This window comes from Arachis ipaensis, chromosome B1 (assembly GCF_059453495.1).
Source record: "Arachis ipaensis isolate K30076 ecotype BB chromosome B1, ASM5945349v1, whole genome shotgun sequence".
NCBI classification, from domain to species: domain Eukaryota; kingdom Viridiplantae; phylum Streptophyta; class Magnoliopsida; order Fabales; family Fabaceae; genus Arachis; species Arachis ipaensis.
The window spans coordinates 130,428,223-130,572,401 of record NC_142436.1 but is presented as its reverse complement, the minus strand read 5'-3'; the positions used below and the strand labels follow the sequence as shown (position 1 = coordinate 130,572,401).

The 144,179-nt window shown below is 34.6% G+C and overlaps 5 protein-coding genes, 1 long non-coding RNA gene and 3 pseudogenes across 12 annotated transcripts; 7 read left to right on the top strand and 2 right to left on the bottom strand.

Moving 5' to 3' along the window:
• Positions 1–7,971: 7,971 nt before the first annotated feature.
• LOC107634268 (uncharacterized) lies at positions 7,972–12,158 on the top strand. Of its 4 annotated transcripts, none has more exons than XM_016337822.3 (9): positions 7,972–8,172; positions 8,423–8,551; positions 8,808–8,867; positions 9,378–9,480; positions 9,806–10,403; positions 10,744–10,876; positions 11,021–11,188; positions 11,301–11,409; positions 11,633–12,158. In XM_016337822.3, the coding sequence occupies exons 2-8, from the start codon at positions 8,471–8,473 to the stop codon at positions 11,325–11,327; spliced, it is 1,170 nt and encodes a 389-aa protein (XP_016193308.1). In that variant the 5' UTR covers positions 7,972–8,172; positions 8,423–8,470; the 3' UTR covers positions 11,328–11,409; positions 11,633–12,158. The 4 variants fall into 4 exon arrangements, with proteins under 4 accessions (XP_016193308.1, XP_088357877.1, XP_016193305.1 ...); XM_088501751.1 differs by having other exon boundaries at positions 11,025–11,188; positions 11,633–11,910; XM_016337819.3 differs by having other exon boundaries at positions 7,983–8,185.
• A 13,306-nt stretch (positions 12,159–25,464) lies between these two features.
• LOC148578379 (uncharacterized) lies at positions 25,465–26,255 on the top strand (annotated as a pseudogene).
• A 32,345-nt stretch (positions 26,256–58,600) lies between these two features.
• On the top strand, positions 58,601–72,529 carry LOC107611430 (2-dehydro-3-deoxyphosphooctonate aldolase-like; annotated as a pseudogene).
• An 8,138-nt stretch (positions 72,530–80,667) lies between these two features.
• Positions 80,668–90,470, top strand: LOC148578378 (2-dehydro-3-deoxyphosphooctonate aldolase-like). The gene is made up of 13 exons (XM_088503030.1): positions 80,668–80,992; positions 84,816–84,897; positions 85,446–85,548; positions 85,729–85,794; positions 85,950–86,009; positions 86,113–86,187; positions 86,301–86,385; positions 86,712–86,785; positions 87,441–87,485; positions 87,913–88,011; positions 88,148–88,195; positions 88,315–88,362; positions 90,411–90,470. The coding sequence occupies exons 1-13, from the start codon at positions 80,668–80,670 to the stop codon at positions 90,468–90,470; spliced, it is 1,170 nt and encodes a 389-aa protein (XP_088359156.1).
• A 1,435-nt stretch (positions 90,471–91,905) lies between these two features.
• On the top strand, positions 91,906–92,976 carry LOC148578377 (uncharacterized). Its single transcript, XM_088503028.1, has 3 exons — positions 91,906–92,172; positions 92,256–92,687; positions 92,809–92,976. The coding sequence occupies exons 1-3, from the start codon at positions 91,906–91,908 to the stop codon at positions 92,974–92,976; spliced, it is 867 nt and encodes a 288-aa protein (XP_088359154.1).
• A 3,461-nt stretch (positions 92,977–96,437) lies between these two features.
• Positions 96,438–102,193, top strand: LOC148578376 (cysteine protease ATG4-like; annotated as a pseudogene). The gene is made up of 7 exons (XR_015902452.1): positions 96,438–96,749; positions 99,347–99,895; positions 99,984–100,069; positions 100,435–100,485; positions 100,614–100,994; positions 101,332–101,470; positions 102,134–102,193. The product of XR_015902452.1 is annotated as a cysteine protease ATG4-like (transcript).
• A 2,457-nt stretch (positions 102,194–104,650) lies between these two features.
• On the top strand, positions 104,651–112,238 carry LOC107634061 (2-dehydro-3-deoxyphosphooctonate aldolase). 3 transcript variants are annotated; one of them, XM_088501746.1, is made up of 20 exons: positions 104,651–105,113; positions 105,859–105,934; positions 106,033–106,089; positions 106,194–106,247; positions 106,340–106,387; positions 106,972–107,083; positions 107,210–107,264; positions 107,381–107,478; positions 108,036–108,132; positions 108,315–108,380; positions 108,536–108,595; positions 108,699–108,773; positions 108,887–108,971; positions 109,349–109,407; positions 110,076–110,120; positions 110,505–110,603; positions 110,740–110,787; positions 110,907–110,954; positions 111,431–111,495; positions 111,921–112,238. In XM_088501746.1, exons 7-19 carry the CDS (start codon positions 107,229–107,231, stop codon positions 111,485–111,487), a joined length of 873 nt encoding a protein of 290 aa, XP_088357872.1. In that variant the 5' UTR covers positions 104,651–105,113; positions 105,859–105,934; positions 106,033–106,089; positions 106,194–106,247; positions 106,340–106,387; positions 106,972–107,083; positions 107,210–107,228; the 3' UTR covers positions 111,488–111,495; positions 111,921–112,238. The 3 variants fall into 3 exon arrangements, with proteins under 3 accessions (XP_088357872.1, XP_088357874.1, XP_088357873.1); XM_088501748.1 differs by having other exon boundaries at positions 106,947–107,083; XM_088501747.1 differs by having other exon boundaries at positions 106,937–107,083.
• A 55-nt stretch (positions 112,239–112,293) lies between these two features.
• Positions 112,294–115,148, bottom strand: LOC148578375 (uncharacterized). The gene is made up of 2 exons (XR_015902451.1): positions 114,688–115,148; positions 112,294–112,608 (listed from the first exon to the last, which is right to left on the bottom strand). It is a non-coding gene; the product is annotated as an uncharacterized LOC148578375 (long non-coding RNA).
• Positions 115,149–128,895: 13,747 nt separating this feature from the next.
• LOC107634073 (uncharacterized) lies at positions 128,896–134,047 on the bottom strand. The gene is made up of 10 exons (XM_088503027.1): positions 133,657–134,047; positions 132,681–132,869; positions 132,579–132,631; positions 132,375–132,453; positions 132,201–132,235; positions 131,654–131,767; positions 130,811–130,889; positions 130,618–130,706; positions 130,455–130,530; positions 128,896–129,170 (listed from the first exon to the last, which is right to left on the bottom strand). The coding sequence occupies exons 1-9, from the start codon at positions 134,045–134,047 to the stop codon at positions 130,525–130,527; spliced, it is 1,035 nt and encodes a 344-aa protein (XP_088359153.1). The 3' UTR covers positions 128,896–129,170; positions 130,455–130,524.
• Between the last annotated feature and the right edge of the window lie 10,132 nt (positions 134,048–144,179).

The following is a 144,179-nucleotide window of genomic DNA, read 5'->3' as shown; positions in this document are numbered from 1 at the left end:
AATTAATTTGGATACCTAAGGCCACTTGAAACTCATCATGCAGATTTGCCTAGCATCCAAGAACAAAAAGGACATGTGGTACATGGATAGTGGATATTCAAGGCACATGACTGGAAGGTCAACCTACTTCATCAAACTAAATAAGTATGATGGAGGTTTTGTGACCTTTGGAGATGATGGTAAAGGTAAAATCATTGCTGTTGGAAAAGTAGGTAATGAGCAATCTACTTTCATTGATGATGTACTTTTGGTTTGTGGTTTAAAGCACAATCTTTTGAGTATAAGTCAGCTATGTGATTTAGGATATTTAGTTATTTTCAAAAGGCTTGAATGTTGTGTTGTTAATGAAAAGACAAATGAAGTGATGTTTGTTGCCAAGCGTTTCAATAATATGTATGGACTTACTCTTGATGAACTAAAGGATCAAAATGTAGCTTGTCTTCACTCTAAAGAATCTGAAAAGTGGTTGTGGCACAAGAGATTGGGCCATGCAAGTATGTTTCAAATAAACAAACTTGTAAAGAAAGAATTAGTAAGAGGTCTTCCTTTGATAAAGTTTGACAAATACATCACTTGTGATGCTTGCCAAATGGGAAAACAAACAAAAAGTTCTTTTAAACCAAAGGAAGACATCTCTACTAAAATACCACTTGAGTTACTACACATTGATTTATTTGGTCCAAAAAGAACTCAAAGCCTAGGTGGTAAACATTATGGTTTAGTAATTGTGGATGACTACACTAGGTTTGGTTGGGTTTTATTTCTTGCACACAAAAATGAAGCCTTTTCGGCCTTTGAACCTTTTTGCAAGAAAATTCAAAATGAAAAGGATTTGAAAATCTCTTCTATAAGAAGCGATCATGGAACTGAATTTGAAAATAATTTGTTTGAATTCTTTTGTGAGGAATTTGGAATATCTCACAACTTCTCTTGTCCAAGAACACCACAACAAAATGGTGTTGTGGAAAGAAGAAATAGAAGCATACAAGAGATGACAAGAGCTATGCTTTGTGAGAGTAATGTTCCAAAGTTCCTTTGGGCTGAAGCGGTTAACACAGCTTGCCACATTTTAAATAGAACAATCATAAGGAAATTCTTGAAGAAAACCCCTTATGAACTTTGGAAAGGCTACCCACCAAACTTAGATTACTTGCACATCTTTGGATGCAAATGTTTTGTTTTAAATAACAAAGAAAATTTGGAAAATTTTGATCCAAAGGCTTATGAGTGTTTGTTTGTAGGATACTCCACAACTAGTAAAGCATATAGGGTTTATCATCAAGATGCTAGAATTATTGAAGAGTCCATACATGTTATATTTTGTGATACTAACTTGGTGCAAAGCATTTTGGAAGATTGTGATGCAGGAAATCAAGCTCAAAAGGAGGATGAAACTGCTCAAAATCATGGAAAAGAAAATTCTGGACAAGCTGAACCAGAAACAGCAAATGCTGAAAATTCAAGAGACAATTCCATTTTGTCTCATAAATCTAAAGAAAATTCTGCAGCCAGCAGCGCCTAGAATCCCTTGGTGACTGAATCTGCTTCCAAGTCCACCAGACCTCGTGAATGGAGATTCTTGAAGAATTATCCTGAGGAATTTGTCATTGGGGACGTCTCTCATGGAGTGCAAACAAGGTCTTCCACTAGAAAGGCAAATGAAGGTTCAAACATTGCCCTTCTCTCACAAATAGAGCCTCAAAACGTCAAGAAAGCCCTTAGTGACCCCTCTTGGATTAAAGCTATGAAGGATGAGCTTCTTGAGTTTGAAAAGAACCAAGTGTGGACGTTGGTTCCAAGGCCAAGTGGAAAGAAAGTGACCGGCACCAAGTGGATATTCCGGAACAAGTTGGGAGAAGATGGTAGCATTGCAAGAAACAAGGCAAGGCTAGTGGCACAAGGATATGACCAAGAAGAAGGAATAGACTTTGATGAATCCTTTGCCCCTGTTGCCCGAATGGAAGCCATAAGACTTCTCTTAGCTTATGCTACATTTTGTGGTTTTAAATTATACCAAATGGATGTGAAATGTGCATTTTTGAATGGTGTGATAGATAGAGAAGTATATGTGGAGCAGCCTCTTGGTTTTGAAAATAAAGAGCATTCTAATCATGTTTTCAAATTATCTAAAGCTCTCTATGGTTTAAGACAAGCTCCTAGAGCTTGGTATGAGAGACTTAGCTCTTTTCTTTTGAAAAATGGTTTTCAAAGAGGCACCACTGATACAACTCTATTTATCAAGAATTCTAATGATTCTTTTATTCTAGTCCAAATATATGTTGATGACATTATTTTTGGATCAGCAAATGAATCCCTTTGTTCTGATTTTGGAAAGCTCATGACAAGTGAATTTGACATGAGTATGATGGGTGAACTTAATTTTTTCCTTAGGCTACAAATTAAACAAACTGAAAATGGTATTTTCATTCATCAAGAAAAGTATGCCAAGGAATTAGTTAAGAAATTTGGTATGGAAAACGCTAAACCCATGGGAACTCCCATGCATCCTAGTTCTAAATTAGATAAGGGAGAAACTGAGAAAGATGTTGATGAGACTAGGTATAGAGGAATAATTGGTTCTCTTATGTACTTAACTTCCTCTAGACCCGATATAGTGCAAAGTGTTGGATTGTGTTCTAGGTTCCAAACCAAACCTAAAGAATCACATCTTTCTGCAGTTAAAAAGATCATTAGATATGTTCATGGCACATCCAATTTCGGTCTTTGGTATCCTAAGATTGATGATTTTTCTGCATTTGGTTATTGTAATGCAGATTTTGCTGGTGATAGAGTTGATAGAAGAAGTACTTCAAGTCTATGCTGCTTCCTTAGAAAGTCCTTAAATGTATGGTCAAGTAAGAAGCAACCAACAGTGGCCTTATCCACTGCAGAGGCTGAGTATATTGCTGCCTCTTTTTGCTGTTCTCAGCTTTTATGGTTAAAAACACAGCTTGCTGATTACAAATTAAAGGCTGAAAATATTCCCTTGATGTGTGACAATATGAGTGCCATTAATATTTCTAAAAATCCAGTTTTGCACTCTATGACTAAGCATATTGAAGTGAAATTTCACTCAATAAGAGAACATGTCCAAAAGGGGGATATTTGCATTCAATTTGTTAAATCAGAGGAGCAATTAGCAGATATTTTTACAAAACCATTAGCTGAGGATAGATTCTGCATGCTTAGGACTCGTTTAGGGATTTTGAGTTATGATTCTTTATTTGAAAAGTGCTGATGTACTTGCTGGAGCTTTTTGTCTCATAAACAGGCATGAGACAATTCTGGGCAGGTGATGAACGTTTCCCTCAAGTCAGCGTGTTCTGGGCTTGTTTCAAGTGAAACTCAATCTGGGCCAACTTCAAAATTCAGATCAAGAGTGGTCCAAATGTGTTTCATTAAATCCATATCACCTCAGGGCCCAAATGTGAATGCTACAATTCTTTGCAAAATTTTTTTTGGTCGGCCTGTGTGCTTTATTTTTTGAAAGAATTTTCATTTGATGTTGTTGTCCAAAAAGGATTTTCAGTTTGATTTTTTAAGGATTTCGAAATTTTTTTTAAAATCAAATAAAATCTTTCTTGAATGAGGTCATGTCTTTTCAAGTCTTTTTAAAAGATGATGCAGTTGCATGGTTTTAGAAATCCACTTTTGGGTACGGTTACCAACACTCCCTCTCTTCCCTCCATAACTTCTCCTCAAACTTTTCAGTTTCTTCACACTCTCTTTACTGCTTGTCTTCCATCAAAAGCCTAAATATTACCAAATGAGGACGAAAACCCTGGCTAAAAGACCTCCTCGTGAGAAAATATTCAAGCGCTCCACCAAACCTGCAACTCGCTCCCAAGACCGAACCTTCACACCTTCACCCTCTCCTCCTACCTCTCCTCCTCGCACTAGTCCCATGGCCCGAACCAAGACCACGCCAAGGTTCCCTGCCTCAGCCAAGCCGACGCCACCACCAAAGGCCACACCTTCCAAGCCTGGCTCCTCAAAACCTGGTTCTGCAAAGCCTAGCTCTTCCAAGGGCAAACGTCCGGCGACTGAGGAACCCATTCCCGAACCAACACAACCCAAATCCAGGTCGGTTCCAGTGCGCTCACAACGAGGTAACACTCGAGTCTCTCTAAAAAATGTTAAAGAACCAGACATTGGACCTTTTGATCACAAAGCTCACTTTTTGACCTCTCATTCAAACTATAATCCCTATAGATTCAAATCTGCCATGAATAATGATTTTTATGAAGGAGTTATCAAGTATCGTACCCTATGTCCCTCTTTTCTCGCTGATCTGCCCGCTTTGAAAAGAAAAGGTTTTCCTTTTGTAGATAACTTAATTTTTCTGGACTGGAATCACCTTTTTGACATCAAAAAACCTGTTTATCCCATGTTGGTCAAAGAGTTTTATGCAAACATGACTTATCATGAAGGCACTGCTCATTTGTATGTCAAGGGCCGAGATATAGTTTTAAACAATGAGACCATCAGTGATGCTTTGAAGTATACTGATGTTGGGCCTTGTGCTTACACGTCAGTTAAGTGGGATGAAGGAGTTGGTGTTTCTTACAATGATGCTCTGGCTAGTATTTGTGAGCATGTCTCCTTAATAGATGGCATTACACCCACACACAAAGCCCTAGGATATGAACGTGCTCAGTTGCACCGAATGGTCAACCACATTATACTTCCTCAAAGTGGTTCATATCAAAGGGTTTCATACACTGACACTCTTGTTTTATATGCCCTTCTCACCAAAACTGAAATTTCATTTGCATATTTGATGGTTAGATACATGTTTGATTCTGTTAGAAGTGAAAAGGACAAAGCTCTTCCTTATGGCATGTTTCTAACTTGTATTTTTGAGTATTTTGGTGTTGACTTGACCAATGAGAAATATGAAAATAGACATTCATATCTAAAGGGAGGTGGTGCAGTAAAATAGCAAAAAGGACCCACTCGATTTGAAAGAGTGATTTTGGATGATGATGATGAAGAGTACAATCCAGAGGACTCTCCTCCTCCTTCCACCGAGGGTACCTCAGTCTCTACTGGAAAGAAATCCATTCTGCTGAATGTTGTCAAGGACGCTGTTCAGGAGTTTGTCTCCCAATCCAACCACCTGATTGCTATGAGCAAGGAGGAACGAAAGCTAGCAAGCAAATATGAAAATTTCCTAAGGAAATCAAGGGATAGAGTGGCGATTTTCATGACATACATTGATAACCTTCAACAGGATGAAGATCCAGCCACTGATGTTGAAGAAGAAGCTAACTCGGAGGGAAATGAGTCTGATGCCTAGAATTTGTCTCATGAAAACTATTGATGCAGCTTTATTTGTTTGTCTGATAAACTCTGTTCTATTTTGCTACTGCTTGATTTTTTGTTGTGTCTTGGATGACTGTAATAACTTTGAATACTGATGCACTTATGGTTGTTTAAATAGTTATTTTGACTATGCACTAACCTTTCTTGCAGGTTTTAGAGTGCCGTTTTTTTTGTTGTTGATGCTTGTTGTCCACCCTTGATGACAAAAGGGGGAGTAAAAGCAATAGTGTTTGCAATAGTGTTTTAGTTTTTGGGTTTGCAATAATGTTTCAGTTTTTAGTTTTTTTTTTGGTATGATTTCAATTGCTAATGATATTAGCTTAATGTATGTTGGATTGACTATACAGTGCTGTTTGCTTGATATCCCTTAGCCAAGAAAATTGTGTACAACTCTCTATTGTGTTATCTTTAGGTACAATGTAAAACAGGAATAAAGAAGAAAGCATAAATCCAGGGGAAGCTAATCTTGAGAAGGAAAGGGGGAGCAACACTAAAGCAAGAAACATCAAAGGGAAGTTCTCTAATTTTTTCAAAATTTAATTCCTTTGATCATTGCTTGATTATGTTTGTCATCAAGGGGGAGATTGTTGAGTTAAGAATTAAAATTGATGATGACAAACATTTGATTAGTGGGCTAATCATCCAATTAGCTTTTGATTATCTTTGATTAGTGATGCAGGCTAAAAACAAGTGTTGCAGCAGCCCAACATCAAACAAATGAAATATGCTAATGGGCTGAATGGTAAGTGAAAATAAAGACAAGCCCAAATCATTCATCTCAAGCGAAAATTCTTCAAAGAAGCAAGTCAAGGCACCAACGGGCTGAACTTGAGAAGAACCTGACCCAAGCCCGAATTAATTTTTATTTCCCACCATTTTGCCTTACCAAAAGCAATGTTCCTCTCCTTTCTAATCAAGTCAAATCAAGGCTTCAGAAAAGTAAGAAAGAGAAAGAGAGAAAAAGCTTCCTCCATAAGCTAGTAACCAAAGAAGCAAGAGAGAGAAAGTGTAAGCTTGAAGCACAGTAGCCAAAACAGAAAATCTAATCCAATTCAAGCTTAGGTTAAAGGTAATCCATCTCATCTTTCTTGCATCAAATCTTCTTCTCTTCTTCCCTACCCTCTGCTGTATCCGAAAATGGCATTCAAGAGAAAGTTGCTCTCTGCCTTATTCTATTTCACATCTACGGTCACAAGTGATACTTGGGGACCAAGTAGTTTTTCGATGGCTAAGATCAAGTTGACCATGAGAGATTTCCATGGCTACTGCCTTATGGCTTTCGGTCAAGATGAAGAAGTCAGAAGCAAAGTTTCCACTCTAAGGATTAAGGTGAAAAAGTGAATCTGTGGGTTAGTGAAGCTCAAGGCTCAAGGTGTTGACCTTGGAAGAAGAACCAAGCAACATGCAAGGAGATAAAAGAAGCTTGCTATTCATTCAGAGGCAAGGAGAGAAAACCAGAGTGGGTGAACAGTGTTCTGTAAAGAAGTTCCTCTACTTGGATAATGCTTACTTTCAAAGAAGCATTCGACCAATACTGAAGAACTGCATCTGAGGTTTGTGAATCTAGTTTTGCACATAGTAAATAGGCTGCTGATGAAGTCAATCTCCTTCATGTTTTACTGATTGTAATGTACTTTTCTAAGTTTATCTTTCTGTAATTTCTTGTGAGAAAAGGCATTGTGAGAAAGCTTAAGAAAAAGCCATGAGTGGAAAAGGCTGAGAGATACACTTGAGAGAAAAGCCTAGAGTTATTCTCTGATTTCTTTAGGTATGTTTGTGTCTTGTATCTTGTACCTGTAAGGTATCCCTTTCTTAGTTGGGTTAGCACTAAGAGGTATAGTTAGGTATTATCATAGCCAAGGTCAAGTTAGGTTAGAACTTGTAAGTGAAAGGATTGGGTCACTCCTGAGTTATTGGTGTATGTAATACTGTTAACTATAGTGAAATTCTTCCATAGTTGTGGAGGAGACTGGATGTTGGTTGCATAGCACAAGGCAACCGAACCAGGATACATGCTGGTGTTAGCTTTTCTCTTCTCTGCTATGTTCTGTTTTCTGATATTCATGAGACAAAAATAAATTGTCTTATAAATTTCCGCTGCTGAGTTCAAACAGAATCAGAATTGCAAATTTGTTTTAAAAGGGTAATAACAACAACTTAAAAGAAGGCATAGATTCAACCTCCCTTCTCTAAGCCTACCACAACTTTCACGTACATATAAAATATAAAGTATTTTTTAGATAAATCGTAATGATATTTTAATATTTTATTGATATTAAAATATAAATTAAAATTTTAAATTATTTTTAATGTTTTATTTTAATTATATCAAGTATTTAAAATATTTATTTGTTTTAAATAATAATAATATATATTATATCTAAATTTATTTTAAAAATAAGACTGAACACGTTGGCACGTAATGATATTTAGGTGTGTACAAACATATTCAGAGATAAATTTTTATTTTTTATTAAGACACAGTTAAATACAGCAAACACACATGTCGAACGAGTGTCAATGAGTGTCATGCGTGGAGACGACAACTCAACAAAATGTTCATGCTTGGTACTTCAAAACCAATCCAAATTGCTCAGCAAACACTCCTTACAAGAAAGAATAGAGTAAAAGGACAAGAATGTCCTCGTGGGGAAGAAATCCAAGTTCTGTTTTGTTTGTTGTACGGTTAAAAACAAAAAAATCACTGTGCCTGTGGCCTTTCTCTAGTCTAAACCCCGCTCCCAGCCACCTCAATCCTCAAAGGTCTTATTTTTGAATTTTCAGAGAAAACAGAATCCCCAAAGTTCTGGTGCTCGTTGAATTAGAGTTTCTCCCTCTCTACACAAGGTATCAATTTCAGGTTAATCTATGATTTTCTTTTCGTGTCTTTTCACTCCTTATTACGGTTTTCATTGGTCTTTTCAGTTTCGATCGTTTTTTTAGTTGCAGAAGCCTTGTTATTAATTCCTCTTTCAAATTTTTGTTTTGCAATTAGAAAATGTAGACTTGTATTACGTGGTGCTTGTAGGGTGATAAAATTTTGACTCTCTATTTTTAAAATTTTTTAATTTTTAATCTGCGTAAGAACATGAATCAGGTGTTTTTGCTGTTCTTCCTATGCACTTGTGTGGATTCGCTTACATAAATGTCGAATAGCACCGAAAGAATTAGTGATACTCCCTTAAATGTGGAGGAACTTGTTCAACTTGGAACAACATATAGAGAGGTGATGATCTATTCTACCTTTTCAACTCGTTACTTTGTGCACTTTAGTTGTTTTTTTTTTCGGTAGTGAAATTTCTATCTTTGTCTTTGGTTTAGAATGAACGAATGAATAAATAAATTGGTTAGTTCGGTTCTTGACTTTGAAAAGAAACTTCTTGTAGGCTTTTGATTTTGTTGGATTTGCAATGCTTTTTTATGAGTGTAATTTGCGCATATCTTTCCTGTTATTCATTTCTTCTTTTCTCTGTGATATGCAGCTTAGAAAAGAGAAGGATGTGTTGGAAAGATCCCAAACCCAAGGCTTTCAACTAATCCGGGTACATTACATGCTAGGTTGCTTTCAAGAAACCAGACATAGAACTGAAAGAAGTTATATTATTCTCTTCTATTGGATGTCCCACTCGGGCCTATATGACATGATGGATCAATAAAAATACTCTAATATCTATGTCTCAGTTACCTGGTTGTTGTGGCTAATTTTAACTTAGTAAGATGAGATTGTACTGCTTGTTGATTTCGTAGGGTGCTGCTGATGCTCTGATGTTAAATTTTTATTCTCAACTCCTGTTGCTAAACTTAGGATTCAGAATAAATCTATGCTTTAATATTTTCATTAGTAAGATGGGATTTTGTTAAGTGTATATTCACCTGTACTGCCAACACATGGTAAAGAGTTTAAAAGAACGCAGATTTGAACCTTGGACAGACTTCTTCTGTTTTTGTTTATAAATAATGCTCCTTTTAGTATTGTAAGCATCAACATGATGTTCTGAAAGTGTTTCTGATTAACTACTTAATACCAATGTTCTTTTATAACATTGATGTAGATAATGGAACAACATGGGAAATCATTGTTAGAAGCTCATAAAGAAGACAAGAAGACCATCGAGAGGTTGGACAAAGAGCTGCTTAATTGTTCTCAAGAAATTGGTTGGTTTCCTTGCTTCAGCTCCTTCCATGTGAAAGTGATAAAACCTTTTTTCATAAATCAACAATGTCTTTTTTCCCTCTCAAGAGAAGCTTCTCATCCAGCAGTGTGGATAATCATATATTGCGCACACAAACTTCATCTTTTTATCAGAGATGATTGCCATTGAATATTAGTGTTTTCTTCCTTAGATGTCTCTTTTACTGGAAAATTAATTTACAATAGTTGTTGAATTCCGATGGAAAGCATTTATTAGTTGAATTGTGACTCATGAACTAAAGATTTGATGTTGCTCTTGTTGCCTTTATTTGTCAATACTTTATACAGATTTTCTCCAGGATCACCTCAGTTCAAGGAACACAGAGGTGAACGACCTAGAAGCTCGTGTTCTCGCCCTTGAAATGAAATTGGAGGAGATGGAATATTTACAAGAAGAGGTTTTCAGCTTAAGGGAGGAGCTGCAAAATTCCAATTCAAAGCAAGCATCACTGGTACACGAATTAGAGACTAAAGAACTGGAATTAGAGAAGTCAGCTTTGTTCATAGAGAAACTGGAGGAATCGATTTCATCTCTGGCATTAGAGTCTCAACTTGAAATAGAGAGTATGAAACTAGATATGATGGCCTTGGAACAGGGTCTTTTTGAGGCCAAGAAAATCCAAGACGAAACCTTAGAAGAAAAGAATAGCATGGGTAGATTGGTTGATGAACTCCAGTTTGCATTTGAGGATGCACAAAAATACATCATCTCTCTAGATGAGGAAAACAAGGATCTTAGAAAGAAGCTCGATACTGCCACCATGAACACTCGAATGTTTTCCCAAAGGGTTGAAGAGTGGCTGGAAAACAAGGAAATTTCACAAATAAAGAAACAGTCATCCTTGAGTTCATTACCTTGTAATTCAACCATATCAGAGGATGTAAGGTACATATTTGAAGTTTTGTTTAGATGCTTGATTAATAAAAGTTGACATGTGAGTATGTGACCAGTTACAAATTTTTTGTTTGATTACATAATACTAATAATTGATGAAAGGAAGTAGACACTTCTAATTGGATACTTATGCTAAAGGAAAAGATTTGATTATGTGATCCTTCTTTCACTAATCACTGTGGATAGTATAGAATAGGTGCCTTATTGTCTCATTTTTAGTTGTGTTTGTAATACTGTAATCTTTTTCTTTCTTTCTTTTTTCAATTATAAAAAAACCTTTATAATTTAAATTGTTCGTTCACTAAATAATGTTCCCCCAATATTTCCTCAGCACTTATGGAGGAGTATTGGGTCCACTCCTTGGAAGATTGACAACGATCGTAAATCCAGCTGCAGATTTAAAAGGGAAGATGGAGATGTCACGTCAAATCCAGGAATATGAATTTCTTGTGAATAAACTTAAGGTATATGATAAAGTCCAATCAATGAAGCAATCTATGTAAATTTGATCATACAAAGGCAAGAAACAACACTTGTCCCGATGTGCGACATATCACCTTTTGAATTTTGAGATTGGGAATTTATGTGGTATCTTGACTGTTTGCTAGGAAGAATTGCGAGTGGAAAAGTTGAAGGCCAAAGAGGAAGCAGAGGACTTAACTCAGGAAATGGCTGAGCTGCGGTACCAACTTACAAATTTGCTTGAAGAAGAATGTAAGCGCCGTGCTTGCATTGAACAGGCATCTCTGCAAAGAATTGCTGAGTTAGAAGCACAGGTATGAACTTGAAAGCTAAATTACTCACTCTTCCACCCTTCATTTTCCCCTTTTCACTTATCGGGTATCACTCAAGGATGTAACTTTTTCCTTTTCTTTTTGCTTATTCAAGCTTCAAAGGCAGCTCAAAATCCATTAATTGCTGTCAGACATCTCCTTAAACGATGGATGGCATTTTTCAAAGTCTATTCAGGTTCAACGATGGATAATGTACTTAAACGGTTCGTGTCGATTAATATCAAAAGTTGCCTATTATGTTTCATATCTAAGAATAATAAAGGAACATTGTGAAGTATGATCTGAACAGAATATAATGAGAATGCAGATGAGTTTCGTTTCAATTGTTAAAAATGAAATTCGCCACATTTTTTTGACAAAATTTGTATACTATTTATCAGTCTTCCTCTTTCCTATCTGACTCTTTAAATTGCTATTCTTTCTCAGGGCAAGAAAATTGTTACATTGTGGAGACTGCTTTTTCTCCAATGGCAGAATAAAATCTAGGATGATTCTTAGGCCTGGTCTCAAATATTCGTTTGAAGCCAAAACAATGAATGTTGATCTCATAGAAGAGAACAGATCAACTTTAACTGAAGTGTAAGTGTTGGATTGGGTAGTAATTGTACATGGTCAATCAATGAAATGTTGTTAGCATATTTGAGTTCATGTTTTCTGTTGAATAATTATTAGAATAATGTTATATATTTAAGTATTTTTGTTAACCAAGTCCAATCAAGTTGGTCTAACATGAACAAAAATCAATTATGGATAATATTACTCTAAGTCTTATTGTTTAACTTGGTTCATAAAAATACTTAGATGTGTAGCATTACTATAATTATTAACCCACATATAGTTAAATGAGTTTTAGTGGGTTATAAATATGATCAATTTTATTAATTTATGTAAACATATGTTTGTTTATTTATGAATTCTAGGGACCAATATTGAATTTCACTTGGTAGAAAAATATTTATGGTTGATTTTTTCTTGCACATGCTATTACCATAGAAATATGAAAAAAAAGATTTTCTAAAACAAGAAAATTACAAAACGAAACAGTAAAAGTTTAATCACCATTGAATATGTATGAGTGGATCTTGCCATCTTAATTCAAGGGTAATTAAGTTCTCACTCTCTTACTTGAGTTAAGTATCATTTTTGTTCCCAACGTTTGGGATAAGTTTTAAAGTTGTTTCTAACGTTTAAATCGTCTTATTTAAGTTCTTACCATTTTAAAATTGTCTCAATGTTGTCTTGTCGTTGGGATCTGTTAATAAAATTGACAACGGGACAAAATTGAGACGATTTTAAAACATTAGAGACTTAAATAGGACGAAAACGTTGGAGACAAAAATGATACATTACTCTAAAAAGAATTACCAAATCAAGTAACGGAATACTTCTAGCATGAATTGCACTACGAATTCGATATTTTTACTCATCATATAATATTTCTAGAATGATTAGTAGATAAACTTTCGGAAAAAAAAATGAGTATGATACATATATAATAAAGTATAAATTATATATTTTTGTCTCTAATGTATTGAACTTGTTTAATGTTTAATTTAAATAGAATGTTTGAAATGATAGTGATCAAATTAGTATTCGTCCCAAACATTGAGGACCAAAATAATATTTTATCTTTAGTTTTTACTTAGAAATAAATTTTAATTTTATCCTTCAATAATATCATTTTTTTATAGTACATGGTTGTTCAATTATTTTTTAATCACATTATTTTTATTCTAAATATATATTTTTTTTAATTCTAAATATATATATATATATATATATATATATATATATATATTTTAAATTTTACTCTTAAAGATTTTTACTCATCATCAAATGTTTGTAAAATGATTAGTACACATTATTTTCATTCTAAATATATATATATATATATATATATATATATATATTTTTTTTTTTTTAATTTTACACTTAAAAATTTTTACTCATCATAAAATATTCGTAAAATGACTAATACATAAACTGACGGAAAAGAAAAAAAGAATAACATAGTACATATACAATAAAGCAGAAATTATTTAATGTTTAATTTAGTTAAATTTTATTTTTAATTTTAAAATAAATGTTAATTTTATCCTTTAATAATATTAATTTTTTACGGTAGAAATTATTCAATTATTTTTTTAATTGCATTTTAATAAATTACTCTTAATCATATTAATTTCATTCTAAATAAATTTATTTTTTAATTTTATTCTTAATCACGTTACTTTTATTCTAAGAAAATTTATTTTTTATTAAGATCAAAATTAAAAAATAAATTAAATAATTATTTATTGTAAAAAAATTAAAATCATTGAAGAAAAATTAAAATTTATTAAAAAGTTAAAAACAAAGTTTAATTAAATTAAATATTAAAGAAGTTCGATATATTGGAGATAAAAAGATATAATTTATACTTTATTATATATGTACATGCTTTTTTTTATCTTTTCCAAAAGTTTATATACTAGTAATTCTACAAGTATGAGTAAAAATCTTGAATTCGTAATATAATTTATTTCGTTAAAATTCATTATCATTTTACGTGATTTAGTAATTCTTTTAAGATTAATGTATCATTTTTGTCCACAACGTTTTTGTCATATTTAAGACGCTAACGTTTTAAAATCGTCTCAATTTTGTCCCACCGTCAATTTTGTTAACAAATCACTAATGACGGGATAACATTGAGACAATTTTGAGACATTAGAGATTTAAATAAGATAACTTTAAAACTTATCTTAAACGTTGAAGACAAAAATATTATTTTACTTTTTTATTTTTATCAACTTTTTTATTTTAAAAGAATTTCACCCTAAAAATATAGTGGCTCTTAAATATGGTCGTGTCGTAAAAATTTTCTTCCAAATAGAAGGTTCGAGAGAGTAGATTTTGAAAATTTTAAACAAGTAACTTAAAATAATTTTAAACAATGGTGATTAATAAGGCCTCATTTTTTTATTTTATCAACTTCTCTACTATACAGAGGAGCTTCATCCTAAAAGTATAATGACTCTTGAATGTGGTCATGTCTTAAAAATTGTCTTCAAAAAATTTTAGACAAGTATCTTCAAATAATTTTCAAAACAAAAATTAATTAAAAATTAAAATTTGAGCCAAATTACTTTCTCTTGGCTACTATTGAAATTACATGTAAATTTATTTATCAAACTTATTCTTTTTCGTTATAACAATTGCTGAAAATTATTTACACACACATATATATATATATATATATATATATATATATATATATATATTACTAAAATTAATCACTATATATTTAGATATTTATACAAATTAATCTAAATATTTTTCTAACTAATAATTTACTACTAAAATAATCAGACCTATAACAAATAAATAATTAAATTTGTTTATAGTAGTATAATATTTTTTTTATGAAATCTGAAATATATATTTTTAGAGTTTAATTTTGATCTGTTAATAACATAAAATATTTTATATAATTATTTAATGATATTGGTTTTTTTAAATGACTATATACGATCAATATAAAAATTACTTATTTTTATTGATGTGATGTTAAAGAATTAGATACACGTATAAAATGAATTAAAATTAAATTTATATTTTAAAATAGAATGATGGATTAATGTTTAATTTTTTTGTATATATGTAGTATTTATTATATATACTATATAGGTTCTGCAACACATTCATATGTTTTGTCAACTATTTTTAACTACATTGACTCAAATTTAACAAAAATTACTCACACAACATGCATGTGAATCATGTATTTCTTCTTCGTGTATTTCTTTCTCATTGTTGTTCTTTTATTGCTGTTGTTATTGCTATTTTTTTAATTATTTCTTCTTCTCCTCTTCCTGCTTCTCCTCTTCCTTGTGGTTTTTATAGCATTTTTATTTCTTTTTTTGTTATTTTTTTTATATTTTTATTCTTATTAAAAAGGTGAAGCAAAAAGAATTATAAGAAGATGATAAAAAAGGAGAGAAGATGAAGAAGAAAAAGAAAAATATGATGATGATGATGACAACAAAAGAGGAGGAGGAGGAAGAGTTTTGAATTGTGCAAAATTTATCAGAAAAATAATATCGAAAATTTTTAATCACGATATATGAAGTTTCTTAATTTTTGACACCAAAATTTCTTTTTATTCCTTCTTCTTTGTTTAATTTTCTTCTTTTTATTTTTTATTTTTATTCTTCGTAGAGGGTTAAACAAGAAGAATTATAAGAGATTTAAATAAGAAAAACTATAAAAACGAGGATAAAAAAGAATTGTTTAAAAAAAATATAAAATAGAAAAATAACTACAAAAATTTATTAACCGCAACACAAAAATTTTTTAACTTTGATATCGAAATTTCTTAATCAATGATAGATAAAATAAAATGCTGTATTTTTTTTCACTTATTCTTTTTCTTTCTTGTACACAATTTTTATATTTTTATTTATAAAGTTATCTATTTTTTTTTAAAAAAAATTGTATTTGTTGTCAAACAAATAAACCAAAAAATAAAATAAAAATGACATAATTTTTTATTTTTTTTATTTGATTTTTTTATTTTTATTCTTGGTAGAAGGTGAAACAAAAAAAATAATGAAAGTATTAAAACAAAAAAACTATGAAAATAAGAGAAAGAAAAAGGAAAGAGTTGTTTGAAAAATATATAAAACAGAAAAATAGTATAAAAATTTTTTAACCATAACACATGAATTTTTAAATTTTGATACTGAAATCTTTTAATTATGACACATGAAATAGAATGCTGCATTTTTTTAGCTTCTTATTTTTTTTTTGTGTAAAATTTTGTATTTTTATTTTTTGTAAAGTTATACATTTTTTCTTCAAAATTTTTTGTACTTTTTGTAAAATAGAAAAATCAAAAAATGAAAAAAAGTTATATAATTCTTTTTTTAATTTTTTTATTTGATTTTTTTTATTCTTTAAAACAAGAAGAATTATGAAAGTGTAAAATATAAAAAAAAAATACTATGAAAACAAGAGAAATAAAAAGGAAGAGTTGTTTGAAAAAAAATAAAATAAAAAAATAACACTGAAATTTTTAAGTGTAACACATAAACTTCCTCACTGTAACATAGAACATTTTTAATTTTGACACGGCAATTTTTTCATTGTGACATAAATTTTTTAAACAAAAATTTTTAAAGTTTTGGACTTGATGCAATAATTTTTTAACAAGATTTTTTTTGTTGTTCTCACTTCTTTGTTTTGGTTATGTATTTTTTTGTTTCTTATTGTTTTATTCTTTTTTGAGAGAAAGAAAAATAAAAAAAGAAAAACAGAATAAAGAAAAAAAGAAAGAAAAAAGCGTAAAAGAAAAAAAAGAATAAAAAAAAATGTAACATATGTACGTAAAGTTCAATTATATACACGCTTTTGTTTTTGTTCAAATAAAAGCGGAATATGAGTTTAAGATGTATTATTTTAATTTAGTTACGTAAAAAATTTGAATATATATATTAGAGTAAATTAATAAAATGGTATTCGAAAGTTTGCATTACTAACAAAACAAATTTTAAAAGACACTAACGACAAATAAGTTTTTGAAAGACTTAAAAATACGATAAAAAAAAACTAGATATTAAATATATATTATAAAACGATTTTAAAGATTACGTTGATGCAAATTTTTTGTAATTATTATTAAAAAAAGATCTTTTCATCTTTAAAATTTGATAATTTTTTGTCAAGTAATTTTTTTAAAAAAAATTATTGTGAATATTACAGTTGTTTGAAAAATAAAAAAAAATCTAGAGATTACATTTTGTTCCGAATTTTTGTGTGTATCTTTTAAATATTTATTCAAATATTGCCATAAAAATTTAGAACTAATAAATAAACCGTTTGTTAAATATAAAAGTTTTATTTGTTACGTATAAAAACTATAATATTTATTGTTCTTTTTATCATATTTTAAAATTATTTAAAAATTACTTTATCGATAGTATTTTTTTTAAAAAAATTTATCCACAACTGAATCTTTTTGAATACCGAATTAATAATTAACTCTTCTTTTTATCTTAATGCAATTAAATTGTTACAATATGAATGACCACTAACCATTCCTCCAATTAAAATTATTTGGATGGTATAAAATTTTAATGATAAACAGTGTCATCTTTTCAAAGTTTGAAAAAAAAAAAAAACTTGTACAAGTATAAATAGAGATAGAGTCTGAGACATATGACATATACTCACACACCATTAATAATAATTCTCTCTCTCTCTTTATATTGTCAATATATGAAACATTTTTTCCTCTCTCTTTTATATATGTTACTACATATATTAGTAATATATAGGGTTAAGTATTTTTTTTTTGTCTTTAAGGTCTTGGGTCAAAATCAAAATCGTCTCCGATCTTTTTTTCTTATTAAAATCATCCATTGGTCACTAAATTTGTAGAGATTGGTGTAAAAGAATTGAAATACGCACTTGGTGTAGCCAAAAGAGGGTTGAGAACAATTTTTATTTTAAAAGGTTTACACCAGTGAAAAGCACCAATTATTACAAACATAAGAATCTCAATTAAAAGGGGATAAGTTCAAGTCAAATGGCAAAATTACAGAAATAGCTTCATTGGTTAAAGAAGGTAGAAATTGAACTTGAACCAAGATAGAAAAGGTTTTGATTTAAACTTGAAAGATTGAAAACTCAAAGAAGGTTCGCATTGACTTGGTTAATCAAGGTTCTATTTGACACAGAAATCCGTCAAATAGTTCCTTGATTCAGTTAATCACAAATACACATGAAAGGGAACCAAAAGAAATGCGAAAATGCGAGCCAATCAACCCATGAACTGAATTTGGAAAAAGTTGAATGAGTTTCAAAACAAAAGGTACCAAGTTCAATTCATAAGTTGTAAGTTAAAGACAGGACAATTTTCAGAAAATTTTGGCAGCATTCCGGCAGTAAATTGGACGTTTTCGGATTAAAACAGCAGCAAAACAACAACTCATATGAATTTCAAAATGATTCAGATAAAATCAGCAACCATAATTTCATATGAACCAAGGTGCATATTCAAACAGGAGCAACAATTTCAATCAGCAGTAGCAGTTTCAAACTCATATGAATTCACATTATTAAGCAGAACAGCATCAAACAGATACAGTTGGAAGCAATAAACAAACATGCAAAACCCTAAAAAGCGTCTACTATCAAGAAAAAACCAAGAGGCATACATCACAGCAACAATCAAGCATGACGATACAAAAAGGTTTAAGCTTTCCAACATGAAATCAAGCAAGATCAAAATTAGCTACAAAATAAAAATGCAGGCATGAAAAAGAACAACAAAAAGAAGAACCAACCTGCAAGAAGGAGAAAATGCGGAAGACAAAAAGCAAAATCTGGAAACGCCTTTCGAATAAAGGAGGCACCAACGAACCACACAGGAGCGTCACAGGGAAAAGCGTGAAAAACGCAAGTCTCAGGCAAGCCAAACGAAACAGAAAGAGCAGAGAGAAAAAGGGAAGTTACAGCGAGCAAAGAGAAAGAAGAAACAGAAAGAGAAAGTTTCAGTATGATTCAAAAGAAAATAAGAAAGCGGGAGGCAAACAAAACGAAAACGTTAAAAGAATTAATGAGGCATTAAAAACACATTACACATTCCCAAGGAAGGGAACGCGCGTTTTCAAAAATTAAAGAAGAAGCAAGAAAAATGTTCTGCATTCAAAGGGGAAACTCTACAAAATCGACAATGCTCGAGCACGGCTTCCCCAGAGAAGGGTTGAAGCCCTAAAACTAAGGACTCGACCTCAAAAGGAAGATCGCACTTGAGCAGGGGCACTGTTCATATCCTGGGTCAAGCTGTCCAACTCGGGATGATTGACGACGAGTCGACCGACCTGTTCAGACCGGGACTACCCGACCTCTTTATAAAGAGGTCGGCCAAGCCACTACAGAGGCCCAAGAAGGCCCAAACAGAGGAACACAACCCAAATCTAAAGGCAGCCCAAGCCTAGAAAGATAAGGGCGGTTCCCTTGAAGATAAAGATGACTTCAATTCAAAGATAAGATAACTATCTTATCTCCAGAAAGGTCACTCCACACCATTATAAATACACTGGAGCACCCAGGTATAACTCATACTCTGATTCTACAAAAAACCTGCTTAATACCCTTGCTAACTTAAGCATTGGAGTCTCTTGCAGGTACCCCCACCCTCCGGTGACAAAGGATCAGCACCGCCATCAGGTCCAACGAGTCGAACGCCACCGCTCCGGCCACCTTCCACAAGTCAGACACATCGTCTCCGATCAGCATAGAAGATCTCGTCCGAGATCAACCTACAGTTTCAGGTAACCCTTGGAACAATGATCAACTAGATGAGGTAAATTACTATGACTTATCTCTTGAAGAATTATATGTTATTGTTGATGATCTCACTTACCATTCTGAAAAATTGCTGAAGAAATACAACAAATGCAAATCTGAAAATGAAGTTTTGAAAGCTGAAAATGAGTTTTTGAAAGAAAAAGCGAAGAGACCGAATGTGCTTTTGATTTTGCTGAAGAAAATAGATTTTTAAAATCTGAAATTGAAAAATTCAAAGGAAAGCACACGGTTGACGCTTCACAAGAACTGATTGCAAAAAATGAAAGATTAAATGAAATGATTAAGGGGTTGAATAATGATTTAGCAAAATTTGCACACAGTTCCAGCAACTTGGACAAATTACTTGCTAATCAAAGACCATTATTTGATCAGAAACCACTTACTTCCAAAAGAAATGCACCTTACTCAAAAACCAGAAAATTTCAAACCTTTAATCACTTTCAGCACCATACCTTAAATCAATTTCAGAATCATAATATCAATCACTTTCAGCATCATGCAATCAAAAATCATTGTTCTAATTGCAATAAAAATGGTCATTCTTCCCCTCAATGTTTTATTGACAAAAGAATTATGGGAAATAAAACATACAAGGTTGTTTGTGATTTTAATGAACTTGAGCAACCAAGATGAATTAACTTCAAAGGATCCAAACTTGTTTGGATACCTAAGGCCACTTAAAAATGATTGCAGATTTGCCTAGTGTCCAAATGGAAGAAAGATTTATGGTACTTGGACAGCGGATGTTCTAGGCACATGACAGGGAAGTCTACCTTCTTTACCAGTTTCAACAACTATGATGGTGGCTTTGTGACCTTTGGGGATGACGGTAAAGGAAAAATAATTGCAATTGAAAAAGTGGGTAAAAATCTTTCTACCTCCATTGATAATGCTTTCTCAGTTGATGGACTAAAATACAATCTTTTGAGCATAAGTCAACTGTGTGATTTTGGTTATTTAGTTATTTTCAAAAGATTAGAATGCCAAGTTGTGTGTGAAAAATCAAATGAAGTGTTGTTTGTAGCTAAACGGTGTGATAATGTGTATGGACTCACTCTTGATGAATTAAAGAATCAAAATGTAGCTTGTTTTCACTCAAAAGATTCTAAAAAGTGGCTATGGCACAAAAGATTGGGCCATACTAGCATGTTTCAGATTAATAAGCTTGTTAAAAGGAATTTAGTAAAAGGTCTTCCTAAAATCAGATTTGACAAAGACATCACTTGTGATGCATGTCAAATGGGAAAATAAACAAAGAGCTCTTTTAAATCAAAGGAAGACATTTCTACTAAAAGACCCTTTGAATTGCTACATGTTGATCTCTTTGGTCCAACAAGAACTCAAAGTTTGGGTGGTAAACATTATGGGTTAGTGATTGTGGATGACTATACAAGATTTGGTTGGATTCTTTTTCTATCACATAAAAATGATACTTTTTCAGCCTTTGAAGTATTTTGCAAAAGAATTCAAAATGAAAAGGATTTAAAGATTGCCTCTATTAGAAGTGATCATGGTAAAGAGTTTGAAAATCAATTTTGAATCTTTTTATGATGAACTTGGAATTTCACATATTTTTTCTTGTCCAAGAACACCATAATAAAATAGTGTTGTTGAGAGAAGGAATCGAAGTCTTCAAGAAATGGCAAAGGCCATGTTATGTGAAAGTGAAGTTCTTAAGTTTCTTTGGGCTGAAACCGTAAATACGGCATACTATATTTTGAATAAAACTATCATTAGGAAGTTTTTAAAGAAAACTCCTTATGAACTATGGAAAAGAAATCCACCAAATCTAAAATATTTTCATATCTTTAGATGCAAGTGCTTTGTTTTAAATACCAAAAATAATTTAGGAAAATTTGATCCAAAGGCTTATGAATGTATTTTTGTTGGTTATTCCACAACTAGCAAAGCTTATAGAGTCTACCATCAAGATGCTAGAATAATTGAGGAATCTATACATGTTACATTTTGTTATTCTAATGCTATTCCAAGTGTTTTAGAAGATTGTGATGCAGGAAATCAAATGGAAAATAACATGAGTGAAGCCCTTAATCAAGACTAATCTGAATCTGTGCAATTTGCTCCTGTCTCAGCTGATGCAAACAATTCTGCAGGAGACAATTTGATTTTATCTCCTGCAACTGATGAAATTCCTGGGAATGTCAACCAAACTAAACTATCTCAAGCTGAATCTGTTCCTAAATCATCAAGGCCCCGTAAATGGAGATTCCTAAAGAACTATCCTCAAGAATTCATCATTGGGGATCCCTCTCAAGCTGTGACTACAAGATCCTCAACAAGAAGAGTACCAGAAGAAAACAATTTGGCACTTCTCTCTCAAATTGAACCTCAAACTGTCAAAGAGGCTTTAGGTGATCCTTCTTGGGTCAAAGCCATGGAAAAAGAGTTGCATCAATTTGAGAAGAATCAAGTATGGACTCTTGTACTAGATCCAATTGAAAAGAAAGTGATGGGTACTAAATAGATTTTCAGGAACAAACTGAATGAGGATGGATGCATAGCATGGAACAAAGCTAGATTGGTGGCACAAGGATATGATCAAGAGGAAGGGATAGATTTTGATGAATCATTTGCTCCTGTGGCGCGAATGGAAGCAATAAGACTTTTCCTTGCTTATGCTTCCCATTGTGGTTTTAAACTTTTCCAAATGGATGTGACATGTGCATTCTTAAATTGTGTGATTGATAGAGAAGTGTATGTGGCACAGCCCCCTGATTTTGAAAATAAAAAATTTCCTAATCATGTTTTCAAGCTTTCTAAAGCACTTTATGGTTTAAGGCAAGGTCCTAGAGCTTGGTATGAAAGACTTAGTTATTTCCTTTTGAAAAATAATTTTCAAAGAGGCACCATAGACACTACTTTATTCATTAAGAATTCTAATGATTCTTTTATTCTAGTTCAAATTTATGTTGATGATATAATCTTTGGATCAGCCAATGAATCCTTTTGCACTGATTTTGGAAAACTCATGACTAGTGAATTTGACATGAGTATGATGGGGGAACTTAACTTTTTCTTTGTGCTTCAAATTAAACAAACTTTAACTGGTATTTTCATTCATGAAGAGAAGTATGCTAAGGAACTAGTTAAGAAGTTTGGAATGGAAAATGCCAAATGTAAGACCCAGAATTTTCGAAAAATATTATTATGAGTTAATTTCAACTTATTTATTTATTAAAGTCTTTATTTTTAGAAATTATTTTATTAAAAGTAATTAAATCAAGTTTTTGATAATTAAATTAGAAATTTTACTTAATCTCATAATTATTGAATAATTTTATATATTTAAATTATACAACTTAATAGTTGTAAAATAATAAGAATTTTATATGATTTAGTTTAAATAATTAAAATTTTGGAATTTAATACTTTAATTTTTAGACACAAAGAAAATAAATTATATTATCTCTAATTTTAAATTAGAATACTTGATTAAACGCCAATTAGCAAATTGATAATTAAATAATATTTAAAATAATTTTAAGGTATTAAATTAGATTTTTAATTAATACTCTCTATATCCTAATTTGATTAAAAATTACCAAATCTCAATTTACCCAAAATTCCTAATTTTACATTTGCCCCAAATTAAACCCTAATCCCCAAATCGAAACTCTATCCCTAACCCTAACCTACTCTAACCTAACCTTAACTTCACTACCCTCATCCTCACCCACACACCTCACCGCCACACACCACAGCCGCCATTCACCCTCTTTTACCCTTTTCTTCCTCAATCACATGCAAAACAAACCCACACACACAGAAAAAAGAAAAAGAGAGGGAGGAAAGGTTGTGAGGAGGAGGAGAGAAGAGGGAGGCCGAGGATGAGCGGCACCAAGGAGAGAGGAAGATGCGAGCCACAGCCGAGACGGAGAAGACGCCGCTGTGTTTGGTTGTTGCCATCGTGTCCTGTTCCACCGCTATCGCCGTTGCCAAGGAAAGTCGCCACCGCCGTTGTCTTCATCACGAGCCTGCGAGGTTGCTCTCAGCTTCCACTGCCGTCGCATCTTCCGTCACTGCCACCACTGAGAACACGCGAAAGAGGAGACAGAACCATGAAGGAGGGAATCACGCATTGCCATCATGCCTTCATCACCGCCAAACCCATTTTTCTGCTTGCGTCGCCAATATCTCGCCACCAGAGCCGCGTCACCGACACGAACTGCCGCTGTTCCGGCTGTTGAAAACCGCCGCTTCTCTGAATCCTCTATCTGGGTAAGCTCTAACCTTGGTTTCAAATCTACCTGTTCATTAAGTCCGTTGTTACCGTGAGCGTGTTGATGAGGTTGTTGTGCTAGGTTTAAGGTTATCGCAAGTTTTCTATTGTACACCAACACCGGAGCTGCCGCTACCTGGCTCAGTTATTTCTTCCCAGCTGCAGTAAGTGTTTCCATTTTGAAAAGCCCTTTAGTCATTATTTTGTTACCTTACGCTGAGGTTTTACGGCGTTAATTGCTATAAGATTGAGTCTCGATTATTCTATGTTGTGATTAGAGTTGCTGTGGTTGTTGTGAAAGTGGGTTGGAGTTGAGGTTGCGGCTGCCGAGGTTACAGGCCGAGAAGAAGGGGTTTTGACATACTGTATAGCTTTCGAGTTTTGACGAGTTGAGGTAGGGTTTTTCATAAAATTTATTTATATTACAGAATTGTTATAAATAGATATTTATATGAAAAATATATTTCTGTGAGTATATTTGTCTTATGAATGGGCCTGTTTGCTGGATTGAAATACTGACTGCTGAGAGATATGTGGTTGTTGATAAAAACTTGATTTGTAAAGTTATCTGGTTGAATATTATGAAAAGTAGTTTTTCTTGGTTTTGGAGTTAATTTAATAATGTAAATAAATTGGTTTTGGAAATGATTTGAGATATGAAATGAATTGATTTTGGAGCGGTTTGATTTTATAAATGATTTAATATTGGAGCTAGTTTGACTTTGAAAAAGAATTATTATTGGGATTGGTTCTATTTGAAAATAATTTGATATTAGAATTGGTTGAATTTTGGAAAAAGATTGAGATTTAGAAATGATTGAGGAATGTTTGGATGGGACCCGAAAAGGGTGGCAGAGTCCGAGTTTTAGAGGAGATGCTGCCAAAATTTTTATAAAAATTGAAAGTTTCATTTGAAATGCTTACTAGAAGGATTTTGGTTTTAATATAGGATCTTGTAAGTTGATTTTGAGTTATTTAGTAAAGAATGAATTGTGGTTGCGGAAATGATGATTTGTGAATTTGATTAAGAGTTGAGATCCCGGATAAGAGGCAGTGGCATTTGTCCACTTGCTCTACGAAAGAGATAAGAAATAAGAATGTTGAAAAATGAGTTTGAATTATGAAAGTGAATTTAATGATATTAAGAATGGATTTGAAAATGAGATTGAATTTTGATTGAGATATATGTAACCGGGTAAGATGCAGTGGTGTTATCCATGTAAGACCCAGAACCTTTGAAAAGTCTTATTATGATAAAGTCTCAAATCATATAGTTATTTATAGCCTTAATTTCAGAAATCATTTTATTAAAGATAATTAAGGCAAGTTTTGATTTATTGGATTTGAGATGAGTTATGATTATTATCCAATTTTATAGCTATTGGATTATTTTCTATATTTAAAATATAAGGTTGATAGTTATGAAATAATAAGGATTTCTATATGGTTTGGATTAAATAATTAATATTTTAAATATTAATACTGCTATTTTGGAAAATGAAGAAATTAAGTATATTATTTCTAATTATTTGATTTGGGCATTTTATTGAAAGTAATTTGTAAAAATTGATGAGCAAATAATATTTTCTATATACATCTAGTGTTAGATTTAATTTGGGTTTCAATTACCATATTATCCCCAATTTTAAGTGAAATTACTAAAATGCCCATAACCCTGATTTCTGAAAATGAAACCCTAACCCAAAAAACCCTAACCCGTTACCGTTTCCCATCAGAAGCTGCAGCAGCAGCTGCAAGCCCCTTTCTCCCCCCCAAAAACGAAAAAGCACACACACAAAACAGGGGAGGAGAACTTCTGAGAGAGCTGAGGGAAAGAGAGGGGGCTTCACCCACGCCGCCATCATCCTCACTGCAACTCACCACGAGCCGCTGATCGCGCTCCAGTTCAGCCCGCCACCGCCGCACCATCGGCGCCGTCGCCAGGGAGAGCGGAACCGAGGAGAGGGTTGGTCCGTGAGTGATGGCTGTCGCGGGCTTGGGAGCCGCCGCGCCTTCGTCACAACCGCGCCCACGCCGCATCGCTACTGTCGCCCTCCCTACATCGCCGCCATCGAGCTCGCGAGCGTGGAGGAGGCACAGCGCTGCTGGTTTCGTCGGGTTTCCACCGTCGAACTCGTCCCTACCACCGCTGCTGACCACACGCACAGAGAGAGAGGGTGCGCGAAAAAGGAGCCGCCGCGGGGTTGCCGTCGCCACCGCGAGGCTAGGCTCGCTGCTGTGGAGGGTCGCCGCCTTCCTCCACCATCAGATCCATCACCGGAGCTGCTGGGCTCGCCGTATGCTACTGTTGTGTCGCTGGAACTGTCCTGGGGTTTTGCCACTCATTCAGATTCTGCTCTGTTTTGGGTTAGTGATGTTGCTATTGTTTTGGCCGCTGGAAAACCTCGATGGTGCCACCTCTGCTGCCGAAAACAGCCACTGAGTCTTCTATGATGGTAAGCTCTAACCCTGCTTCAGCTTCTTTACCTGTTAATTTCTCCATGGGCCATGAGAGTTGTTGCTAAGGCTGGTTGTGTCAAGAATTTACCGCGAGTTGCCATCATTCTGGTCACCGGTTGTGAAGTTGGTGTTGCCAGAATCCACCACTGGTGCAGCCGCTACTTGGTTCCCTCGAGTTCGGTAAGCATTTTGTTTGGAAGATTCCTTTAATCGCTGTTTTATTATCATACACTGACGTTTTGTGGCGTTAATTGCTATACGATTGAGTTTCGGTTGTTGTATGTTGCGATTAGAGTTGTTGAGACTGTTGCAAAAGTGGCTTGGAACCGAGGTTTTGGTTGCCGGGATTTCGATTGTCGATTTCGGGTTGAGGCGGAAAGGACTCTGTGAGGCGTTTGGGTTATGGAATTGCGTTTTGAGGTAGGGGCGCTTTCCGAAAACTATAGTTTATTATTGGAATTATTGCATATAGGTACTGATGTGAGGATGTGTATTTGGTGATTGTATCAGTCTTATGTATTGTTTAGTTGTTTTGTATGATTATGGGTGTTTGTTTGACTGGACTGTTGTGTGGTTTCGTGAAACGAAATGCTTTTGAAGTTGATTCTTTTAAAGCTTTGAGATCGAGTTTAATTCGTTGGAAATCGATTTGATTTGAATGGATTTTCTTGAGAATGTGAAAAATAGAATACACTCTTGAATTCAGCCTGGCTTGCTTTAATGATCTGGTTTGATAAATGACTGTTGCTGAACCGTCTCTTTAAAGCATTAGAAATGAGTTTATTCGGCTGATAACAATTTGATTTTTGAAACGGTTTCCTTGAGATATGGGATTGAGATGACTGTTGGATTTGGCTTGCCTTGAACTGATTTTGGATTTTGGGCTGTTGAAAAGGATTGTGGAATGGTTTTGTTGGGACCCGAACTGGGTGGCAAAGTCCAAGTTTTAGGGGAGATGCTGCCGAAATTTCTATAAAATCCGAGTCTTTATTGAAATGTTGTTTGGAAAAATGATGAGTTAAAGACTTCTACTATTTTATTTGAATTATCAAGAAAAGGATGATTCATGCTTTTGAAATGAATTATTAAAGAGGAAATTGTGATTTAGTCTTGCTTCGTAAGAAAGGCATTGTATCTCTTTCAGGAGAAAGTTATTTAGATGAAACTTATGTTTTAAAGCTGTTTTAAATGTGACAAGGGCAATGCCTTTGAATTTGACTTGAGGGTTTCAATTAGAGGAGTTTCAATGACTTTAAAAGAACCTGGATGTCTATTGACAAGTTTCATTTTGAAATGTTTTGAGAAATGTTTTAAGTACTCTTTAAATTCTGAATTCTTGCAAGACTAAAACAATTTTTGAACAGTTGAAACGCTTTAGAATTTATCATGGGGGTTGAAGTTGGTTTTGCCTAAGTAAAGGAAACGGCTTTGAAGGAAGTAAATGATTACGTGACTCGGTTTGACTTAGATCTTATTTTATTACTCAAATCGGAAAGCCAATGTTTTAATGATTTTAAATGAATTTGGCGAAATGAGTTACGCTATTCTCCCCTAAAGACTTGAGACTCTGCCAAGGAACTTTTATTATAAAATCCCATTGTTGGATGGGTGATTTCGAATGTTTCAAAAGGAATCTTTAACTTTCCATGGTTTTGGAAGTTTTGGAAAGAGGAAGCCGAGAGTGGCTTGTTTTAAAAAGGAAATTTTCCTTGAGTAAAAGTGGTGTATGAGCCTGAGATAATTTGAGAAATGAGATCTTTAAAGCCAAGGCTGAAAAGAGTTGAAACTTGATTTCAAAGTGAAATGAATTGAGAAAATGATTTTATGGCTTAAATGCCGATTTCATAAATTTGATGATTTTGAATGTGGAAGTGCTGTTTTGTTGTGAGCCGGAATGGCTGTGTATGATTATGAATATTGGCTGGTTCTGGATTGAACCGTGAGCCGGAATGGCTTTGAATGATATGAATATTGGCTGGTTCTGGATTGAACCGTGAGCCGGATGGCTGAGATGGGTGTTGATCCATGATTGAGAATGAAAGCATTTATGCTGAGATATTGATAAGTTGTGATGTTGCACTTCAACTATCGGAGATAAGAGTTTCCCTGGGAGGAAGCAGTGGCTAGCCACCATGTGCTCTAGGTTGAGACTCGAAGCTCTTTTTACCCTATGTCGTCAGGGTGGTCGGGCACTATGAAATTCCCGGACGAGCTCACCCCCATAAATATTCACCAGTGAGGGTGATGGATATGGATCATGATTATGATCAAGTTTATATTGAGTATAACTCGAGTTGGGGAGACACGACAGAGGGACAGTCTAATGGTTAGCTACCAGGACTTGTCAGGTTGGCTCTATAACCGACATATGATATCATCAGCCACTAGGGACAGGCATGCATCATATGCATTTATGTGACATTGGTTGGGTGTGCATATTATACTTGGTTTGCCTATGTGATTAATTGCTAACTGTTCTACTTGTAATAACTGTTTGTTTGTGCTTGAACTTCCTATCTGTGTTTGCATCTGGGACTCTGTTGGATTGTGGTGATTGGTTGTTGGATTGGATTGTTTGGGCCTAGGGCTGTGGTTGAATTGAAATGGACTGATGGTTGGCTTTCAGTTTTGTGTTTTTGGTTTGGAAAAATATGAAAGGCTATTTTGGTTCAACATAGATAAACCTTTTTGAAAGGCTTTTAATGTTTTTGAGAATTGAACGGTTCCTCTTTCAGAAAAGATTTCCGACTTTACTTTTATTGAAAACTGTTGTTTTTGAAAAGAGGCATAAGACAGTTATTAATCACTGGTACGGTTTATCTTCACGTATCCTATTACAGTAATTCCCAAAAACCCTCTACTGAGAACCCTTTCGAGGATGATGTTCTCACCCCCCTACATTTTTTCCCTTTCAGGATATGGGCGCAGAAGTTACGAAGAGCTTATTTAATTGTTGTTGAGATGCTCTGTATTGCTTTAGATTATTTATTATACCCTCGCCTTTATCTTGATATATTTTGTCAAAGGGATAGAGATCGTATTGGTTAATGCTTGTAATATTATTTATATATATATATATGGATGTACTCTTTATGGGTTTTGTATGTTGTATGGTATCTATGGATGTACGTTATCGAACAAAAGTATTTTTGGATCGGTATTGTGGTTTTAAAGTTTCAAACAGGCTCATATTTTAGTATTAAATAGTATAAGTGTCGTCGTAATGTCCGAGCTATCAGAGTCGTGCAGCCGGAAGCATGAGCTTTGGTAGTTAGGGTGTTACAATCCACTTGCTTCGGATAAGAGTTCGAGACATCGGGTAAGATGCAAGGGTTAACTTCTATCACTGCTTGCTCCGGGTTGAGAACTGTAACACTACCTGGGTAAGAGGCAGTGTGAAGTTGTCCCCTGCTCCGAGTACGCGGGTAAGATGCAAGTGTTGAGGCGAGGTCCCACTTGCTCTGTGTTTGGTGTTTTGTCCAATGGTTAGCTACCAGGACATGTCGGGTTGGCTGTATAACCGACAGATGAGCTCATTAGCCATAGTATAGGCATGCATCATATGCATTTGTATGCATCATATGCATTTGTATGCTTTGCTTGAGTTTGAATTTGCTTTGGTTTGCTTAATTGTTAAACTGTTATTAACTGCTACCTGAGCTATTTGCTATAACTACTATCTAAACATGTGCTTTCCTTGTCTTTGCCTGTGTTTGTTCTGGTGTGCTACTTCTGAGATTGAGTTTTGGTGCTGAATTGATGAGTGTGTTGGTTGATTTCGTGGTTGGTTTTTTGACTGAGGTTTTAGTTAAGTATGAAAAATCAAGTTGGTTCAGCATAGACTTAATGAACCTATGCTTGGAACAGGTTGATCATTCATACAGTCTAAGAAACTGATTAAGATTTTCTTATAAGAAAAGAAAGGTTTTGGATTTCTGGATATTTAAATATTGATTTTCAAATAGGGTTTTTGAATGACTAGTCGTTGTTTTTTAAAAGATTCATAGGACGAACGATAATCACTGAGCTTGAAGATAGATTTCTCTTTAAATATCTTATTATGACAATTCTAAAACTACGCGGTGAGACCGTGTGGTTAGGTTCTCACCTCTCTACAACTTTATCTTTTCAGGAAATGGAGGAAGAAGCTTACGAAGAGCTTCATTGCATTTTGCTTATACGATGTTTTAGTTTAGATATTATTCTTCCCTCGCCATTAATAATATTGTTGTAAGAGGGATAGGAAACCTGTTTGTAATAAAACGCATGTATGTTTATTTGTAAATACTTGTATAAGGAGTCTAGTACGTATATATGTATATGAGTAATGTGATTGAGTTCTAGTTTATTTGCTTGTTTGTTATTTTTTTACTTAAAAGTATTTCTTTTTATTTTTCAAAGAAATTAGCGATATGGTTTCGAGTAAAAGGCTCATATTTTATTATTGAGTATATGAAGTCATCGTAATACTACTTGCTATCAGAGTGGCACAGCCGGAAGCGTGACATTCTGATAGTGAGGGTGTTACACCAAACCTATGGGCACTCCCATGCATCCAAACTCTCGGTTAGATAAGGATGAAACTGAAAAAGATATTGATGAAACTAGGTATAGAGGCATGATAGGTTCTCTCATGTATCTTACATTCTCTAGACCTGATATTGTGCAAAGTGTTGGGGTTTATTCTAGATTCCAATCACAACCTAAAGAATAACATTTTTCTGCAGTAAAAAGAATCATTAGATATGTACATGGCACATCTAACTATGGTTTAGGGTATCCTAGGTCTAATAAATTTTTTTGCAGTTAGTTATTGTGATGCAGACTTTGCTGGAGACAGAATTGATAGAAGAAGTACTTCTGGTATATGCTATTTTTTAGGCAGTTCATTAAATGTATGGTCTAGTAAGAAGCAGTCCACAGTGGCTCTCTCCACTGCAGAAGCCAAATACGTTGCTGCATCTTCTTGCTGTTCCTAATTATTGTGGTTTAAAACACAATTAGCTGATTATAAATTGACTACTGATAATATTCCCTCATTTTGTGATAACATGAGTGCCATTAATATTTCTAAAAATCCTGTTTTACACTCTAGAACAAAATACATTGAAGTGAGATTTCACTCAATTAGGGAACAAATACAAAAAGAAAATATTAGCATTCAATTTGTTAAATCAGAGGAACAATTGACTGATATATTTACTAAACCTCTGGTTGAAGACAGGTTTTGTAAATTAAGGACAAGTTTAGGCATTTTGAGTTATGATTCTTTGTATCAATTGTACTAATGTCTTGTTTGAGAGTTTTATTTTGCAGGTCAAAAAGACATTTGTTGGATAAGATATAGGTGATCTGAATGTTGAAATGTGGAAAAGGGCATGAGCCATGCTTGAATCTTATTACTCATGTAGTTACTTTTGTTTATTGAAATTCTCTTTTTGGTCCATATGAATTTTTACCAAGAACTGGTCTTTGCACATCGTGAATTTTTCTTTATTTGATAATTTTTTTTTGTATTGGTAGTACTACTTTCTCATAACTATGGTGTTGCAGGTTGAAATATGATCTTCATTTCTCTTCCAATTTTTTTTATTTTTCAAAACGCAACATTTAGTTTTTACATGCCTCTAACACACTATTTTGCAGGTTCTATTTTTGTTTTATTTTTTTCCACCTTGATGACAAAAGGGAGAGAAAAATGTAATATGAGGCTTGATAAAGCATAAGGCTTATTGAGATTATTGGATATTAGTTTTGATTAGTCTTGTGTTTGTGAACTGAACTTGGTTTTGTGAAATGAACTTGGTTGACTTTTAGTCATTTGAACTTTATGTTATGTTGGTGTATTGTTGCTTACATGCTACCTTAGTTTGCAATATGTGCTTGTATGGATTATTATACCTTTGTGCAACCATAGAATTCTAGATAAGCATATATGCTTTGTTGGCATTATTGATTGTGTCCTCAGGTTAAGCGATAAGAATACATTAAGGGAGAGCAACCTTTATGAAAGAAAGGGGGAGCACATAACGTTAATTTAGTATCATCAAAGGAAAATCTCTGAACCTTTTCTATTTCAATTCCTTTGATCATTACCTCATATATAATGTTTGTCATCAAGGGGGAGATTGTTGAGTTTAAAAATTAATAATATTGATGATGACAAATATTTGGTGTTTGGTTGAAAGCCCAATTGTATTTGTGATTAGTATGTTTAGTGTGCAGGAAATTAATTAAATCACACTGGCCCAAGAAGAATGAAAATAAGCCCAAAATGAGTCTAGCCCATTTACACAAGTTCATGAAAATAATTGTTCATCACTAAATTTTCATCAGAGATGAAAAGAATGCTTCAGGGATCAAAGAAAGCAATTGGCCCAAGGAAATAAACAAGCCCATGATTCATAACAAGCCCAAGAAGAGATCCAAGTCCATTCAATCAATTTGAATTGGTAGCTAACCAAGTAATTCAAGTTCATTTGCATCTGAATCATCAAACCACCGAAACCACATTCTCTCTTCTCACTCTCCTCTCTTTCACATCACTAATGCACCACTATTTCGTGGCACATCTCGTGCTTAATTGAGTGGATTTTATCCACTAATCTCACACTTATTCATTGAATTCGCATGCTTTACATTTTCCTTCCTGATTTTGTGCTATGATTGAAAACATGCTTCTTTGGCTTTAATTTTACTAATCTTAATCCTCTCTTATTATCATTCGATGCCTTGATATGTGTGTTAAGTCTTTTCAGAGATTACAGGGCAGGAATGGCTTAGAGGATGAAAAAGAAGCATGCAAAAGTGGAAGGAATACAAGAAGCTGAAGGAACTGCAAAGCTGTCAGCCCTGACCTCTTCGCACTCAATCAATCATAACTTGAGCTAAAGAGGTCCAAATGAGGCAGTTTCTATTGCGTTGGAAAGCTAATATTCGCGGCTTCGTAACGATATATAATTTGCCATAGCTGCCTAGCGGTTAGGCGACACGCACGCGTGGATTACGCATACGCGTGACCTGGCAAAAGTTCAATCCACGCGTACGTGTGGACGACGCGTACGCGTGACAGAGCCGCGACTTGTACATATCAGAAATCACCCCCAGCGATTTCTGGGTTGTTTTTGACCCAGTTTTCGGCCTAGAAAACACAGATTAGAGGCTACAGAGTGGGGGAATCAAGGGATTTATATACACTTCTCATATTCATAATTTTAGGTTTTAGATGTAGTTTTCTAGAGAGAGAGGCTCTCTCCTCTCTCTAGGTTTTAGGATTTAGGATTTCTTCTTTCAACATCTTCCCAATTCCAGGTTTAATGTTCCTTTAATTTATGTGTTCCTCTTGTTGTTCTTCTTCTTATTCCATTTGGCTATAAACTATCCATGTTAGATTTGATAATTTTCTATTTAATGCAATTTGAGGTATTTCATGTTTATTGTTTGTTTCTCCATTTGTTGTCATTGACTCTCTTGGCTTTGGTTGAGTAATTGGTGACACTTGAGTTATCAAACTCCTTTGTTGATAGCTAATTGTTATGTTTGCTAGTTGATTTGAATTTCACTAACTCTAGTCTTCCCTTGGGAGTTGACTAGGACCTGGGAAATCAAATTGACTTATCCACTTATCCACTTGACATACCTTCATAGTTAGAGGTTGACCAAGTGGGAGCAATGAATAATTCTCATCACAATTGATAAGGATAACTAGGATAGGACATCCAGTTCTCATACCTTGCCAAGAGCTTTTCTAATTATTAGTTTATTCCTTTTGCCATTTACTATTCTTGCTTCTTGTCTTAAAAACCCCAAAAGATACCTTTACATAACCAATAACAAGAACACTTCCCTGCAATTCCTTGAGAGACGACCCGAGGTTTAAATACTTCGGTTTATTTTTATTGGGTTTGCTTTTGTGACAAACAAGTTTTTGTACGAAAGGATTCTTGTTGGTTTAGAAGCTATACTTACAACGTGATTACTTTTGTGAATTCTTTACTAGCAAGAATCCGTTCGTCAAAATGACGCCGTTGCCGGGGAGTTGCAAACGTGTGCCTTATTATTGGTTATTGTAAATATTTGCTTTTGCCTTCTTGTTAGTTTTTGTTTTTATTTTCTCCTACTACTATGAACTCTTACCCCTTTGACTATGAGTCTGGTTACAATTGTGTTGCAGGAAGAGGAGATTACAATGAGAACATGCATCAAGGTTGGGACACTCAAAGATAGGAGGAGCCACAAGGATTTGATCAACCCTTTTGGCAACAATTACCTCCAATGGACTATCAACAACCATTCTGTGATGCATATAAAGGCAATGGTTATGGTGGACCTTTCCGTGACAATCAACGCCAACCACACTATACCTATGAGCCCCCTCCTCAACATAACTTTGGACCACCATACTCACAAGCCCCTTTCCATCAGTCACCTCCACATGACCCTAATCCTTATCCACCATACCAACCACCATATGAGCCGTACTTAGAACCACCACCTCAATATACACCATCTTCATATCCTTCTCAAGAGGAACCACCTTCCTACCATGCACTCTTTCTCCAAAATAATGAACCCTCCTATCCACCCCAAACCTCCATGGAGAACACACTTACCTCTCTCATTGGTCTCACCTCTAAACTCCAAAATCTTATATCCCGCATGGACCAACCCTCTACCTCCAATATTCAACCATTAAGCTCTAGTGCGCTTCCATTTTAACCACATAATGATCCACCCATCCCATCACCACCCTCCATGGAAGAGCACCCACATCCATCAATCCAAGAGCAACATGATCCCAATGATGCTATTGACATAGAACGAGAAAAAAGGGATCGTCTTAGGGACGCAATGGATCGGTTACACTCAGCCTTGTTTCCAGAGGAGCAAGAGGAGGTCCAAAATTTGGAGGTAGGAGAGACCCTTGAAGATGAAGGAGTAGTTAAAGGGAGTTGTCATGGAAAGAAAATCATCAAGGAGGAGTACGATTTTATACTAAAACAACTGGACAAAGCCAGAAATATAGAGGAAAAGGAAGTGGTTGAAGATTTAGGAGATGCGGAACCTCCATTTGGACCTCAAGTCATGGAGCTTCCTTCCAAGACGGTTGCATTTGATGTTGCGGAGGGTGTACAACCTCCAAGGCATATCATGGTTGAAGACTTGGAAGAGGTTGATCAAGAGATGGAGATTAAAGAAGAAGAAGCACAACCTCCCATGCCCTTGGTGAGCAATGAAGAAGAGATTGAAGTGGAAGAAAGCTCCCAAGAGGAAGAGGTTGATATTAAAGAAGCTTGCAAAGAGGTGGAAGTTGTCAAAGAAGAGCACAAGGGAGTGGAGCTTGCAAGTTCATTAGAAACACCTCTCCCAAGGCCATTACCGTCCAACACAACATTCAAGTGGGTAAAATTCTTATCCTTAACTTTTACTTTCCCACTTGAATATGGGCTACTAGAGACGAATGGTCAACTTAGAGCTCTTTGTGGCATTAAGAGTAAGAGGAAGATGGTTAGTGGTTGGAGTTGTCATGCAAGGTTCAATATGGTTGTATGCTCCAAGTTGAAATGTAAAGGTTCGTGTAGAGCTCGATTGAATGGGTCTAGGAGGATATTCGGGTGCTTAAATGAGAATTCCAAGGCTAAACCACCCAGATGGAATCATGATGATCAACTTAAAAACGGGTGTAGAAACAAGATTTGGGACCCCGTCATACAAGAGGATCAACTTTGGGAGCTCAAAGCTTGTGGAGAACTTCATCAAGGATTGGTGAATTTATTTGGAGATGTTGAAGCTTATTGGAAGTCCAAGCGTTGGTGGCGGTTTTAAGATGAGTTCAAGCACAAGCCACCATGACAAGAAGCTCATCTAATGTCCAACTTAAGGACAATAACTAAAAGTGCTAGGTAGGAGACAACCCACCATGGTATGATTGTTCTTTTCTTTCTTTTTAGTTTTTTTAGTAACTCTTCTCATTATTTCTGCATATAGTCTGCATTTACATCTGCATAGTTGCATAAAAAAAAAAGTGGCAGAAAGTTGCGTGGGAGCAGTGCAGAAAGTGTGCCAATCGCACAAGCATCATCACGCGTACGCGTACTCCACGCGTACGCGTCACTTGGGATTTTGGCACTTCACGCGTACGCGTCAATGACGCGCACGCGTGATCCTGAAGAATCGACGTAAAAGGTGTATTGGCCGAAAGTTATGATGGCCTGATGCTGGCACTATGCTAGAGGCACGAAACCACCCACGCGTACGCGTCCCCGATGCGTGCGCGTCATTTTCAGTTCCTGAGCGATCACGCGTGTGTGTGCATGGCGCGCACGCGTCGTATGCAAAGTTGGGTCACACCCCAGAATGAACAGAGAGTTGTGCGTGCGCGAGGCTGCCTTCGCGTGAGTAGCACAAACACGGTCACGCGTACGCGTGACCGACGCTTACGCGTCATTTGTGATTCTGCTCACCCACGCGTACGCGTCGCGTCCCGTTTTCCACCTTACTGCTTTCTTCTCTCCTTTCTTATTCTTTCCTCCTTCCTTTCTTCTTCCTTTTCTTCTCCCTTTCTTTTCTATCCTTGTTGTTTTCACATTGGTGTTAAAATTCTCTTACTCAACTGTTGCATATTTTTTGCATTATTTTGGGTGAACCTTGACTTGTTTGCTATTTAATTGACATGCCTTATGCCTCTATTATTTTTCTCACTTACATGTTGTAGCGACCACGCAGTTGAGAACCTTATCAGTTTGCACTAGCCCACATATGTTTCATTTCTTTTCATATCTTTGCTTGTGGGTTCTTTCTCTTCCTTTTTCTCTTCTTTCAGGATGGCCACCAAGAAGGAAAAGGAAACATTTCTAACTGGAGCAATAAATAAGTCTGCCGCATGATCTTTGGAGGAAAAGCATCAGTTAGAGCCACCCGTCCACTTGTACGTCTCTGCATGCACCGAGGACGGTGCAATCTTTAAGCGTGGGGAGGTCGATACCAACTTCCGTGGGTTAGCTACTTCCTTTTCAACACCAATTCTTACTCTTCTTTGTAGTTAGTTGTTGCATTTGCATGTTTGATTGCATGTTTGTTTGATTTTGTGCATATTTTACCACTACTTGGTTGAAGTAATGATTTTCTTTTCAAAGAAAATTTTTAGAGTATTTCACTAACTTGAATTAAAATTTTTCTTAAACTTATTTGAAGAAATTTTATTTTGGAACATAGTTTTAGAGCTCGAACACACAAAACCAGTTAGATTTTGAGCCTATGGTGATTGGTTGCATTTTATCAACCAATATTCTGTTTTAGTGTGTTATTCTCTCTAAAAATGTAATCTTTGTCTTGCTTAATTCTATATTTCCATTGTTTGATGTATGCATGTACTTATATGATTGAGGCCTTTGTTTCCCTGAGCTTACATACCCATATGGCCTTACCCTTTCATTATCCTTTGCAAACCAAAGTTGAGCCTATTTTAACCTTTTATTCTTTATTTTAGCACATCATTAACTCTAAGCGAAAAACAATAATATCCTTAATTTGAATCCTTGGTTAGCTTAGACTAGTGAGAGTGCTTATGATTTAAGTGTGGGGAAATTGGGTTTGGAAACATTTGGTTTGAGAATTGAGTATGTTAGAATTTTCTGAAAATGTGAAAAAAATGTTAAGGACATGTTTATGTATTCAATACCTTAACCATATGGATTGAGAAAAACAAAAGAAAAGAAAATAAAATAATAGAAAAAAAAGAAAAAAAAGAGAAAAAGAAAAGCAAAAGAGCAAATGCTAAAAGGGGACAAAATGCCCCAAAGTAAATGTTGGTAGCAATGCATATGAGTTGTACTCAAATTCGGATGCATGAATATGTGGAAAAACATATTTAATGGGTAGTTAGATTTTGCATTTTAATTACATGGATTGTCCTAAGTTAGGTGAGAAGTTTAGGTTAATTAAGGATTCAGATTTTAGTCCACTTGACCAAATACAATCCTACCTTGACCTTGACCCCATTACAACCCTTAAAAGACCTCTTGATATGTGTATTTGTGCATTAAATTTCTGTTGATTGGTAGAAGAAGGGCAAGCCTTAGAAAGCAAGATTAGTAGAGAACCAAGAGACTCGACCCTTAAACACTTGAGTGATTAGAGTATATACACTTCCGGTGAGGGTTCGATGCTCGATTCTTTGTTCCCGGCTTTCATGAGCTATCTTCTTCTTGTAAGTCTATTTGTACTTCATTTTTATGATTTGAATTAGTGAAATCCAGTTCATATTTGTTCTTGAAGGATTTGTTTGCTTTCAACCAATCAGGTAGAAACATTTTGCATGTAGTTGCATTCACATAGATAGGTTGCATTTCATACTCTCTACCATTCCTCTTCACTCTTATAGTCCATCTTGAGCTTAGCATGAGGACATGCTAATGTTTAAGTGTGGGGAGATTTAATACACCACTATTTCGTGGTACATCTCATGCTTAAATGAGTGGATTTTATCCACTAATCTCACACTTATTCATTGAATTTGCATGTTTTACATTTTTCTTCCTGATTTTGTGCTATGATTGAAAACATGCTTCTTTGGCTTTAATTTTACTAATCTTAATCCTCTCTTATTACCATTCGATGCCTTGATATGTGTCTTAAGTGTTTTCAGAGATTACAGGGCAGGAATGGCTTAGAGGATGGAAAAGAAGCATGCAAAAGTGGAAGGAATACAAGAAGTTGAAGGAACTGCAAAGCTGTCAGCCCTGACCTCTTCGCACTCAATCAATCATAACTTGAGCTATAGAGGTCCAAATGAGGTGGTTCTAGTTGCGTTGGAAAGCTAACATTCGAGGCTTTACAACGATATATAATTTGTCATAGCTGTCTGGCTGTTGGGTGATGCGCACGCGTGGATCACGCGTCCGCGTGACCTGTTTAAAGTTCAATCCACGTGTACGCGTGACAGAGCCACGACCTGTACGTATCAGAAATCGCCCCAGCGATTTCTGGGCTGTTGTTGACCTAGTTTTTGGCCCAAAAAACATAGATTAGAGGCTACAGAGTGGGGAAATCAAGGGATTCATATACACTTCTCATATTCATAATTTTAGGTTTTAGATGTAGTTTTCTAGAGAGAGAGGCTCTCTCCTCTCTCTAGGTTTTAGGATTTAGGATTTAGGATTTAGGATTTCTTCTTTCAACGTCTTTCCAATTCCAGGTTTAATTTTCCTTTAATTTATGTGTTCCTCTTGTTGTTCTTCTTCTTATTCCATTTGGCTATAAACTATCCATGTTAGATTTGATAATTTTTTATTTAATGCAATTTGAGGTATTTCATGTTTATTGTTTGTTTCTCCATTTGTTGTCATTGACTCTCTTGGCTTTGGTTGAGTAATTGGTGACACTTGAGTTATCAAACTCTTTTGTTGATAGCTAATTGTTATGTTTGCTAGTTGATTTGAATTTCACTAACTCTAGTCTTCCCTTGGGAGTTGACTAGGACCTGGGAAATCAAATTGACTTATCCACTTGACATACCTTCATAGTTAGAGGTTGACCAAGTGGGAGCAATGAAAAATTCTCATCACAATTGATAAGGATAACTAGGATAGGACATCCAGTTCTCATACCTTGCCAAGAGCTTTTCTAATTATTAGTTTATTCCTTTTGCCATTTACTATTCTTGCTTCTTGTCTTAAAAACCCCAAAAGATACCTTTACATAACCAATAACAAGAACACTTCCCTGCAATTCCTTGAGAGACGACCTGAGGTTTAAATACTTTGGTTTATTTTTATTGGGATTGCTTTAGTGACAAACAAGTTTTTGTACGAAAGGATTCTTGTTGGTTTAGAAGCTATACTTACAACGTGATTACTTTTGTGAATTCTTTACTAGCAAGAATCAGTTCGTCAAAATAAAAAATTGACGTGGCGAAAATTGGCCGATTAAGAATTTATAGAGAAAACAGTGTTGCAAGTACAGTTTTCAACCGACTAAAATCCGCTTATCAATTTAGAAGGGGTTGTCATAAAATTTAGAAATAAAAATACTGGGAGTATGAATCCCAGGTCGTCTCCCAACGAGTTGCAGAATGAGTGCTATTTATTAATCAGAGGTTTTCCAAGAAATTTTTGAGTTTGAGAAACAGAGAAATAATTGATTGAGAATTTATATAATTCAAATAAAAGCCTTGACCGGGAGAAGATTAAATGGAAGTTCTATCCCTGTTGAACTTTCCCAAGTGTAATAATAAAAGGGTTGTTATCCTACTTAGTTATCCCTTGTAAAATAAGGGAAAGTCAAGTACTCTCAAACTAATTCTATCGCTTGCATCCTAATCCTTTCCTAAGAAAGGATTAGAGTTGAAGACAGGAGAATTAGCCAACAACTTCCAATTAATACTAACACTTGAGTATTCCAACTCAAGGTTTTCCTTTTAATCAACTCCCAATCAAGTTAGGGAACTACTCCATTATCATGAATATAACTTTTACAAAATTAAGAGAGGAATAAAAGGAAGACATGATAATTAATAACTAAAAATCAATTAAAAGTAAAAAATAGTTCTTTGCATTAATAAATCCCAAAATCATGAACATACTTATCTAAATAGAGTCAATGGGCAATTAAAAGAGTAAAGGAATAGAGAAACAAACTAGAATGAGGAAGCTCCAACGGAGGTAATAAATCTTCTCAATATCCAAGGCAAAGCAATAAAACTCTAAAACTATGAATGTGAAGAAAACCTAGAGGAAGCAGTAGAATTCTCTCTAGATTCTAGACTAAACTAAAACTATGCAGAATGAGAATGTGTGTTGAGTCTCTGCTGTTCCCTGGCTCTAGTCTGTATTTTTGGGTTGAAAACTGGATCTAAAACTGGCCCGAAATCGCCCCCAGCGATTTCTGTTAATTTTGTAGATCGCGCATGTCACGCGTACGCGTCAGTCACGCATTTGCGTCACTAGTCATCTTGGCGTATCACGCGTACGCGTCAAACACGCGCACGCGTCTTCGTGCAAACTCCAATCTACACGTACGCGTCAGGCACGCGCATGCGTCACTGCAAATTTCTCCATATCGCGCGCATGCATGAGCCATGCGTGCGCGTTGATGCTCGCTGGTTATCTCCTTCATTTCTTGTGTTCCTTCCATTTTTGCAAGCTTCCTTTTCATTCTCTAAGCCATTCCTGCCCTATAAAGCCTGAAACACTTAACACACGGATCACGGGATCAAATGGTATAAAGGAGACTTAAAATACACAAATTAAAGACTTTAGGAAGCAAGTTTTCAGTCATAGAACAAAACTAGGAAGAAATTGTAAAACCATGCAAATCATATGAATAAGTGGGCAAGGACTTGATAAAAACCACTCAATTGAGCACAAGATAAACCATAAAATAGTGGTTTATCAACCTCCCCACACTTAAACATTAGCATGTCCTCATGCTTAGCTCAAGGAGATAAAATAAATAAGTAGGGAAAAGTAAGACTCATGCAATGCAATGCAACCTATGTATGAATGCAACTATATGATTTCGTCTACTTGGTTAAAAGTAAATAAGTTCTTCAAGATAAACATAAATTAAATTCCACTAATTCTAATCCTACAGTAAAGACAAGTAAACTTGTAAGAAGGTGGCTCATGAAAGCAGGGAACATAGAATCAAGCATTGAACCCTCACTAATAGTGTATATGCACTCTAGTCACTCAAGTGTATAGGGTAATCACTCTACTCTTCTCTAGTCATACTTTCTAAACTTTGTTCTTCACCTAACCAATCAACAAGTATTCAATGTATCAATGCAAACATCATGAGGTCTTTTCAAGGTTGTAATGGGGCTAAGGTAAGGGTGAGGATATATGTATGGCCAAGTGAGCTAAAATATGAATCTTTGATTAACCTAAGCTCTCACCTAAAATACACATACACTCTATGTAACTCTAAATTCATGCCTAGCTACCCAAAATTTTCCTTTTGTATATTTCACATACTCAGGTATCAACTTCTCTTTAATTTCACCACATATGCATTGATCTTTTATTAAACTTAGCATTGGGGTAATTTTGTCCCCTTATTTACTTATTTATATTGTAATATTTATTTATTTATTTATTTATTTATTTATTTTTTTGAATCACAAAAGCAAACATAACATATCAATGCATATGGGTTTTTAATTTTCTGGTCTCACATGAGTAGGTATCCAAATTCCCAATATTTTGTCAATGAAACACTGTATACTTTCATCAACCCAAGTTTCCACAGTTCCCTACACTTAATTGACACACAATCTCTAACTTAAGCTAACTAAAGATTCATTTGGGGTAATTAATTGTTTTTCCACTTAAGGCTAGTGATGATGGCATAATGTCCTCATTGTGTTCAGAGGGGTTCCCCGCACTTGGACCTTGCTCCATGTGCATCTCTTCTACTGCTTCTTGGTGAACTGTAATCACTGTCTCATCAATTATGTCGCACTGGAAAATGGAATGGTCTTCCGGAGGATGCTTCATAGCCTCATTCAGATTAAAGCTCACTGCACGACTGTCTATCTCAAAAGAATAGGTTCCTGAGAATGCATCTAGCTTGAACTTTGAGGTCTTTAGGAATGGTCTTCCGAGCAAGATGGATGATGGCTTTCCTGAGTCATTTTGGTGCATCTTCAAGATATAGAAGTCAATGGGAAATGTGAGCCCCTTAATGCTCACTAGCACGTTGATAAACCCCGATTTTGTGGTTTATCTTGTGCTTATTTTGGGGGATTTTATCACCTTTTCTCACATTTATTCAATGAAATAGCATGGTTTTATAATTCTCCCTTGATTTGTGCTTAAATGTGAAAACATGCTTTTTAGGCCTTAAAATAGCAAAATTCAATCCACTTTAATTCCATTCGATACCTTGATATGTTTGTTAAGTGATTTCAGGTTCATAAGGCAAGTATTGGATGGAATAAGTGAGGAGAAAAGCATGCAAAGTGGGAGAACTCATGAAGAAATGAAGGAACCGTAAAGCTGTCAATTCCGACCTCTTCGCACTCAAACGACCATAACTTGAGCTACAGAGGTTCAAATGAGGCGGTTTCAGTTGCGTTGGAAAGCTAACATCTGGGGCTTCGAAATGATATAAATTTTTCTATATGTTGCTTCGCGCTCAGGGGCGCGCACGCCGATTCTGCTGTGGGCCCACTTTAATGAAATCGCCCCTAGCGATTTCTGAAGCATTTTAGGCCCAATCCAACCCATTTCTGATGCTATTAAACCCAAGGATTGAAGGGAGAATGAACGAAGTAGTCATAGTTTAGTTTTTACCATGTTTTAGGGTAGAATTCTAGAGAGAGAAGCTCTCTCCTCTCTCTAGATTTTAGGGTAGTTTAGGTTTAATTCTCTCAAATTCATCTTTTAATTCTTCTTTTGATTTAGTTTCTCCTTTTAATTTCTTGTTGTTACATCTCTACTCTTCTAGTTTTTACTTGTCATTTCCTTTATTTTGTTATTTTTATGTTCATGAACCTTGTTGGATTTTAATTTTCTTTAATGCAATTTAATGTTTGATGTCCTTTTAATTGTTGATTTGAGTTGTTGATTTACTTTTCTTGCAATTGTAGTTGGTAGATTTTACTATTTCTTGCCATTTATTATGCTTTCTTTTTATACCCACCAAGTGTTTGACAAAATGCTTGGTTGGGATTTAGAGTAGATTTTGAGCATTCTTGGCTTGGAAAGAGTGATTGGGCAATCTTGAGTCATGAAAACCCAACTCATGTTGGTGATCTAGAGTTGTTAGCTAGTATTGTTTCCATTGACGCTAATCTTTTGCTAATTTAATTAGTGAGTTGATTAGGACTTATGGAACATTGTTTCCATTGACGCTAATCTTTTGCTAGTTTAATTAGTAAGTTGATTAGGACTTTTGGATTGAGATTAGCTAGTCTCGTTAGACTTTCTCCCTATTTGTTGGAGTTGACGTAATGAGATAAATTCTTGTTATTATTGTGGTATGATTGATTAATCTTGTTTGACATTCTCCCTCTTTGTTGGAGTTAACTAAACAAGATGAATTAATCATTGCATGACTAGGATAGAAAGCCTATCATCTCAATTCTTGCCATGAATGTCTCTCTTTATTAATTGTTTTCTTTACTTTTCTTGTCATTTACTTTCTTGTCCTCTAATCAACCAAAACCCCATATACTCCTCATAGCCAATAATTGATCACTTCATTGCAATTCCTTGTGAGACGACCCGGAGTCCAAAATACTCCGGTTATTTCTTATTTGGGGTTTGTTAATTGTGACAACTCAAAATTTTTTTATTGGGAGGATTGTTTGTTGGTGTAGAAATATACTTTACAACGAAAATTCATTCAATTGTGAAATTCTATACCGACACGACAATTTACTTTAAATCAAAATGGCGCCGTTGCCGGGGAGTTGCAATGGTATTATTTTATTGGTTATTGTAAATATTGTGAATAGCTTTATTTTTGGTTTGTTTGTTGATTTTTGCTAGTTGTAGGATTTCGTTTCCTTTATTTCTTGTTAGCTTTTGTTTTTATTTTCTCTTTTCACTATGAATTCTCACTTTGGCTATAAGTGTGATTACAACTATGTTGTAGGAAATGAGAACTTCAATGAAGATGTACATCAAGGATGGGATAACCAAAGGTGGGAGGAGCCATATGCATATGATCAATCCTCATGGCAACAACCTCCACCAATGCACTATGAAGAAGAGCCATTCTATGATGCATATCAATTCAATGGTTATGGTGAATCCTCTTGTGACTTTCAAGAACCACCACACACCTATGAGCCATATCCTCAATATAGCCATCAACCATACTCACAAGCCCCTTCTTACCAACCATCTTCATATGACCCCAATCCATATCCATCCTACCAACAATCATATGAGCCATATGAACCATATGACGAACCACCACCCCAATTTCACCACCAATACCCTCAAGAACCACCACCTCACTACCCTTACCAAGATGAATCACCTCCCATGTATGATAACTTTCAACCACATAATGAATTTCCCTTTCCACCACAACCCTCACCGGAAGAACACCCACATCCATCCATCCAAGAGTCAATGGATCGTCTCAAGGAAGAAATAGATCGGCTTCAAGCAATAATCTATCAAAAGGAGCAAGAGGAAGCCCAAAGGAGGAATTATGAAGCTATTGAGGCCAACCTTGCCAAAATTAAGGCCAACTTGGACTCATGGGACTCATGCAACAAGCAAAGCATCTCCACGGATGAATGTGAGAATTCAACCGATGAAAGGAGCATGAAGGAGATTTTAGAATCTCAACATGAGGACAAGGAGATGGGGTATGTCTTGCAACAAGTGGAGGAGGGAGAGATTGTTAAAGAAGAAGAAGTGGTTGAAGAGTTAGAGGAAATTGAACAAGAGGTGGATTTCAAACTTAAGAGCACTTCCACACCAAGTGACATTGTTGATGATTTTGTGGAAGTTGTTGAACCTTCTTCCAATGAGCTCAAATTTGGTGTTGAGGAGGATAATGCGCAACCTCCTAAGCATATAATGAATGATGAAGAATTGGAAGATCTTGAACCCTTTCTCCCAAACAATGAACCTTCTCTTCCACCATCACCTCCCGATGAAGCCCCCATGCAAGAATTGAGAGATCTTGAATCTCATATCTTAAGGTGACACGAGGAGGATGAAAAGAAGTTTAAGGAGCTAGGAGCCAAGATGGCTATCCTAGTGGAAGCCATTAGCAATATGGCCTTATCCCAACTAAGCCTAAGCAACCAAGGCACTCCCATTGACGAATGTGGAGAAGCAACCAAGGAACATAGTGAGGGAGTGAGTTTAGAGCTTAAAGATGAAGAAGAGGAGTTAAAGCAAGAATTGCAACAAGAGGAGGAGGTAGGGATTATTGAACAAGAGGAAGGAGTGGTTGAAGACTTAGGAGATGCGGAACCACCTTGGGAGTCTAGGATTGAAGAAAACCCCTCCAAGATGATTGAATTTGATGCTAAGGAGGAATGTGCACAACCTCCAAGGCATATCTCTTATGAAGAATTGGATGGGATAAAGAAAGAATTGAGTTCCCTTGGTAATGAAGATCAAGCATCAAGTCTTAGTGGTGAAGAATCCTTTGAGCATGAAGAACCTTCTCCCAAGGAGATGGAAAGCAATGTGGAGGTAAATCTCTCTTGTCCTCCCGTTTGTGATTTGAGTAAGGGAAAAGGTTTAGATAAAATTGTTGAACAAAAGATTGAAATTAAGAGATCTTGTGGAGAGGTGGAAGTCCTTAGAAAAAGGAGGATGGGAATTGAATACGCCTTGTCAAGACCCTTGGAATCACCTTTGCCTAGGTTGCCATCTACACCTTCATTTGAGTGGGTGAAACTCATTTCTATTAGCTTTATTATCCCAATCGAATATGGTTTGCTTGAAACGGATGGCCAACTTAGGATGCTTTGTGGGATGAAGCGTAAAAGAAAGATGTTTCGTGGTTGGCGTTGCAAATCAAGGCTCATTATGGTTGAAGCTTCAAGGAGTAAAGGTTGGACTAGTGCTCAATTGGATGGGTCTAGGAGAATAGATTAGTGCTCCCATGAGAATTCATCTCTTTTGCCACCCGGAGGAAATCACTATGATCAACTCAAGGACGGGTGTGAAAACAAAGTGTGGGATCCCGGATCACACAAGGAAGATCAACTTTGGGAGCCTATGGTTTGTGAAGAACTCCATCAAAGCTTGGAGTTATTATCTTTGACTGATGAAGCACAATGGAAGTCCAAGCATTGGTGGATGTTCAAGGATGGATTCAAGCACAAGCCACCTTGATGAGGAGCTCCCCATAAGTCCAACTTAAGGACAATAAACAAAAGTGCTAGGTGGGAGACAACCCACCATGGTAACATCTTTTCGTTTTTCTCTTTTGTACATATTGATAAAATAGGTTTAATTTCATGTTTTGTTTAATTAGTTGAGTTTAGTTGGTAGTTTAGCATGTTAAATAAGGTTTTATGGTGTTTGGTTAGCTATATGGAGGTTTAGAATGCTTGGATTGGTGCAAAAACATGGAAAAATTTTTCAAAAAACAGAGCACCAACCCGCGCATGCGCACACATGACGCGTACGCGCGCCTTAAGCATTTTCGATCATCCACGCGGACGCGCCATGTACGCGTACGCGTGGATGCAAAGATTTCACCTCCAAGCCAAATTCCAGAGAGTTGTGCCTAACTTGCGCCTACTTTGTACGCAAGGCATAAACCACCCGCGCGTACGCGCATCTGGCGCGTACGCGTCCTCGAAGCTAAATACGCAATGCGCGCGCACGCACGCTGAGCGCGCGCGCGCCGATGGCACCACCTGCCTTCCTGGTACAAAAACCAGAGAGTTGTGCCATTATTATGCCTATTCTGTGCCCTCATTGACGCGTAGGCGTACTTGGCGCATCCGCGCCGGTTGCCCACTTGGTCAGGCACGCATCCGCGTACTTGGCGCGTCCGCGCCGGTAAAAAAAAAAAGAGTTTTTTTCCCATCTTCCATTTTCTTTTGTCCATTCCATTCACATACTTTTATTCTTCACATTCTCATTTTGTTTCCATAGCCTGTTTTTACTTTAATTTTTTTCGAGTTTCTTATTTGAATAATGGTGTTGCATTTCCCTACTCAATTGTTGAGAATTTCTTGCATTATTTTGGTGCCTCTTGACTTATTTGATATTAGTTAATATGCCTTTGCTTGAATTGCTTTCTCACTCACATGTTGTAGCTACCATGTAATGAGAACCTTACCCTTATTTGGCATTAACCCGTGCCTATGTTCTACTTGCTTTGCTATCTTTGTTGTAGGCGTAATTATCTTTCTTTTTCTTTCCTTTTAGGTTGGCCACCAAGAGGGAAAGGATTGGAAAGACTTCCAAATGGGGCAATAAACAAGTCCATTCGCACAACCTTTTGAAGAAACTCATCAATTGAAGCAACCCATCCACCTTGCTCTTCTTTGCATGCACCGAGGACGGTGCAAATTTCTAAGTGTGGGGAGGTCGTCCGACCGACTTCCATGGGTAACAACTTCCTTTTTCAACACCAATTTTCAATTTTTGCCTTTGTTAGTTAGTTGTTGCATTGCATGATAGGTTGCATGTTAGTTAGAATTTGTACATATTTCACCATTTCTTTTTATGTTAGGACTACTTGGTTAGGGTGATGATTTCTTTTCCAAGAAAAAAATTGTTTTTTTTTCGGGCACCCTACCAATTTGAAAAATTTTTTTTGTGACAAACTTGTTTGAAGAATTTATTTTGGAACATGGTTTTTGAGCTAAGAACACAAGCATGTGAGTTTTGAACCTAATTGTGTGGTTACATCTTATAACCACTTATTTTCATTCTTGTGTGCATTATTCTCTTTCTATGATTGTAATCTTTGATTTGTTTGATTCTTTATGTCCATTGTTCCATGTATTCATGCATTTATATGATTGAGGCCATCGTTTCATTTTCCATTGTTAGCCAATTTTGACCCTATGCTTAACCCATTTGTTCTTGATTGTAGCACATTACAAGCCTTAAGTGAAAAACAATAAATGTCCCTTGTTTGGATCTTTGATTAGCTTAGACTAGCGAGAGTGTTCATTATTTGATTTTGGGAGAGTTGGGAACATTAGGTAGAGACAAAAGTGTGTTTGTGTTTTTGTTGAAAAATTTTGGGAATTGGGTACATACTCGTGTATTAATCATGTGTAAACCATATGCATTGATATTCTTGTATACATTTTAGTTTGAAAAGAAAAAAAATGAGAAAAACAAAAAGAAAAAAATACATATATATATAAAAAGAAAAATATATAGAAAAAGAAATAAAAAGGGGACAAAAATGCCCCAAAGTAAAGTTCAATAAAAATCAGTACATATGGAATGTGAATTAAAGAGAATTCATAAGTATGTGAAAAAGTGGGAATCATGGGTAGCTAGGTTGTGTATTAGAATTGTATAGGTTGTTATATGTGTTAGGTGAGAGCTTAGGTTGATTAAAGATTCAAATTTCAAGCTCACTTGACCATATGCATCCTACCTTGACCCTAGCCCCATTACAACCTATGAACAAGTCCTCATGATGAATGTATGCATGCATTGAATAATTGTTGATTGTTAGATGAAAAACAAATCTTGGAAAGCATGAGTAGAAGAGAATTGAGTGATCGGCTCTATACACTAGAGCGGATACACTTCCGGTGAGGGTTCGATGCTCAATTCCTTGTTCCCGGCTTTCATGAGCTTTTCTTCTTGCAAGTCTACTTGTACTTCATTTTTATATTTGAATTGGTAGAGTTTGTGAGTCGTCATATGACCTTAGCCCTACTTGTTCATATGTGTTCTTGGAGATTGATTTACTTTTAACCAAGTAGGTAGAATCATATTGCATTTAGTTGCATTCATATAGATAGATGCATATAGTTTATTTGCATTGAATAAATGTTCATACCCTTCTCTTGTCCTTCTTTATTCTTAGCATGAGGACATGCTTGGTTTAAGTGTGGGGAGATTTGATAAACCCCGATTTCGTGGTTTATCTTGTGCTTATTTTGGGGGATTTTATCACCTTTTCTCACATTTATTCAATGAAATAGCATGGTTTTGTAATTCTCCCTTGATTTGTGCTTAAATGTGAAAGCATGCTTTTTAGGACTTAAAATAGCAAAATTCAATCCACTTTAATTCCATTCGATGCCTTGATATGTTTGTTAAGTGATTTCAGGTTCATAAGGCAAGTATTGGATGGAATAAGTGAGGAGAAAAGCATGCAAAGTGGGAGAACTCATGAAGAAATGAAGGAACTGTAAAGCTGTCAAGTCCAACCTCTTCGCACTCAAACGACCATAACTTGAGCTACAGAGGTTCAAATGAGGCGGTTCCAGTTGCCCTGGAAAACTAACATCCGGGGCTTCGAAATGATATAAATTTTGCCATATGTTGTTTTGCGCTCAGGGGCGCGCATGCGCACTTTGCGCGCGCGCGCCGATTCTGCCGTGGGCCCACTTTAATGAAATCGCCCCCAGCGATTTCTGAAGCATTTTGGGCCCAATCCAACCCATTTCTGATGCTATTAAACCCAAGAATTGAAGGGGGAATGAACGAAGTAGTCATAGTTTAATTTTTACCATGTTTTAGGGTAGAATTCTAGAGAGAGAAGCTCTCTCCTCTCTCTAGATTTTAGGGTAGTTTAGGTTTAATTCTCTCAAATTCATCTTTTAATTCTTCTTTTGATTTAGTTTCTCCTTTTAATTTCTTGTTGTTACATCTCTACTCTTCTAGTTTTTACTTGTCATTTCCTTTATTTTGTTATTTTTATGTTCATGAACCTTGTTGGATTTTAATTTTCTTTAATGCAATTTAATGTTTGATGTCCTTTTAATTGTTGATTTGAGTTGTTGATTTACTTTTCTTGCAATTGTAGTTGGTAGATTTTACTATTTCTTGCCATTTATTATGCTTTCTTTTTATGCCTTCCAAGTGTTTGATAAAATGCTTGGTAGGATGTTAGAGTAGATTTTGAGCATTCTTGGCTTGGAAAGAGTGATTGGGCAATCTTGAGTCATGAAAACCCAACTTATGTTGGTGATCTAGAGTTGTTAGCTAGTATTGTTTCCATTGACGCTAATCTTTTGCTAATTTAATTAGTGAGTTGATTAGGACTTATGGAACATTGTTTCCATTGACGCTAATCTTTTGCTAGTTTAATTAGTAAGTTGATTAGGACTTTTGGATTGAGATTAGCTAGTCTCGTTAGACTTTCTCCCTATTTGTTAGAGTTGACGTAATGAGATAAATTCTTGTTGCTATTGTGGTGTGATTAATTAGTCTTGTTTGACATTCTCCCTAATTGTTGGAGTTAACTAAATAAGATGAATTAATCATTGCATGACTAGGATAGAAAGCCTATGATCTCAATCTTTGCCATGAATGTCTCTCTTTATTATTTGCTTTCTTTAATTACTTGCTCTCTTTACTTTTCTTGTCATTTATTTTATTGTCCTCTTATCAAATCAAAACCCCCCTATACCCCTCATAGCCAATAATCATACATTTCATTGCAACTCTTCGTAAGACGACCCGGAGTCCAAATACTCCGGTTATAAATTCATTGGGGTTTGTTACTTGTGACAACACCAAAATTTTTGCATGAATGGATTCTTGATTGGTTTGGAAACTATACTTCACAACGAGACTCCATTAGACAAATTCTAAACCGGCAAGAATCCGTTCATCACACGTCCTCAGCAATTCCAACCACTGTATTAATGCTTTTATCTGCTAACACGAAATGAGCTGCCGGCCTTTTTAAGCGAGGGAACGTCAAGGCATTATATATGGACAAAGGCATAATACTCACGCACGCCCCTAAATCACACATGCAGTCAGAAAATATTACATCCCCAATGGTACAGTTGACAATGCATGGACCTAGATCACTACATTTTTCAGGTATATCCCCCATTAAAGCAGATATAGAACTACCTAAAGGAATAGTTTCTAATTCATTAATCCTATCCTTATGTATGCACAAATCCTTTAGAAACTTTGCATATTTAGGTACTTGCTGAATAACATCAAAAAGAGGAACAGTTACCTCAACCTTTTTGAAGATTTCTACCATTTTTGGGGTCAAGTTCCATCTGCTTTCTGAGCTTTCTTGCCAGGTGTGGAAATGGGATAGGGGTGGCATCTTTGGTATCCTTAGCTCCTTCTGGTGCGCCATTCTCTAGTTGAGTTGCTTCTTCTTCAACCATGTCATGTACTTCATCTTCCTTTTCAACATCCTCCACCTCAACCATGTCCTCAGCTGGGGCGTGTTCTAGTGGGCTTGGCTCCTCAGGATTCCTCTCTTGCAGTGTGGTTCTAGACCTCAAGGTGATGGCATTGATGCCACCCTTGGGGTTGGGTAAGGGTTGAGAAGGAATTCCACTGGAGCTTGAAGGCTAGTTGTTGGAGTTATTCAGTGATCCAATCTGTGAGACAAGAGCTTGCAAGGTAGAGTTCAGACCGTTTAAGGTAGAAGTAAGGTTGTTCTCCATGGTCTTCTGTCTCTGATCAATAGAGTGTAACAACTCATCATTGGAAAAGGAAAGGGGGTAAGTGATCTGAGGGGTCTGCTGAGACGCTTGGGGCTGCCTTAGATGAGGTGCTCTGTAAGCCTGGTTCTGGTTCTGCTGTTGGTAGGCAGGATTCTGCTGATACCGGTTCTGCTGATTGTTGTTATTATTCCACCTCTAATTTCCTTGGCTGTCTCTACCTCCTCTGTTATAGTTGTCCCTCCAACCTTGGTTAAAGTTTCCACCTTGGTTATAGTTTCCGCCTTGTTGATAGTATCCTTAATTCGGGCGGTCATAGAAATTGTGAGTAGTTGCCACGGTGTTGTCCTCATGTTGGATTTGTGAGCACTTATTAGTGTAATGACTATAATCAGCGCATATGCCACATACTCTCTGAGGGACCAGTTGTTGGCTATGTTGTGGTGAAGGGGGCTGAGATTGTTGCTGGCCCAGATGTATCTACTTCAGTAGGTTGGTCATCTCACATATTGATTGTGTGAGAGAATTATTCTCATTGCTAGAGGAAACCTCTGCCACAGCCTTAGGGTGGTTGTTCTTGTTGCGCTTGTGAGTCCGAGCAGACTCAGCCAGGTCGGCGATCAGTTGCCATGCTTCATCTGTGGTCTTGTACTTTTTCAGAGAACCATTGCTTGCACCATCTAATGTAGTCTTATCCTGAGGCTTCATGCCTTGTGTGAAGTAGCCGATCAACACCAACTTGTCAATCATGTGGTGGGGGCATGCATCTAGGAGATTAGTGAAGTGCTCCCAATAATCATAGAGAGTCTCGGATTTGCCTTGAATGATCATTGAAATCTCTTTCCTCAGTCTATCAGTAACTTCAGCTGGAAAGTATTTTTCTAGGAATTCTCTCCTGAGCGTATCCCAGTTAGTAACAACTGCTTCAGGTTGAGTGTAGTACCACTCCCTCGCCTTTTCCTCAAGAGAAAACGGGAAGGCTGCCAGCAGAATAGAAGTCTCAGTTGCACCATTACGCCTGACAGTAGAACAAGCTGTCAGAAAATCCCTGAGGTGCTTAAGAGGCTCTTGAGCAGGTAAGCCATGAAACTTTGGCAGTAAATTGATTAGTACAATCTTCAGTTCAACATCTGCACCCAGATTTGGATGACGCACTTGGAAAAGTGGTAGTGTAAAGTCCGGAGCTCCTGCTTCCTGGAGAGTGATCCTCCTGGGAGCCGCCATGTTCTTTGCGCGTAAATCAACCAAATCAGTAGAAAAAGAGCTTGTTTCTTCCTTAAATGACGTTTCAGATTCACCCTCAGAGAGGACTAACTGACGCCGAGCTTGCCTTATACGTGAAATAGTTCTTTCAATTTCAGGATCAAATGTGGGTAAGCTCGGATCAGGTAGTGAACGCGTCATTCAATGAAAGAAACATACAGCTCATAGTAGCAAAATAAAATAAATTCCAACCAATAAATTAGCACACTGTTGCAAGTCCCCGGCAACGACGCCAAAAATTGACGTGGCAAAAATTGGCCGATTAAGAATTTATAGAGAAAACAGCGTTGCAAGTACAGTTCTCAACCGACTAAAATCCGCTTATCAATTTAGAAGGGGTTGTCACAAAATTTAGAAATAAAAATACTGGGAGTATGAATCCCAAGTCGTCTCCTAACGAGTTGCAGAAAGAGTGCTATTTATTAATTAGAGGTTTTCCAAGAAATTTTTGAGTTTGAGAAACAAAGAAATAATTGATTGAGAATTTATGTAATTCAAATAAAAGCCTTGACCGGGAGAAGATTAAATGGAAGTTCTATCCCTGTTGAACTTTTCCAAGTGTAATAATAAAAGGGTTGTTATCCTACTTAGTTATCCCTTGTAAAATAAGGGAAAGTCAAGTACTCTCAAACTAATCCTATCGCTTGCGTCCTAATCCTTTCCTAAGAAAGGATTAGAGTTGAAGACAGGAGAATTAGCCAACAACTTCCAATTAATATTAACACTTGAGTATTCCAACTCAAGGTTTTCCTTTTAATCAACTCCCAATCAAGTTAGGGAACTACTTCATTATCATGAATATAACTTTCACAAAATTAAGAGAGGAATAAAAGGAAGACATGAGAATTAATAACTAAAAATCAATTAAAAGTAAAAAATGGTTCTTTGCATTAATAAATCCCAAAATCATGAACATACTTATCTAAACAGAGTCAATGGGCAATTAAAAGATTAAAGGAATAGAGAAACAAACTAGAATGAGGAAGCTCCAACATTTAGTGATAATTCTTGGGTTGTTAGTTGTTATTGTTTCCACTAACGCTAGCTTTTTACTAAGGTAATTAGTAAGTTAGCTAGGATTTGTGGATTAATAACAATTATGCTCACTTGACTTATCCTTCGATGTTAAGGGTTGACTTAGTGAGATTAATCCATCATAATTATCATAGTTGTGGTTATGGCAAGAAAGGGATTCCATAACTCATCCCAAGTCAAGGTTTCATTTATGTTTTGAACCACTTTTTCATCACTTTATAGTCTTACTTGTTTATATTACATACTTAGTTATTTTATTCCTTTATTGCTTTGTTAATTGCAATTTTGTCTCATTCTTTTATCTCTTTATTTGTTTACTTGCTTTCAATCATTGAAAACCCCTTTGATTTCCACAACCAAAATTGTGCACTTGTTGGCATTAGTTCCTAGGGAGAACGACCCGGGAGTCTAAATACTCTCGGTTAATTTTATGTATTGATTATGACTATCTTTTGAATTTAATTTGATTGATGATTAATGGTTGGGTTTGGACTATACTTGTAACGTCAATCCTACTTTTAGTGCGAAAATCTGAACCTATGCTTTTGGTCATTGTCACCCAGCCAAAAGGCCATGCCATCGTACTACCTCCTAGTGGTGTTTAAAACCGATCCAGACCGAACTAAACCGACCAACCGAATCAAAAAAATCGAAAACCGAATAAATCGAAAAAAATATGTTTTGCTGTTTTTATTGCGGTTTGGTTCGGTTTTTGGTTCTGACAATGAAAACCCTAACCGAACAACCGAACCGGTAAGGTAAAAAACCCTAAAAAAAACAAGCCCATCCCACCCCCAAATGAACGTAACCTAGCCTACCCAGTAACCCCCAAGCCTCACCCCCAAATGAAGTACGAAACCTAGCCGCTCTCTCCCTAGGTCTCACAACCTCGCTCTTTGCACATCCCAACTGTGGCGAGGGACCATTCCACCCATCACCTCGAGAGTTGTCAATGGTAGCTCCTAGTGGTACTGAAACTAATACTGTGATTAGAATCAAGAAACCCTAACTTGAGTCAATAGCATGCAGAAGGTAATAAAAAATTCCTAGCTTCGAATCAATGTTCCTTTGAATCGCAATCTTCTTTCTATTATTTTCCCTCCTAATTTATGATATTCCATTTTTCGTCATTGAAGGGAGGAGGATCCGACACAAAAGTGACATGGGAGGACCAACAGAACATCAATAAGTTCAGAAGATTGAACAATCCCTTTCATGAGCTCGAGGATGAGATCAAAATCGCCAAGATAACCATAATTTTGTGTTTCTTTTCATTTTTCTTTTTTATTTTTGTTTATTTAGCTCTGTTTTGAGTTTAGTTGTTAGTATATAAGTAGAATAATCACTCAAATGCATTCTTATAGTTTATAACTTGATGGTAGAAATGGATTGAAAGAACAAAAGAAATCATAGGATATGCATTGATTTACTTGTTTAGTTACAGGGTGGGGTTTTAGTTTATTCCTTAATCATCACTGTAATAAGTTAGGAGCTAGGACCTTGCAGAATAAAACATCATTTTGATCTTTAAAGATTGATTAATTTGGTCACAAAAATGGTCCCTCAATGACTAATAACTGTACTCCTAAAAGCTTGACGAGGAGAAACAATATGTGGTTGCTCAGATGGCTGAACTGAAGAAGATTTTGTATGGGAAGTTCAAGGACTCGATCAATCTCGATGAGGATTAGTAGCCTTCTTCTTGTTCATAGGTCTTTTTGGGTCGATTTGAACTCTATTGGACTTTGGGAATTTTTCAATCAGATTGCCCCATGTTTTATTTCATTTCATGTTTAGAGTATTTTCTTGCTTGAACTCTATTGTTCTCTTTATTATTAGAATGTATAACTAGATTAGAATATTTTTCTACTAGTCTTATATTATTATCATTATTGTTGTTCTAATTATATAATTGCATTTTTATTTCAGGTTGGTTTGCGTTAAGAAGTTTAGCTGTTTTGTTGGAGAAGACATCATAACTTGGCTATCTTTTAATGGAAACTTATTTTTATTTTTAGTTGTGTTGACTATTGAATACCTTTTGTCGTTAAATTTCATTAGACCAAGACTTTGTTAGCTATTGTGTATTTGTTTTTGTCAATTTTAATGTTATGACTTTGTGAAATAGTATGGTAGTATTTTTTTTAATTGATTGAAAAAACCAAACAAACCAAACCAAACCAAACCGCAGTTTAAGTAGACGATCGGATCGGATTATTTTTCTCTCAAAAACTGAACCAAACCGTACCGCAAACACCCCTACTACCTCCACCTCCACAAATGCATGTTCCTCATGGAGAAGGGACATCGAGAAACCCCCAACCAAGACGGATCCAATCAGAAGTCCACCCACCATATGAAGAAGAACCTCCGCAGACACCGAAGATACTGGGATTAGTTCACGGACAACGAAAACGACTAGAACAACTCAAACAAGAAGCTGAACGTCAACAGGAAGTAGAATGGGAGCTACAACGAGAGGTGAGACAACGAAGGGAGTTAGAAGAAAAGCTCTTACGACAGCAAGCCAATCTCCGAAAAAGAAGTACCAGAATGGATTAGGAGGAGAGTCCCCTCAGGGAGGAAGACCCGTTTGTAGAAGAGATCATGCGGGCTAAAGTTTCTAGGCATTTCAAAACTCCCGACATAGTTCTCTACGACAGAACATCCGACCCAAGACACCACCTTAGCAACTTCAAAAGTCGGATGTACTTGGCTGACATCTTTGACGCCACCCATTGTAAAGCCTTCCCGACCACTTTAACCAAAGCGGCTATGAAATAGGTTGATAACCTACCCTAGGTCATTAATCTATTTTGACGACCTGGCAAGGAAGTTTCTTACCCGATTCTCCATTCAGAAAGACAAGGTAAAGCATGTCCCGAGCTTATTAGGAGTCAAGTAGGAGGTTGGAGAAATGCTCTGAGATTACACGGAAAGATTCAACAAGGCATGCTTGGAGATCCAAAACTTGCCCACTAAGGGAGTAATAATGGGATTAGTTAATGACCTTAAAGAAGGGTCATTATCTCAGTCCATATTCAAGCGACACCCGGCTTCCTTGTACGAGGTACAAAAGCAGACAAAAAATACATCAACATGGAGGAGAACTGTCGACTACGAGAGACACCTCCGAGACCTAGTCAAATGTTAAAAATATTTTTATTTAAAGAAGTAGATGTTTAATAAAATAATTTTGTTAAGGACAAAATTATAAAAGAAGAAAATTTTTTCATGTAAGAGTTATTCCAAACTAAAGAATTGGATTCTATTCTATTAGTATATTAAAGTCATTCCCAACCATGGAATTGAATTTCAAATAAAAATGAATTCTTTTCTTAAAGAAAATAGAATTCTTTTCTTACACTCAAATACTTTCCAAACAAGCTCGATCGAAAAGTTATTACATGAAATTATGATATATTAAATTTTATTTTATATTTAATTAAATCGATTCAATTATAGTTTGAATTTGGTTAAAATATTAGACTATTAAACTAATCATTCGATTGGTTTATTAACCGGTTCAATTTTTGCAACTTTGATAATAACTAAAATCTCGATTTAACTTTGTTTATACAAAATTTTATTAAATCTCTATTACATCAAATAATCTCTCATTTAAATTTTGTTATGATTTTAGCTGCTTGGCGAGTAACAAACAACTGAAACTAGTTCTCCCCGACAACTACACAAAATTATCTAGCCATTTCTTTTTCATTCTTTTGCAGTGAACGATTCCATTCTTCATCAATCAAGGTGCTCACTCTTATGCTAGACACAGATCTCACTCTATCTTCTCTCTTCTCTTCATCTGCGTTTCGATTCAGAATTAATAAAAAAATGTACTGTCTCAAACTTTACTGAGATCAATGTTATTTTACACAATGTAACATCTTAACGCATCAGAATTCATACACCTTTACTGAATCCTTCAAAATTCTCATACCTTGTCCCTTTTTGTGTAAAGCTTTGAAAGAAAAAAAAGATGGATCCGCCGTCAATGCTGTATAGCCAGCTCAAGGTTCGTGATTTCTATCAGATTTTGTGTTTCTTGACTATGAATTTTCTTGGGTCACGATCAAAATCTCTCCTTTCCATTTTTTTGTGTGTGTTGTTGTTCTGTGAATGTGTTAACAGGCTGTAGAACCATTCTTCCTGTTAGCGGATCCTAATGTGATTGAATCAGAAGAACACATTATGAAGATGGCTAACCACACAAACACTATTACATCTAGGTATGATATTGTTATCAATTAAGGAACTTTTTCATCTTTTGGTTTCATGGAAAAAAGATTGAAGCTAATTTGATTGAAATTTAATAAGGAATAATTATAGTGCCTAAGTTGAATTATACAAAAATTTTCAGTAGTTCAATAAGTATAATCATGACAATCATCCTCGTGGGTTTGCAACTAAATTCTTTGTAGTATTTTGTATGAAGTTATAAATTCCTTTTTCTTACCTAATACACATGATCTAACTTTGTGTCATTCAAAATGTTTTGCTATAATGACAACTACTTAAAAAGCGGAACTCTTTTGCTTATTGTTTCCTAGAATTGCATCTAGTATAAGAGTTTTTACTCATTACAGGCACTGTGGCTGAGATATTGAACCTATGTTTGCCACTGCCTCTTTATGCCATTTTTTCCTGGAAAACTCAGATATTTATTCAATATTTATCCTAGGTAGCTGATATAACACACTCACTGCAACAGCCTGCTGGAAAGAAGGTAGGTTTGTAGTTGGACTTTTTTAGTAGTTTGTATTTTGCAACACAACAGTTGTCTCATATAATTCTCTTTTTCTCCATACATTCATACTCCATTTTCCCAGTATTTAACCATGTCATGTTATGTAAATGCATTATATGCGAAAGTGTTCCTTGTTTAATTTCAATAAGTGTATTATAGAGCAGAGTGCTATCTTTTGATTCATGATGTCAAAAGTTCATTAGCTTTTATGCGTTGTTGATTCATGAGGATCATTGTGTATTGGAGTACACCTGTCTCATGTTACATTTCTTTTTTTTTTTCATTTGAACACTGGAGTCACCCAAGATCTGTTTCTACTTTGAACCCAACTATCATACCAGATTTCTTTAGTTCCAGCTTTTAACATACTACTTTCATGTCTAGTTAGATGGCGGAGGTGTTACAAGTGGATGGCTTCGAGAACTAATACCTTGCATTGCAAAAACTGCAGTTGTTGTAGGAGTCGATGGAATTTCATGGAGGTATATATATTAGTACTATTTTTTTAGGGGGATATTATTGGGATTATAATTAAAAGAAAGTAGTTCAAGGTAAACTTTAAGTGTTGTATTTAGTTTGTTCATCAAACAGCTTCTAAATGCCTTCTTGGTTCTTTAGGTACATGATGATCTACTAAATGCACATGTTGATCGTCCAACACAGTGGGTGTGTTGTTACTTATCAAAATCATTCAAATTTACAGGATATCATTTTGCCAACATTTACTTTTTCTTTGATACTTCTGAATATTAATGAACTATATGCGTTATCTCCTTATTTGACAGCCTTTACACCACTTTGAGGAGTTACTTGAAGAGCTTGTAGCTATCGTTGTAAGTTGTTTCTTGAAAAGCGAATTCTTTGGTGTAGAATGGGAGACAATTTCACATCTGTAGAAATGTGCTGGAAGTAGTTGGTATGTGACAAGTGTCTAAGAAGGGGACAGTTCTGGCAATGCACAGTGGAATCATCAGGAGTTTTTCAGGTGATGGGTTAAGTTAATAGTTTATTAATGTTAGAAAGTTCTGATTAATTAATGTGGGGTAATCAATGGACTTATTATAGGTGGGTTTTTTTCTGCGCAAGGTTAGATGAATCCAATTTTTTGGACGGAATTAAATGGTTTTTACAAAACTATAATTAGTTTGTTATTTTTTGGACGTTGAGATATAATATAATTTGTGAACATGTGTATATTTAAAGGATTGATGTATACAGTAAGTCGGTCAAAGAATATCTGACATATGTTTTTAGTAGATTTTGAGTTAAAAAATAGTATGTATAAAGTTTTTGTAATGTAATTTATGAGCAGTTTATTAGTTTTATTTTGTATAAACAAAATTTGAGTGTCTAATTTAAATAATTAGTAGTTAAAACAATTTTAATGAATGAAGTTGTAGTTGATAATGTATCTTCGAATGTGAGTAATTTGGATTTCCAAAATTAGGATTTAGGATTCGGGTTTAGGGATTAGGATTTCAGATTGTGAGTTAGAGTTAGAGTTTAAGTGATTCACAAAGATCATGAATACTAAACTGTATAATATGACACCTGACAACAAAACTAATAACCGTAGACCATATATTATCATTTGTGAATCGAAAACATATAATCGTAAACCCTAAGTCCTAAAGCATAAACAATAATTTTGTTAAAGATAAACTGTGAATTCTATTCTGCAAACCATGAACCCAATAACCTAAATAATAAATACTAAATTGTAAATTGTAAATCGATATATATAAATCTGTAAACCCTAACACATAAATCATAATCTATAAACCTTAATACATATATCATAAAACATAAATCTTATGCGTAAAATCCTAAATCCTAATTTCTAAATTTGTGAACTCTTTTTAGTATTAGTTTAGTATTTAGAATTCGGGATTTAGGATCTAAAATTATATTGTATCATTTGTTGTGCATGTTGTTCTCTTATGAAAAGTAGTTGTGTGGTTTATATTTTGATTTGTGTGACTATTGTAATTGAGTAGTATAATGAGTAATTAACATAGGTAGTTAAATGTGTGTATTGTTTTATTTTATATAATGAATGTTATATATATTTTTATTTTCGTTTAATATTTTACATATATGGACCAGGCATATTATGTAGCAAAATTATTTAGGTGTGTGCACTTTCAAGTTCCAACTGCGAACCTCAAAGGGTTCTGTCAACCCGTATACAGTTATTATCTAGGGGTCCATCAATCGTAGCAATGGAAATCCTTCGAAACCAACCAATTGAATTTTTTTTCCTATTGAAATTTCCAATACATTTCTTTCCTTTTCTCCCGCATGTTTTTGTTCTAAATCCTGGTAACCACAAAGCCCACCAAATTTAGCCCTTGCAATTTATAAGAATCATTCCACTTATGCCAAAAAGCCCAATAAAATGAGACCCAACTAGAACTCATACTAATTATATATCCTTAGTCTAGTTAACACAAGATAATAATGTTTTCATGTCACGTGAAGTTAGTAGCAATTTCTGACTCGTGAGGAGAGTATTGCTATAACTTGTCACATCTACTCTCTAAGTCACACACTTGCTGCACATTGCCAGCTCTACACCATTTCTATACATGTAGAAGCCACAACACTTTCTACACGAGGGACTTCGTCTTCTTGAAACTCATGATTGTATTTTTGTCCCCTAATAAAAATGATGGTACTTGCAGCAGAAAGTATTGGCATCTAAGTCAAAAAATTATTTTATTAATGTATGATTTTGTATGTGTCATGCTTAGATTGAGGGAAGAACTTAAAATTTGAATTCCCTTTTCATTTCCTACCTTTTATTGCATACTTTCTCTAACAAAAGAAATGGACAAGTAAAATTATTGAATATTTTCAAAATGATTATTGTTTTTTATTTTTGTGTTGGGTATCCTTATCTCCTAATTTTTATTATCCTTCTACTCATCTTGATGAAATTATTTTTTTATTAAAAAAGAAAATTGAAGCGATTATACATTTATTTATCTTTTAGCAGGTGAAAGATTTTTTGTGTATTTTGTTTTGCATTTGAGTTCTGAACTTTTATATGTGATTAACTCTTCTAAAATATTGTAGAGGGTAAACAAAGAGAAGAAAAAATTCAACATTGATCTCACACTATTTTGTGAATAGCAAGAATGGTAAGAAATTTTTCATACTTTTACTAATTTTGTTTTCTGCTAATATAGATTATTAAGAATTCTTTCTTAATCCTTTCTCTCTTACTAATAAGAACTACTAAGAAGCAAGCAATAAAAAGTAACACATGTTTCAAAAAACATCAAAAAAGGATGTAGAAGCAAAGTTTTTACATATTGTCTAAAATATCCTACAAAAGAAATGTGCAAATTATTTATTTTATTGGTAGAGTAATCCATGATGTTACAAATTCAGATTCTCCAAACCAAATTGGGAGAAAACTTCAGGCACAAATCCAAACAAGTTTTAAAATACCAAAGTCTTCTAGAAAAGCAACAAATTATCTAACATAAATACTCTAAACAACCACATTACTTGTTATATGTTTCATCTATTTTAGAGTGAAAATGCTTACATATTTTATTGTTTATACCAACATAAATTCTGATTTTGTAGGTGATAATTTCCTGTTATTAAGAATATAATTCTCCGAGGATTGGCCTTTATAAGATCAGATTGTTTTAAGGTTGAATGTATGATTATCTTTGCATTACATCACAAGTTCAAGCCCCTTATAAAGGAAAGCTTCTCCTGAAAGAGAGATTATTTGAAGTAGTGACACATCCAATTATCATTTGTCACAGATTCTATGCAGCCTTTCAAATCATTGCAATTTCCAAAAGCAATGTGGATCTAGAAAGTTATGTATTTTAATGTGTGATACTTTTTTTTTAATATACTAGGTTTCAAATTCTATAGTTAATTATATGCATGATTACTTTTAGCAATGCAAAACGCAGCTAGTTTCTCTTGAATCTTAATGGTGGGGTTTCACTTTCTGTAATGGCATTACGCATAAAAGGAATATAATTTTTGTGAACTTAAAACCCCTGAGGCTTTAACAATTGAAGGTTCATAACTTTTTTACTAGTAATGAGCCAATTATTAAGGCTTGGAATTTTAGTTGGTCATGGCCATGGAGGGTATTTGATTATTCCGAGGCAGGAATAGGTGTTCATATGATGAATATATGTGCAAGGACAGATAGCAGATAGAGCAATGATACTGCTAATTTTTGTTTCTCATGGTTTTCTGAATTGTGTTTTTAGTTTGTGTTTTTATGTGTTTACTTGTTCGGTTTTGTTTGTCGCAAGATTGATGGATTTTTTTCCGAAATAAATAAAAAAATAATATTATTTTCTAAAACAAATTAGTCCAATTTTAAATACCACGATACATTTTTTTGTAGTGTTAGGCAAGTTCAATGCACCGCCCACAAACTTCACCTTGACTTCGGCAAATAAAAGCATGGTTGGTAGAGAAACGAGCTCAATACCATTATTTTATTCTTCTTTTTGGTTCTCATGTTGACATTTTTTATCTACAATGTCAATCAATCAATTGTTATCCATTCATTATGATGGTGAAATAGTATATGATGAAGGTTCTATCATTTTTAAGTCTGAGCAACCAATAATTACGTACATGACACCGAAAGTCAACAGTCTAACAACGTTAAAGAATTTGATATTGCGTTCCGTTGAACTGCAACACACGACAAGAGAGAAAAAAGTTTACTACAGATATCCGACCGAAGTAGATGATAATTTGTTTTATAAAAGGTATATTAAAGTTGTCCTTGTTATGTTGTTGTTATGTTTATTAGACCACGGTTCTGAGAAATTTTTCTATTGTTTTGAATTAGGTTTCGATTACGTGACGACGTGGACGTACGTCTTATATGGTTGTGGCACAACCGATGGACAAATGTTCATCTGTTGGAATTATTCGTGTTTTTAGTTGAGTTGGGTGGACGAGGATTATCTGTGAATATGGTTGATGATAGTCCGTTAAGTGGAGCTGTTAGAAGAAATATTAAAAGGATGATAGTTGATCTAAATATGCCAGCTAAAGGTAGCCAAGAGGGGTTAAACGTTGAACTTCCTAATGTTGACATGATACAAGATAATGTTGAAAGTCATGAGGGTTCTACTATCAGGAATTCGAGGATGGATCGCTATGAAGTTAACCCCAATGACGGAGATGATGCTGATGATGAACCAACGAAAATTCCTGACGAGGGTAACGAGGAAGAAGAGATGAACTACTACAGTGATACACAAATCGCTCTGACACAGCATGCCATTTCTCGACCATAAAACCGGCCGGATCACTTCTCCAGGTTGAATCTGGATGCAATGACTTTGAATTGGTCATTTACCCATGGAGGCTTTGAAGAGTATCCAACTAATGAGTTCATGGTTAGACAATTTGAAAACAAGGAGGAAGTCATGTTAGCAGTTAAGAGGTACGGCATCAAGAAGGCTGTGGAATATAAAATACTGGATAGTGACCAGTTGAAGTATGATGTACAGTGTATCCAGTTCGGGCCCAATTTCTCTTGAAACATACGCATAGTGTATCGCTGAAAGCAAGAAAAATGGGAGGTTCGGAGAAACAGTGATCCTCATACTTGTATGCAAACATCGATGGGCCTAGACCATCGTAGGTTAGATTCGAAGGTGATTGCTCAGTACATATTCAACATGGTCAAAGTAGATCCAATAATCAGCATAATTATTCTGCAAGGAGGTGTAGAGAATCACTTCAGTTACAAGGCATCATACAGAAAGGTTTGGCTTGCAAAGAAGAGTCATTGCTAGAATATATGGCGATTGGGAGGAGTCATACAACGAGCTTCCTCGTTGGTTATTCGTTATGCAGATGTACTTACCCGGTAAGATTCAATACATTGTGCTTAGTTATGTATAAAGTCTCCATCTACATATGCTAACTGTTGATAGGTATTTAAGTACTTGGGTGCAACTTGTGACATAGCCTTGGTCTGGTGCGACGAACTTGCCTAAAACTACAAAAAAAACGTATCGTGGTATTTAAAGTTGGAATAATTTGTTTAAGAAATTAATTTTTTTTATTTCGAAAAAGATACAAAGATTGATTGTTTGTTTCTGTGTTTGTATTTTATAGCTTTCTCACTGCCTGTGCATGGGATGGTAGTGAGTGAGCGAAAAATAAACGAGCTTGTTTTGAAATCTACGAATAAAAATTCACTCAAGAATTAGAAATTTTTCCTTGTTTTGGAATAAGTAAAAAGGAATTATTTAAACTCATTTAAAAATTTTAATTCTCACTTTTTTCTCATTTACAAAGTAGACCAAAAAGGGTCTAATTTTAAAATCAATTCTCACATCAATTTAACTTAACATGTCAAATGTAAAAAATATTCTTATTTAAATAAGTAGATGTTTAATAAAATAATTTTGTTAAGGACAAAGTTGTAAAAGAAGAAAATTTAACTCATGTAAGAGTTATTCCAAACTAAAGAATTAGATTATATTCTATTAGTATATTAAAGTCATTCCAAACCATGGAATTGAATTTCAAATAGAAATGAATTCTTTTCTTACATTTAAATACTTTCCAAACAAGCTCAAAAAAAAGTTATTATATGAACTTATGAAATATTAAATTTTATTTTATATTTAATTAAATCGGTTCGATTCTGGTTTGAATCTGGTTAGACTATTAGACTATTAAACCAGTCATTTGATTGGTTTATCGACCGAATCAATTTTTGTAACTTTGATAATATCTAAAATCTCGATTTAACTTTTTTGAAACAATAAATTTTATTAAATCTCTATTACATCAAATATTCTCTCATTTAAATTTTGTTAAGATTTTAGCTGCTTAGCGAGTAACAAACAACTAAAACTAGTTCTCCCCCGACAACTACATAGAATTATCTAGCCATTTCTTTTTCACTTTTGTAATGAACGATTTCAATCTTCATCAATCAAGGTGCTCACTCTTACGCTTGACACAAATCTCACTCTATCTTCTCTCTTCTCTTCATCTGCGTTTAGATTCGAAATTAATAAAAAAGGTACTGTCTCAAACTTTACTGGGCTCGATGTTATTTTACACAATGTAGCATCTTAACGCATCAGAATTCATACACCTTTATGGAATCAATCAAAATTCTCATACTTTGTCCCTTTTTGTGTACAACTTTAAAAAAATATGGAGCCACCGTCAATGCTGTATAGCCAGCTCAAGGTTCATGATTTCTATCAGATTTTGTGTTTCTTGACTATGAATTTTCTTGGGTCACGATCAAAATCTCCCCTTCCTTTTTTTTATGTGTTATTGTTCTATGAATGTGTTAATAGGCTACAGAACTGGTCTTCCTGTTATCGGGTCCTAATGTGATTGAATCAGAGGAATACATTATGAAGTTGGCTAAGCACATAAAGACTATTACATCTGGTTATGATATTGTTCTCCGTTAAGGAACTTTTTCATCCTTTGGTTTCATGGGAAAAAAGATTGAAGCTAATTTGATTGAAATCCAATAGGAAATAATTGTAGTGCCTAAGTTGAATTATACAAAAGTTGTTAGTAGTTCGATAAGTATAATCACGACAATCATCCCCCATGGGTTTGCAGCTAAATTCTTTGTAGTATTTTGTGTGAAATTAAATTCCTTTTTCTTACCTAATACACATGATCTAACTTTGTGTCATTTAAAATGTTTTGCTATAATAACAACCACTTGAAATACGGAACTCTTTTACTTATTGTTTCCCAGAATTACATCTAGTATCAGAGTTTTTACTCATTATAGGCACTGTGGGCTGAGATATTGAACCTATATAATTCTAAGAGTAATGTTGGTTAGTAAAACCAACATAACACTTGCTATGGATGAGAGAGAATTCACATGACAAGGAATCAAAAATTAAACTTGTAAAATATAATGTCGGGAGATGGTTTGTATCTTTGTTGAAAGTTAACATCATCTAGAGTATATGCGACTTTCAGAGTTGGCATCCCGTTAGTTTTCAAATCAAGCTTTGTTAAGGCTAATAGAACATCATCAAAATCTTTTTGTGGCCTAGGGATGGTTGAGGTGTTGAAGGTTATGATTCTATTACTTTTTATTATGATATATTGCTTTTGTCATTTGCATTTTGAGAATTACAATAGGAACATTTGTTTGAAAAATGGTGTAATTGTCGAATTCCATATAATGGCAAAGCTATTTTGTTATAGTTGAACTATTTTTTCCTTATTTCATTTTGTTATGTTATAATTTCAGATACTTGAGAAGGTTAAAGTAGCATATGACCGCCCTATAGTGACAGATGTGCATGACTCTATCCAAGTAAGATATTTTTATTTTAACTAAATTTAGCCTTCAGAAATTATACAAGTATTACAGTAATGTAATTATTTGGCATACCATCCAAGCTTGTCATAATGTTGTCTTTGATTTTGGATCATAATCTACCTTTAACAGATTTATCTTTTCTTTGACAATGTAAAGTAGTCGGCAGAATTGCAGACATCATTCAAATAACAGCATTCTTATGCCGTCAAGTAAATATTCTTTACATTAAATTTTAGTATCAATTGGATGGATATAAACTTAAGTAGATGTGATCACATCAATTCTTTTTTTATGTTTTGCCTCTGATGACAGACAGATCTTCTCGTTGTTGCAGCCAAAACTGGAAAAATTGTCCACATCAAGAAGGGCCAGTTTTGTGCTCCTTCCATGGGTATATTGTCCTGCTATGTTGCAACTTTTAATAATCAACAATTACTTAAACTCGGTAAATATTCTCTGTCTTTTAGTATTCTCATGTTTTATAATGTTCATATAAATAGGTAATGGCAAATTCAGCAGAGAAGGTTCGGTTGGCTGGAAATCCTAATGTTATGGTTTGCGAGAGAGGAACTATGTTTAGATACAGTGAGTTATAACATCTTTAATGAGATCTTCTGTATGCTTTTGGATGATGTTACTCTTTGAAACCGTTCAATATCATGAATTGCTTTCTGTTTTCACATGTTCTAGTTTCATTTTAATCTTGTGTTCTTTTCACCTGTATGATTTAATTTGAATCTATATTTTTCTTTTTAAGTGATCCATAACACATTTCCTCCTATAATCAAAATTTTTAACATGCATTTAAGGTTTAACTTTGCTCAAAGAATGTCAGCACTACAATTGATTGTCCGCTATCATTCTATTTTCAAAACCTAGAATTGAGTAAATTCATTGAATTTTTATATAGATGATTTTATTGTCGATCCACGTAACCTGGAGTAGATGAGAGAAGCCAATTGCCCTATTGTAAGTCAATAGTTGTTTTATTATATGTTTCTCTTTAAGATGAACTATTTGAATCTTTCTATGCTTTCTTATTCAATGGAAGGTTATAATATGTTAGGGAGAAAGGTATCTCCCTTGCTGAACCATTTATTTGATGATAGAATTACACTTCATTAAATAGGATGAATCCATGTGAACACAATCAGCTAGACTAGTACATGTTAATATGGTCAAAGTTGCTTTAAAGACCAACTGTAAGCTTCATCACTTCCCTCTCTATATCTTAAATGAAAGATTATTCCATAATTTCCCAAATTATTTTCTTTGACATAATTACATTACCTAACATGCACAGATGGCGCTCTCCAATCTTTCGTAATTTTTTTTTCCACTTTTTCTATTGATATTTTGTCAATGATACTGGAGTGTTTTGTTCACATCATCCCAAAGGAATAATATTGTTGTATGTTCAATATGCGAATAAACTAAGAAGAAAATCAGACGGAATGCATTTGCCAATTTATGAGAATAAGATTGACTTCATTATTCTTTTTGCCGTAACTCTAGAGAACTACTCATTACATGGCCTTTTGCCATTATTCTAATATTTGGGCCATTGTAAAGTTTCTTGCCACTGCCTCTTTATGCCATTTTCCCTGGAAAACTGAAATATTTATTCAATGTTTATCCCAGGTAGCTAATATAACACACTTACTACAACAGCCTGCTAAAAAGAAGGCAGATTTGTACTTGGACTTTTTCAGTAGTTTGTATTTTGCAACACAACAGTTGTCTCATATATTTCTCTTTTTCTCCGTGCATTCTTACTCCATGCGAAAGTGCTCCTTGTTTAATTTCAATAGTTGTATTATAGAGCAGAGTGCTTTCTTCAAATTCATGATGTCAAAAGTTCATTGGCTTCTATGCATTGTTGATTCATAAGGATCATTGTGTATTGGAGTACACCTGCCTCATGTTATCTATCTTCTTTTCATTTGAACATTGGAGTCACACAAGATCTGTTTCTACTTTGAACCTAACTATCAAACGAGATTTCTTTAGTTCCAGCTTTTAACATTCTGCTTTCAAGTCTAGTTGGATGGCGAAGGTGTTGCAAGTGGAGGTCTTCGAGAATTAATACCTTGCATTGTAAGAACTGCAGTTGCTATAGGGGTGGATGGGATTTTCATGGAGGTATATATATTAGTTTTATTTTTTTAGGGGGATCTTATTGGAATTATTATTGAAAGAAAGAAGTTTAGGGTAAACTTTAAGGCTTATATTTAGTTTGTTCATTAAACAGCTTCTAAATGCTTTCTTGGTTCTTAAGGTACATGATGATCCATTGAGTGCACCTATTGATGGTTCAACACAGTGGGTGAGTTGTTACTTATCAAAATCATTCAAATTTATAGGACATCATTTTGCCAACATTTACATTTTCTGCAATGCTTCTGAATATTAATGAACTATATGCGTTATCTCCTTATTTGATAGCCTTTACGCCACTTGGAGGAGTTACTTGAAGAGCTTATAGCTATTGCTGTAAGTTGTTTCTTAAAAGTCAAATTCTTTGGTGTAGAATGTGAGACAATTTCACATCTGTAGAAATGCACTGGAAGTAGTTGGTGTGTGACAAGTGTCTAAGAAGGGGACAGTTTCTAGCAGTGCACAGTGGAATCATCTAGAGTTTTTCAGGTGATGGGTTAAGTTAATAGTTTGTTAATGTTAGAAAGTTCTGAGTAATTAATGTGGGGGTAACAATGGGCTTATTATAGGTGGGCTTTTTTTTGCGCAAGGTTAGATGAATCTGATTTTTTGGACGGAGTTAAATGGTTTTTACAAAAGTATAATTTGTTTGTTATTTTTTAGACGTTGAGATATAATAGAATTTGTGAACATATGTATATTCAAAGGCTTGAGGTACACACTAAGTGGGTCAAAGAATATCTGACCTAGGTTTTTAGTAGTCTTTTAGTTGAAAAAAAAGTATGTATAAAGTTTTTGTAATGTAATTTATGAGCAGTTTATTAGTTTTATTTTGTATAAACAAAATTTGAGTGTCTAATTTAAATAGTTAGTGGTTAAAACGATTTTAATGAATGAAGTTGTAGTTGATAATGTATCTTCGAATGTGAGTAATTTGGATTTCAAAAATTAGGATTTAGGATTCGGGTTTAGGGCTTATGGTTCAGGGATTAGGATTTTGCATTGTGAGTTAGGGTTAGAGTTAAAGTGAGATTCACAAAGATCATGAATACTAAACTGTATAATATGACACCTGACAACAAAACTAATAACCGTAGACCATAAATTATCATTTGTGAATCGAAAACATATAATCGTAAACCCTAAGTCCTAAAGCATAAACAATAATTTTGTTAAAGATAAACTGTGAATTCTATTCTGCAAACCATGAACCCAATAACCTAAATAATAAACACTAAATTGTAAACTGTAAATCGATATACATAAATCTATAAACCCTAACACATAAATCATAATTTGTAAACCTTAATTCATATAACGTAAAACATAAATCTTATGCGTAAAATCCTAAATCCTAATTTCTAAATTTGTTAACTCTTTTTAGTATTAGTTTAGTATTTAGAATTCGGGATTTAGGATCTAAAATTATGTTGTATCATTTGTTGTACGTGTTGTTCTTTTATGAAAAGTAATTGTGTGGTTTATATTTTAATTTGTGTGACTATTGTAATTGAGTAGTATATTGAGTAATTAACGTAGGTAGTTAAACGTGTGTATTGTTTTATTTTATATAATGAATGTTATATATATTTTTATTTTCGTTTAATATTTTACATATATGGACTAGGCATATTATGTAGCAAAATTGTTTAAGTGTGTGCACTTTCACGTTCCAACTGCAAACCTCAAAGGGTTCTGTCAACTCATATACAGTTATTGTCTAGGGGTCTATCAATCGTAGCAATGGAAATCCTTCGAAACCAACCAATTGATTTTTTTTTTCCTATTGAAATTTCCAATACATTTCTTTCCTTTTTTCCCACATGTTTTTTTTCTAAATCCTGGTAACCACAAAGCCCACCAAATTTAGCTCTTGCAATTTATAAGAATCATTCCACTTATGCCAAAAAGCCCAATAAAATGAGACCCAACTAGAACTCATACTAATTAAATATCCTTAGTCTAGTTAACACAAGATAATAATGTTTCCATGTCACATGAAGTTAGTAGCTATTTCTGACTCGTGAGGAGAGTATTGCTGTAACTTGTCACATCTGCTCTCTAAGTCACACACTGCTGCACATTGCCAGCTCCACGCCATTTCTATACATGTAGAAGCCACAACATTTTCTACACGGGGGACTTCGTCTTCTTAAAATTCATGATTGTATTTTTATCCCCTAATAAAAATGATGGTACTTGCAGCAGAAAGTATTGGCATCTAAGTCAAAAAAATTATTTTATTAATGTATGATTTTGTAAGCATCATGCTAATACAAAAAATCAATAGATTGTGGGAAGAACTTAAAATTTGAATTCCCTTTTCATTTTCTATTTTTTATTGCATACTTTCTCTAACAAAAGAAATGGACAAGTAAAATTATTGAATATTTTCAAAGTGATTATAGTTTTTTATTTTTGTATTGAGAATCCCTATCTCCTAATTTTTATTATTCTTCTACTCATCTTAATGAAATTATTTTTTTATTAAAAAAATTGAAGCGATTACACATTTATTTATCTTTTAGCAGGTGAAAGATTTTTTGTGTATTTTGTTTTGCATTTGAGTTCTGAACTTTTATATGTGATTAACTCTTCTAACATATTGTAGAGGGAAAAACAAAGGGAAGAAAATATTCAACATTGATCTCACACTATTTTGTGAATAGCAAGAATGGTAAGAAAATTTTCATACTTTTACTGGTTTTGTTTTCTGCTAATATAGATTATTAAGAATCCTTTCTTAATCCTTTCTCTCTTACTAATAAGAACTACTAAGAAGCAAGCAATAAAAAGTAACACATGTTTCTAAAAACATCAAAAGGATGTAGAAGCAAAGTTTTTACATATTGTCTAAAATATCCTACAAAAGAAATGTGCAAATTATTTATTTTATTGGTAGAGTAATTCATGATGTTACAAATTCAGATTCTCCAAACCAAAGTGTGAGAAAACTTCAGGCATAAATCCAAACAAGTTTCAAATTACCAAAGTCTTCTAACAAAGCAAAATATTATCTAACATAAATACTCTAAACAACCATATTACTTGTTATATGTTTTATCTATTTTAGAGTGAAAATGCTTACATATTTTATTGTTTATACTAACATAAATTCTGATTTTGTAGGTGATGATTTCCTCTTATTAAGAATATAATTCTCCGAAGATTGTCCTTTATAAGATCAGATTGTTTTAAGGTTGAATGTATGATTATCTTTGCACCACATCACAAGTTCAAGCCGCTTATAAAGGAAAGCTTCTCCTGAAAGAGAGATTATTTGAAGTAGTGACACATCCAATTATCATTTGTCACAGATTCTATGTAGCCTTTCAAATCATTGCAATTTCTAAAAGCAATGTGGATCTAGAAAGTTATATATTTTAATGTGTGATATTTTTTTTATATACTAGGTTTCAAATTCTATAGTTAATTATATGAATGATTACTTTTAGCAATGTAAAACGCAGCTAGTTTCTCTTGAATCTTAATGGTGGGGTTTCACTTTATGTAATGGAATTACGCATAAAAGGAATATAACATTTGTGAACTTAAAACCCCTGAGGCTTTAACAATTGAAGGTTCATAACTTTTTTACTAGTAATGAGCCAATTATTGAGGCTTGGAATTTTAGTTGGTCATGGCCAGGGAGGGTATTTGATTATTTCGAGGCAGGAATAAGTGTTCATATGATGAATATATGTGCAAGGACAGATAGCAGATAGAGCGATGATGATGCTAATTTTTATTTCTCATAGTTCTCTGAATTGTGTTTTTATGTGTTTACTTGTTTTGTTTTGTTTGTCGCAAGATTGATGTATTTTTTTCCGAAATAAATAAAAAATAATATTATTTTCTAAAACAAATTAGTCCAATTTTAAATACCACGATACATTTTTTTTGTAGTGTTAGGCAAGTTCAACACACCCCCGACAAACTTCACCTTGACTTTGGCAAATAAAAGCATGGTTGGTGGAGAACCGAGCTCAATACCATTATTTTATTCTTCTCTTTGGTTCTCGTGATGACATTTTTTATCAATAATATCAATCAATCAATTGTTATCCATTCATTATGATGGTGAAATAGTATATGATGAAGGTTCTATCATTTTTAAGTCTGAGCAACCAATAATTATATACATGACACCGAAAGTCAAGAGTCTAACAACGTTGAAGAATTTGATATTGCGTTCCGTTGGACAGCAACACACGACAAGAGAGAAAAAAGTTTACTACAGATATACGACCGAAGTCGATGACAATTTGTTTTATAAAAGGTATATTAAAGTTGTCGTTGTTATGTTGTTGTTATGTTTATTAGACCATGGTTCTGAGAAATTTTTCTGCTATTTTGAATTAGGTATCGATTACGTGACAACGTGGACGTGCGTCTTATAAGGTCATGGCACAACCGATGGGCAAATGTTCATCTGTTGGAATTATTCGTGTTTTTAGTTGAGTTGGGTGGACGAGGATTATCTGTGAATATGGTTGATGATAGTCCATTAAGTGGAGCTGTTAGAAGAAATATTAAAAGGATGATAGTTGATCTAAATATGCCAGCTAAAGGTAGTCAAGAGGGGTTAAACGTTGAACTTTCTAATGCTGACATGATGCAAGATAATGTTGAAAGTCATGAGGGTTCTACTATCAGGAATTCGATGATGGATCGCTATGAAGTTAACCCCGATGACAGAGACGATGCTAATGATGAACCAATGAAAATTCCTGACGAGGGTAACGAGAAAGAATAGATGAACTACTACGGTGATACACAAATCGCTCTGACACAGCTTGCCATTTCTCGACCATATGACCGGCCGGCTCACTTCTCCATGTTGAACCTGGATGCAATGACTTCGAATTGGTCATTTACCCATGGAGGCTCCGAAGAGTATCCAACTAATGAGTTCGAGGTTAGACAAAAATTTGAAAACAAGGAGGAAGTCATGTTGGCAGTTAAGACGTACGGCATCAAGAGGGCTGTAGAATATAAAATACTGGAGAGTGACCAGTTGAAGTATGATGTAAAGTGTATCCGGTTCGGGCCCAATTGCTCTTGGAACATACGCATAACGTATCGCTGAATGCAAGAAAAATGAGAGATTCAGAGAAACAGTGGTCCTCATACTTGTATGCAAAGATCGATGGGTCTAGACCATCGTAGGTTAGATTCGAAGGGGATTGCTCAGTACATATTCAACATGGTCAAAGCAGATCCAACAATTAGCATAATTGTTCTGTAAGGAGGTGTAGAGAATCACTTCGGTTACAAGGCATCGTACAGAAAGGTTTGGCTTGCAAAGAAGAGCCATTGCTAGAATATATGGCGATTGGGAGGAGTCATACAACGAGCTTTCTCGTTGGTTATTCGTTATGCAGATGTACTTACCCGGTAAGATTCAATACATTGTGCTTAGTTATGTATAAAGTATCCATCTACATATGCTAACTGTTGATGGGTATTTAGGTTCTTGGGTGCAACTTGTGACACAGCCTTGGCCTGGTGTGGCGAACTTGCCTAAGACTACAAAAATAATATATCGTGATATTTAAAGTTGGAATAATTTGTTTAAGGAAATAATATATTTTTTTTTCGGAAAAAATACCAAGATTGATTTTTTGTTTTTGTGTTTGTATTTTGTAGCCTTTTTCCATTGCTTGTTCATGGGATTGTAGTGAGTGAGCGAAGTATAAACGAGCTTGTTTGGAAATCTACGTATAAAAATTCACTCAAGAATTAGAATTTTTTTCCTTGTTTTGGAATAAGTAAAAAGGAATTATTTAAACTCATTTAAGAATTTTAATTCTCACTTTTTTCTCTTTTACAAAGCAGACCAAAAAGGGTCTAATTTTAAAATTAATTCTCACATCAATTTAACTTAACATGTCAAATATAAAAAATATTCTTATTTAAATAAGTAGATGTTTAATAAAATAATTTTGTTAAGGACAAAGTTGTAAAAGAAGAAAATTTAACTCATGTAAGAGTTATTCCAAACTAAAGAATTATATTCTATTCTATTAGTATATTAAAGTTATTCCAAACCATGGAATTAAATTTCAAATAGAAATGAATTCTTTTCTTATATTTAAATACTTTCCAAACAAGCTCGAAAAAAAAGTTATTATATGAACTTATGAAATATTAAATTTTATTTTATATTTAATTAAATTGGTTCGATTCTGGTTTGAATCTGGTTAGATTATTAGACTATTAAACCAGTCATTTGATTGGTTTATTGACCGGATCAATTTTTGTAACTTTGATAATATCTAAAATCTTGATTTAACTTTTTTGATACAATAAATTTTATTAAATCTCTATTACATCAAATAATCTCTCATTTAAATTTTGTTAAGATTTTAGCTGCTTAGCGAGTAACAAACAACTGAAACTAGATCTCCCCCGACAACTACATAGAATTATCTAGCCATTTCTTTTTCATTTTTTGTAGTGAACGATTTCATTCTTCATCAATCAAGGTGCTCACTCTTACGCTTGACACAGATCTCACTCTATCTTCTCTCTTCTCTTTATCTGCGTTTAGATTCGGAATTAATAAAAAAAGGTAGTGTCTCAAACTTTACTGAGCTCGATGTTATTTTACATAATGTAACATCTTAACGCATCAGAATTTATACACCTTTACTGAATCCATCAAAATTCTCACACTTTGTCCCTTTTTGTGTACAACTTTGGAAGAAAAAAAAAAGATGGAGCCACTGTCAATGCTATATAGCCAGCTCAAGGTTCATGATTTCTATCAGATTTTGTGTTTCTTGACTATGAATTTTCTTGGGTCACGATCAAAATATCCCCTTCCCTTTTTTTTGATGTGTTGTGGTTCTGTGAATGTGTTAATAGGCTACAGAACTGGTCTTCTGATGACAAGTCATCTTAGCCTAGTTTCACTAGTTTTTTTCTTTTTGTTTTCAATTGATTTTATGCACTTCTTGAGCTATAAGCAAGCCAATTGGGTAGAATTTCATGTTTCCTTTGATTCAATCAACCATGGATGAATTAATGCAATTTCATGAGATTTTATGCTATAATTGTCATATATTATGAAAGAATAACAAACTCATGATTTTGAGCATAGCTTTGATGTGTTTGGTTGATTGATGATAGGTGAAAAGAGCTTTGAAGAAGGTTGAAGAAAGAAGAAAGGGCAAGGAGCAAGAGAGAACAAAAAGCTTGAGCAAAAGCTTGCCTCAAACTTTAGCTCAAACTTTTGGAAGAGTTAAATTCACCCTGGATGGAGCAAAAGCTTGCGCCAACGTTTGCCTCAAGCTTTTTGGCAAACGTTGGCGCCACACACCAACACCCTGGAGGAGAAAAGCTTGCGCCAACGTTTGCCTCAAGCTTTTTGGCAAACATTGGCGCCACAAGGCATTCAAGAAAGCTCAACGTTTGGCTAAAAGTTTGACCTCAAACTTTAGCCCAAACGTTGGTAGCAGCAAAAGGAGGCAGCTGATATGAAAAGCTTGAGCCAAAGTTTGCCTCAAACTTTGACTCAAGCTTTTATGATTCATGACCCGGTTCACAATGGGTTTCTCTCCAACTCCAAGAGCAATCAACAGAGGCTTTTATCAACCCAATTCCATCAAGAGCAAAGGCCCAATTCAAGGCTTGAAGACCATTTAAAGAAAGTGTATAAATAGCTTAGGATTTAAGTTTTCGGGGAGCTTTTCTTTTAGAATTCTTAGAACACTTAGAGAGAGAGCTCACCTTTACATTTTAGTTGTTGTTTTTAGAATTCAAGAGAATTAGGAAGGAGAATTGATCTCTCTTCTTCCTTGTTCTTGCTCAGCACTTTTTACTTTTCTTGCTTTGGATCTTGGGTGGAGAATTGAAGAACTTCTGTTTCAATCTCACCTTGAGATCTTGTTTAATTTTCTGCATAATTGAATTTCCATTTCTGTTAATTGCTTCTTCTTCTACTATTTCTGCAATTTACTTTTCTTCATTTCCTTTGCAATTGTTCTTGCTGGATCTAGGAAGGCAGTGAGATCTAGACTTGGCTATCTAGTCTCTTGAGTCCTGAGATCTACAGCTTTCAATTTCAATTTCCTTGTTTCGTTGCTACACCAAGCTTATTTTCATTTTCATTCAAGATCCGGTTTAATTGAGTCCATCTGTTACATTTCTGTTTGTTGAATTTTACTTTCTCTTGTTTAATTTCTGCAAATCCAATTCCCAATTCCCTTTACGATTCAAGTTATTTAAATTTCTTGCATCTTAAGATTCTGCAATTTACATTTCTTGCAATCTAAGTTTCTGCAATTTAATTTCTTGTTCTTTAAGATTCAGCACTTTTACTTTCTGCCCTCTTTAATTTCTTGTCAATTGTCCCTCTCCCTTTTAAATTTCATGCAATTTAGTTTTTGCAAATTATAAACCACTCAACCAATACTTGATTCGCTTGACTAAATCAACCACTAAACTAAAATTGCTCAATCCTTCAATCCCTGTGGGATCGACCTCACTCCCATGAGTTTTATTACTTGATGCGACCCGGTACACTTGCCGGTGAGTTTTGGGTGTTGGAATTTCATTTTCCAAAAATATCCATCAAGTTTTTGGCGCCGTTGCCGGGGATTGAAATAGATTGACAATGATCAAGTGAAGTGGAGATCTAGATCTAGCATTTTTATTTTCTGTTTCTCTAACTTTGGACTAACCCACTAACTGTTTGAATTTTTGCTTGAGCTAACTACAATTTCATCACGGATTGAAGTATTGCTATCCTTCTGGTTTTGTATGATTTTTATGTCTTGTTTGCATGTCAGGGACAAGGAAAGCTATACCAACCTTTTGTGAACAAGACGAAAGAACCCTCAGGAGATTAAGAAGAGCTGAAAGAGGGAAAAACATTGTTGGAGAAGAGGATTCGGAAGAAGAAGAGTTCCAAGATATGGAGGAACATACAACAATTCCAACTAATCCACAAGGAGGAGCAGCTAATAACAACAACAATCCACCACAGAGAAGAGTTCTGGCTTCCTACACATTTGCAAATCCTAGACATTGTGGGAGTAGCATTCATACACCAAATGTTAATGCAAATAACTTTGAACTAAAGCCACAACTCATCACATTAGTTCAAAACAATTGCTCTTATGGAGGAGGACCACTTGAAGATCCAAATCAACACTTGTCCACTTTCTTGAGGATTTGTGACACTGTTAAAACCAATGGAGTGCATCCTGACAGCTATAAGCTACTGCTATTTCCATTCTCTCTCAGAGACGAAGCCACCCAATGGTTGGAATCTTTCCCAAGAGACAGCATTGACAATTGGGATGATCTAGTGAGCAAATTCCTTGCCAAATTTTACCCACCTCAAAGGGTTATCAGATTGAAGACTGAAGTACAAACATTCACCCAATTGGAGGTTGAACCATTATATGAGGCATGGGAAAGATACAAGGCTCTGATCAGGAGGTGTCCCCCTGGAATGTTCAATGAGTGGGATAGATTGCAGAATTTCTATGAAGGCTTGACATTGAAATCTCAAGAGGCCTTGGATCATTCAGCTGGAGGCTCTTTGCAACTCATGAAAACTGCAGAAGAAGCTCAAAATCTCATTGATATGGTAGCTAACAACCAGTATTTCTTCGCTCACCAAAGGCAACGCCAACCATCACAAAGGAAGGGAGTGATGGAGTTGGAAGGAGTGGACTCAATCCTAGCTCAAAATAAATTGATGCAGCAGCAGATTCAACAACAATTTGAGCAAATGGCCAAGAGGATTGATAGCCTCCAAGTTGCAGCAGTAAGCACCAATCAACCATCAACCACATGGGGAACAAATGAAGAAACTCAAGAGGAGCAACAGTAGGAGCAAGTCCAATACATGCACAACCAAAATTCTGGGTCAAATGAAGTCTATGGTGATACTTACAACCCTTCATGAAAGAACCATCCAAACCTGAGGTGGGGAGATAACCATAACCAAAACCAACAACCATGGCAAAAAAATTCAAATAAAAACACCTCAAGAAACAACCAAAACAACAATCAGCAGCAAACCACCCAAAACCCTTACAGAAAACCCCAAAACAACCACCCCAACCCCAACCATTATCCATCCAATAACCAACCCACAAACCAAAACACTTACCACCAACCCTCAACACCCTATAACCAGCCAATTTCACATGACTCTCAGAGAATCACTAACCTGGAAACCTTGATAGACAAAATGTGGAAACACCAAGAAATGACAACCAAAAATCAAGAAGCCTCCATAAAGAATATGGAGAGGCAAATTGGCCAGCTCTCTAAACACCTGGCAACAGAGAGACCATCAAGTTCCCTGCCAAGTGACATAATTCCAAATCCTAAGGAAGAATGCAAGGCAATACAGTTAAGAAGTGGGAGAACATTGATGAGCAACAATGACACTACTAGGAAGCAAGCAGAGAACAGCAAAAGGCCAATAGAGGGGGAAAAGCCAACACACGTAGAGGAAGCCAATGGTGATGATGCAATGGCAAGCAAGCAAACTAAAGAAAAGGAGGAACAATCAAAAATTCCAAAAAAAGGGAATGAAGCAATTGAAGAGCCAACCAAGAATCAAAAGCAACAAGCAGAGAAGAACTTTGTACCTCCACTACCATATCCCTAGAGATTCAACAAGGAGGCAAAAGATCAACACTTTCATAAGTTCCTTGAGACTTTCAAGAAGTTAGAGATAAATATTCCCTTAGCTGAGGCACTGGAGCAAATGCCCCTATATGCCAAGTTCATGAAGGAGCTAATCAACAAGAAGAGAAGTTGGCAAGAAAAGGAAACTATCATGCTCACTGAAGAATGCAGAGTATTGATTCAAAAGGGACTTCCCCCTAAACGTGAAGACCCTGGGAGTTTCTTTCTACCCTGTGCCATTGGTAACATGACCATCAGCAAGGCGCTGTGTGACCTAGGGGCTAGTATCAATCTGATGCCCTCCTCTCTAGTGAAAAAGCTGCGCATGAAAGAAGTGAAACCAGTACAGATGTCTTTAGAATTGGTGGACAAATCAGTAGTGTACCCAAGGGGTATAGTTGAGAACTTTCTAGTCAAAGTAGACATATTCATTTTCCCTGCTGATTTTGTGATCTTGGAATCTGATGAGGATGATGGTGACTCTATTATACTGGGAAGGCCATTCTTGGCCACTGCTAGGGCCATCGTAGACGTAGAAAAAGGAGAGTTAACCCTTAGGCTACATGATGAAAGTGTCACACTAAGTGTCTCTCCAGAAATAAAGTTCATCAATGAAAAAAAAGATAGCATGGAAACTGACAAGATAGAACTGCAGAGGAAGGAAGAAATTGACAAGATGATCAGCAGTTACCTCCCAAAGCAAGAAGTAGATAATGCAGCATGGGAAGAAGAAAAAGAACTCGTACAGAGCAATGAAGAGATTCATGAAAGCACTGATGTGTTAGTTATCAAGAAGAAGAATCCCAAAATGAAGCCCACTTGCAAGTAGAAAGGATCAATAAGAAGAAGAAAGAAGAATGAAAATAGAATAAAAAAGGGTTGGAAGAACAAAAAAATTCCAACAGAAGGGCTCTCCAAAGGTGACAAAGTGCAGTTAGTCTATCAACAACTGGGAGCAAGCCAACAGATTGATGATTACTATACTGTGAGCAAAATACTCTCACTAGAACATGCTGAGATAGAACACCAAGGAACAAAGAAGAAGCTCACAATCAGAGGGGACAAGTTGAGGCACTATAACCATCAACCACCATGAAAGAAAGCCCTAATGTCAAGCTAGTTACATTAAAAGAGCGCTTGTTGGGAGGCAACCCAACCAGAGGTAGTTTTCTTTTCATAGCCTTTTCAATAAAAATGTTGAATATTTGGTATGCATTGCAAGGAGCTAAGTTTGGTGTTACACACCAAAACAATTTAAAGGAGAATAAAGGATTATAAGTTTGGTGTTCCACCAAAACATCATTTAAAAACACATTCTCACTTCTTGCACAATACTAGCTCCAAGCAATCAAACAGATTATTCAATTACTTAATTACTCTCTAGTTTTAACTTCATAACCTTTAGCAAGAACACAAGATTTTGCATGTAGTTAACCTGTGTATCAGAGGAAGTGGCAAGGAATTAAGTTTGGTGTTCCCATACACCAAATTAAATCCAAAAGCCACCCTCTATTCATATGTACTAATCAGTAACCTAAGGGCTTGAGAAGCAAGCAACTTTTGAGAATTGTGCAGGGAACTAACCATCAATTGAAGACATTATGCATCATAACTCAAAAGGGGCACAACAGAAGGAAGGACAAAGGAACTGCAAACCAATAGGTTGTATCTATACTTAACTCTTGCTGTTGAGAAATGCTTTGACTTATGTCTTGCTAAAGTGTTCATCTAGTACAAGTAAAATCACTCTTTGCAATAAGTAAGCTAGTCTAAGTGTGTGCTTGTGTGTTTACTTTCACTTAACTAAAAGCATATTTTGTCCCCTGCATCTCTAATTCAATAAAAGAAATGTTTGGAATGTGAAGTGAGTTAGTTCTTTGTTAGACAGAAGTACAATAATAGTGAGTGGTGGTATGAATGTATGATTGTATGATATCTCACTTTTAGTGAATAAGAGAACTAGGTTGTCCCCTTTTAAGTAGAAAGTAGTTCACTGTCTATGAATCTCAATAAAATAAAAGTCCTTGGTTAAAAAGAAAAACAAAAAGAAAAAAGAAATAAAGCTAGACACCAATAGCTTAAACCTTAGAATATATGCCTGTGGTGTCTTTGTACTAGGATCTGCTTGGATTATTAAGTTCTTTGGAGTGCATCAACACTTGGTGACTTGGGTTAACTAACCCGGGATCATCAACTGAAAATCCACTATCAAGAGCAACCTAACTACAAAGCATTTAGTAACCCAAAGAGGTGCTGGGCATCAATGTTCTAAGAAGGAATGTAAGCCAAGTGTCTATAGTGAATAATGTGTCAAGCATAAAGAAAGAAAAGAGCTTGTTACACATGACACTGAACTAAAGCTTATGAAGAAAAATAATAGTCAAGGACAAAGGAATAATGAGAGGTCATAGCAGTGTGTTGCTTGATGCTTGAGGGAGACTTTCTAGGCCTAAAAGTCAATAAGAAGTGAGTGTTTACATATCTACATAAACCCCATGAGCTACCAATAATACTCTGCTAGCATGAACACCATCTTCCATTCCATTCTTTCTTCTCAATAATTCCTTTCTTGCTTGGGGACAAGCAAGTTTTAAGTTTGGTGTTGTGATGACAAGTCATCTTAGCCTAGTTTCACTAGTCTTTTTCTTTTTGTTTTCAATTGATTTTATGCACTTCTTGAGCTATAAGCAAGCCAATTGGGTAGAATTTCATGTTTCCTTTGATTCAATCAACCATGGATGAATTAATGCAATTTCAAGAGATTTTATGCTATAATTGTCATATATTATGAAAGAATAACAAACTCATGATTTTGAGCATAGCTTTGATGTGTTTGGTTGATTGATGATAGGTGAAAAGATCTTTGAAGAAGGTTGAAGAAAGAAGAAAGGGCAAGGAGCAAGAGAGAACAAAAAGTTTGAGCAAAAGCTTGCCTCAAACTTTAGCTCAAACTTTTGGAAGAGTTGAATTCACCCTGGATGGAGCAAAAGCTTGCGCCAATGTTTGCCTCAAGCTTTTTGGCAAACGTTGGCGCCACACACCAACACCCTGGAGGAGAAAAGCTTGCGCCAACGTTTGCCTCAAGCTTTTTGGCAAACGTTGGCGCCACAAGGCATTCAAGAAAGCTCAACGTTTGGCTAAAAGTTTGACCTCAAACTTTAGCCCAAACGTTGGTAGCAGCAAAAGGGGGCAGCTGATATGAAAAGCAAGAGCCAAAGTTTGCCTCAAACTTTGACTCAAGCTTTTATGATTCATGACCCGGTTCACAATGGGTTTCTCTCCAACTCCAAGAGCAATCAACAGAGGCTTTTATCAACCCAATTCCATCAAGAGCAAAGGCCCAATTCAAGGCTTGAAGACCATTTGAAGAAAGTGTATAAATAGCTTAGGATTTAAGTTTTCGGGGAGCTTTTCTTTTAGAATTCTTAGAACACTTAGAGAGAGAGCTCACCTTTACATTTTAGTTGTTGTTTTTAGAATTCAAGAGAATTAGGAAGGAGAATTGATCTCTCTTCTTCCTTGTTCTTGCTCAGCACTCTTTACTTTTCTTGCTTTGGATCTTGGGTGGAGAATTGAAGAACTTCTGTTTCAATCTCACCTTGAGATCTTGTTTAATTTTCTGCATAATTGAATTTCCATTTCTGTTAATTGCTTCTTCTTCTACTATTTCTGCAATTTACTTTTCTTCATTTCCTTTGCAATTGTTCTTGCTGGATCTAGGAAGGCAGTGAGATCTAGACTTGGCTATCTAGTCTCTTGAGTCCTGAGATCTACAGCTTTCAATTTCAATTTCCTTGTTTCGTTGCTACACCAAGCTTATTTTCATTTTCATTCAAGATCCGGTTTAATTGAGTCCATCTGTTACATTTCTGTTTGTTGAATTTTACTTTCTCTTGTTTAATTTCTGCAAATCTAATTCCCAATTCCCTTTACGATTCAAGTTATTTAAATTTCTTGCATCTTAAGATTCTGCAATTTACATTTCTTGCAATCTAAGTTTCTGCAATTTAATTTCTTGTTCTTTAAGATTCGGCACTTTTACTTTCTGCCCTCTTTAATTTCTTGTCAATTGTCCCTCTCCCTTTTAAATTTCATGCAATTTAGTTTCTGTAAATTACAAACCACTCAACCAATACTTGATTCGCTTGACTAAATCAACCACTAAACTAAAATTGCTCAATCCTTCAATCCCTGTGGGATCGACCTCACTCCCGTGAGTTTTATTACTTGATGCGTCCCGGTACACTTGCCGGTGAGTTTTGGGTGTTGGAATTTCGTTTTCCAAAAATATCCATCAAGTTTTATTAGCGGGTCCTAATGTGATTAAATCAGAGGAACATATTATGAAGATGGCTAAGTACATAAAGACTATTACATCTAGATATGATATTGTTCTCCATTAAGGAACTTTTTGTTCCTTTGGTTTCATGGGAAAAAATATCGAAGCTAATTTGATTGAAATCCAATAGGGAATAATTGTAGTGCCTAAGTTGAATTATACAAAAATTGTTAGTAGTTCGATAAGTATAATCATGACAATCATCCCCCATGGGTTTGCAGCAAAATTCTTTGTAGTATTTTGTGTGAAATTAAATTCCTTTTTCTTACCTAATACACATTATCTAACTTTGTGTCATTCAAAATATTTTGCTATAATAACAACCACTTGAAATACGGAACTCTTTTACTTATTGTTTCCCAGAATTGCATCTAGTATAAGAGTTTTTACTCATTATAGGCATTGTGGGCTGAGATATTGAACCTATATAATTCTAAGAGTAATGTTGGTTAGTAAAACCAACATAACACTTGCTATGGATGAGAGAGAATTCACATGACAAGGAATCAAAAATTAAACTTGTAAAATATAATGTCGGGAGATGGTTTGTATCTTTGTTGAAAGTTAACATCATCTAGAGTATGTGCGACTTTCAGAGTTGGCATCCCATTAGTTTTCAAATCAAGCTTTGTTAAGGCTAATAGAACATCATCAAAATCTTTTTGTGGCCTAGAGATGGTTGAGGTGTTGAAGGTTATGATTCTATTACTTTTTATTATGATATATTGCTTTTGTTGTTTGCATTTTGAGAATTACAGTAGGAACACTTGTTTGAAAAATGGTGTAATTGTCGAATTCCATATAATGGCAAAGCTATTTTGTTATAGTTGAACTATTTTTTCTTTATTTAATTTTGTTATGTTATAATTTCAGATACTTGAGAAGGTTAAAGTAGCATATGACCTCCCCATAGTGGCAGATGTGCATGAGTCTATCCAAGTAAGATGTTTTAATTTTAACTAAATTTAGCCTTCAAAAATTATACAAGTATTACAATAATGTAATTATTTGGCACACCATCCAAGCTTGTCATAATGTTGTCTTCGATTTTGGATCCTAATCTACCTTTAACAGATTTATCTTTTCTTTGACAGTGTGAAGTAGTCGGCAGAATTGCAGACATCATTCAAATAACAGCATTCTTATGCCATCAAGTAAATATTCTTTACATCAAGTTTTAGTGTCAATTGGATGGATATAAAATTAAGTAGATGTGATCACGTCAATTCTTTTTTTGTGTTTTTCCTCTGATGACAGACAGATCTTCTCGTTGTTGTAGCCAAAATTGAAAAAATTGTCCACATCAAGAAGGGCCAGTTTTGTGCTCCTTCCGTGGGTATATTATCCTGCTATGTTGCAAGTTTTAATAATCAACAATTACTTAAGCTCGGTAAATATTCTCTGTCTTTTAGTATTCTCATGTTTTATAATGTTCATATGAATAGGTCATGACAAATTTAGCAGAGAAGGTTCAGTTGGCTGGAAATCCTAATGTTATGGTTTGTGAGAGAGGAACTATGTTTGGATACAGTGAGTTATAACATCTTTTATGAGGTCTTCTGTATGCTTTTGAATGATGTTACTCTTTGAAACCGTTCAGTATCATGAATTGCTTTCTGTTTCCACATGTTCTAGTTTCTTTTTAATCTTGTGTTCTTTTCACCTGTATGATTTAATTTGAATCTATATTTTTTCTTTTTAAGTGATCTGTAGCACATTCCCTCCTATAATCAAAATTTTTAACATGCATTTAAGGTTTAACTTTGCTCAAAGAATGTCAGCACTACAGTTGATTGTCCACTATCATTCTATTTTCAAAACCCAGAATTGATTAAATTCGTTGCCTTTTTATATAGATGATTTGATTTTTGATCCACGTAACCTGGAGTGGATGAGAGAAGCTAATTTGCCCTATTGTAAGTCAATATTTGTTTTATTATATATTTCTCTTTAAGATGAACTATTTGAATCTTTCTATGCTTTCTTATTCAATGGAAGGTTATAATATGTTAGGGAGAAAGGTATCTCCCTTCCTGAACCATTTATTTGATGATATAATTACGATTCATTAAATAGGATGAATCTATGTGAACACAATCAGCCAGACTAGTACATGTTAATATGGTCAAAGTTGCTTTAATGACCAACTCTAAGCTGCATTACTTCCCTTTCTATATCTTAAAAGAAAGATTATTCCATAATTTCCCAAATTGTTTTCATTGACATAATTACATTACCTAACATGCACAGATGGCGCTCTCCAATCTTTTGTAATTTTTTTTTCAGTTTTTCTGTTGATATTTTGTCAATGATACTGGAGTGTTTTGTTCACATCATCCCCAAGGAATAATATTGTTGTATGTTCAATATGCGAATAAACTAAGAAGAAAATTAGATGGAAGGCATTTGCCAATTTATGAGAATAGATTGACTTCATTATTCCTTTTGCCGTAACTCTAGAGAACTACTCATTACTGGGCCTTTTGCCATTATTCTAATATTTGTGTCATGGTAAAGTTTCTTGCACTGCTTCTTTATGCCATTTTCATTGGAAAACTCAATTATTTACTCAATGTTTATCCCAGGTAGCTGATATAACACACTTACTACAACAGCTTGCTGGAAAGAAGGCAGGTTTATACTTGGACTTTTCAGTAGTTTGTATTTTGCAACACAACAGTTGTCTCATATAATTCTCTTTTTCTCTGTAACTTTTTACTCCTTTTTCCCAGTATTTAACTATTCCATGTTATGTAAATGCATTCTCTTTTTCTCCGTGCATTCTTACTCCGTGCGAAAGTGCTCCTTGTTTAATTTCAATAAGTGTATTATAGAGCAGAGTGCTCTCTTCAGATTCATGATGTCAAAAGTTCATTGGCTTCTATGCATTGTTGATTCATAAGGATCATTGTGTATTGGAGTACACCTGCCTCATGTTATCTTTCTTTTTTTTTCATTTGAACACTGGAGTCACACAAGATCTGTTTCTACTTTGAACCTAACTATCATACGAGATTTCTTTAGCTCCAACTTTTAACATTCTGCTTTCATGTCTAGTTGGATGGCGGAGGTGTTGTAAGTGGAGGTCTTCGAGAATTAATACCTTGCATTGTAAGAACTGCAGTTGCTATAGGGGTGGATGGGATTTTCATGGAGGTATATATATTAGTTTTATTTTTTTAGGGGGATCTTATTGGAATTATTATTAAAAGAAAGAAGTTTAGGGTAAACTTTAAGGCTTATATTTAGTTTGTTCATCAAACAGCTTTTAAATGCTTTCTTGGTTCTTAAGGTACATGATGATCCATTGAGTGCACCTATTGATGGTCCAACACAGTGGGTGAGTTGTTACTTATCAAAATCGTTCAAATTTATAGGACATCATTTTGCCAACATTTACTTTTTCTTTGATGCTTCTGAATATTAATGAACTATATGCATTATCTCCTTATTTGATATCCTTTACGCCACTTGGAGGAGTTGCTTGAAGATCTTGTAACTATTGCTGTAAGTTGTTTCTTGAAAGGCAAATTTTTTGGTGTAGAATGTGAGACAATTTCACACCTGTAGAAATGCGTTGGAAGTAGTTGGTGTGTGACAAGTGTCTAAGAAGGGGACAATTTCTGGCAGTGCACAGTGGAATCATCTAGAGTTTTTCAGGTGATGGGTTAAGATAATAGTTTGTTAACGTTAGAAATTTCTGAGTAATTAATGTAGGGTATCAATGGGCTTATCATAGGTGGGCTTTTTTTTGCGCAAGGTTAGATGAATCTGATTTTTTGGACGGAGTTAAATGATTTTTACAAAAGTATAATTAGTTTGTTATTTTTTAGACGTTGAGATATAAGAGGATTTGTGATCATATGTATATTCAAAGGCTTGAGGAACACACTAAGTGGGTCAAAGAATATCTGACCTATGTTTTTAGTAGTTTTTTAGTTGAAAAAAAGATATGTATAAAGTTTTTGTAATGTAATTTATGAGTAGTTTATTAGTTTTATTTTGTATAAACATACTTTGAGGGTTTAATTTAAATAATTAGTGGTGAAAACGAATTTAATGAATGAATTTGTAGTTGATCATGTATCTCTGAATGTGAGTAATTTGGATTTCCAAAAATAAGATTTAGGATTCAGTTTTAGGGATTAGGATTTCGGATTGTGAGTTAAGGTTTGAGTTTAAGTGATTCACAAAGATCATGAATAGTAAACTGTAAAATATGACACCTGAAAACGAAACTAATAACCGTAGACCATATATTATCATTTGTGAATCAAAAAGATATAATCATAAACTCTAAGTCCGTAAGCATAAACAATAATTTTGTTAAAGATAAACTGTGAACTCTCTTTCTGCAAACCATGAACCCAATGACCTAAATAATAAACACTAAATTGTAAACTATCAATCGATATACCTAAATCCGTAAACCGTAACACATATATCATAATCTGTAAACCTTAATTCATATATCGTAAAACATAAATCTTATGCATAAAATCCTAATTTCTAAATTTGTTAACTCTTTTTGGTATTAGTTTAGTATTTAGAATTCGGGATTAAGGATCTAAAATTATGTTGTATCATTTGTTGTGCCTGTTGTTCTCTTATGAAAAGTAATTATGTTGTTTATATTTTGATTTGTGTGGCTATTGTAATTGAGTAGTATAATGAGTAATTAACGTAGGTAATTAAACGTGTGTATTGTTTTATTTTGTATAGTGAATGTTATATATATTTTTATTTTCCTTTAATATTTTATATATATGGACCAGTCATATTATGTAGCAAAATTATTTAGGTGTGTGCACTTCCACGTTCCAACTGCGAACCTCAAATCATTCCACCTATGACAAAAAGGCCAATAAAACGAGACCCAACTAGAACTCATACTAATTATCTATCCGCAGTTTGCTTAACACAAGATAATAATGTTTCCATGTCACGTGAAGTTAGTAGCAATTTCTGACTCGAGAGGAGACCATTGCTGTAACTTGTGACATCTGCTCTCTCGGTCGCACATTGCCAGCTCCACTCCATTTCTACACATGTAGAAGCCATAACACTTTCTACACGGGAGACTTTGCCCTCTTGAAATTCATGATTGTACTTTTGTCCCCTAATAAAAAAGGTGGTACTTGCAGCAGAAAGTATTGGCATCTAAGTCATAAAATTTTTTTACGAATATATGATTTTGTATGTGTCATGCAAATACAAAAAATCAATAGATTGAGGGAAGAACTTAAAATTTGAATTCCCTTTTCATTTCCTACTTTTTATTGCGTACTTTCTCTAACAAAAGAATTGGACAAGTAAAATTACAAAATATTTTCAAAGTGATTATTATTTTTGCTTTTTGTATTGGGTATCCCTTATCCCCCAATTTTTATTATCCTTCTACTCATCTTAATGAAATTATTTTTTTATTAAAAAAGAAAATTGAAGTGATTATACATTTATTTACCTTTTAGCAGGTGAAAGATTTTTTTGTGTATTTTATTTTGTATTTGAGTTCTAAACTTTTATATGTGATTAACTCTTCTGACATATTGTAGAGGATAAGCAAAGAGAAGAAAAAAAAATTCAATATTGATCCCACACCATTTTGTGAATAACAAGAATGGTATGAAATTTTTCATATTTTTACTCATTTTATTTTTTGATAATATAAATGATTAAGAATCCTTTCTTAATCCTTTCTCTCTTACTAATAAGAACTACTAAGAAGCAAGCAATAAAAAGTGACACATATTTCTGGAAACATCAAAAGGATGCAGAAGTAAAGTTTTTACATATTGTCTAAAATATCCTACAAAAGAAATGAGCAAATTATTTATTTCATTGGTAGACTAATCCATGATGTTACAAATTCAGATTCTTCAAATCAAATTGTGAGAAAACTTCAAGCACAAATCCAAACAAGTTTAAAATTACCAAAGTCTTCTAGCAAAGTAACAAATTATTCTAACATAAATACTCTAAACAACCACATTACTTACTATATGTTTCATCTATTTTAGAGTGAAAATGCTTACATATTTTATTGTTTATACTAACATAAATTCTGATTTTGCAGGTGATGATTTTTTATTATTAAGAATATAATTCCTTGAGGATTGGCCTTTATAAGATCAGACAGTTTTAATGTTGAATGTATGATTATCTTTGCACCCCATCACAAGTTCAAGCCCCTTATAAATGAGAGGTTCTCCTGAAAGAGAGATTATTTGAAGTAGTGACACATCCAATTATCATTTGTTGCAGATTCTATGTAGCCTTTCAAATCTTTACAGTTTCTAGAAACAATGTGGATCTAGAAAGTTAAGTATTTTAATGTGTGATATTTTTTTTTATACTAGGTTTCAAATTTTGTAGTTAATTATATAAATGATTACTTTTAGCAATGCAAAACACAACTAGTTTTTCTTGAATCTTAATGGTGGGATTTTGCTTTCTATAATGGAATTACGCATAAAAGGAATATAACATTTGTGAACCTAAAACCTCTGAGGCTTTTACAATTGAAGGTTCATAACTTTTTGACTAGCAATGAGCCAATTATTGAGGCTTGGAATTTTAGTTGGTCATGACCAGGGAGGGCATTTGATTGTTTCGAGGCAGGGATAGGTTTTCATATGATGAATATATGTGCAGGGACAGATAGCAGATAGAGCGATGATGTTGCTAATTTTTGTTTCTCATAGTGCTCTAAATTGTGTTTGGAGTTTGTGTTTTTATGTGTTTACTTGTTCTATATTGTTTGTTGCAAGATTGATGGATTGTTTTTCAAAATAAATAAAAAATAATATTATTTCCTAAAACAAATTATTCTAATTTTAAATACCACGATACATATTGGCAGTTAAGAGGTATAGTATCAGGAGGGCTGTGGAGTATAAAATATTGGAGAATGACCAGTTGAAGCATGATGTACAGTTTATCTGATTCGGACCCGATTGCTCTTGGAACATATGCATAGCGTATCGCCGAGAGCAAGAAAAATGGGAGGTTAGGAGATACGGTGGTCATCATACTTGTATGAAAACATCGATGGGCTTAGACCATCGTAGGTTGTATCCGAAGGTGATTGCTCAGTACATATTCAACATGGTCAAAACAGATCCAACAATCAGCATAAGGGTTTTGCAGAGAGGTGTGGAGAATCACTTCGGTTATAAGGCATCGTACAGAAAGGTTTGGCTTGCAAAGCAGAGAGTCATTACTAGAATATATGGCGATTGGGAGGAGTCATACAACGAGCTTCCTCGTTGGTTATTCGCTATGCAGATGTACTTACCCGGTAAGATTCAATACATTGTGCTTAGTATGTATAAAGTATCCACCTACACATACTAACTGTTGATGGGTATTTAGGTACTTTGGTGCAACTTGTGACATAGCCTTGGCCTGGTGCAATCGCCACTGTCATGTTTCTTCAGGTATTTTGGACGTTTCCACCATGTGTTGAGGCTTTCAAACATTGCAAGCCACTTATTTCTATCGATGGCACCCACTTATATGGTATATACGGAGGCACGTTACTTATGGCTATTGCTCAAGATGGCAATGCAAATATATTGCCTATTGCATTTGCCATTGTTGAGGAAGAGACGAAGGAGGCTTGGTCGTTTTTTCTTTTGTATTTGCAGCAACATGTGACACCAAAACCCGACGTTTTAGTGATTTTAGATAGGCTCAAATCAGTTGATGCTGCATTGAATGCCGATGAAAGTTTATGGAAACCACCGCATGCGTTTCAGGTGTTTTGTGCAAGACACATTGCTGCCAACTTCATGAGTCACTTCAAAAACAAGGACTTGAAGAAGATTCTGGTTAACGTAGCATATTCGAAGTCGCAGTGGAAGTTTGCTCATTATTTTGGTCGTCTGAGGGGGCGAGAATGTTGCAATTACAAACTGGCTTAAAGAAATGCCTCGTTCACATTGGGTGCAGTATGCGGACGAGGGTCGTCAGTTTGGTCACATGACAACAAACATCTCGGAGTGCATTAACGCTGTCATGAAGGGTTCTCATAATTTGCCCATCATTACTCTTGTTAAGTCAAGTTATTTCTATTTGGGTGAACTTTTTGCTAGGAAGGGTTCAGAGGCCCTTGCTTAGCTTCAAGTTGACACTGAATTCTCACAGACGTTGATGAAGGCCATAGAGTTCAACTCAAAGCATGTAAACACTATGAATGTTTATCAGTTTGATCGGTAAAGGACTATGTTCGTGGTTGAAGAGTTAGCAGCAGTGCTCGGGTCTAGGCAACAGAATTACCAAGTGCTACTTGATGAGGGTAAGTGTGATTGTGGGTATTTCTAGGCTCTTGATGTTCCTTGCCGTTACATTCTTGCAGCCTATTCTCATGCACGACTTGATTGAAAGTGGTATGTACATCCTATGTATTGCATGAGTCGGTCTTTAATGTTTACTGATCAGAGTTTCGACCGATTGGTCACGAGGAAGACTGACCATCCTATGACAGGGCCTGTATTTGGCCCAACCGTAGGATGATGAGAGTAAAGAGAGGTCACCCCGTCAGTTCCAGGATTCATAACAACATGGATGATGTTGAGCATAGCGGGGAGAAGATATGCAGATTGTGTCGTCAAGTGGGTCACACGCGTAGGACTTGTACCACTCTTGATGGGGTGGGGCATCATCTAGTCGACGTTAGTTATAAGTGTCATTTTAGGGTGGATAACTCTTGTATTGTAACCATCATTGAGTTAATTTCGGTAAAAATAAAATCCTTTCGAAAAAGCAGTTATATATTCACGCATTGATTGAAAAGTTGGTTAAATAGTGGCGCGTGAGGTGAATTAGGTTAAAGAGACTTGTATGGACTTGTATGAAATAATGACTTGTATGTGAAAAATATTTGTTCGTTTATCTACTTAAATAAATATTAAAAATTTAAATTTTATTTTATATTTAATAATTTATTAGTGAGTGATTAAATTAGAGAATATCATAAAAAAATAAATGAATTAAATGTTGACTTAATGATAGAGAAAAATACATAAAGAAAAAATAATGTAATACAAAGAAAAAAAATTTAATGGGCAAATTATGTAATTAAATAAATTGGATTTTTTTTTCAAAGATATATAATTGTATTATTTTGTAAAAAAGAAATATATTGTTTATTATAGGGATAAAGACAAAAAAAATGAATCTTTCACTTTGATAAATACCAAAAATTAGCAAAAAAAAAAAACAATAAAATTAAAAATTCACAGGAAACAATGCTTTATAACTTAAGTTATTTTTTATTGGAACTTCTTTGTAGCCAATTTTTCACCTTTAAAATTATCTAAATAAATTGGATTTTAAAATTATCTAAATATAATAATTAATAATCTGTTATGTTTCACTCATATAACTAATTTATATAAATTGATATAGAATATAGAATTTTAAAAATTTAAATATAAATTACTTTAAGGTAAACTAAAATACAATATGTCACCAAAAAAAAAAAACTAAAATACAATATAAAGCGTGACACCTTAGAACACTTATATTTAAATTTTAAAAACTCTAAATCAGCATCAATCTCTCTCACTTTGAGGTCGGATTCCATGCCGATCTTTCTTTTTGTCCCTCAGGTGAGTTTCTTTAATTTTTTAATTATTTTATATTAATTTTGTAAGGGTATTTTTCCTACAAAATATAGAACTATATCTGAAGACACCAAAAAAATATAACCATATCTGGTTTTTAGGGGTGAGCACGGGTCGGATTGATTCGAGTTTAGGGTGAAATTAGAACCGAATTAATTGAATTGTAATTGGTTCGGTTTGATTTGAATTTACGTTTTTTTGTGTATGTATCCGAACCAAATCAAACCGATTAAAAACGGATTAGTTCGGTTTGGAGAATTGGGTATCCGATGAAATAGAAATTCATAAAAAAAAATTATTTTACAAATTCTGTAAGTACAATAAAAATGTAAAATCAATAGAAATAATCTAAACATGTTAAAATCCAAACATATTAAACACTAAACACATTAAAATTCAAACATATTAAACACCAAACACATTAAAAACTAAACATATTAAAATCCAAACAAATTAAACACTAAACACATTAAAATCCAAACATATTAAACACCAAACACATTAAAAGTTAAATACAAAAATGCAATAGAGAGAAACTCAAAATCATTAAAAGGCACATATATTTTAAATTTTTATTTTTTTATTTAATTAATACATGATCGGGTCTACGAATTGGTTTGAATTCTGCATTCAAAACCGTTACTCGAACCAATTACTAAAGAGAGTCATTGATTTGGTTCGGATCGGACCTGATTATTCGTTGATTCCAAAACCAATTTAATTAGTTCAATTCGAATTTAGACGGATAATTAAGTACCCTCTAACCGTGCTCACTCCTAATAATTTTGTATGTATCACAAAAGAAAACGTAGTTCTAATTGAAAAAAACAAAGATAAAATCGATTTTGTTTCTACTCACAACAAATATATTTCTACATAAAACACTGGTTTGTCCATACTTTTAAGATTTATTCATAGTTTTCAAATTTAAAATTCAAATGCAATTATTCAGTGTTATTGTTTGTCATATTTAAATTAATTATTTTATATTTTTTATTTACGTGAGATAGAATTGACCTATTAAATTAATAATTTATCAGTTGAATCAATAAATAGGAGTGCTCATGGATCGGATTCGATCCGCATATCCGCGGTATTTATTTGAATCCGATAAAAAATTGCGGATATGGATCTGATCAAAGATCGGATTGCGAATTTTATGTAGGTATTTGCATATCCGCAGATCTCCAAAAATAAATAAATAAATAATTAAATATTCTTCTTATGTTTTATTTCAACTATTAATTATCATATATATTATATTATTTTAATTTTATTATTTAAAAATATATGTTTAATATTATTTTAAGAATAAACATATTTAAAAGAGTAGAAAAAAAAGAATTTTATTAGTATTTTTTAATAAAAATAAGTTTTTAAAAATATTTTTGTGTTTTGCAGATATATCCGATATTCGATCCGATTAGATCGGATCGGATCCAAGCTTAAAAATGACGGATATTAGAACCGATTTGATCCAATAATTTTAGTGCGGATCGGATTGAGATTTTGACCATATTCGATCCGCATTCACTCCTATCAATAAATTACTAATTTGATTAATTCGATCATCAGTTTAATTCTAATAATTATACTATAGTACTTTATATAAATTATTAGTCAGAGAACCAAAATATAATTAATTTTAATAATTGTATTTAGATAATTTTAAAATTACTTTATTTAATTATATAATTTGTCCTAATTTAATGTTTATAAGAAATTAAAAAGCATATTTAAGGCTTAAAGAAGTTGGAGGAAAGAAAAATATCGGACGACAAAGAGAATAGTAACTGATAAAAATATCCGCACCCGTAGGTACCTGATCCACTTCTATCCGATTGAAACGGGTTTAAACCCGACCCAGAGCGGAATCAGACCGGAGCGGGTTGTTGAGCGGGGCAGGTAGGAGCGCACTCACACTTTAGTTCCCAAATCCCAGACCCTCGACTCCCCTCTTCAGCTCTTCTCCAAGCCTCCAAAGACGACCGCCTCTGCTCAGCTGCACTAGACCACCCGTCACAGCCCGCCCGTCCCTGCAGCCGGTTGGCGTCCTCACAGCCACCGAGCTCACCTCTTCAGCTCTTCTCCAAGGACCACAGCCTCTGCTCAACTGCTTCGGTCACCTCGCCGCTGTCCCTCACTGAGCTCACGTCGGCGTCGCTCCCACTTCTCTCCTCGCCGTGACTGTCCTCGCCGGCTCGCCTCTCCCGTCTGCTGTCTCTGGTCTCTGCTCGCCTCTCCCTCATCGTCTCTTGCTAACTGGTAAGCACTCCTCTCCGGCTCGCTTCTTCAGTTTTTATTTTAAGTTAATTTTGTATGATTTATTTTTTATGTTAAAATAGTTAAACTAAATTCATAATATTACTTATGATTGCTGTTGATGGCTGATAATCTGATTTTGTATTGTTGATGGTTGATTTTGTGATGTTACTTGTTGATGCTTTGATTTATGATTTTGTGTTGTTGCTATTTTGATTGTGTGCATTCTGATTTTTGATTTTGTGTTGTTGATGCTTTGATTTTGTTAAACTAGACTCATAATATTGTTTATTCAAACAAGCAAAACATTCATTTTGTCTGCAACGTTTTTCTTTTTATTTGAATGCAACCTGCAATTTTGGATTATGCTGCTTTTCAGTTATAAATGGATAAGGCAAAATATATGATGCATTGGTGCTAAACCCTTTTTTTCAATTTCTTAAGAAATGTTACTTGAAACCACACTCCTAACAAAAGGGTGGTGTGCCCCATTTTTATTAATATTAAATTAATATTATTTGTTATCTTGCAAAAATAATTTTGCTGTGCATACACGTAGATATAGTAGCACCATGAATGAATGATAATGAATTGATGATGTGATGAATGACTCGCTTCCAAGTTGCCTTACAGTGGTTTCGCTCAAACTCACATGTCGGCCCCCAAAGATTTATATTGACGAAGATAAGTCCCTCCTTTGATGAATGGCTGAAGTTACCGGCTGCCGTGGACCAACTCTAATTTTAGTTTAGACTACATTCCCTTAACAACTAACTAGCAAATTAGTTAAACAAGAATGAACAACCACCCTAATTTGTTTTTGGCTTTACTTTTAAAAAGATTGACTAGGAACTTGGAACAGTCTTGGAGAGTTTGCACTTGGTCTTTCGATATAATTGAGAAATTTTTGCTGGGGTAACACTTGATTGGTTGTGGTTAATAGGTAAAGGGTGGTGAGATTGGTTAATAGGATTCATTTTTTATATATTCTTAGCATGAGGCATTACTAAGATTGATTTTTTTATTTATTATTTTACAGAGTTAGAGTTAGAGTAAATATTTCTGCATAGCTATACAGTAACTTTTAATTGCATCATCATTAGAGTTATTTTATTGGTTGGCCATGGAAACTATACCTATGCAAATTGTTCAATTCTGAAATAAGTGTTGGCTGCTTCTATTTTTGTTTACCTTTACTTTGGAATTTCAATTTGGTGTTGCTTTCTTCTCAATGGTATTGCTTTACTTCTGAAAAATTATTTCACCATTTTTTCAAAAATGGTGCCAAGTTATTTGGTAAAACTTTGTGTTTACTAATCATAATGCTTAACTTAACTAGTTTATATGCTGTGTTTTCAATGTTGGTTTGTTAAATGGTGGAAGAACAAGAATAATGATTGAAGACTCCTTTGATGCAATTTCTTTATTATGCTATTAAATTTGTAGTGATTAAACATTAATCTTTTTTTAATTTCAAGTTATTTGACATTATATGAATCTTATGTTTGTATTTTAATTTAGTTATGAATTTTAAGTTTTTATCTTAATTTATATATGAATGTGTAAAAATTAAAATGTTATTTAATTTTTATAGGAGAGGGTAGGGGCGGGACAGGTACCCGTAGGACGGGTTAGGGTAGAGCAGCCTACTACCCGCGGGTAGGGGTGGTGCGGGTAGTAGTGGAGTGCAAGGACGGCGGGGCGGGGTCGGGTAGGGCAAAAACCCGCCCCTACCCGCCCCACTGCCACAGAGGTAGAGAGGGAAGAAGAAGAAGAGAAGTGGAGTCTCAACCAAGTCTCCCAATAGCTCTATAACACTTCAAGATCCTCCTGGTATGGTGTCCTTTTTCAATTTCACTTTATTCTCATCCAATTCTAACTCATTCCCACAAAAGGAAAATCAAACTAATACAGGAGTATAAAAAATTAAAAATCTTTTCTTTCCCCCCTTATTTTCTGTTAACTTTTAAAATTCCCTTCGAATTTTCTTTTATCAAGGTTAGTTGATTTACTCGTGCAATTGCTTTAGCATCTTCAATGAATTTTGGATTTGCGTGCTCCGAAACTATTCGATTTATGTCTCTGCGCGAATTTCCTTTCTGGGTTTTGTTCCTTGTGTTTTTTATTTTATGTTTTTCTCTGTTTTTTTTCCCCTTGCAATGAAGATTCATGTTTTGTGCTATGGAAATTCTTAATGTGTGAAATGGCATCATTGATCCTGGGCATCGATTATGTATGTGTAATGCGTTTATCGTGTTTAGTAAAGGATGGTTCTGTAGATTTGGGGAATTGGACTTTCTGATTTTCTCTTTCAACAAGATTATGATTAGGGGATACTTAACGAGTTGTGGATGATAATGTTAATATCCATTGATTCCTTTGTTTTTTTTTAGCTAGTCGAGACAACATATGTTGTTGGTTCACTTAGTTGTGTTAGTTTGTGGTAGCTCAAAATATTCCTTTTTTTGTTTTTTCCTTTTTGGTTGCTGGATAGTTTAAATAGCTCAATAAAGAAAGCTCTTAATTGTTTCTTGGCTGAATCTTTCAATTCCTAAATTGTTTTGAATGATTACAAGCTTATGTTTTTGGATGCCTTTCAGGTCTGTTTCCCCTTCACCTGCAGATATTGGCCTACACTCGGTTTTTTCCTATGAGCCAACTCATGTTTTTTGTGGTTCATAATGGTATTGAAGAGTATTTGTGAGAGGATCATTGGTGCAACATGTTCTTCTAAAAGCTCAGTTGAGACTATAGATAACAGTCAGGTGCCAGCTTCTTTGAAAGTAGGGTCTGGTGAAAGTAAGTATCCTAACGCTTCCTTGTGGTCAGGCTTCTTTCCATCTGGTTTTTTGGTCTCTGAAACGCATAGTGAACCATTGTCTTCTGAAAAGAAAGCAGTTTATTTTGGAAATAGTGGGTGGGCAGCTGCTGTGTGGAAAGTTGTTAACAGTGGCTCGATGAGGAGATTTCAAGAACGTGTACTTGGGACAGGGAGGACTGAGATTTCAAGTTCTGATGGTGATATATGGTTTCTGGTGTCTGCCATAATATTTCACAACAAGAATCGACTGCAAATGTAGATACTAGTAACGAGTTTGCTGCACTTGAGCAAGATTTTTCTTCAAAAATCTTAGTAACATATTGGAAAGGTCTGTCAAATATACACTACGCTTTCTAGGATGTTTCTTTATGTTAGATATTACATTCACAAATATTAATGTACATACATATCTATAGGCTTTGATGCTATTGGAGATTCAAAGTATACTAGTGATTTTAATTGGGGATGTATGTTTCGGAGCAGCCAGATGCTTGTAGCTCAGGTATTGTGCTTTTTATCCAATGGTTGTATTTAACTAAGCTATTGCCACATTGTACCTTAGTATAATCTCCTTTAGCTAATATTTAAAAGGATTAGCATGTGTTGTTATTTAGCTGAGATTTTCACGTCTTAAATATACCTTTTGTATGTATATGAGGATGTGAAGATGGCTTATCCTCTTTTGTAATCTCAGTTCTATTCTAATAGAAGTTCTTGTAGTATCCCAGAAAGAAGAAAAAAAAAAAAAACCCTCTATATATTAATTCTTGCTTTCTATTATTTATTTATTTATTTATTTTTTCTCTGTTTGTGTTCTCTTTCAAAATATAGCAACTAACAGCATCAAATGGCCTTCCTTGTGTACAGGCATTGCTCTTTCATAAATTAGGTAGATCATGGAGGAAAAATATTGATAAGGTAAGGTGATTGATTTGCAGTGTGTTGTTCTAGTTATCAGATTGTTACTTTTCTATTCATTTGTTGTATGTGTTTCCTTGTTTAATATAAATGCTAATAGGTTAAGTATGTATTTTCATAATATGCAGCCACTGGATAAAGAATATATTGAGATCTTACAAAGTTTTGGTGATTCGGAGGCTTCTGCTTTCTCTATTCACAATCTCCTTCAAGCCGGTAAAGGTTATGGCCTTGCCGTTGGGTCATGGATGGGCCCATATGCCATGTGTCGAACATGGGAAGTTCTAGCTCGTAAACCAGAGGGAGACAGACAACCTTGCAGAGCAGCCACTTCCAATGGCAATTTATGTTGTCTCTGGAGATGAAGATGGAGAACGTGGTGGAGCACCAGTTGTCTGCATCGAAGATGCATCCAAACGATGTTCTGACTTTTCAAGGGGCAAACTTGTTTGGACGCCTCTGCTTTTATTGGTTCCTCTGGTTCTTGGACTTGATAAAATCAATCCAAGGTGTGTAACTTTTTCAATGTTCTATAGGACTATAAATCAATAGGTACTACTACTAAGGGCACTTATTATAATTTTATGTGATGGTAAATTTTGGAACTTCCAATGCATAACAAAATATTTTTATTCTTATATGAATTATAGAAGTGTCAATTTGTAAAGAAAGAGCTTCCTTTATCTGAATACAGTTATATAATTGGCTGCATGTTAACTCATTGCCACATGAAGATCTAAAAATATAATTTAAAATCTGTTCTGCGTCTACTCTCTTCGTTTTCAATATAGCACTATGACAGTATGACTGATCTATTGTGTCTAACTGTCTATAAACCATTATCAGGTATATCCCATTATTGCAATCAACTTTTAAATTCCCCCAGAGCCTTGGTATTTTGGGCGGTAAACCAGGTGCTTCAACATATCTTATTGGTGTTCAGGGTGACAAGGCATTGTACCTTGATCCACATGAAGTTCAGCAGGTACATTATTCTCAACAAATAATTGCCATTTAAAAATTACTGACTTTATTAATTTATTGCACTATTCGGATGTTGGAACTTGTCATATAGGTTATATACTAATGCACTGTATTAATTTAAGTATATGTTGCTCCATGTTTATTTCCATTGTTGATTTAGTAAACCTGTACATCTTGTGTTCTCAACCGGGCAGGTAGTAGCCCTTTAGTTTCAAAAGAAATAGATAAGTCAAAAAATAAAAGTGAAAAACCAAGAAACCATCTAGGTATCAATAAATTATATCAATCGAAACATGATTTGGTCAAATTAAACACAATCTGCAATGATTGTAGTGATGGAATCAGGATGAATCATTGTCCAAAATCGGTTTGGATTATTATGGATAATAATCTGATATTCTTTAAAGTTGTGTGTATGAGTAATCATCTATGATAAATTAGAAAAGGTAAAGCAACTCTTAGGAATTTCTCATCACACAAAAGTGGATCAGCATTTGCTTCCTTCACATGACGTTTTAATTTTACAGTAATCTTACTTTTAGCGTCATTGGTGGGTAAAGCACCATGATTCAGGGGGATTTCCATTAATAACTTTTTCTTGTTATGAGTTGAAGGTGGCAAGAGCCACATGATACTGTCAAGAGACAATCTTAATGTTTTTCAGGTTGTCAATATCAATGGGGAATCCCAAGAGACTAGTACCTCCTCGTACCATAGCAAGTAGGCTTATTACCAGTATTGATTTTCTTCTTGTTCTTATTTCGTTCATTCTTTGTCTCACTTTGCGAAACTTCTACCAGTGTTATCAGGCACATACCCCTAGATTCAATCAACCCATCCTTGGCTATTGGATCTTACTGCCGAGACAAAGGTTTGCTGGTTTCTTTGCCTTAATTTCATGGCTTAAAATAACTTGGTTAACATCTAAGCTTTCTGTTGACCCTGATCATCTGCTTGTTAATGGTGGCTGTCAGATGATTTTGACGACTTCTGTTCCCGAGCTTCCAAGCTTGCTGAAGAATCAAATGGTGCCCTATTAATCACGGTAGCTCAGTCTTGGAGGTTCTTATTGCAAACCGCTAGTAACAATTCGCCGGGTGGCAACCTTGGATTCCAAGACGATGATTCTGTAGCTATGGATGTTGCCAACGAAGCAGGCAACAATGAGGATGATTGGCAACTCCTGTAATTCCAGAGTTGCGCAAGGTTGATTTGAAGTAATGGGTGGAAAAATTTGTTGTTTGATGCTCATGTGCCTAAGCCTAATTTGTCCATGTTGTTGATGCCTAGTTTTGGTGGCTCCCCATTCTCAAGATATGATCGAAAATAGGCTTTGTAGAAAAGTAAATTATACTGAATATGATTCTTTGGCTTAATTTATTTGCTCATTTGTTGATATAACTAACTAGGTATTTGTTGAACGTTACACGGCTAGTTTCGTTCATACTTGTTGCTTGTACCCATCTGTTGGTTACAAGGTACAAACTTGTAGTGGGATTATACTTTTGAACTGTCAAATAAATGGTAGAAAGTGATTCAGAAATGCTGTCTTGAAACACAAGCGTTAGTATAAACTTAATGCAAATGGCTTTTTTAAAATATTTTTTTTTTATAATTTTTTTAACCTAATGTAATGGGATTGAAATGAATGAGTCAATGAGATAGGAGACATTTAACTAGAATGTTAATAGTTGAGAAAAGCAACAAGAAGAAAAATGGAAGACTTGGAATTTGATTGTTGAATATTCTTCTTATTGTATATGATGTTTCGATCAATTCAACGCTTTGCAAATCTTTAGTGAACAACTAAAGTTTATGTGCCATAATGCCATATGCCTGTAAGCAACTTTGCAATTTTATTTAGAGACGCAATAAGTATATTTATGAATTTTTTCATTAAATAACTTTGAGAATATTAGATTGACTGAAACGCTTGTGCTCTCTAATCAACTTGGGTTGGTTATGTGATTAAAGCACTCATTTAAATAAGTGTCGATGATTTAAATTTTGTCTTGTATATATAACAATTTATTAATCAATAATGATGAATCCATAACCTTAGGAGATACCATAAAAAAACTGAAAAAAGAGAAATCATTTATGACTTCTAATTGAAAAGAGTAAAAAACAAAAAAATATTTTTTTTTCCTTCTAAAATCTTAATTCATGATAACAAGCATGATATAATAAATAATGTTCTAAAAATCAAACTTAAGTAGTCGGTTCAACTGAATTAATCAAAGAACCAATCCTTTAGTTAATTCCGTTGTGATGAAAAATCATTAGTAAATAAAAAACTGATGGAACCGACTATTAACCGGTCTGCTAAGAGCTAACGTTTACCCGAACCCACTCTCAGTGACTCACCCATAGCCCCATACATCAGAAGAGAGACATTGCCCTAGCAGCCTCTCACCCCCCACGTTCTCCATCGCCGAACTATTCTCCGTCGCCCAGAGGCTGTCGTTGCCGCCGGCATTGCCACAGAACCCTCAAGTCGCTGCTGGACTAGCCTCACCCTAGCATCCCACTTCTCCCGTGGACGTCGCTCACCTTCACAGAACCCACGCTCACGTTCGTCCTCTTCTCGCCGGTGCGCCTCAGCTCCGTCGCGGTCCTCTTCCCGGCGTCGCTCACGTTCGTTCTATCCTCGGCATCTCTCTCTGTTCAAGCTCTCTCTCTCTCTCTCCGATCTCACTCTCTCTCACCGTGTAAGCCTCCACTGCTGCTTCAGTTTCATTAAGGTGTTTGATGTAGGTGTAAAGATAGAATTACTAGCCCTAAATTTCATTTGGTTGTGATAAATCCAATGTTATTCTTCAGTTTCACCTAACAGGTTATTCTATTTTCTCGATTCAAACTTCAGTTCATAGCATATTAGAGAAACACATCACATAAAATTTTTGGGTCATAATGAATGTCTACGTCACTTGCAATCTACCCTATAATTTCTAGACTTGTATGATTCACAATGTTCTGAAAATCGGTTCGAACTGTCCGATCGAACCAGTTGAACCGTAAACCGGTGAGAATTACGATTCGATTTTATGCTAAAACCGGAAAAAATAAAAACCATTGTTGAACCGTTAAACCGGCCGGTAATCGATCAGTCGAACCGAACCGAGACCCGGCCGATTTTTTGCTTTGCCCAAAAACACTCAAAACGCGCCGTTTAGCATTCAGTAACCCCCTCCCCAACTCTTGCGTTACCAACCCTAACCCACTCCAAATCTCCAACGGCGCAGCAGCACACGCTCCTTCGTCCCTCCCATCACCCTCGAGCTAGCCGTTCCTCTCAACGCCGGCGAGCTCAGTCCCTCCCTTTCGCGCTGCCACGGTCCCGCCGGCGCTAGATCTGTTTCACCGCAGCCACTGTCCCGTTCGAAGCCCATTCGAAGGTGCTCCTTCTCTCGGTGTCTCCCCTTTCGTGCTCTGTTCAAGGCTTCTAGCTTCGAAGGTGCTCTCTTTCGCCGCCGTCGCGCTCACATAGAGGAAGAATCATCGCAAGCGCCGCCGTTTCCTCCTCCTCTCGGTCAAGCCGTCATCCACTTCTCTGCTGCGCCGCTGTCTACTTCTCAATCGTCCTACTCGCCGCGGTCTTTGTCATCCGCGACACTCAGTCACGCCACATCTTCCATCTTAGGGTTTGTAGCTTTCTTCTTTTATTTTCTTTGTGTGTTTTGGTCATTTCTGGTGTGTGAAATTTATTTCTCTGTTTGGTTTTGCTATGCTGCTGTTTTGTGTGTGTTGTGATTTTATTATTTTAATTTACTGATTATTGATTATTGAATGTGTTGTGATTATTGATTAGCTTTGGTTCTTCTATGCTGCTGTTTTGTGTGTGGTGTTGCTGATAATAATACCTCAGCCAGTAAAGATGAATTATGGCATGATGCTGATCAATATGGATTATCTTGGTTTAATGTTGCTGAATCGAAATTATGTGTTGTTTTACTAAGATTTTGAGGACCACGCTCTAATAATAAGTCACTGAAGTCTGATATACTGATAATCTGATATAGTGATACTGAACTGTGAAGTGTGAAGGCTGTGAAGCTCTGTGAAGTGTGAACTGAACTGTGAACTTTGTTTAAGCGTACTTGATTCATAAGCGTACTTGATTTATAATTCTACTTTCTTTGCAATTGTCTCTAAGCGTACTTGATTTTCTGGATTTAGAGTTATTTTTTATTGAATTTCTGGATTTGAATTTTGAATTCGTGTTTGATCTGCAATTTCTGTTTGATTCTTCTTATTGTTGTTGTGGTTGAAATTCAAAATTGAAATCTGATTCCTCTTCTTCGTCAATTTCATATTCTAGACTTGTTCATTATCTTTGCATTTAAGTGAGCAATTATAATCTGTTATCTGGTTATATTACTCTTCTAGGACAAACTCTAGCGATGGCTCAAGGCAGGAGAAATATGGAATGACTAACAAACCCCGAGGAGAGCCTGAGGATGCGGTTTGTAAAACTGATTTTTGAATAGGTTCAATTTTTCATGTTTTATTTGTTAGTAAAGTAAAGTTATTGATTATAACTGGGTGTGGTGCTTTTATTAGCAACGATCGAACAAAGGTGAAAGAGGTGTCTTCCGAAGTATCAAAGTATATCCACTGGTAATGTACTAATCTTATGCTTGTATTTGAGATGTGAATGAATCATTCTGTGTATGTTTCTTATTTGAATTCCTACCCCCTCTTTCTTTCTTTTGTCTTTATAGGAATCAAATGACAAGAGACTTAATTATGAACCACCTACAGATTTACTTAGCAAGGTACTTACAAACTGTATTCCATTTCTCCAATGTTAATATGATCCATACTTTCTTTGATATATATTTAGCTAATATTTGAGCTTGATTTGCAGCTGTCCCTGGTTTCTAAAGTGAAAAAACCTGCAAAACTGCCATCTAAGGTGCAGCCAATTTCCTAGGTTCTGCTATCTCAGCACTCATATAACAACTTAAGATTCTTTTGAGTGGGTAAATGTTTATTGAAAGAGATTCAGAAAAACATTTTCTTTGAATGATATTTTAAAGCTTACATTAGACTATAATTATATTTTCATGTGTTTATTTATATTTTATTATAAAACGGTTTTTTCGATTCAACCACGGTCGAATCGGTTGAACCTATGAACCAGTAAACCAGTAGCGAGAGCGGTTCGATGATCGGTTCGGTTTTCAGAACCTTGATGATTCATAGATTCAATTTTGAAGAATTCAAATTCATTTCATGATAGAGATTGAATATTATTTAACGACTGAACTATGTTGCAAATTGTATTAGCGAGAAATTTTTGTACTAAAGGTTTCACTAACTAAAAATTTAACGTAATGTAATGTACCGTGGGTATTGTTTGGGGTTTATTGGGGGCTGGGGCAGGGGTGTTCGGTTTGCAATTATTAGGGGTGTGCAATTGCCGAACGATTCCATATAGCCATCTCCCCCGACAACTACACAGAATTATCTAGCCATTTCTTTTTCATTCTTTTGCAGTGAACGATTCCATTCTTCATCAATCAAAGTGCTCACTCTTACGTTAGACCGATCTCACTCTATCTTTTCTCTTCTCCTCATCTACGTTTAGATTCGGAATTAATTAAAAAAGGTACGGTTTCAAACTTTACTAGGCTCGATGTTATTTTACACAATGTAGCATCTTAACGCATCAAAATTCATACATTTTTACTGAATTCATCAAAATTCTCATACTTTTGTCCCTTTTTGTGTACAGCTTCGGAAGAAAAAAAAAGATGAATTCACAGTCAATGCTGTATAGCCAGCTCAAGGTTCGTGATTTCTATCAGATTTTGTGTTTTTTGACTATGAATTTTCTTGGGTCACCGATCAAAATCTCCCTTTCCCTTTTTTTTAATGTGTTGTGATTCTGTGAATGTGTTAACAGGCTGCAGAACCATTCTTCCTGTTAGCAGGTCCTAATGTGATTGAATCAGAGGAACACATTATGAAGATGGCTAAGCACATAAAAACTATTACATCTAAGTATGCTATTGTTCTCTATTAAGGAACTTTTTCATCTTTTAGTTTCATGGGAAAAAGATTGAAGCTGATTTGATTGAAATCCAATAGAGAATAATTGTAGTGCCTAAGTTGAATTGTACAAAAATTGTCTGTAGTTCAATAAGTATAATCATGACAATCATCACCGTGAGTTTGCAGCTAAATTCTTTGTAGTATTTTGTGTGAAGTTAAATTCCTTTTTCTTATCTAATACACATGATCTAACTTTGTGTCATTCAAAATGTTTCGCTATAATGATAACTACATGAAATGCGGAACTCTTTTACTTATTGTTTCCCAGAATTGCATCTAGTATAAGAGTTTTTACTCATTACAGGCACTGTGGGCTGAGATATTGAACCTATGTAATTCTAAGAGTGATGTTGGTTAGTAAAACCAACACAGCACATGCTATGGATAAGAGGGAAAGGACCTTCACATGACAAGAAATCAAAACTAAACTTGTAAAATATAATGTCGGAAGATGGTTTGTATCTTTGTTGATAGTTAACATGATCTAGAGTTTGTGCGTCTTTCAGAGTTGGCGTCCCATTGGTTTTCAAATCAAGTTTTGACAAGGCTAATAGAACATCATCAAAATCTTTTCGTGGCCCAGGGATGGTTGAGGGGTTGAAGGTCATGATTCTATTACTTTTTATTATCATATATTGTTTTTGTCATTTGCATTTTGAGGATTATAGTAGGAACACTTGTTTGAAAAACGGTGTAATTGCCGAATTTCATATAATGACAAAGCTATATTTTGTTGTAATTGAACTATTTCTTCCTTATTTAATTTTGTTATGTTATAATTTCAGATACTTGAGAAGGTTAAAGTAGCATATGACCTCCCTATAGTGACAGATGTGCATGAGTCCGTCCAGGTAAGTTGTTTTACTTTTAACTAAATTTAGCCTTCGGGAATTATACAAGTCTTACAGTAATGTAATTATTTGGCACACCATCCAAGCTTGTCATAATGTTGTCTTTGATTTTGGATCCTAATCTACCTTTAACAGATTTATCTTTTCTTTGATAGTGTGAAGTAGTCGGCAGAGTTGCAGATATCATTCAAATTCCAGCATTCTTATGCCGTCAAGTAAATATTCTTTACATCAAATTTTAATATCAATTGGATGAATATAAACTTAAGTAGATGTGATCACATCATTTCTTTTTTTGTGTTTTACCTCTGATGGCAGACAGATCTTCTAGTTGCTGCAGCCAAAACTGGGAAAATTGTCCACATCAAGAAGGGCCAGTTTTGTGCTCCTTCCGTGAGTATACTGTCCTGCTATGTTGCAAGTTTTAATAATCAACAATTACTTAAGCTCAATAAATATTCTCTGTCTTTTAGTATTCTCATGTTATATAATGTTCATATAAATAGGTCATGGCAAATTCAGCAGAGAAGGTTCGGTTGGCTGGAAATCCTAATGTTATGGTTTGTGAGAGAGGAACTATGTTTGGATACAGTGAGTTATAATATCTTTTTGAGGTCTTCTGTATGCTTTTGGATGATGTATACAGTGAGTTATAATATCTTTTTGAGGTCTTCTGTATGCTTTTGGATGATGTTACTCTTTGAAAATGTTCAATATCATGAATTGCTTTCTGTTTTCATGTGTTCTAGTTTCATTTTAATCTTACGTTCTTTTTACATATATGATTTAATTTGAATCTATATATTTTTTTTAAGTGATTCGTAGCACATTCCCTCCTATAATCAAAATTGTTAACATGCATTTGAGGTTTAACTTCGTTCAAAGAATGTCAGCACTGCAATTGATTATCCTCTATCATTCTATTTTCAAAATCCGGAATTGATTAAATTTGTTGCCTTTTTATATAGATGATTTGATTGTCGATCCACGTAATCTGGAGTGGATGAGAGAAGTCAATTGCCCTATTGTAAGTTAATATTTGTTTTATTATATGCTTCTTATTAAGATGAACTATTTGAATCTCTATGCTTTCTTATTCAATGGAAGGTTATAATATGTTAGAGAGAAAGGTATCTCCCTTCCTGAACCATTTATTTGATGATAGAATTACACTTTATTAAATAAGATGAATCCATGTGAACACAATCAGCCAGACTAGCACATTTTAATATGGTCAAAGTTGCTTTAATGACCAACTCTAAGCTGCATCACTTCCCTCTCGATATCTTAGAAGAACGATGATTCCATAATCTCCCAAATTGTTTTCCTTGACGTAATTACATTACCTAACATGCATAGATGGCACTTTCTAATCTTTCGTAATTTTTTTCCGCTTTTCCTGTTGATATTTTGTCAATTATACTGGAGTGTTTTGTTCACATCATCCCCAAGGAATAATATTGTTGTATATTCAATATGCGAATAAATTAAGAAAAAAACCAGACGGAATGCATTTGCCAATTTATGAGAATAAGATTGACTTCATTATTCCTTTTGCCGTATCTCTAGAGAACTACTCATCACAGGTCCTTTTGCCATTATTCTAATATTTGGGTCATGGTGAAGTTTCTTGCCACTGCCTCTATGCCATTTTCCCCTTGGAAAACTCAAATATTTATTTACTGTTTATCCCAGGTAGCTGATATAACACACTCACTGCAACAGCCTGCTGGAAAGAAGGTAGGTTTGTAGTTGAACTTTTTTAGTAGTTTGTATTTTGCAACACAACAGTTGTTTCATATAATTCTCTTTTTCTCTATGCATTCTTACTCCTTTTCCCCAGTTAAAAATGCATTATATGCGAAAGTGTTTTTTGTTTAATTTCAGTAAGTGTATTATAGTGCAGAGTGCTCTCTTTAGATTCATAATGTCAAAAGTTCATTGGCTTCTATGCACTGTTGATTCATGAGGATCATTGTGTATTGGAGTACACCTGCCTCATCTTACCCCTCTTTTTTTTCCATTTGAGCACTGGAGTCACGCACGATCTGTTTCTACTTTGAACCCAACTATCGTACCAGATTTCTTTAGTTCTAGCTTTTAACATTCTGTTTTCATGTCTAGTTGGATGGCGGAGGTGTTGCAAGTGGAGGTCTTCGAGAACTAATACCTTGCATTGCAAGAACTGCAGTTGCTGTAGGAGTGGAAGGAATTTTCATGGAGGTATATATATTAGTACTATTTTTTTAAGGGGATCTTATTGGCATTATTATTAAAAGAAAGTAGTTCAGGGTAAACATTAAGGCTTGTATTTAGTTTGATCATCAAACAACTTCTAAATGTCTTCTTGATTCTTTAGGTACATGATGATCCATTGACTGCTCCTGTTGATGGTCCAACACAGTGGGTGAGTTGTTACCTATCAAAATCATTCAAATTTACAGGACATTATTTTGCCAACATTTACTTTTTCTTCGATACTTCTGAATATTAATGAACTACATGCGTTATCTCCTTATTTGACAGCCTTTACGCCACTTGGAGGAGTTACTTGAAGAGCTTGTAGCTATTGCTGTAAGTTGTTTCTTGAAACTTATGATTGTATTTTTGTTCTCTAATAAAAAGGGTGGTACTTGCAGCAGAAAGTATTGGCATCTAACTCATAAAATTGTTTTATGAATGTATGATTTTGTATGTGTCATGCTAATACAAAAAATCAATAGATTGAGGGAAGAACTTAAAGTTTGAATTCCCTTTTCATTTCCTACTTTTTATTGCGTACTTTCTCTAACAAAAGAAATGGACAAGTAAAATTACTGAATATTTTCAAACTGATTGTTGTTTTTGCTTTTTGTATTGGGTATCCCTTATCAGCCAATTTTTATTATCCTTCTCATCATCTTAATGAAATTATTTTTTTATTAAAAAAGAAAATTGAAGTGATTATACATTTATTTACCTTTTCGCAGGTGAAAGATTTTTTTGTATATTTTATTTTGCATTTGAGTTCTGAACTTGTATATGTGATTAACTCTTCTGACATGTTGTAGAGGGTAAGCAAAGGGAAGAAAAAATTCAACATTGATCTCACACCATTTCGTGAATAGTAAAAATGGTAAGACATTTTTCATATTTTCACTCATTTTGTTTTTTGATAATATAGATGATTTCTTAATCCTTTCTCTCTTACTAATGAGAACTACTAAGAAGCATGCAATAAAAAGTGACACGTTTTTGGAACCATCAAAAGGATGCAGAAGCAAAGTTTTTGCATATTGTTTAAAGTATCCTACAAAAGAAATGTGCAAATTATTTATTTTATTGGTAGAGTAATCCATGATGTTATAAATTTAGATTCCTCAAACCAAATTGTGAGAAAACTTCAAGCACAAGTCCAAACAAGTTTCAAATTACCAAAGTCTTCTAGAAATGCAAAAAATTATTCTAACATAAATACTCTAAATATATGTGTCATCTATTTTAGAGTGAAAATGCTTACATATTTTATTGTTTATACTAACATAAATTCTGATTTTGCAGGTGATGATTTCCTGTTATTAAGAATATAATTCTCTGAGGATTGGCCTTTATAAGATCAGATTGTTTTAAGGTTGAATGTTTCGATTATCTTTGCACCCCATCACAAGTTCAAGCCCTTATAAAGGAGAGCTTATCTTGAAAGAGAAATTATTTGAAGTAGTAACATATTCAATTATCATTTGTCACAGATTCTATGTAACCTTTCAAATAATTGCTGTTTCTAGAAGAAATGTGGATCTAGAAAGTTAAGTATTTTTTGTAACACCTTAACTTTTAGCACCTTATAATCGTATTAAAAGCTTAGGCGTTATTAATCTACTTTCCTTTTATTAGCTATTTAATATTGGGCCTCTACACGTTAATTTGTCGATAGTTTTTCAGAAAAACGAAATTTCTTTTTATTTTGTTATATACTTCAAGCTCAGCTATGTCAGATAAACATATACTCACATAATTACTATTAATACATAATAATTGTTCATACAAAACTCAATTGCAACCCTATCCCTATGTAAAAACACTTTAAAATATCAAGGATGAGGGGAATAAATCCAGAAGCAACTAGCCAAACAAGTCTTTTATTCGTCTGTAGCTTTCCGATTAGTTATCCCGTTTGTACCTTTGAAAAGGTTTTTTAAAAGATTTGGGGTGAGAACGAAGTCACACGTTCTTAGTAGGAACGTGAACTCTGTAATAACAAAGTAAATGCAAATAGTTAATTGATCAATTTTTCTACTTAAAACAGTTTTAAATTTCTTTCTTTAAATAACGCTACTTAACCAAAATCTTAGTAACATTAATAATTTCTCACCCCTAAACAACATTCCTCAATATCTAAATAAGCTAGCATCATGAGTAATATACTTAAATCACACACACAAATATCAGTCCTCAATACATTATTAAATCCACAGCATAAGTAAAATATCTAATCAAGTACACAAGCAAGTTACCAAAATAACAATACAATTACAAATAAACAAACATAATCAAATGCAGATACGCAAACATGATGCATGTTTGTCCTAAGCAGACCATGAGCTCATGCGTCGGTTGTCTACCCGCAACCTGACATTACTCGGAGTGAACCCCGAATATGGTTCCTTTACTATGTCAGTTAGACACCTTGGCGTCACGGTTACCCGTGTCAGTTTGGCCTCATCATAATAGCATTTTAATGTGCATCACAGTAAGAAACAGTACTATCATTTAGGCGAACATTCCCGCATTAGCAATCTCAGGCTATCAGTTAGGCGGACACTTTCGTTTTAGCAGTTTGGCGAAAGGCCCGTTTAACATATAATTCTCAATTATTTATTTCATTCTTTACTTCCCTTTTCTTCTCATCTAAGTATCCTTTCCATTCTTTAATTCCCACTTTCTTTTCTTTCCATTATGCCTCCACTTCACCTTACAGCTAAGCATACCTCCGCATCACCAAGAAGCTTAAAAGTGCCAGGCGTACCTCCGCATCACCGCTTAGCTTTAAACGTGTCCTAGGAATAACCTACACACCTTTGTTTAACTAAGCTCTTACATTTTGCCAAATTTGGATATATCCTTTGGGTCTAAATCAAGTTTTACACGTTTGGATTAGAATTAAATCCGATAGCCAACTTAATAAAATCTGCTGCCGCACTAAAGAGAATTTAGAAAAAAATACAAGCAGCTCTGTTTTTGATAAATCTATAATAAATTCAAATCTAATCCATTACTTCTAAATTTTGATGAGGATACACCCAACACCCTTAAATTTCAAAACAACTAAATTTCAGATTCATAGCGCCTCGTTTGGTTAATTGAATGTCAGTTGGAAGTGCTACCCTGTTTTTAGTAATTGGTTGTGAATTTTCTGCGAACAGCCCTGCTTCCAAGAAACATAACTAACTCTACAAAATAGCTATGGACATAAAATTTGTACTCAATTAAAATAGACTCACAAACTTCAAAATCCCTTTGGAAGCAACTCAAAATAACAAATAAATCAAAAGTTCTAGTGGCTGGAAGTTAATACTGCAGAACCAGAAAATCAGAAATTTCTGCAGCAACCACTAAATTTCAAAAATTCATATCTTCCAAACCACTTGGCCGAATCCTTTGAAATTTTTACAGAGAAATCTTGACTTCTTGAAGTTTGATAGAAAAATAATTTGGATCGTAAGTCATGTCTATATTGCTCTCAATTTTTATTTTAAGTTGCTGCCAATTATGCAGAAAATTCTGCATTAGGTAATCTAACAACCCTTCATACCAAATTCTATATTCAAGCCTAATATTCCTCTAAAACCACAATTCAAACTTTCTTTTGACTAATCAAAATTACCAAAGTGACTAGCACAGTCCCAGGAGTTCAAATTCACAATTTCACCCTTTTCACAAGTGCACATATACTTAATTAACCATATACTTTTTCTGCACTACTATAAACATAACTTCTTTCCATAGGAGCTTAATATCAACCATACACATAGTAAATCATCGATCATCATCATTCGAGCACACAATAATTCATCAATCCATAATGAACCATCATTTATCACAAGCACATACAGCAACAAACTTAATATCCTATCTATCATATCTTTTATAGCACCACCAAACAACCCAAAAATCAATTTTCATCATATTCATATATACTCACTATCACCAACAATTCCCAACTTCATCAATTAGTCATACAAAGCATTCATAAACCATTTCCAGTTACTCATTTAATTTTATTGGTACTCATAATTGGAAACCTCTGCTTTTAAAAAAAATCCCCTACCTTAGTCAAAATTAAGAGGGGCTGGAGGCAGAATTATAGCGTGATGATTGGTTGGACCACTACTAAAACCGCAGCAATTTCAACTGAGATAGCAGCAGCAACAGGAGAGGCAGCCCCCTTCCTCCCTGGTTTGTGATACAGGCGATGATGATGGTCCTGGGCAGATTTAGAATCGGCGGCATCAAAAACGGCCGTCACCCTCCTCTCCATCAATCTCTCCCCTTCATCGTTCTTCTTCTTCCTTTCTGCCCTAATCGGAGGCAACGGTGGTGATGGGAGCTTCAGCAATGGCAGTGAGATGCAGCGTCGTGCGAAAGCGTCTCCTTCTCCTCCCTCATCTTGCGTTGCTTGTTCTCTATGTGTCTCTCTCTCAAGCTCTCTCACTCTCTGCTTCTGCCTTTGTTACCAAATGAATGAGGGATTGAGGGGAAGAGTGATTTATGTGTGAATAAATGTGTGTTGGAGGAAGGAAGATAATACGCGTGTTATGGGAAGTTCAGGGATGCAACGCGTGGGTAAGGTAATGCTGACAGTAAGATTAGTGTCAGTATACGTGTGTGAAGGTGAAGAAATGAGAAATTATACGTATTGAATAATAGGGATATGTATAAAAATAAGAACTTAGTAATAAAAATACATATTAATAGTATAAGAATTTTTATAAAATCTTTAGATTAAAATAATTTAAAATGTAATTATGATACCAAAAATCATTTTGCGAACACATAAAAATATATCTATTGACATACTAATAAAATTAAATGATTATTTTAAATTTAAAATTATAATAATCACATTAATCATCTTTTTTTTAAATAAAATTTGAATTAAAAAAAATTAATTAAATTATTCTTAATAAGTTAGTTTCTAAAATAAGGAGTCCAAATTATTAAAATAAATTAGAACTTTTTTCATATTTAAATTTTTAAAAATGCAGGTTGTTATATTTTTAATGTGTGATGTTTTTTCTTTATATATTAGGTTTCAAATTCTGTAGTTAATTATTTGAATGATTACTTTTAGCAATGCAAAACACAGCTAGTTTCTCTTGAATATTAATGGCGTGATTCTGCTTTCTATAATAGAATTACGCATAAAAGGTACATAACATTTGTGAACCTAAAACCCCTAAGGTTTTAACAATTGAAGGTTCATAACATTTTTACTAGCAATGAGCCAATTAGCTTGGAATTTTAGTTGGTCATGGCCAGGGAGAGCATTTGATTGTTTCGAGACGGGAGTAAGTGTTCATATGATGAATATATGTGCGGGAATAGATAACAGATAGTGCGATGATGCTGCTGATTTTTGTTTCTCATAGTGCTCTGAATTGTGTTTTTAGTTTGTGTTTTTATGTGTTTACTTGTTCTGTTTTGTTTGTTGCAAGATTGATAGATTTTTTTTTGAAATAAATAAAAAAAATATTGTTTCCTAAAACAAATTATTCCAATTTTAAATACTACGATATGTTTTATTATTATTATTATTATTTTTGTAGTTTTAGGCAAGTTCACCACACCTCCGGCGAACTTCACCTTGACTTCGGCAAATAAAAGCATGGTTGGTGGAGAACCAAGCTTAATACCATTATTTCATTCTTCTCTTTGGTTCTCATGTTGACATTTTTTCTCTACAATGTCAATCAATCCGTTGTTATCCATTCATTATGATGGTGAAATAGTGTATGATGAAGAAGGTTTTATCATTTTTAAGTCCGGACAACCAATAATTACGTAGATGACACCAGAAGTCAACTGTCTAACAACGTTGAAGAATTTGATATTGCGTTTCATTGGACAGCAACACACGAAAAGAGTGAAAAAAATTTACTACAGATATCCGACCGAAGTAGATAACAATTTGATTTATAAAAGGTATATTACACTTGTCTTTGTTAAGATGCTGTTATGTTTATTAGACCACGGTTCTGAGAAATTTTTCTGTTGTTTTGAATTAGGTATCAGTTACGTGACGACGAGGACATACGTCTTATAAGATCGTGGGACAACCGATGGACAAATGTTCATCTGTTAGAATTATTTGTGTTTTTAGTTGAGTTGGGTGGACGAAGACCATTTGCGGATACTGTTGATGACACATTTATTTACCTTTTAGCAGGTGAAAGATTTTTTTATGTATTTTATTTTGCATTTGAGTTCTAAACTTTTATATGTGATTAACTCTTCTGACATATTGTAGAGGGTAAGCAAAGCGAAGAAAAAAATTCAACATTGATCTCACACTATTTTGTGAATAGCAAGAATGGTAAGAAATTTTTCATATTTTTACTCATTTTGTTTTTTGATAATATAGATGATTAAGAATCCTTTCTTAATCCTTTCTCTCTTACTAATAAGGACTACTAAGAAGCATGCAATAAAAAGTGACATATGTTTTTGAAACCATCAAAAGGATGTAGAAACAAAGTTTTTACATATTGCTTAAAATATCCTACAAAAGAAATGTGTAAATTATTTATTTCATTGGTAGAGTAATCCATGATGTTACAAATTCAGATTCCTCAAACCAAATTGTGAGAAAACTTCAAGCACAAGTCCAAACAAGTTTCAAATTACCAAAGTCTTCTAGAAACGCAACAAATTATTCTAACATAAATACTTTAAACAACCACATTACTTGCTATATGTGTCATCTATTTTAAAGTGAAAATGATTACATATTTTATTGTTTATACTAACATAAATTTTGATTTCCCAGGTGATGATTTCCTGTTATTAAGAATATAATTCCCTGAGGATTAGCCTTTATAAGATCAGATTGTTTTAAGATTGAATGTACGATTATCTTTGCACCCCATCACAAGTTCAAGTCTGATAAGAAATAGCTTGGGACTTAGGGGTTATATCACAATAGATAAGAATTATTCAGTAAAGGGCATACCCAAAGACACAACGAAAACATAAAAGATAGATAAGGGTTTTCCTACTAGACCTCTAAGAAATCTGTTCTTAGCAACCTAGGTCACCAGAAGGGACTCCCTACTAGACCTTCAAAAAACCTGTCCTTGACAACCTAGATAAGAGGGATGAAAATTGAATCACTCAATCTTCTCCATGCAACAAGCAAAGAAATCACTCACCTCACTTAATCACACTAAAAAAGACGTGCATAAAGCACTAAGGAAATTTTATTCATCAAAGTTGTCTAAATTGTCTCACCAAAAGGTGTTTAAATAGATCCCTAACAAACTAGCTAAAAGATAAGATAAGATAACTAATTTAAATCATATTTGATCTTATTGGATTAGATCAGATTTGATTTAAATTTTAAAATCCTAAAAATATGATAACTAATTTAAATCAGATTTAATCTTATTAGATTAGATCAGATTTGATTTAAATTTAAAATCCTTAAAAATACTACTAAGCTAATCAGAAGTAAATCAAATCTTCCAACAAACTCTAACAACAAAACAAACTAACACAAATGCCTAAAAATTCGAAAATTAATAATAAATTATGCCTCTCATTGAATTTGAAAAGCATTATTAGGCTTCTTGCTGTCCTGACTTAGCCCAATGGGTCTTATGAGTTGTCGCCCTTTCAGCACCACTGTTTTTGAGACGGACTCTTGGTCTTCTTGATGTCCAAGACTGGCATGGTACAATTCTTCTAGTATTCAGATCCTTGAATATGACAAGATTACCATTCTGCCCCTTAACTCCAAAATGACGAAAATGCCCTTCTAACCACGTATCAAAGTCCTTTATAAAGGAGAGCTTATCTTGAAAGAGAGATTATTTGAAGTAGTGACACATCCAATTATCATTTGTCACATATTCTATGTAGCCTTTCAAATCATTGCAGTTTCTAGAAGCAATGTAGATCCAGAAAGTTAAGTATTTTAAATGTTTTTTCTTTACATACTAGGTTTCAAATTTTGTAGTTAATTATATGAATGATTACTTTTAGCAATGCAAAACGCAGCTAGTTTCTCTTGAATCTTAATGGTGGAGTTTCGCTTTCTGTAATGGAATTATTCATAAAAGAAACATAACATTTGTGAACTTAAAACCCCTGAGGCTTTAACAATTGAAGGTTCATAACTTTTTGACTAGCAATGAGCCAATTATTGAGGCTTGGAATTTTAGTTGGTAATGGCCAGGGAGGACATTTGATTTTTTGTTGTAGGGAGAGGTGTTAATATGATGAATATATGTGCAGGGACAGATAGCAGATAGAGCGATGATGCTGCTAATTTTTATTTCTCATAGTGCTCTGAATTGTATTTTTATGTGTTTACTTGTTCTGTTTTGTTTGTTGCAAAATTGATGGATTTTTTTCCGAAATAAATAAAAAAATATTATTTCCTAAAACAAATTATTCCAATTTTAAATACCATGATATGTTTTTTTTTTGTAGTTTTAAGCAAGTTCACCACACCCTCGACGATCTTCACCTTGACTTCGGCAAATAAAAGCATGGTTTGTGGAGAACCAAGCTCAATACCATTATTTTAATCTTCTCTTTGGTTCTCATGTTGACATTTTTTCTCTTCAATGCCAATCAATCCGTTGTTATCCATTCATTATGATGGTAAAATAGTGTATGATGAAGAAGGTTCTATCGTTTTTAAGTCCGGGCAACCAATAATTACTTACTTGACACCGGATGTCAATAGTCAACAACGTTGAAGAATTTGATATCGCGTTTTGTTAGACAGCAACACACGAAAAGAGTGAAAAAATTTACTACAGATATCCGACCGAAGTAGATGACAATTTGTTTTATAAAAGGTATATTACACTTGTCTATGTTATGTTGTTGTTTTGTTTATTAGACCATGGTTCTGAGAAATTTTTCTGTTGTTTTGAATTAGGTATCGGTTACGTAACGACGAGGACGTATGTTTAGTGGCCTGGTCGGAATATGCTGTAGGCCACTGAATTGACGCACAACCCGGTCAACTTGATGTCACTCGACGATAGCAAAGCAAAGGAGCGGACATACAATTGCCACCGAGGCTTCAACCTCAGCTATCCCCGGTGGAACTATGATGACAAGTCATCTTATGCTAGCTTTTCAAGCATTTTTCACTTGTTTCATTAGGTTTTATGCACTTTCTTGCATTATAAGCAAGTGTTTGGAGTGGAATTACATGGTTTTGTTGAATCAATCAACCACCCTTTATTTGACACTAAATCATGAGGTTTAAGCTAAAATTAATTGGTTTTTGAATGATTTATAAACCTTGTGAATTTGGTGATACTTTGATTGGTTATTTTGATTACTTGTAGGTGAAGAAAAGAAAAAAACAAGAAAGCGTGGCCTAAGAAGCGTGGCCTAAGGAAGAAGAAAAGTGTGGCACAAGAAGGAAGAAAAGCCATAGCGCTCTCTCTAAGAGCTCAGAGCTCTCCATGAGAGCTCTACTCAAGGCCAAGAAAGCAAGGCAAGGAAGCTATGCTCTCCTTGTTAACCGAGCACCAAGGAAGCAAGGCAAAATTCACAATGCTCGGTTAACACAAGCAACTTTATCGGGCTCCATTTCAATTTAATTCAAGGTGCAATGTTGCTAGTGAAGGCCACAAGGTTCGAACCCATGGCCTAAGGAGCAAGGAGAAGCGCTCCTTGCAAGGAAAACAAGCAAAAATTGGCTGAATTGCACTTAACAAGGTTCGAACCATGGAGCTGAGGTGCGCTACCTTTGTTTCCTTCACAAGGCAAAGTGGCGCTGAAGTGCTTCCACCAGGGTTCGAACCTGAGACCCCATTCCAGCAAACTAATGCTCGGCTCTCCCCATTCACCCAGCATTGTTGAGGCAGCACCAAAGCTAGGAGCGCTAGCAATTTGACATGGTCCAGGGAGCTTGTCACGCAAGGGAGGCAGCACCAAGGGAGTTTGGTGCGCAACACACAAGCAACATGGATGCTGGGCTCTCATGGATAATCGAGCATTGAAGAGCTGCCCAATAAAAAGCTTGTCACGCATCATTGACACGGCCAAGTCCCAGGGAATGCTGTGCTCTTGGTGACAACCGAGCATTGCCCTGGGAGTGGCATCCATGGGCCAAAATTCAACCAAAATTCCAATTTAATTCAATTCTTCACCAAATTAAAAAGCCCACTCCAAATTCTAAAATCCAAAAATAGGAAGTGTATAAATAGACCTTAGTTTGATTTAGAGAGCACCCTTTTTTTTCTTTTTACTTTTCTTCTACCTTTTTACTCTTAGGATTTTTAGAGACTTTAATTTTCATTTTGGAGAGCTCATTTTTAGATTTTAACTTTGGGTTTGGGGATTGAGAAGAGAATTGAATTCTCTTGCTCTCTGTTCTTACTTCTGCACTCTCTACTCTTTGTTTTGAATCTTGGATTAAGAATTGAAGAAATTCTGTTTCATTCTTGATCTGAGATCTCTCTTGTTTACTTTCTGCATAATTTCAAATAATTGAGAATTGAATCTGAGTTTTCATTTACTGCTTTCATCTCTCTTTCTTCTGCAATTTGCTTTCTGTTGGATCAAGGAAAGAATTGAGATCTGGACTTGTTCTCTAGTCTCATCCAACCCCTGAGATCTTCAATTTCTCTTTTAGTTATTGCAATTGAGCTGAATTTACTTTCTGTTATACTTCTTCAAGCAATTCTTCTCTTCTGTTTAGATCTGCTGCCATTTGAATTCACCTTTTACTTCTCTGTTGATTGTCATTTACACTCTCTTGTTTAATTTCTGAGATCCCAGCTCCCAAAGCCCTTTATGATTCAAGCAATTTACATTTCTTGCACTCTAAGCTTCAGCTATTTACATTTCTTGCAATCTAAGCTTCTGTCATTTATATTACTTGCACTTTAAGATTCAGCCTCTTTACTTTCTTTGCCCTTTAATTTTACAGTCAATTACCCCTCTCCCTTTAAATTTCATGCAATTTAGCTTCTGTTGAATACAAATCACTCAAATCAACACTTGTTTGCTTGACTAAATCAACCACTTAACTAAAATTGCTCAATCCTTCAATCCCTGTGGGATCGACCTCAGTCATGTGAGTTATTATTACTTGATGTGACCCGGTACACTTGCCGGTGAATTTTGTGTTGGATCGTTTTCCACACATCAAACTACACCCTGCAGCTGTAGGTTAGTGTATGGCATCCAGTCAACCTGTTCACAAAACGTAAGACGTATCATATAAAAGTTTCAAAGTTAATTAATATGAAATTACAATTCTTAAATATTTATCACTTATGTAGAGGATGCCGATCCCATTCAACTCACGTCTGTAATGTCTAAGCTTGTTCTCGCCTTTGGCATTATCCGGATGGTACTCAACCCACCTAATATACCGCAAATGATTACACATCACAACTCTATTTCATTAACTCACGAAGAAAATCGAAAAACGAATAATACCTCTCAACTAGCGAAAATTGACGAGTCTCAAATCCATCCGGCCGTAGTAGTAGCATACAGTGATAGGCCCAGGAGAGTGGCAAACTGACACAACCACCCAAATTGCGCTGACTATGCTCCGTGGCACGAACATCTGGCAGTATAGCCATGCTAACATAGCCGATCCCCATGATAACCTGCCACATCTATGAAGGTCCTCTAGCAAGGGCAGCCACCTGATATGTACTCGAGAGTCAGATGCGTCTGGGATTAGGATACCCCTGATCACCTGCATGATATACCCTCTGGTGTAGCACAACAGGCGCTCCTCGGTCGGGTCCTCCTCCACATCTCCGCAAATGGTATTCTGAAACCAGCTAAGTTTGACAGTCCACTTTGTCTGTGATTGTCTATCCTCTGGACCCAGAACAATACCCAGTAGCTGTTGGCAGAAGTCCTCAATGGGATGTCCATCATGGTGCTGCTCCCACCCACCGATGCAGCCACTAATAGGACCACGATCGATCCTAAGTCCCAATTGGTACGCCACATCCTGCAAGATGATATTCATCTCCCCGCATGGCAGATGAAACGTATGGGACTCAGGTCTCCATCTCTCAATCAATGCTGACGCCAATGGCAAATCATGCTCGAACTCCACCATGTGCGCCACATACTCAAACCCAGCTCGTCTGAGATATGACCTAATTTGCTATCGTCTGGTGCGTAAGATTCGAGACACCTAACGAACAAAATAAACAAGTTAAAAAAATAAGATCAACAAATAAAATTACAAATTCACCTTTCATTACATTATAATAAACAAGAATGATAAAAATGTACCACTCGATTAAGTCTGTCTGCTATGTGCTCAACCTGATCCAGTCTATACAGGGTATGCTTGTACCCCAACAGCTACTGCTCCATCACTACACTCTAATAAAATAAAATAAACTGAATTTAATTCCTTTCACATTAACAAATTTATCATACATATTCAAACTAATTGTCTAACTTACATCTTAATCAGTTTATAAGTTTACTAATTAACATGTACTACAACTAACTACATGATCACAACTAAGTATATAAACATACTAGTTATCAATTAACTGATAATTCAATCAAACTAACTTCTCATACATATTCTAATCTAACTACATATTCAACTAATTTACATCTTAATCACAATTTAAATTAACAATTCTCATTAAACTAACTAACAATTAACTAATAAGTTACTCTAACTATAAAGAAATATGTTATAAACAATAACTTAAATTGAAAAACCGATAACAAAAGAGCATACTAACCTGAAACTGATGATAGAGTAGATAAAAATTTTTACAGGCATCGAAAGACAGAAGATTTGGCAGAGAAGACAGTAAAAACACGACAAATGAAGATGGAAGAAAGGAGATTTGGGTGATAGAAAATTCTAAAAACGACAAAATGAAGGTCCCATGAGTTTATATAGTGGTATCTAAAGTTGGAATAATTTGTTTTAGGAAATAAAATTTTTTTGTTTATTTCGGAAAAAAATCCCAAGATTGAATGTTTATTTTTGTGTTTGTATTTTTTAGCCTTTTCTCACTGTCTGTGCATGTGATTGTAGTGAGTGAGCGAAATATAAACGAGCTTGTTTGAAAACCTATGAATTAAAATTCATTCAAGAATTAGAATGTTTCTCCTTGTTTTGGAATAAATACAAAGGAATGATTTAAACTCCTTTGCGAATTTCAATTCTCACTTTTTCCTTATTTACAAATTAGGCCAAAAAAGGTTTGATTTTAAAATTAATTCTCACGTCAATTTAACTTAACATGTCAAATGTAAAAAATATCCTTATTTAAATAAGTGAATGTTTAATAAAATAATTTTGTTAAGGACAAAATTGTAAAAGAAGAAAATTTAACTCATGTAAGAGTTATTCCAAACTAAGAAATTGCATTCTATTCTATTAGTATATTAAAGTCATTCCAAACAATGGAATTGACTTTCAAATAGAAATGAATTCTTTTCTTAAAGAAAATAGAATTCTTTTCTTACACTTAAATACTTTCCAAACAAGCTCAAAAGAAAAGTTATTATATGAAATTATGAAATATTAAATTTTATTTTATATTTAATTAAATCGGTTCGATCATGGTTTGAATCTGGTTAGACTATTAGACTATTAAACCAGTCATTCGATTGGTTTATTGACCGGTTCGATTTTTGCAACTTTGATAATAACTATAATCTCGATTTAACTTTTTTGATACAATAAATTTTATTAAATCTCTATTACATCAAATAATCTCTCATTTAAATTTTGTTAAGATCTTAGCTGCTTAGCGAGTAACAAACAACTGAAACTAGTTCTCCCCTAACAACTACACAGAATTATCTAGCCATTTCTTTTTAATTCTTTTACAGTGAATGTAACACCCTAACTTTTAGCACCTCATGATCGTACCAAAAGTAAGGCGTTACTAACCTAATTCCTTTTATTATCTATTTAATATTGAGCCTTTATGCGTAAACCTATCGATGGTTTTACTAAAACTTATAACTTTTTCTACAAGAACAAACAACACATTCACATACTTCATATTAATAATACATTGTTGTATTACATACAAAAGCAATTACAAAACCTACCCCTCTGAATGAAACTCTAACTAACAAGACGAGGAAAAAATAAATTCTAACAACTCATCTCGTAAGCATATTCCTCTGTGCTCCTGCAGCTTCGTAATAAGCCTTTGCACCTGTAACTGAAAGGGGTGGAAATAGGGAGTAAGAATTGGGGAGTTCCTAGTAGGGTTGGGGTGTATAGTTATATCCATTTTATATATACTTGGTCAGCAACAATAAACAACAAAGTACGAGCCAATTCAACAATTACAGAACACAAAATCCAATCATAAGCCCACACAATCATAGAAAACACACTCACAAACAAATATGAACAAACAAGTATGATGCATGTCTATCCTTGGTGCAGGTAATGAGCTCATCTGTCGGTTTCGACCCGCTCCCGACGTAACTCAGCAACCTTTGTCTGAGTTTGGTTTCCAGTGTCATAACCTCTATAAGCAACCTCTGTCTTACAGGTGCGACTCTCTTGAGCCGATGTATGCAAACATAACCTCTGTAAGCAACCTCTGTCTTACAGGTGAGGCTCTCTCTAGCCAATGTATCTAGCGATAACCTCTGTAAAGCAACCACTGTCTTACAGGTGCGACCATCCCCTGGATTGGCCGATGTATCTCTGGAAAGCAAATCTCGGTGGACTCACCACCATATCTCTGCTCGTTTTCAGTAGGTAAACAATAATCTCTGCTTCTCTCCTTTTCTTTTCGTTCTTTCTTTCTTTTAAAACCAAAATCAGCTCTTTGTGACATTCTCCAAAACCTTTTAAAACAATTTCACTTAAACCAATTCTTCTTTCAAAAGACAAAGAGAAACTATTTATTAGTTAAACCCGTCAACAAGGCCTCTGGACTTTAGGGGAGCGACAACCAATCTCGTTTTCTTGAGTTCATTATAAATCCTTAACAATCATTGTTTTGTTAAACTGAATTTAATCAAATAAAGTTTCTAAATCTAATCAAAATCAAATCATACAAATTAGAAGTTCTGAATCAATTTCTAAACCAAAACCAATCCCAATTTCATCCTTAAAACTAATTCTTTAACTTTTTCCAAGACGTCGCAAAACGAAACCATTCAATCAAAATTCAATTACTTTTAAAGTTCACTAAAACTCCTCCGAATGAAATTTTTAAGTCAAATTCAAAACATAAGCTCTTTTCATATTTAAATCAACCTTAAAACATAATGCTTTTTTTTAAATAATTTAAAGTCGTAAAATAATTCTTTTCAAAATAAATCGAACTCAAAACATATACTTTTCTTAAATGAACTAAACTCGAAACATAAGTATTTTCTTAATAAATCAAACAATATACCTTCTCAAATCCAATCTTTTTCTAAATAACATTTCAAACAAAGTCTTAAATTTTATAACAAAACTTCAGTAGCATCTCCCCTAAAGCTTGGACATTGCCATCCTTCTCGGGTCCCATCCTAACTATTTCTCAAACTCTTTCAAATCATTTCCAATAAATCAAAACCATTTTTAATATCAAACATTTATAAAATCAAACCAATTAAAAATCAAACTGCCTCCAAAATCAAACCATTTTCATATCTTAAATCATGTTATCAATTCATCAATTCATTTCTTATTAAATCTCAATGCCATCATCAAATTTCATGAATTCTATTTGATTACCAACAACATTCTAGCCACGAATTCATCAAAATAATTCTGTTCTTGGCTGCATTTAAACCGACCAAACCCCCAAACTAATCACAAATATCAATATATCACAAAAAATCAACATAAATTCAGTCAAATTCAATCAACAATCAATCACAACATCAATTCACTTATCCAACACCAATTTAACCGATGATAAATTACCAAAACTCTACCTCCGTACGAATTCAAAATACTCAAAATTCTAGTGAAGCTTTCTGATCGAGCTGCCGAAGAAGAAAACGTCAGAAATCGTTTGTGTCTCCTAGAACTTTAATTGGCCGAATTTGAGGGGAAGGGGAGCTACGTCACCATCAACTTCTACCAGACAAAAATAACGCCAACGTGTAGAAGAGGAAGATACAAACATTTTTGCCGGATTAAATTTTTTATTGGAGTTACGGATCCAAAGAAATCGACAAAAGAAAAATATAAGGATCTCACGGTTTTCACCATGAAATTCGGCCACTCTCTCTTTTGTTTGGATAACATGCAAGTTCGGTTATTGCATAATGAATGTGCTTAATGGATTTGATGGTGATTAAACCCGCCGCGGGTCCACGGTGCACCTGCGAAACCCCGAACCATCGTAGGAGCTCCCACTAACACCTAAAAAATGATGAACGTGAGTTTCAAACCCAGGACTGCGTGTAACCACAACTTCCCCCTTGCCACTACGGCAAACTTGATTCTTACAAATAGATATGACAAAAAATATATATATATAACAAAACGTAATAATTTTTTATTTTTTTTTATTTTTTTAAGTATGAATTTACATGGATATCAAATAAATAACAACATATAATATACAAATATATTGATATATTGATATTGGTTGTGTTATCTTTTATTTTTTATTTATTTAAATTGAAAAAATATTTTGTACTAGTAACTAATTTATTATCTCTTTTTGCATTATAAATTATATCTAAGAATTGATATTTAAATGTTATTAATATATTTTTGAAAATATGCATTTAACTTTTAATTCTAATTTTATTCTTATAATTTTATATATTTTTTTAATTATGACCGAGTCAACCAAATAAATCAGTGACCCACCGATTGAACCAGTTGTATAACCGGATCAATTACCGATTCGATTATGATAACTATGTATATATGTATTGAGGCATAAGCTACATTTGGCTTTAATGAAGGATGATTGTATGATTATATAATGAAACTAATGAGGTGTCATGGTTGTATATATGCATTTATGGATAAAAGCCACATTCTCAAATCCATTTTCCTTGTTCCCTTTAATGATTTCGGTTAGTTAAATGGAACAAGTATTAATATAATAATAATAATAATAATAATGATATTTAAAAAAATTAATTTTAAATTTTGTTTACCAAAATAGTTTTTAATAAATAATTCAAACTATTAGAATAAGTTATAATTAAATTAAACTTCAATAATTATAAAATTTTATTTAATTATTTTTGATAAAATAATTTTTTAAAAAATAAAATCTCAATAAATATAATGACACATAAATAATTAATTATTTAATTTTCAAAAATTCGAAATCTTACGGTGAATGATTCTTACACTAGACACATATCTCACTCTATCTTCTCTCTTCTCTTCATCTGCGTTTAGATTCAGAATTAATAAAAAAAAAGGTACTGTCTCAAACTTTACTGAGTTCGATGTTATTTTATACATGTAGCATCTTAACACATCAGAATTCATACTCCTTTGTCAAATCCATCAAAATTCTCATACTTTGCCCCTTTTTGTGTAAAGCTTCGGAAGAAAAAAAAGATGGATCCATCGTCAATGCTGTATAGCCAGCTCAAGGTTCGTGATTTCTATGAGATTTTGTATTTCTTGACTATGAATTTTTTTTGGGTCACAATCAAGATCTCCCCTTCCCCTTTTTCTTTTGATGTGTTGTGGTTCTGTGAATGTGTTAAGAGGCTACAAAAGCGTTTTTCCTGTTAGCGGGTCCTAATGTCATTGAATCAGAGGAACACATTATGAAGATGGCTAAACCACTACAAGAAATTACCGGAATAGCGACCGATATAGCGACCGATTTGGATGGTCACTAAAACCATGGTCGCTAATAAGAAAATAGCGACCAACTTCGGTCGCTAAACGTTAGCGACTGATTTTAGCGACCAATTTGTTAACAAAGCCACCAAACCCTCACCAAAGAGTATCGGTCGCTAAATCGATCGCTAACAAAATCAGTCGATAAATTGTGACCAAATTTTTTGTCGCTAAATCGGTCTCTAATTTGCGACCTGTGTTTCGGTCTCTAATTCGCGACTGATATGTCGGTCACTAATTTGTGACCAATATTTTAGTCTCTAATTCGGTCGCTAAAAGTGAACATGTATTTTAGCAACCAATATTTCATTCTCTAAATCGGTCGCTAATTAGCAACCAAACATTCTAGTGACCAAATTTCCATGGTTGATCCTAATTTTTTAATTATCAATTTTTTACTAAATTTTTACATCTAAGCCATCAAATATTGAAAAACCATCAACACAAAACCTACACCTTAACACATAAAAATAAACAACACTTAAACAATAACAAAAAATATGTATATAATTATCTTTTATTGGGTTATTAAATCTCTAATATTAAATTCGTAATATCTAACTACATAACAAAAAAAGAGCATTCTTTATATAATTCTATGTAAAAACAGAAATAGATATGTAATTTTTCTATGTAAAAAGACTGTCAAGAGAATCAGCTCCAAGGGTAGCAAACTTGGACTCTCCAGTGACACTTGAACCCTCTGGCAGTGCCAATTGCTTCTTGACTATGTCACAGACTTTCTGCAGTGTCTCTTGGTTCGCCTGCACAGAATAATAAAGTCCATGGTAGTTAAATCTTGTTAAATATGACGGAAATTCATACACCACATCAGTACTATCTCTAATATTTCTTCTACCTTCCTGTAATTCTAGGCACATAATCTAGAATCACAAGCAGAAGGAACCAAATTATAATTCAGGCAGAATGAACAGAGGTTTTTATCCACTGTACTATCTGTATAATATAATGTCAAAATTAGCAGCACCAAAAATCAACATGTAAAGACAGAAAAAAAAAAGAATGCTAATTCACCCATGTTCAATTAGTCTTTTTCTTTTAATGAACAATCATTAGGACTACAATAAAAATCACCAAAATTTTTCTGTAGTTCCAAGTTTCTTATTATTTACCAAATTCAAAACTGAAAAATTACTTAAACCAATCAATATAAAATCTTTTAGGTTTACTTATGAAAATATAGCATGAATGAATTGCATAAGGCAGGGTGAGTTTTGAATAAACTAGAAAGTAGCCTCTATTTGTTCTTATCTGATCCCTGGAGCAAAAATATATGAACTTACGGGTCACATTTATATAATTGTGTCTCTATTGTCTCCTTAAAGCATTGATTCCTGAGGTCCAAATATCCCCCACCTCCACCTTTCTTTCATTAACATCATTTTCATTAGGCATTTAATGTAATACACCCTCATAATTACTCATGAATTATTGTAGTAGTACTACTACTATTTTTTTAGAGTAGTTGATGAATGAATACTTTTTTTCTGTCAATGAGGACAAGAGATATAATTTGCCGTACCACTCATCAAAATTCAAAGAAAGCCATTGGCAACCACCGTTTAGCTAAAATGTTTTTGTTTTAAACGTGCTTAAGTTTTCGGCCTATGGTTTTTATTTTATTTTATGATATTAGACCATTGGATCTAGCTATATATATATTTGTGGGAAATAGATCTTCTGAATTTATGTTTTCAAAAAATGCATCACATACAAAAGGCAATCCCTGGTTCTTGCTAATGCTTCAGCATGAGCCTCTTACATTACAAGATCTGCTTTACATTCATGGCTGTGACCACATAAATGATAATTATTTTTTATTATTTTTATATCTATACTATGGCAAGTTAATGTGAAAGTGATATTTGAGATGGAAAGAAGAGGGCGTGTTCTATTTGATTGTTAAGCTGGCCAATTCAACCTATTTAAATTCAGTCTACCGATGTAAATGTAGACAACCATACCTCTATGCTCAAAGCTCATTTAAATAATGAAGGTACAATACAAGCAGTGCAAGTACTGGTTACCTGCCGTAATATAGAAAGTAAATCTCCTCCAACGCAATACTCCAAGAACAACCATAAGTGAGCAGAAGTTTCATACCTATATTTTCTAAAAGCATTAGTTAACAACCCTTAATATACTTTTAAGGAATTAGAGCATGTAAGAGTGAAAAACGAAAAGACTTACTTCGTGAAGAACCTTGCTTCTCTGTGACTTGTCTACGCTTTTGATGGCGTAATACTCAATGTCTTCTTCTTCCTGCCTTTGTACACGGTCTGCAAATCCACAAGAACAAAGAAAGATTAATAAATCTACATCATTTAGTTCGATTCAAGAAAAGTTTAACCCGAAAAAAAAAAAGGAAATGGAAGAAGGTTACCGAGTATTTTCCACGACCAATAGCTTCGTAAATATGGTACTGGTTCATAGTGACGGTGGACATTACTTGCACATTCTTCCTATGTTCAAGAGAAAAATGCAAAGTGCAATAAAGGAAACAGAAACAAACATTAAAACAGAGAAAAAGAGAAATAGATTAAGGTGAAATGCAACCTGCTCCTGCTATTCCTTTGCATATTGCTTTATTGCATATTCAATAAAGCTATATAAAGAATAAGAAAATGGTGAGGAAACGTGCAAGTGGAGATCCACGCCACATATATATATATATTATCAATATATGTCACAGACTCTTTAGAAGCCAAATATAATTTAAGAATTTAAAAATAAATAAATAAATAAAAACCCCAAGGTTGAAACTAGTGATGACTCATTAGAAATTCTAATAGACATTGTTGTGTGCGCACTCTTATAGTTCTCATAAAGCTATATAATAAGCCTGCAATCACAATTCACAACTGGAAATATTTCTAACAGCACCATTTTGTTTGAAGCACATCAAACACAAACAATGGCACTTCTAATCTGCAGCATATGCGCATACAAGTTAGGATTATTGAAAGGAAAGGTATAGGATACCAACATATTATCTGCAAACTTATTGCCAACAATGATTAATTATTATATTTTAAACACATATAAAGAGACGAATCCAAAAAATATATCTATAAAGACACTTCTATTAAACACAGCTATAAAAAAGACATTTTTATTAGACACATCCACAAAGACACTTCCATTAAACACAGTTATAATAAGAGTTGGCAGAAATGCTGTTGGTAACGTAGCAGGATTGTTATTGAAAAAGGGCATAATGAATTACCACATTCCCACATGACGAATGCATTGAAAGAAGAGCTCTTTCCAGAACATACAAATCAACAGCTTTATCTTCTGGTAGAGTTGAAGTGAAGCTCAATACAAAGTCAATTAGGACCTGCATAAAAACACAATTGAGTTATGAAAGAATATCAATGGCAAGATCTAAAGATGCATTAAAGTTCAGACTTGTAGTTTATCCTCGAAATTCTAGGCATCTTATAGTTATATTATAAGATGAATCAGCAACTAAAATTGAAATTGGCCACTTGAAATTATACGATGAAAAACAAAGAAATTTTTGCTCATGTTCGAACTTAGTATCTGCTAATGCCCTATGAGGAGTGTAAACTGCAACTTGAAACGTCCAAGCAACAAGAAATTTTACCATCAAGACTTTTTTATTTTGTTATGTAGTAGAAATTAATTGAATAGATAGATTAATACAATCTAAATATTATAAACAGAAAAGATATTGTAAAATATTGAAGAATGAAAATTTATAGAATATTATGACAGAGTATAACTCGGTTGTTAACTAGCAAGGGTACCTGATAGAATTGAAGCGATGTTCTTCTGCTCCGAGCTAAGCCGTTGAAGATATATGTGGATTTAGGAATTAGGATTACGATCTCCCTCTAGAGACTCACCAAGTGCCAAGAAAAATACTCTTCGATTACCTTTGCAAAATAACCGAGCTAAAGGAATTAGAAGAAAGCGATTACCTTTGCAAAATTGGAACAGTAAGACGGAAGAAGCTTCGAGAAGGTTCCAGATCCGTGCCTGGAAACCTATTCGGAAGACCTTTACGATGGTATTAGCGAGAGAGAGAGAGAGGTTCGTATGATCAGATCAGAGAACGAAGAAAACAAAAACAGATAAAAAAAAAACCTGAAAACAGATCTGAGAGAAAGAGCGTTTTTATTTACCTCTTTGAAACAGATCTGATTTGCTTCTTCCTCCGTGAGCTGGCTTCTGATTTCTTATGGAGGCGGGAGGTGAGGCGGCCGTTTCGGTGGGAGGAAGAAAACGACGAGGAGATGGCGCCGCGACCGGAGAAGACGACGCCGACGGGACCTCAGGAGACGGCGGCGAGAGGCGTACAGAAGACGGCGGCGAGAGGCGCGGAGAAGACGGCGGCGAGAGGCGCGGAGAAGACGGCGGCGAAAAAGACGTGAACGCGAGCAGAAGGTTGGAGGAGATGAGAATGGTGTGGGTGGCTTAGGGTAAGGTTGGGTAATTTAGATAACAATTCAATTAGGTATCTTTTAAAAATTATACAATATTCAATTTTTTATTATAATAATTTAAAAAAATTAAAACAAACACATCTAAAAATTATGAATAAATTTAGTATTTTTTTAAAATTAAATACACATTCAAAATACAAATTAAATAAAATTGAAATTTTAAATTTCTGTTTCTATTTAATTATTAATATATTATAATTTAAATACATATCTAAAAATCTAATTATTTAAAATTTAAAATTTTAATTTTAAAATTCTAAAATAAACCTTAAACTATCTATTTATTAAGTAAATCCGTACAAAACACTCAAAAAAGCATAAAAGTCACGTTTTTCCCACATGAAAATTTAGAGAAGTTATCTTCCGTCGGCGTTTATCTGCATCACCTTCCTCTTCTATGCTCATTCTCGACGCTGCCTTCCTCCTTCTCGACGCTCATTCACAATGCCGCATTCCCCGTCGTCAACACTCATCTTCGTCGCCGCCTTCCTCTTCCTCGTCTTACTTTTTGTTCAATGACAACATTCAAAATATGATATAATATGACACTAACCTAAATGAAGTTAAAATAAACTCATTCAAATCTAACACAAATACACAATTTTGGCCCATTACAATATTCTAATCATCTTCAAGAGAAACAAGCGTGCCGACATTTCTTGAAGAATTTCTCCCTACATAGAAAAAAAATATCTCATTAATTATAGAAAACTAACAATTAGTAACAAACAAGCAATAAGAAAAAAAAGTATATTACCTTGTTCAGCTTTTTCAATCTCTTCAAAATTTTCAATTAGTCCAAAAGGGTCATCTATTACCCAATCTTGAGTGCATACAAGAGCTTCCACCATATATGGTGTCAAGGAGCTCTGATAAGGGTCAATAATCCTTCCTCCTGTACTAAACGCACTCTCAGAAGCAACTGTAGAAACCGGTATGGCTAAAACTTCTCGAGCCATACGTGCAAGAATAGGAAATCGGGTTGAATTTCCCTTCCACCAACCCAAAATATCCAACTCTGCCGACTTGTTTCTAGGCTCACAATCTTCTTTCAGATATCTGTCAAGTTCAGATTTAGCATCTGAATCACGTTCAGTTGATTGCAAATAAATATTCAGGATATCATCTTCATCCTCTTCATTGATCATTGCATCTTGATTACTTTGAGATTCATCTTCTTTGCCTTGGTAGTGATTATAAAAGGAATTCAAGCAAGTAAACAATTTTGACTTGAGTTCTCCTCCCTTTTCAACACAAATGACTCATCCAAAATCCAATTTACAAAATTCAACTTGTGACATGGATCAAGCACAATTGCAATTAACAACATGTTAATGACATTTGGACTTCCCCAATACTTATCATATTTCCTTTGCATCTTGGACGCTATTAATCTTATGCTCAAATCAGTATTTTCACAATGCAACTTGATTTTTCTTCCGATGCTAAAGACTTCTTTCATATATTTATTACTAGTGACATACAAACTCCCAGAAATGCACAATGTAGCATCATAGAATATTTTCAAGAATGGTAAAATTGACTCTGCATAAGTCCAATCATCATCTGTAGGCACACCATAAGATTTGCTCATCTCATTAATATATTTATCATCTTGCAACTCAAGCAAATCAAACGCTGCTCGAAGCTTCAATGCTGCCTCCAACATTAAATATGTCGAATTCCACCGAGTTTCGACATCCAAAGAAACAAGCCCTTTATAATTGATGCTCTCCCGCTCAATGCACGCTTTGAAGCTTTCACATCTCATAGGAGATGACTTGACATATTTGACTACATTGCGAATTCTTGTAATTGAATCATCAACCTCTTTCAAGCCATCTTTCACTATCAAATTTAGGATATGAGCACAACAACGCATATGAAGATAGTCCCCCTTTAAAACAAGACTATTCCATGCATTTAATCTCTTTTTCAAGTATAAAATTGCACCATCATTAGAAGTTGCGTTATCAATCGTTACAGTAAAAACTTGATGCAATTTCCAAGCATCCAAACAACCTTCAATAGCTCTACCAAGTACCTCTCCTGAATGACCCTCAACCCGACAAAAATTCAATATCTTCTTTTGCAACTTCCAATCATTATCAATAAAGTGTGCCGTTAGAGACATATAAGTCAAATTTTGACTCGATGTCGTCCAAGTGTCAGTTGTAAGGCACACTTTTTGACAATGATGAGAGAGCTACTTTATAACTTCATTTTCTCTGTTTCATAAAAAGAAAGTATATCACGGGCCAATGTAGTACACGAAGGGATTTTAAACTTAGGTTGCATGCTATGCAAGAGCCTTCGAAACACATTTCTTTCTAGTTTCTACAAATCGGAAAGGTAGCTCTTCAGTCACAAACATCTCAGTAAGGATACTTCAAGTTACTGCTTGGTCAAACTTTGTAACACTCGGTGAGGATATAAGACCACTTGTTCCCCCTTCTATCCTTTGTCTCTTGTTCTGTTCGTTGTTCGATTCAAAACATCGCTTCCAATGTTGCCGCATAGCACTTGTTCCCCCCGCATATATTATTTGACCGTTGCAGTTTTTACATCTTGCATACTTCTCTATCCCTTCGATTGGAATGAAATGTTCCCATATCTCTTATCGATTCTTACGCCCAGAAGATCCACTAGGTTGAGGAGGTAATGAGGGATGAGCAGGAGGAACAGCAGGATTTGAATGCTCCTCTCTCAGACATTTTTAACATGAGCAACAAACCTAATTGTAAATTAAATAACTAATTAAAATGATAAAATTAGAATAACATAACATAAATAACAAGAATCAGCATCCACATGATGATAATATATGATCTCAACTGAAACCAATTAATCAAGGTTCAGGGGTGCATGCAGCCATAAAAAATAAATTAGAAATTAAAAAAATAAAAGAGAAAAGGGCTCTAATAAGTTCTAAGTTCTAACCGTTTCCTCCAAGGTGACAAGGACATAAGGGTCACTGGAATCACTATCACAAGGTTTGAGGTTAGTGCCTCTTTTGATGCGTAGTTTGATTAGACCCAGAATGTTCTCCATTGAAAACCCACCTTTGTCTATTCGGAATTGCTATGTGCTAATGAAACGATGAAGAATATAATAAAAAGTTGCTATCTTCTTATTATTTTTCTTATTTTTTATTTGTAACACTTACACACCCTGCACAATTTTATTTGTTTGTGTTATTATTATATATATGAATCTGAACACTTACAACTTTGTTAAATGCAAGCATCTTAAAACAACGCACACGACAAAAAACCAATCCTCAAACTTGGTCCACACCTAAAAAGGAATTGTCCTTTTTTTCTCTTTTTCTTGTGGTAGATAAACAAGTTACAGGGTCAATAATAATTGTCTATTTTTCCCCAGAACACTTAGCAAATATAGTCTACTAAAACACAAACAACAAAGCGAAGAAGGTTTGGTTTGGCCATAATACATCTGCCACCACCAACCATCCCCTCCTCCCCAAGCGGAAGAGCTCAAAAACAAAAAAAATAATAATAATGAAAAAGTAGATTAGAGAGTATTGGGGGAAAACATTCAAGTACAGTACTATCATAAAATCTAATGCCAACCACAACTCCAACAATGATAATATAGAAGCACAAACAAAAGAAACTAAGTCATCACTTCAATCTTATATACTAGCCACCTCAATTCCCACCCATCAGGCTCTGCAAATTTCTCAAGAAAGCATTGCAAAACCTCGCACACAACAATTAATAATAAAAACAGAAAATACCAAAACAGGGAAGTTCCAATTACCAGTGGATTTAGATTTGCAAGCCCTACTCCATCACCACACGCCAAGAACAGCTCGTTCCAGCGAACCTCGCATCCTTCAAGAAAGTTTCGAATCTCAATAATGGAAAACTTTCTACTTCAAAAAAGGTAAACCATGAAAAACCAGAGAAACAGAGAGGGAGGGAAGGAGAGATTGAGAAATCTTTTACACAACCAAGCTAGTTCAAACAGCATTCCCATCAACATCTGATCAAACGGGTTGACCAGAGATTTCTTCAACAATCCAAAACTTTCTCTAACATCCTTAATGTAAAAAACACCAAATCCATTCAACTCACACTAACAAAAACACAATTCAGCACAGTAAATCACAAAAAGTACATAAACCATACCAACCAAATTTCAGGTTTTGGATCTAGCAGGCTAAAACAAGTAAACATCAACAATTCAAAGCTTCCGAATCAGAAAAGAGAAATGGGTAACTGTAAAAATGGCTTACTAATTGACTATGTAAAAAAGTATTGTCTCCCCTGCTTCCAATTATAGTAAAACATAAGAGAAAAGAGATTACCTACTGTGTTAGATGGCAGCAGCAGGGGTTGGTAGCGACGGTGATGATGGCGGTGGTGGGTTGGTAGCGGCAGCAGCAAGGGAGAGACGAGAGAGGAATGGTAGCGATGGCAGCAACCAGCAAGGGAGAGACGATATAGGGGTGCACAGACCCGGCCCGGCCCGAAGGCCCGGCCCGGTCCCGAACATTTTAGGGGCTAATTTGGTATGATTTCATCGGGTTTAGGGTCGGGTAAGGGTCTCAAAAATAGACCCGGTCATTATTTCGGGTCGGGTCCGGGCCATAGCTCGGGTCACCCGAAGTCGGCCCGGTGGCCCGGTCATCATACACAATTAATATTTTGTGTTATTAGTGATGGATCATGACTATTCTTATGTGGAATTTAAGTATTGTAAACTTTAATATTTTGTTTTATTAGTCATTATAAGACTATAAGTTAATATTTTATGTTTAGAATGCATAAGACTTTAGACTAATGCATAATATTGTGTTATTTGTATTGATTTAAATATTTGGTATTATTAGACAATATTAGTATTGATTGTGGTTTTGCTTTAGTATGGATTGTGGTTATGCTTTAATTTTAAAGAAGGGTTGGTTTTTGTTATATTTTTCTAAGTGAATTTTACCATGTTAAATAATGGTTGGAGTCTTGGAAATTTGGATATTTTTACATGCTAGCTTACAAGAAGGTATCAACGTAATGTAATGTTAATGGCCCGGTTTTCATCCGGTTTTTACCCGGTATAATTGTGGCCCGAAAGTGTATTGGTTTCATCGGGTCTAGGGTCGGGTTCGGGTCTAATAAATAAACCCGGTGTATATTTCGGGTCGGGTCTGGGTCACATCAAACCCGACTTCACCCGGCCCATGTGCACCCCTACTGTGTTAGACGACGGTGAACGACAGTGAGCGACGGCGGCGAATAGTTCGACGACGGCGGCTCTGACGGTGGCAGCGGTGGATTGGTTGCGGCGCCAGAAGGGGAGAGACGACAGAGGATGTTGAAACACGATTAGGGTTTTTGCGTTTTCAGTTTTCACATTTTCAATTTTTGAGTTTGGAAGATTGAATTGAAGTTACTGATGTAAATAAACCAGTTTTAATTTGGTTTAAAACTAAACTGAACCATAAAAATTGGTTTTTAATAAACTGGTTTTTATAAAAAACTATGGTTTCAGTTCAGTTTTTTATTTAAAAAAACTGGTTTATTTAAAACAGTTTCAATTCAGTTTCAATTCAATTTCAGTTCAATTCAGTTAAACCAGTTTTTTTGCACACCCCTAATTTAGATAATAATTTAACTAGGTATCTTTTAAAAATTATACAATATTCAATTTTTTATTATAATAATTTAAAAAAATTAAAACAAACACATCTAAAAATTATGAATAAATTTAGTGTCTTTTTAAAATTAAATACACATTCAAAATACAAATTAAATAAAACTGAAATTTTAAATTTTTGTTTCTATTTAATTATTAATATATTATAATTTAAATACATATCTAAAAATCTAATTATTCAAAATTTAAAATTTTGATTTTAAAATTCTAAAATAAACCTTAAACTATCTATTTATTAAGTAAACCCGTACAAAACACTCAAAAAAGCAGAAAAGTCACGTTTGCCCCACATGAAAACCCAAAGAAGTCATCTTCCGGCGGCGTTCATCTGCGCCACCTTCCTCTTCTACGCTCATTCTCGACGCTACCTTTCTCCTTCTCGACGCTCATTCACAATGCCACATTCCCCGTCGTCAACACTCATCTTCGTCGCCGCCTTCCTCTTCCTCGTCACCGTTCGTTTGCATTAATGTCGCCGTTCGTCGACGCCAAAAACTTACCTAAAGTTTGGATGGATCTCTCACACAATTACTTTTTTTATTATTTTATATAAATTTTTTATTTTTTTTGAAATAAAAAATCAAATAAAATGGCCTGAAGAGATTTTCATATATATTGCAATGTTAAATTATTTTTGCATGTGCAATTTCTGTATTTTAGAAGTGTTTTAAAAATATTTTTCGTATAACTTTATAATTTTAGATGTGTTACAATTGTTTTTTAATGTTTAAATTTAAATTTTAGATTTATAATTTTAGATGTGTTTCAAAAATATTTTCTGTATAACTTCATAATTTTAGATGTGTTACAATTATTTTTAATGTTTAAATTTAAATTTTAAATTTATGATTTTGGATGTGTTTCAAAAATATTTTTTGTATAACTTAATAATTTTAGATGTGTTACAATTGAAAAAGAAACTACAATTGAAAATATTTTAGTTTGTGTATATAATTATATTCAACCATTCATCACTGAAAGTCATAAAATAGATCCTGCATTTTATCAAAGGTACAATAAATAAGTTTGATTAATTTTTTTTAAATGCACTGACTTTGAATTCTTTTTTTTTTGTAGCAGAATAGAAGAAAGAAGAAAACTATGTTACAGAGAAAGAAAAAAAAAAATAAGGAAATAGTAACTAACTATCAAGTGGGTAGGAAGTTAGAGAAATTTTAATTTTTAAAATTTAAATTAATCTTAATTATAAATGTGTATCCTAAAGAATAGGAATATGTTTTAATTAAAAAATAATTAAATAATATTAAAGGCTGACCAAAGGCTGAATTTTGTTGTACAAGTAGCATTTTCCTTTAAATAATATCTTTTTTTTTTAACTTAGCGATCGCTTTTGTGATTGATTAATTTATAAAATCGGTGCGACTGGATTAGTGACCATAACTTTAGTGACTGAATTAGTAACCAACCACATTATTCTATTTATCTATAAATCGGTTGCAAAATCGGTCGTTAAATTAAAAAATAGCGACCGATTTTGTAACCAAGAGTCTCAAGGACATTCTTTTCTTTGTTTTGGTTGCTAATTCGGTTACTAAATTAAAAAAATAGCGACCGATTTTAGCGGCCATTTATATTCTAGTTGTATAAAACTAATCGATCGTTAATTCAGTGGCTATTAGTGACTGATTCTGTTAGTCACTGAAATCAGTCGCTAACTTAACAATTAGCAACCGATTTAGCGACCAAACAGTTATTCACCCTATTTCACTATCAATTGCAAAATCGGTGGCTAAATTAAAAAATAGCGACCGATTTTGTGACCAACAGTCCCAAAGACATTACTTTATATTTTGGTTGCTAATTCGGTTGCTAAATGAAAAAATAGCGACCGATTTTATTGACCAACTTTATTCTAGTTGTATTAAAATCTTATCGGTCGCTAATTCGGTTGCTATTAGTGACCGATTTTGTGGGTCGCTAAAATCGGTTGCTGAATATAATTTAGCGACCGATTTAGCGACCAATATTTTTTTTTATCCTAAAAATTCTATATCGGTCGCTAAATTAGCCGCTATTAGCAACCAATTTTTTTGGTCGCTAAAATCGGTCGCTATTCTGATACTTTCTTATAGTGAGCACATAAAGACTATTATATCTAAGTATACTATTGTTCTCTATTAAGGAACTTTTTGATCTCTTGGTTTCATGGAAAAAAGATTGAAGTTGATTTGATTGAAATCCTATAGAGAATAATTGTAGTGCCTAAGTTGAATTATACAAAAATTGTCAGTAGTTTGGTGCACGAAATTGCAATCACACTTTTGCAACTCCGCGCAACTAACCAGCAAGTGCACTGGGTCGTCCAAGTAATACCTTACGTGAGTAAGGGTCGATCCCACAGAGATTGCCGGCTTGAAGCAAGCTATGGTTATCCTGTAACTCTTAGTCAGGATGTTAATGATGAAATGATTTTGTTTGCGGAAAGTAAAAGAACATAAAATAAATGGTACTTGTATGCAGTAATGGAGAACAGGTTGAGGTTTTGGAGATGCTCTGTCTTCTGAATCTCTGCTTTCCTACTGTCTTCTTCTTCATGCACACAAGGCTCCTTCCATGGCAAGCTATATGTTGGTGGATCACCGTTGTCAATGGCTACCATCCGTCCTCTCAGTGAAAATGGTCCATGTACATGGCTAATCATCTGTCGGTTCTCACTAATGTTGGAATAGGATCCATTGATCCTTTTGCACACTGTCACTGCGCCCAACATTCATGAGTTTGAAGCTCGTCACAGTCATCCCTTCCCAGATCCTACTCGGAATACCGCAGACAAGGTTTAGACTTTTCGGATCTCAAGAATGCTGCCAATTAATTCTAGCTTATACCACGAAGACTCTGGTCTCACGGATTTGAACGCTCTGTTGTCAGGAGAGGCAATCAAACTCGTGAACCAGGAACCCAAGAGATACACACTCAAGCTATTGCAGATAGAACGGAAGTGGTTGTCAGGCACGCGTTCATAGGTGAGAATGATGATAAGTGTCACGGATCATCACATTCATCATGTTTAAGTGCGAGTGAATATCTTAGAATAGAAACAAGCGTGGTTGAATAGAAAACAGAAGTAATTGCATTAATCCATCGAGACACAGCAGAGCTCCTCACCCCCAACCATGGAGTTTAGAGACTCATGCCGTAGAAGATACAAAATTCAGATGTAAAATGTCATGATGTACAAAATAAATCTCTAAAAGTAGTTTTTATACTAAACTAGTAACCTAGGTTTACAGAAAATGAGTAAACTAAGATAGATAGTGCAGAAATCCACTTCCGGGGCCCACTTAGTATGTGTTTGGGCTGAGCATTGAAGCTTTCACGTGCATAGGCTAATCCTGGAGTTAAAAGCCAGCTCTGGTGCCAGTTTGGGCATTTAACTCCAACTTTTATGCCAGTTCTAGCGTTTAACGCCAGAATAGGATAGAAAGTTGGCGTTTAAACGCCAGTTTGCGTTATCAAAACTCGGACAAAGTATGGACTATTATATATTGCTGGAAAGCCCAAGATGTCTACTTTCCAACGCAATTAAGAGCGCGCCAATTGGACTTCTGTAGCTCTAGAAAATCCATTTCGAGTGCAGGGAGGTCAGAATCCAACAGCATCTGCAGTCCTTTTTCAGCCTCTGAATCAGATTTTTGCTCAGGTCCCTAAATTTCAGTCAGAAAATACCTGAAATCACAGAAAAACACACAAACTCATAGTAAAGTCCAGAAATATAATTTTTGCATAAAAAGCAAATAAAACATACTAGAAACTATATGAAAATACCACCAAAAAGCGTATAAAATATCCGCTCATCATAGTTCAATAAATATAATCATGACAATCATCCCCGTGGGTTTGCAGCTAAATTATTTGTAGAATTTTATGTGAAGTTAAATTTCCTTTTCTTACTTAATACATGGAGCAGATTTTCAAAATCATAAACTATCCGGCAAGGTGGGTGAGCCGGTTCCTCCCTCGGGGCTCTAGCGTACTTCCGAGTAGGGACTGATGGGTGGAAAATCGAATCCACACAAACTAACCAGCAAGTGAACCGGGTCGTATCAAGTAGTAATAACTCACAGGAGTGAGGTCGATCCCACAGGGATTGAAGGATTAAGCAATTTTTGTTTGGTGATGAATTTAGTCAAGCTAACAAATGATAATTTGAGTGAAACTTGATAAACAAAAGGTAAATAGCAAGAAATTTAAGTGCTGGAAGTAAGTTAGCAAAAATTTAAATGACAAGAAAGGTAAATTGCTGAAGCTTAAAATACAAGAAATCCAAAAGAGGTAAAACTTAAATTGCAAGAAACTTAAATGACTGAATCTTAAAGTGCAAGGAAGTAAAACTGCAGAATCTAAATTGAAGGAAAACTTAAATTGTTGGAATTGTAAAGGGAATTGGATGCAGGAAATCAAATAGCAAGACAAATCAATTGAAAAGCGAAATCAGAGAAGTCTATAATGAAGAAAATCAGAAGAAAGTGATTCATCAGGGATTGGAGATACCATAACCCATCATGAATCAAATGAGTCTCAACTCCTTTCTCAATCATATGAGTAGATCTATGGTGGATTGAAATTGATTGGGTCCCAATTCCTTGGCAATCCATTCTTTCTAATCATAATCAATCTTGCCAATTCCTTGATCTAATTGTCATGAGAAGAGTTAGAGCACATTTCTCTCATCCATAAGCCACACTAACTCTCAAGATCTCAATTCCTCCCGAATGGTGTTGATAAAGAGAGTAGTGAAGGATAGAGCTCCAATTCTAATGTAAGTGATTCCCCTTCCGAGGCTCACACAAGCATTCACTGAATTAAATCCCCTTCCAGAGAAGATAATTCACAATCAAAACAGAAGATACTCAATAGCTACACAATTGAATTGAGAAGAAGTAGAATTTCATTGATTCATTGGAATTACAATGGAGCTCCTCTCCCTAATGAATTTGGGGTTTAGTTCATCATAGCTCAAGTAAAACCAGAAGTTAGAAAATTACAGAGAAGTGCTAAGAAAAGTTGTAGAAGGAAAAATACAATTTCAGATCTAACTAACTCTCTACTCTGAAATTTCCTACTGACTCTTCTCTCTAAATCAAATTCTTCTCTATTTATACACTTTCTAATTCAGCCTTTGGGTTCTTGGATTGGGCCTCTTGATCTTTATTGAGGTTGATTGGATTGGCTCTAAATGCAGCTTGGAAGAGAAGCGTGCCAATTATGCATTTCTGGAGTCAAAGTTTGAGTCAACGTTTTTGGGCCAACATTGAGATAAACGTTCTCTTGGAGAAATCAATTCTGGTTACTATCATCAACGTTTGACTCAACATTGGAGTGCCAACGTTCACATATCTATGCGTACGCGTGGCTTACGCATACGCGTGGATGGTGTATTTTACCATTCTACGCGTAAGCGTGACCTGCGCTTTTGCACGTTTGGGGCAAAATACTCATTCACTCGTGCGCGTACCATACGCGTGCGCGTGGATGCAAATCTCCAAATTCCAATTTTTGAAAGCCTTGCGAAGACGTTGGACCAGCGTTTGAGTGGCAACGCTTCCTCAAACGTTGCTCTATCCACGCGTGCGCGTGGAT

Excerpts from the sequence above, each read along its gene's own strand:
- LOC107634268 (XM_016337822.3), top strand. The coding sequence starts at position 8,471 with ATGTCGAATAGCACCGAAAGAATTAGTGATACTCCCTTAAATGTGGAG. Across the intron at positions 8,552-8,807 it reads TTGGAACAACATATAGAGAG|CTTAGAAAAGAGAAGGATGT; the intron begins GTGATGATCTAT and ends TGTGATATGCAG. Across the intron at positions 10,404-10,743 it reads ACCATATCAGAGGATGTAAG|CACTTATGGAGGAGTATTGG; the intron begins GTACATATTTGA and ends ATATTTCCTCAG.
- LOC148578378 (XM_088503030.1), top strand. The coding sequence starts at position 80,668 with ATGCTCACTGAAGAATGCAGAGTATTGATTCAAAAGGGACTTCCCCCT. Across the intron at positions 84,898-85,445 it reads ATAAAGACTATTACATCTAG|TTTCAGAGTTGGCATCCCAT; the intron begins ATATGATATTGT and ends AGTATGTGCGAC. Across the intron at positions 88,363-90,410 it reads AAGATCTTGTAACTATTGCT|AGGATAAGCAAAGAGAAGAA; the intron begins GTAAGTTGTTTC and ends GACATATTGTAG.
- LOC148578377 (XM_088503028.1), top strand. The coding sequence starts at position 91,906 with ATGGGCTTAGACCATCGTAGGTTGTATCCGAAGGTGATTGCTCAGTAC. Across the intron at positions 92,173-92,255 it reads CCGGTAAGATTCAATACATT|CCTTGGCCTGGTGCAATCGC; the intron begins GTGCTTAGTATG and ends CTTGTGACATAG. Across the intron at positions 92,688-92,808 it reads AGGACTTGAAGAAGATTCTG|TATGCGGACGAGGGTCGTCA; the intron begins GTTAACGTAGCA and ends CATTGGGTGCAG.
- LOC107634061 (XM_088501746.1), top strand. The coding sequence starts at position 107,229 with ATGAATTCACAGTCAATGCTGTATAGCCAGCTCAAG. Across the intron at positions 108,972-109,348 it reads AGGAACTATGTTTGGATACA|ATGATTTGATTGTCGATCCA; the intron begins GTGAGTTATAAT and ends CTTTTTATATAG. Across the intron at positions 110,788-110,906 it reads TTGATGGTCCAACACAGTGG|CCTTTACGCCACTTGGAGGA; the intron begins GTGAGTTGTTAC and ends CTTATTTGACAG.
- LOC107634073 (XM_088503027.1), bottom strand. The coding sequence starts at position 134,047 with ATGATCAATGAAGAGGATGAAGATGATATCCTGAATATTTATTTGCAA. Across the intron at positions 132,236-132,374 it reads ACTGTTCCAATTTTGCAAAG|CTCGGAGCAGAAGAACATCG; the intron begins GTAATCGCTTTC and ends TCAACGGCTTAG. Across the intron at positions 131,768-132,200 it reads CATCGCTTCAATTCTATCAG|GTCCTAATTGACTTTGTATT; the intron begins GTACCCTTGCTA and ends GTTTTTATGCAG.